Source organism: Dermochelys coriacea, chromosome 1, assembly GCF_009764565.3.
Source record: "Dermochelys coriacea isolate rDerCor1 chromosome 1, rDerCor1.pri.v4, whole genome shotgun sequence".
NCBI lineage: Eukaryota > Metazoa > Chordata > Testudines > Dermochelyidae > Dermochelys > Dermochelys coriacea.
Genome location: NC_050068.2, coordinates 270,535,590 through 270,679,768, shown reverse-complemented (window position 1 = coordinate 270,679,768; position 144,179 = coordinate 270,535,590). Strand labels below are relative to the sequence as shown.

Below are 144,179 nucleotides of genomic sequence, written 5' to 3'. Positions count from 1 at the left end.
TGACACTTTTTTGTGTTTTTAGGTCTGATTTTATAAGCAACTAGTTTTTAAGTGAGGTGAAACTTGGGGGTACGCAAGACAAATCAGACTCCTGAAAGAGGTACAATAGTCTGGAAAGGTTGAGGGCCACTGCCCTAAGATACAAGTAGATCTCGAACGATCTGTGGTGGATTTGGGGGATTGGCACCTCTGGCCCCACCTGATTTAAGCCCCACCTTGCTTGGAAACTTTGCAAGTTTACTCACAATATTAATTATTCCTGTGTGGGGAGGATGGGACTTTAAATGTGGCCATAAGCATACAGTAATAGTAAACAGCAAGCAATCCAGAGTCTCAGAGGCAAGACAATGGATTAGAACCAAGATACCGTTGACTGCTTGAGTATATTTGTATAACTTTCCTAAGTGTAAATTTTTGAAATGTAGGCTCCTGAAAAATCAGTTTGGGAAGTTGGGGGGTATGAATCTTGCTCTACATTTCCCCACACTGGCTAATTGCAACTGCCAGTTCTGCATTGCTGGAGAGACTGGAAATTGTAACTCAAAACATGAGTTTCCTAATCTTGGGGGTTGGGGGTTTTTTTTTTTTACGCAAATGATTTCCTTGTGCATGTGATTTTTGCTAAAGAGCAGTGTGGCTAGGTATATGACAGATTGCATGTGTAATGGAGTGGGGGAGGGAAGTGAAGTTAAATTGGCATTTCCCCCCTGGTTTCATTTAAAGTCACTCTTCTCTCTGAACATTTTTTACCTATTATAGTTACAAGTAAGATCTAAAATGACTAGAATTGAAAGATTGGTGTTTGTGTGTATTTTGTACACTTGATGGAACTCTGTATATTGTCAGTTTCCCTGTGTAGTCAGCTAGTTAGCCTTACAACTTGTTTGTGTAGAACTTTTACTCAGCAACAGGGGAGAGAGAAACAACTTTTAAAAAGATAGGAAATATGATTGCAAAACCATAAAGTGATGAGGTGTCAGGGCAGAACCGGAAATTGTTTAATGCAGTTTTAAAACTGCATTAAATGACAAGTTATTTGAGGGACACTATCAATCTGAAGTTAAAGACCTATTCTAAATTGGGTATAATTAGCATTGCCTCTGTATGGTGAATTCCTTCAGTCTAAAACATAAAAGCAGTTAAACATCTTATAGAGCAAATTGGGCATCCTGGAACCTTGAATATACAAAGCTCTGTCAGCCTAGAGCAGGAGTTCTCAAAAGAAATTTTGTGCTGGTCTTAAAGAGTGCGGCCACCAACTATTACTGGTGGCTGCTCTGACAATTTTTCCTAAAATACTCAATTAACTTTAGGAAAAACAAATAAATATGCATATATACATGTCCAAATCATTGTAATTTATGGAGGTTTTTTTTGCAGACTCAATAATAAAAATAATGTACAGTTTTCTCTGTTCTTTACTAGACCTAAACAGGAGAGAAACAAATAATGTGTTTTGCATGTTCTTTTCCCTTTTTGTTGTTGTTTCTTTTGGGGTTTTTTTGGTTGCTTATTTTTTTAAGACTTGCTAGCTAGTAAGTCTGTGTGAAAAGTGATATTTGTATTTTGTTAATATCACTTTTCACAGCAGAAGACTTGCTAGCTGGCAGGAAGGTAGTGAAAAGTGATATTAACAAACATACAAATATCATTTTTCACAACAGACTTACTCAACCCTGGCAAGCTGGGGGACAAATTAAGCTCTGGATGGGAAGGTGGGCAGGGAGGTTGGGCAGGGAGCTCGGGGTCAGGGGTGACGGGAGAAGCAGAGAGAGAGTCCAGGGACAGGAGCCCTGCGGCTGCACAGCCTGGTGAGTCCGGGACTGGAGGATGCAGTGGGGACCAGGGGCGATGTGTGGTGGTGGTGAGTTTGGGGCCAGCAGTCACTGCCACATGGCTAGGGGCCGGGGCTGGATTGCATGGGCCCATGGGTGGAGTCCACAACCCTGCAGCTGAAGGTCAGAGCACATGGCCGGGGGGAAGCAGGGAGCCTGGGGACAGGGCTCAAAGCCCAAGGCCAGGGGATGTAGCCTGCCGCCACATGGCTGGAGCCTGCCACCCACCATTCCAGGTCTGAAGCCCAAGCCCCACCGCCTGCCTGCTCCTCCAGCATTTGTGGCTCCAGAGGGGGACAACGCCCAACCTCTACTGGCAGGCCTGGGAGGGGCCACTGCTTTGCTCCCTCACCACCCAGGAAGCTGTGGCCACATGAAAAGTTCTGGTGGCTACATGCGGCCATGGTGGCCGCATTTGAGAAACGATGGCCTAGAGGACTGTTATGCTTGTGTTTTAAACTAGGACTTTATTATAGTCCTGCTGATGCATCCTTTAAATACTCCTTGTGGCACACACACTTTGCCAGGCCCATAGCAATACACACCAATGCTCCTATACACAGGAACCAGTGTACTCTTTAGTTCCATAGCTGTGAAAGTCACCCTTTGCCACAGTATTATGCACAACAGCTCTGCTTTCATTTAAAAAGAAAATTATGTGACTAACCCTCAATGTTTTAGAGAATCTTGAAAGTGAGAACTGAGTGTAAACTGATGCCTGAGTTTGTAGACAGCATAAAACAATTGTTGAGAGGCATGATCTGCTCCATGCACCTTAGTGGGTTGTTGACTTTGGAATTGAAACATGAGGGCCAATGAGTGGCACATTGGAAATAGAATCTGTGTGGACACATACATTGAATTTAATAATCAGGTAAGAGTGGGGCTACTATAGTGATTGAATTCATTTGCATATTTTAAAAAACCTCAGTTTTTGTACTTGAAGGTGGTATAGAATTTTCCATCAGAGTGTCACCAGATGCAAGCACCTTGCTGCAAAGAATTTGGGGTCTTTAATATATACCTTGGATTCATGGTTCGTGTGCCTGTTGCTCACAGAGGGAGAAGAGGAAACATTGCAAAGTTGTAATTATTGAGAAATGTTAACTTAATCTCAGGAAGCAAAAGCAGTGATCAATACAGCTGTAGTAATAAAACAAATGTTTCCAGTCAATACAGATTGTTTTCTTAGCTGCTAAAGGAAAAACCTTCCACTATATCACTTCATTAAATTGTGCCTCAGTAGTTCTGCCTTATCTACAAAATGCACAGTGATAGCATCAACAATCAATATTGTTGCAAAGACATGTTTCTCTGTAAGTGCTTTCATGGCTAGCCAGGCATAGTTTTTGCATTAGCTAAAATGGGGTGTGGAGGGAAAATTGTGGCACTTGATTTGAGAAGGGAAAAAAATAGATGATTGAGCATTATTGCAACCTCATTTCTCCTTTCCATTGCTAGAAATATTATTTCATCATGATGGTGCTGTTTGCTCTTCAGGAATAGACATTGCCTGTGTTATAGCCTAGTTATCTAAATTATAGAGCATGCCAACCTTATTGCTTTTCCACTGTCTATTTCAAGCCTTGGGAAAAAGCCAAAGCACATACTGTAAATACTAGCTAGGCGCTTGATTGTGCCTTTTGCACCCTAAGTGTGCTGCGAGGGTATGGAGCAGGCCATATGGCAGCTGCTGTCCCCAGAAGAAATTCTGACTGAGTCCTTTGTGGGTGTCTCTCAGGTAGTGCAGGTGGGTGCAGCAACTATACCCATGGCCCAGGTGCAGAATGTGCTGCCCACTGAGGAGCTGCAACCTTGTTTTCACCCCACCTCCCCCTGGCTGCTTTTAAGCATCTCACATCTGTTGGGACAACAGGAAGGGGCAGTGCCCCTGCACAGATGAATGGGAGGAGGAAAAAGAAGAGGCAGCTCCATGCATCTGTGTACAGGTTGGACACAATCTGGCCCTAAGCCAATAGAGCTGTTTCAGTATTAGCCATTATCTACTCCATGGGCCGGATCTTCAGATGGTGGAAATTAGCATAGCTCCATTGCAGTCAGTGGAGTAACTGATTTACACCAGCCAAGGATCAGGCCCTATATGTAGATTTTACTGCCCTCTTAGTCCTTTCTCCACCCCTCCCATTCCTTCTTAGGTGGAATACTTGTAGGGCTTCTGTCTTGTGGAGGTTATTTTCATTGGCGGAGGAGGGGGGCATTTTTAGCAATTTAATGTTTATCTAGATGTCCCAAAATTGGGGGGAGGGTTGGGGCTTTCTCTTTGTATATATCTAATGACTAGTGTCTACATTAAAATACATTACTTATTACAAGAGTGTATACTGTAATGAATAATCTGGGTAATGTTCCTTAGTGCACTTTAATGTAATACTATTTGAAACTGCACTACATTAAAGTGCACTAGGGAACTGTTAGTGTGCATTAGCAGGGCCTACACAGACAAACTAATGCACAACATTAGTGCACTTTAGCAATTACACCTTCTAGTCTGCATTGGTGCTCTGTGTAGGCAAGCTCTTAGATAAAAGTAACCATTTATGTTTTTCTGTTTATTGGATGAACATCAATTTTTAATTTTTGTTTTATTTGTGTCAAGGGTGTTATTGGTGTGTATTGGTTAAAATAAAAAATCAGAAGACCTACATATTTGACAAAGCAGATCCAGGTTCATTCTTTTCCCTTACTCTTGTTAACTGTCAGCAGCTAAAAAACTATTTGAACATATGAACTATTTGCATAACAGTATTGAAACTGGGTTAAAAAACTAAGCCAAATAAGGCAAAAGCAATTGTGAGAAGTTCCTGGATGACAAGTGCAACCCTAATGTTAAAAATGTCCATGTTATTGGTTTAATCGGGAGGAAAAAAGATGAATCACTTATTCATCATGATGAATCACAAATATTTATTTGTAAAAGAGCCCATGTGTATTATGGGCTTGAATCTGCAAGGCATCAAATCCAGCAGGAGCCAAAGGCACTCAGCATCTTGCAGGATTGATCCCCACACATTGTATGTTCATTGCGTGTTCCACCATACTGCTCTGTGCAAGGACCTGAACAAGGCAGAGGGGAGAGAAAGCACTCCACATCTTATAGTGCATTTTAGTGACAAGAAGCTTCAAGTCCTCCCTGAGCCAAACAGGGGAACCTTCAGGTTTGTCAGTGAGGCGGTTGCATAATTTGGAAAGAATAAGATTAATCATAACTAAGAGGAGGCTGAAAACCTGTACAGCGCTAAGCACGATGGGGTTCAGTGACCAGGAGCTCTACTCCTGGACCAAAAACAATACAAATGATAACTAAAAATAATATTCCCCTCCTTTTTTTTTTTAAGGTACAGATAATGAATACGTAAGAATTACCTGTGTTTGGGAGATGCTTCCCTCTTCCTCAGCCGTCTGATCAATTGTGGTGGTAAATTGTTACCAAACTAATTGCCACATTTTTGGAATTGACAGGTACCCTCAGAGAGAAGAGATCTGAATAGACTGTGACAAGCTCATACTAACACAGTACCTCACCCAGACAGTAAGGTCCAGTTTCAGCAATAAAGAAGGGGGCCAGAACGAGGGGAAGTGACGCTGCCAACCTGCAGGAATCTGCACAGACCATCCTTGACTTCTAGATGGAGCCCCAGAGCATCCTGCTGTAGACTGTGTGAACTCCACCAAACAAGTAAAATGTTTTTCCTTCACAAATGTTACCGTATATCTAGGCTAAATGTGGAATGCAGATGCTTCCTCAGTATAGGTCCAATCCTACAATATGCTGAGTACTTTCAATGGGAGTTGAGGGTCCTCAGTACTCTGCAGGATGGAACTTATGGCAATATTACTGCTGTTCTCCTGGTAGGACTAGAGATGCTAGGGACCAGATAGTTATGCACCCAAACCCTCTGAGTGCAGAACTGCAAGTCTTCTGAGAAAGAAGATCCACCTGGGCCTCCCTCATCCAACTGAAAAGAGTGCAAAGGTTGGGAAAGAGCAAAGCCACTGGCCAAGCGCACATGAAGGGCAGTGGTACCCAATCTATCTGCAGTTAGCTGCCCTCAGCACAAATGGCCAGACTTCTCAAGCATTGGTCATTTGCACCATCCACACACCATTGTAAAGATTATTGGGAGAAGGAGGATGCAGGGGGATCTGTCTGCATGCAGCACCCTAGCCCAATAAAAAGGCTTCTCAAACGATGGAATGGAACTGGGGCAAAGGGCTCCAGGAAGCCTCTTGTAGTAGCAAGGTCACCTGCAGCCAAACCTCCCCCCATTTCCCTATAAATCCTCATGGGAAGGGAATTCAAGTACTCCTATTTAGTAGAGGGGAAAATGCAATGTTTTGAAAAAATAACCTCAGACCCTGAATGGCCAGCTGCCTCTTAAAAAAAATTATTCAAGCCAATAGTATAATATAATTGTGTGTTTACTGAATCGGTGTACTGTACATATGTGTTTAAGATTAATTATTTTGTAAATGTTGAATACTTGGTTTTTGGGGGGAGGCATAAAATGCGGAGTTATTTTATATGTAAATATGTATACTTAGATGACTGGGCAAAAGCCAAGTACTTAGAACTGGTTTCAGGAGTCAGGGATAGGAAATCATCCCACCCCTACTGGCTTGTGTTGTGACAAAATGTGTCATCTCAGACATGTAATAAGAAAGCCCACATACTGTTTCTGATAACTAGTCACCCTCAGGCTTTATAAACAGATGGGAACACTAAACACCAAAATGCTTGTGCTGCTTACAGACGGGAAAATGGCCCGATGCTGCTACTAACAGAAGGAGTAGTGTTATTTCTTAGTTATTTACAAATTGAAATTCTTCTGGAAAGAATTACTGCAATATGTAGGACATGATCCCAGTGCTTTGGCAGAATGCATTAGTTAACATGGGCTATAGATCTCAGGGATTAGAATGGATCATATTAGGTTAAAATGTGGTGCTGTCTAATGGATTGTGACCTTCTAGCTCTAGTGGAAAGCTTTTATTTGCACCCATTGTAAATATTTTAGTTAGTATGTCAAGGTTAGTCTTTGCATGAATGAAATGGTAGGCCATTCATCTTCAACTGTATCATGAAGACAGTCTTAACCTGGATATACAGCTATTACAGTGCAAGCATGGCAATTAGACTGATAGTAATTCCAGCCTAAACCCCTGTTTATACCATGTTGGGCTCAAGTTTCTCCTCCTGAAAGTGAATTATTTTGGAAGTCTGCAAGTTATGGGCAGGAGAGAGAGGGGGAAAGCATTACTTTTAACCCATTAAAATACAATTAAGAATTTTTTTCCCCCTTTGGATAATTTTAAAACAACTCGGGGTATGAGTGCATGGCACTCTGAGTGTGACTGCCACTTGAGTTGAACTATCTGAGTTTAGCTTTAATCTTGCTAGTTCAGTTCCTGAAGCAGTGAAGTTGTGGCACATCAGCCTAACCTACCCTTACTCAGGATTCTGGGTGGGTTTGTACAGTCCCTGCTGAAGCCTGCGCTGCCAGGGCTTCGCTGCCCTGGGACCTAAGCTAGGTCAAGAAAAACTTGCTTGGGTATGTCTACTTCAGCTGCAGTCACACCACATGATTGCAGTATAGACATACCCTCTCTTTATAAAATTTCCAACATGGCATATCTAAATATCCTTGCAAAATTAGTGTCTTTGCAACATTTAAAGGAATGTCATTTTGAAATGCTGTAAAAAACTATAGGCTTATGGGGCACAGCACTACTAGCTTGGTGGTTTAATTTCAGAAACACAGCATGATTCTGCATTCACAGAACAGAGCCTTCTTATTCATCAGACAGCTAGTTCATAACACTGCTAAAGGCTATGGAACTTTTACTTGGCTCCCCTCCCCAGTCTAAAGGTAATTAGGATCCATGAGCAGAGCTATTGCTGCTTAGAAATAATCTTTTTGCCACAAAGTAAAAGCTCTTTTGAATCTCTGGGAGCCCACTACCGCACAAATCCAAATTCATGTATAGTTATAGTGACTACCCAAGTGTCACTAGAAGAATTTTAGGTAGCATCTCTCTGTGGCAAGCACTTTCCCCACTTCACCAATAGAGGGAGTAGAGTGCTCTTTCCACTCTGGACCTTCAGGCCACAGGACTTACATTAAGGATGTGATTTTAATTGCACCCTAGCCAGGAAATTGAGGAGGGCATAGGAACATCAACTCTGCTTTGTCCGTTTCCTGTTTATAAAGGGCATCTTGCATACAGGATCTCACAGCATATGTGGAAGTAAAACTACATGTGCACATGTATAGGTGGAGAAATAATGTGCAATTCCTTTAAATTATGTTAATGTATTATGGTCCGGACACTCAACTTGTAATATAAAAAACAGCGAAACAAAAACAAGTTGGTGTGAGGCTGAGGTAAACTTTGCTTTAAAATAACCAATTTACTGTACCTTGCAATCAAGAACAATTGCAAGGTATATTTGTCAGGCTCTCTGTGCTCCAGTACAATCACAAATTGCTTCCATGTGGGGGAATCTCTGAGACTTTCTCATGCTCCTGGTTTAGCAGGAGCTAGGAGAATCACAGAAGTTATACTTGCAGCTCCTGCAGCAGATACATCATCAACATCACATAACCAGGCATGGGGCACTATGAGCAGCTGCCGATTCTGGACAGTGCTAGAAAGGGCTATGAAGAGCTTGACACAGAGATATTTAAAGACTTGCTCAAAACCATGAGTCACTAGCAGAGCTGGGCTTTGAGTTTGTGTCACTTAGCCTCATGATCTGTCCACTGCCTTGCTAACAGCTCTGCCTAATTATGTATTGCAGAGAATAAAACCTCAAGGAAAATGGTTAGCCTAGCCTCAAAACATCTCAAGTGGGAGTTGACACTTAAATTCACAAACACCCCTCCACGGCAGAGTACAAAGCTTTACAACCTTTAAAATAAGCGTCAGTAGCACATGTCAAAATATACAAAGTAAATATCCTTAAATCACACTAAGTAGTTCTCAAGCAGGAAAACTAATAAAAAAGCTATCTGTACACTTATCAATGGAAATATTTTTCATCAGTTTGTGTATGGTGAGGATTAAAAATTTAATCCTTCCAAGCCTATGTCTAACCCTAAAAAAGCTTAATCTCATAAATTAATACAAAGTACCCTTTTTCCTTCTCAATGTTTATCAGAGACTTGGGAATAATTTTTATGCTTTCTTTAAAAAAAAAAACACCTCTCCCTTAGTCACCTTTGACTTGTGGACTTTAATACAAGATTACTCTCTTTTGAAGAAATATCTCGTGTGTAGTGAAGATAAATCTTAATACTTGTGGAAAAGAAGCATTTTTTGTAAATGTCTACATGAAGCAGCCCCCCAAAAAACTTTACTTTTCAAACATAGATAGACCAATATGCTGTCAAGGTTATAAACTCAGATTCTTTCAAGTAATCAGCTTTCATCAACTGAATCAGTAGTGACATCCAGTGGCTACACAGCTGAACTATCAGATTGTTTCTGTAGACCAGATGTTTCCAATTTGAGGTCCACAAATCTTTTGTTGGTTACAAGGTGCTGGCTCTCTTCCTTGTTTCCGGTTGAGAGAACACAGACCAGGTTGCAGGTGGTGAGTTAGAATGAAATGAAGACCAAGAGGAAACTGCTGTGAATACTTTCCCCCAAAAGACTAAGGCTCAAATTTTTAAAGCAGGTGAAGCTTTGCCCAGCTCACTCTCACAGCACCCCACTGATTTATGAGCCTAAATTTCATTTTCAAAGGGGATTTAGGTACTTAAGAGTCTAAATCCCATTGACCAGTGGCATTTAGGCTCCTTTTGAAAATGAAATTTAGGCTCCTGCATCACTAAGGTGTTGCAACACTGAGTGCAGCAATGCCTAAATACCTTTAAAAATCTGCGTCTTATTGACTTAATCATCTAATTCTACACAAAACACTTTCTTAATATTACTTTTCCATTGGACCAATTGCTGTAGTCACCACAGGGAAGTTACATGATTACTAGCAGTAGGAGAGGTGATCCAGAACTGTGAATGGAAGGAAAATGTCCACAAGATAATCTCTGTACTAAGATATGGTCTGTGCTATGACGATGTTTCACACTGCTTGCCTATATACATAAATACATTCTAGCAAATAAAAGCCGTCAAAGAGAAGCCATCAAATCTAAGATACTGATACCACCTTAATCTATGGCCCTTAAGAGAAATCCAGTGAAGCGCTGCTAACAGGAGGTTTATACTGCTTTTTTAAAAAACTGGTTTCTAAAAGCTATGCACCATGGCTAAAATCCTAGCCCCACTCAAGTCAATGGCAAAACTCCCATTCAGTGGGATTTTCACCATGCCCTTGACCTGGTAAGCTGTACCCTCATGGACCCCCCCCCCCCCGTATGGAATAGCCTACAGAGACGCCTGACAATAGAGAAGTACTTACTATGACACTATGGGTTTGTCTGCACTAAGTTTTAAAGCCCAGGTCTACAGACTCAGGATCATGGTGTGGCATTAAAAACAACAGTGTAGAAGTTGCTGCTTGGGCTCTGACCGCCCGCGTCGCCCCCCAGCATACTACAGGCTTCAGAGCCCGAGCCCAAGCCCAATGGCTAACCAGCTGTTTTTAGCACCATAACACGAACCCAAGCATCTTAAATGCTTTCCTTAGTTTAATTTATAAATCTCACAACAAAGCACTGTGTGCTGGATAATAGTGCAATAAAAAATATTCAGACACCATTAGAATAAAAGCCACCCTTAAAAAATTTCACCTGAGGAAAACAAGGAGAGGAGGGAAGGGTTACAAATATTCAGCCTTCAGTGGTAACTCTGAAAAAACTGGTGTGGGTGTACAGACAGACAGACAGACAAGTGGTAGAGCTGGGTGCAACTTTTCAACCAAAGATCTTTCAGCAAAGACATGCAGATGTATGGTGACTGCAACATTTAGTAAGCAAATCAAATTTCCTGAATTGTTCAGGTCAAAACCCCTTCCTCCAAAATAATTTTGAAAAAAAAAATCAAAATGGTTCCATGATTTCTTTAAAAAAATTCCTTCAATTTTATTTAAAAATAAAAACCCTTTGAGAGCTGGAAAGCTAAGGGATACATTTAGGCTTGGTCTGCACTATAGACTTATGTTGGTATAGATACCAACTATAATGATCGGCCCCGCTGATCATTCCTCCCCCTCCCTCCCAGCACCTCCCGCTCACTGCAAAGAGATGTTTCACGACACGCAGATCGGCTCGGGGACGGAGGGCAAGGAGCAGGGACGGAGGGCAAGGAGCGGGGACGGGGTGCACGTGGGGGAGCAGGTGTGATGAGGCAGGGCGGGGGCAGAGCAGGGCAGGAAGAGGCAGGGCAGAGACGAGGGCTTGGCGGAAGGGGTGAAGTGCATGCAGGGGCAGGAAGAAGTGGGGTGGAGTAGGGGTCGGGCTTGGGGGAAGGGGTGGAGAGAGAGGTCAAGCACCCCCGGGTTGAGGGGCAGTCAGCGCCTATGAATAAGAATATAGCAGTATACTACTGACCAGTATGATGATTGTGAAATGCTCAAGAGGATGACAGGCTACAAAAAACAGAACACCCAATAAGAATGGGGGGTTTCAACTACCCCCATGTTGGCTGGGAACATGTCACTACAGGACAGGATGCAGAGAGAAAAATTTCTAGGCATTATTAATGATCACTTCTTGGAGCAGCTAGTTCTGGAACCCAGAAGTGGAGAGGCAATTCTTGATTTAGTCTTAAGTGGCATACAGAATCTGGTCCAAGAGGTCACTATAGCTGGACTACTATGTAATTAAATTTAACATTCTTGTTGGAGGGGAAAATACTAAGGAAACCCATCACAGTAGCATTTAACTTAAAAAAGGGGAACTACACAAAAATGAGGAGGCTAGTTAAACGGAAGTTAACAGAAACTGTCACAAGAGTTAAATGCCCGCAAGCTGCAGGGAAACTTTACAAAAAAACCATAATCGCTCAACCTACATATATATATCCCAAATAAAAAAAGAAAGTCAGAGGACCAAAAATGCCATCACGGCTAAACAGAATAAAAGAGACAGAGACCGACACCTTAAAAATTGGAAATCAAATCCTACTGAGGGAAATAGAAAAGAACATCAACTCTGGCAAGTCAAGTGCAAAAGTAGGCAGGCCAAAAAAGAATTAAGGGCAACTAGCTAGACACAAGAACTAAACAGCAAAAACAAAAACAAAAAATAAGTACATCAGAAGCAGGAAGACTGCCAAGCAGTGGGGCCACTGGACCATGAAGGTGCTAAAGGAGCACTCAAGGAAGACAAAGCCATTGCAGAGAAGCTAAATGAATTCTTTGCAGCGATCTTCACTGCAGAGGATGTGAGGCAGATTTCCATTCTTTTTTGGTAACAAATCTAAGGAACTGTCCCAGATTGAGGTGTCAATAGAGGAGGTTTTGGAACAAATTCATAAATTAAGTCACCAGGACCAGATGGTATTTATCCAAGAGTTCTGGTGGACGTTAAATATGAAATTGCAGCACTACTAACCTATCACTTAAATCAGCCTGTACTAGATAACTGATGGATACCTAATGGTACACTGATTTTTAAAAGAACAGAATTATCACATTCATCTATGTGTCTGATATATTGGGGAAGGGTCAACATGGCTTTTGTAAAGGGAAATCATGTCTCACCAATCTATTAGAATTTTTTGAGGGGGTCAACACATATGTGGACCAGGGTGATCCAGTGGATCTAGGGTACTTAGACTTTCAGAAAGCCTCTGACAAGGTCCCTCACCAAAGGCTTTTAAGCAAAGTAGGCTGTCAAGGGATAGAATGGAAAGACCTCTCATGGATCAGTAACTGGTTAAAGATAGGAAACAAAGGGTAGGAATATGTGGTCAGTTCTCAGAATAGGGAGAGGTAAATAGCAGGGTCCCCCAGGGGTCTGTACTGGGACCAGTGCTGTTCAATATATTCATAAGTGACCTGGAAAAGGGATAAACAATGAGGTGGCAAAGTTTGGAGACAATACAAAATTACTCAAAATTGACTGATGAGTTAAAGGTATCTCATAAAACTGGGTGACTAGGCAACAAAATGGCAGACGAAATTCAGTGTTGATAAACGCAAAGTAAAGCACATTGGAAGACCTAATCCCAGCTATTAATTTAGACAAAATGATGGGGTCTAAATTAGCTATTTCTCACAATGACTCAAGACCTTTCTTGAGTGGTTAGTTCTCTGAAAACATCTGCTTAATGTGTAGCCAGAGGTTTTTGTTTGTTTGTTTTTTACTAACAGAAAGTTAAGACCATTAGGAAAGGGATAGATAACAAAACAGAAAATATCATAATGCCACTATATAAATCTATGGTACACAACCATCTTGAACACTGTGCAGTCCTGATTGTCCATCAAAAAAAGAGATATTAGAATTGGAAAAATTACAGATAAGGACAACAAAAATGACTAGGGGTACAGATCAGCTTCCACATGAGGAGAGATGAAAGACTGAAAGACTGGGACTGTTCAGTGTAGAAAAGTGATGACTAAGGCAGGGGTGCTGGAACAATTTGTATAGTGGGGGTGCTGAGAGCCATTGAATCAAACTGTAAACCCTATGTATAATGGAAACTACTTCAAGCCAGGGGGTGCGGCAGCACCTCTAGGTCCAGCACCTATGGACTAAGAGAGGATATAATAGTGGACTATAAAATCATGAATGATGGGGAGAAAGTGAATTAGGAAATGTTATTTATCCCTTCACAGAAATGGTGGAAGCTCCCTAAAAGTGGGGTGGCACCGGTTTCCAAACTGAGTCCCCTACTCCCCAAAGCCCTACCTCTGTGCCACCCATTCCCCACATCACTCATCCTTATGGCTGGTAAAAAGTGGGAAGGAATAGCCCTCCCACTTTTAAAAGCGATGGGGCCCTGGCCCCCCTTGTTCCGGCACCCCTGCCCCTTCACATAACACAAAACCCAGGGGGCACCCAATTAAATAAATAGTCAGCAGGCTTAAAACAATTATAAGGAAGTACTTCATCACAAAATACACAATCAACCTGTGTAACTTGTTGCCAGGGGATGTTGTGAAGGCCAAAAATAGAATTGGGTTAAAAAAAAGAAGTAGATAAGTTCACATAGGATAGGTACATCAGTGGCTATAAGCCAAGATGGTCAGGGATGCAACCCCATGCTCTGGGTATCTCTAAACCTCTGATTGCCAGAGCTGGGACTGGGTGACTGGAGATGGATCATTCAATAATTGCCCTGTTCTGTTCATTCTCCCTAAAATGTCTGACACTGACCACTGTCAGAAGACAGGATACTGGGCTAGATGGACCACTGGTTTTACCCAGTATGGCCATTCTTACGTTCTTATAACAGGCATTAAAAACCAGCACTGGCAACTTAGTCACTCTGTCCACCCAGTGTTAAGAGCACAGAATGTCCTTTTGTAGAATGTTGGTTTTGTGCAAGTGGATGGGTTTGAAATTAGGTAGATGCAAAAGTGCATTGGCTGAGCTCTGCAGTGAACTATAACATTTTGTTTCTTCCTTGTTGTGGTTGGGATTTTTAGCCTCCAGATTATTTCAAGCTGACCTAGAAGGAACTTCTGCATTCCTTACAGTGCCTAAAGGTAAAAACACAACAGGCCTTTCCACCAGTGCTTAGACCTAATGATGCTACTTGCTTGTGGCAAATGTAAAGCCCCTGGGTGTTCCTAGTTTTGTAAAGTCAACATCCTCTATCTTAGAATATTCCTTTATAAAAATAGAAAAATCAGTTATCCAGCTGCTGACTACTTACTTAGTCACCAAATTTGACCAATTTACTGGGCATCCCTGGCAGCTCCATAGTTAGTATTGCATTGAGATTTATACTTAAAGCAGGACTAAAATACCCATTTCACCGTAATGATTGAATTTAGTCTCCAAATTTGGCACAATAACGTTTCAGAGAACACCTACATTTTTAATATTTGATAGTGAAGTATTTCCTAGCTTTTGCAGAAGAACCACTTAAAAACACTCCATCTCTGAAATTTCGTCCTGTTTTTCTCATATTTGTTTGGATTCCTCAAGCAAAGTAACCTCTTCACCTCTCACTGTCAGATACCTTCCTCCTCCACAGTGGGACAAGAGACACAAGCAACTCCTGGCCTGATAGTGACAGCTTGAGTCCTGTAAAATGGAGGTGGCCCAGAAGAGGTGTGAAAGAGAAATAGAAAAAACAGATCTGGAGAGAGATCGGGAGGATGCATAAGGGACAGACAGGGAGAGGGTGGAATGGTTAGGAAAAAGAAAAGGATGGCATAGGGTACTATAAAAATTGTATTGCCATGAGCTTGGAATGATAGCATCCATCTTGAATATGTTGCACAGGTATTCCCCAGATGCTTTTGCTAGTATGGTGGTTCTTTCTCTCTATCTCAATATATATTTCATCATTCTTTTGCCTTCACCTCTCTTTGGACTCAATTATTTTCTTTAGGATAGTGTTTACTAAGAACATTAATCTTATAGATGTATGTATTCCCAACTATCATTGAAAGCCTCTTGGAATCCATGTTTTTTAAACTCAGTTGTTCACTGTAAGCAGTGGCCCCGTTGTATGGATGCAGAGCAGCATCACCCAAGGGCAAGGTCCTGGAAGCGTTGTGCCTTAATAAGACATTTCTCAGAGCAGCTGGCCAGTAAAAGGAACTTGCTTACCTGGTGCTCCTGGAGGAGGGAGCCATTCAAGCTGACTAGCTGAACTAGCCCAGAGCAGTCCTGGCAAGGACTATATTTCTTGCTGCTCCTATCTGGAAATATAAATTGAAAAGGTTTTGCTTTCTCCCTCCACTTGCACAGCTGTCTAAGAACTGGCCACAATCCAGACCTTAAATTTACTGTAGCTGGTGTGCAGTAATGCTGTTTCTTTGCTTTTAATGTTATCTTTAATAAAACAATAACAGGTATATTCTGTGTGTGTACAGGAACAGAGCAGCAATGCACACTCAGAAAACTAGCACTGCATAGTGGGGGCATATATTGTGTCATAGAAAGATGTTAATTTTCTGGATTTCTGCTAACAAGGCCGATAAAAGATAAGAATGGTCATACTGGGTCAGACCAAAGGTCCACCTAGCCCAGTATCCTGTCTTCTGACAGTGGCCAAAGCCAGGTACCCCAGAAGGAAAGAACAGAACAGGCAATCATCAAGTGATCCATCCCCTATCACCCATTCCCAGCGTCTGGCAAACAGAAGCTAGGGACACCATCCCTGTCCATCCTGGCTAATAGCCATTGATGGACCTATCCTCCATTAATTTATCTAGCTTATTTTTGAACCCTGTTATAGTCTTGGCCTTCACAACATCCTCTGGCAAGGAGTTCCACAGGTTGACTGTGCGTTGTGTGAGGAAAAACCTTCCTTTTTGGTTGTTTTAAACCTGCTGCCTATTAATTTCATTTGGTGGCCCCTAGTTCTTGTGTTATGAGGAGTAAATAACACTTCCTTATTGACTTTCTCCACACCAGTCATGATTTTATAGACCTCTATCATATCCCCCCTTAATCATCTCTTTTCAAAGATGAAAAGTCCCAGTCTTATTAATCTCTCCTCATACGGCAGCCATTCCATACCCCTAATAATTCTTGTTGCCCTTTTCTGAACCTTTTCCAAGTCCAATATATCTTTTTTTGAGATGGGGCAAACAAATCTGTATGCAGTATTCAAGATGTGAGTAAACCATGGATTTATATGGCAGCAATATGATATTTTCTGTGTTATTATCTATTCCTTTTTTAATTGCTTTTTTAACTGCCGTTGCACATTGAGCGGTTGTTTTCAGAAAACTATCTACGGTGACTCCAAAAACTCTTTCTTGAGTGATAACAGCTAATTTAGACCCCATCATTTTATATGCATAGTTGGGATTATGTTTTCCAATATGCATTACTTTGCATTTATCAACATCGAAAAGAAATGAAATTGGCTCAGTGGCATCTGTAATGTGCAAAGCTGCTTGATCCCAGATACCCTTACTACTCCCCTCTTCATCTGCCATCCACTTACATACAGATAAAGGAGTAGGTATTCCATGAACATTGCCTGTTTTCCCAAACTCCAATCCCTAATGTGATGGAAGAAGTTGACATGGACAGCCTCCCACTGGGCCAAATATCTCTGCCAGTCACAGCCCCCCTGGCACTCAGCTCAGCCAGGAGGGCACAAGCAGCTCTGCACTGAAGAGTCATCAGCTAACTCCCAGTTCTTGAGCTACGCAGAATGCAAGCCTTCTGGTGAGCGGGAGAATGGGAGGCCACCATGGATTTGTATGAACACAGTAATATTTGGTGATAGAGACAATTCCCATGAGAGGAAAGAGCTAACAATATTTGTTTTAAATAAAGAAACAAATTAAAAAACACAAAAAGGAAAAAAGACAAGAAGAAAAAAGGAACAGAGGTAGGAAAGGAAGGGCAGGGCAGAGATCCACCACAAGAGGGGATTCAGTAAAAAGTCTGGGAGCCACTGTTCCAGCTGGCATTAAGTTGAATTACTTACCATGGGGACTACCTTTGACACTGCTGATCAGCTCTTCCAAACATGGCTCCTTCTCTATAAATTAGCAGTGGCAGTGCTATCCTCATTCAGGACATTTTCAGAATGAATTTAGCAAGGGAAAAATAATTTAAAGTGAAAGAAAAGATTAATAAATTTCATATTGCTACTGCTGTTGCCTCCTTCAGAAACATCAGTGTTAAATAAAGTACAAGGAAATGATGACTTCATGTTAACACAGGTTTCAGAGTAGCAGCCGTGTTAGTCTGTATTCACAAAAAGAAAAGAAGTACTTGGGGCACCTTAGAGACTAACAAATTTATTTAAGCATAAGCTTTCATGAGCTACAGCTCACTTCATTGGATGCATTCAGTGGAAAATACAGTGGGGAGATTTATATACACACACAGAGAACATGAAACAATGTGTTTTATCATACACACTGTATGGAGAGTGATCACTTAAGATGAGCTATTACCAGCAGGAACGGGGGTGGGGGCAAGGAAGAAAACCTTTTGTGGTGATAATCAAGGTGGGCCACTTCCAGCAGTTGACAAGAACATCTGAGGAACAGTGGGGAGTGTGGGAGGGGGCGGAAATAACATGGGGAAATAGTTTTACTTTGTGTAATGACCCATCCACGCCCAGTCTCTATTCAAGCCTAAGTTAATTGTATCCAGTTTGCAAATTAATTCCAATTCAGCAGTCTCTCCTTGGAGTCTGTTTTTGAAGTTTTTTTGTTGAAGAATAGCCACTCTCAGGTCTGTAATCGAGTGACCAGAGAGATTGAAGTGTTCTCTGACTGGTTTTTGAATGTTATAATTCTTGACGTCTGATTTGTGTCCATTTATTCTTTTACGTAGAGATTGTCCAGTTTGACCAATGTACATGGCAGAGGGGCATTGCTGGCACATGATGGCATATATCACATTGGTAGATGCACAGGTGAACGAGCCTCTGATAGTGTGGCTGATGCGATTAGGCCCTATGGTGGTGTCCCCTGAATAGATATGTGGACAGAGTTGGCAATTGATTTCATCAATAATTGATTGGTTTCCTGCTGTAGCTCAAAGACTCCTGTTGTGCCATTACCTGAATGCGGGTGGCCTCCTGCTGGGCTGCCGTGGCTTTTACCAGAACTCTTACCACCTCATCCATTGTGGTATAAAGCAAACAAACAAAAACCAAAACAAAAAAAAATCCAAAACCCCAGTGCACTTTTTTTTAAACCTCTTTCTTCTGCCATGCTGTGAATGAAATCCCACTTCTCACACCAATTGTAGCAAAGCTCTGTCCTTGCCTCCGTGGGTCCCACGTTTCCTGGCAGATTTCGCTAGCCTCAGAGGCTCACTGTGACTCTCCACGTAATCCTTCTCTCTCTCTAGAGACAAGGGTCACAGTCTACTGAGCCATTTTCATCATAAGCCAGCGAGGGAGGTGAGGAGAAGTTATCCTTCCTTGTACAGTCTCTGTTGTCTCCCAGTCTCAGTGATTAAACAGGGGGCAAAGGTGGCACGGTGAGCCCGGGCCCACCCTCTACTCCGGGCTCCAGCTCAGGGACCCTAATAGTATCAGCTATGGTAGCTGACCTTTTAGAAACATAACATGTACAATTCCCTGGGCTGCTTCCCCCACAGCAGCCCTCACTTCCTCAAGCTCCACTTCACCCTTACCTCAGGGCCTCCTTCCTTGTGCCTGATATGGTGTGTACTACTCAGCCTCTCCAACTGCGCAACTTCCTCCCACAGCTCCTGACATGCATACCCACCTGACTAACTGGGAGGCTTTTAACTAGTTTCAGCCAGACCTTGATTGGCCTCAGGAGATCTTTCTTCATTATAAAATAAGGTCCGGGACCCCGGACCTTCCCATCCATGGGTATCCCATAGATCTCTGCCACCTCTTTCCTGGCATTATCATATCTGGGGTCCTCCGCCTGGTCCCGCCCAAAAGTCTCTCTCCCGGGACTAACCTGCCCAAGCTCCCAGGGGCCGGCTTCTGCTTCTTCCAATGGCTTGCCACCATCATGGCTGGGGGCAGCTTCTGGCTCACCTTCTGTGGTGGAAGTTTCTCTGTTGGCTGCTCGCATCCATCTGCCTACTAAGGAGGTTTTCTGGCCCTGGGTCAGGATCTGGGTTCCCAAGGCCTTCGCAGCCTTCCTCTCCTTTTTTGTCTTCCAAGTCTTTCGGGGGGCTGAGAACAGATCCTGAGAAATCTCAGCAAACATCGGGGGTTGACATTCCCCCGGTGACGAGTTGCTGTCTTCAGGGTCCCCACCTCCCTCCAGCCTCTCCAGGGGGAGTAAATTATCAAACCCTGGATAGTTCCTCCCAATGACTACAGGATATGTGAGTTTAGGAACTATGCCCACGGTCACCTCAATGAACCTCTATCTCCACTGGGATGGTGGGTTAATGGCTCACGGCCCCATGCACACACATCACTGCTACACGTTGGGCTTGTAGCAGCTGACTATTTTTTACCAGCTTACCCGATATGAGGGTGATAGCACTCCCAGAGTCCACAAGCGCTCTCTCCACGTAACTCTTCTCTCTCTAGAGACAAGGGTCACAGTCTACTGAGCCATTTTCATCATAAGCCAGCGAGGGAGGTGAGGAGAAGTTATGCTTCCTTGCACAGTCTCTGTTGTCTCCCAGTCTCAGTAATTAATCAGGGGGCAAAGGTGGCACGGGGAGCCCGGGCCCACCCTCTACTCCGGGCTCCAGCTCAGGGACCCTAATAGTATCAGCTATGGTAGCTGACCTTTTAGAAACATGACATGTACAATTCCCTGGGCTACTTCCCCCACAGCAGCCCTCACTTCCTCAAGCTCCACTTCACCCTTACCTCAAGGCCTCCTTCCTTGTACTTGATATGATGTGTACTACTCAGCCTCTCCAACCGCACAACTTCTTCCCACAGCTCCTGACATGCACCCCCACCTAACTAACTGGGAGCCTTTTAAGTAGTTTCAGCCAGCCCTTGATTGGCTTCAGGTGTCCCAGTCAATCTAGCAGTCTCCCTGCCTTCTGGAAAGTTCTTAATTGGCCCCAGGTGTCTTAATTGACCTGCAGCAGCTGCCATTTCACTTATCCTGGTACCAGGGATTTGTTAAGCCTGGAGCGAATCTCTCTCTCTCCCACTACTCTTCCATAGCCTTCTAGCTTGGAGGGAGGTGGGAAGCTGCTACTCCTGCTGCTAGGCCCTAAGCTCTCCCTGCTGCTCCAGCTGCTCCGTTGGCTGGGCCAGACGCTGCCCCCCCGCCCCATTCTCTGCTACCTGGTTGCTGGACCCCCCCACTCTCGGGTGCTGCTACTGCTCCAACTGCAGCCCTGGGGGAGGGCCTGCTAGCCCACTCCCCAGAGAGGAGGAGTGAGGGACCCCAGCCACAGCTGTTGTGGACACCACCACCACCACCACCACCTGAGAGGGGTCCTTTCTGCCTGCCTGGACCATCACCTGGAGTTCCTGGAACTGCCGCTGCTGCGGAGATGCTGCCTGGAGCTGCTGAAGCCCCGAGGAGGAGAAGAAGAGGACCATCTACCAGTGGGGGAGCACCTAGAGACTTTGCAGACCACCGTGGAGGGGGCCTTAAGACTGAGTAACTTTCGAACTGTGCTCTTGTGGTGGGGGTCCTGACTGTGTTTGTAAGGACACAGGGGGTGTGGTGTGGAGCTGCCCCCCAATCCATCTGTGTCCCCCCCAACTCCCACCACTACTACTACCACAGCTGCCCCCTCCACCACCCCCACTGGCTGTATACCATCTGCCTTAGCTCCTGCCTCTGGACTCAGCTGCTTGCTTGGCTTGCCACGCCCTGATTCCACCCGAGGGCCAGAAGCAGCAGCCAGCCTAAAAAGACTTGTGCAAGTGCACGTGGGTGCATGTGCCCCCCCCCGGACTGCCCACCCCACAGTTTTGCCCTTTACTACCTGCCCCATTTTCCTCTTGCAGCTTTGCCCCCCCCTTTTTTGCCCCAGCCCCCCTTACTAGCTTCAGTTTGTTTGCCTGCCCCACCTATTTCCTTCTGCAGCCTTTGTTTGTTTGCCCTGCTCTAGCCTCTGAAGCTAGCCCCTTGGTTTCCCTGCCCTAATTCCAGCCCACTTAGCCCTTTACTCCGTGTGCCCATGCCCCCTCCCATGCGCTTGTGCTACTCCCCATATTAGTTTCAACCCTCTTCACTGCACCCCCAATGTTGTTGTATCCCCCCCTCCCCTAGTGCACCAAGAGGAGCCAGAATTCCACCCTGTGTCGGCGACTGACCCCTAACTCCTGATTGACCCCCGTCCAGCCCACACCTTTTGGTGCCCTCCTCCCCTGCCTGCAGCCTAGCGGGGAGGAATCGTCGACCTGTTTCCCCTTTCCCCTCCTTCTTCTGGTATCTCCCCTTCCCTCCCTGCTCACGATGCTGGGGGATGAGACGGGTGGGGGCCCCCCAGCAGTCCCAGCTACCCCTCCCTCACCTGCCCCTCCGTCACTCCCCCCAAGCCTCTACCTCCGCTGCCGAACTATCTGCCACCGCCCGCACTGGGGCACCAGCAGGGACGGGCACCAGGGTGACCTCCACTGTTACCATGTCTCTCACCCCCTCAGATTCTGGGGGAGCCCCCCCAGCCATCGGGAAGGGCCAGGGTAAGAAGAAGGGGAAGGGCCCCGCTAAGAAGACCAGGCCCTCCATGGCAGGGGCTGCCCCCAATGCGCCGGCCCCACAACCAGTTGGGGCATCTCTTCCTGCTGTTTCCTCCACCAGCTCTGCAGGTGTCCCTCCCCTGGCCCCCAGGGCATACGCCCAGGTAGTAGCAGCCCCCCCGCCTGCCGCTACGTCATCTCTCCCGCCCACCGCCTCCGCTACCATCTATAGCAGCCGGGGCCCCTTTCCCACCATAACCAGGAAGCACGGCATCCGTTGCCTCCTGGTGCCCGCCTCGCCCCACGTGGAGACCTATGTGCGGGCATTGGCGAGGGTGGTGGGGCCCACGGCCATTGTCGCGGCCTCCAAAATGTATGGCAAGGTTGTCTTCTTCTTAGCATCAGAGGCCGCCACCCAGGATGCGTTGGAGAAGGGCCTGGCAGTAGGGGGCGTCTTTCTCCCCTTGGAGCCTCTAGAGGACCTGGGCGTCCGCCTGGTCCTGACTTTCGTCCCTCCCTTTCTTCCCAATGCCACCCTGTTACCCGCCCTCTCTACCCTGGCGAAACTCATCTCTGTCATCAGCCCTATCCCGTTGGGCTGCAAAGACCCCGCCCTCCGTCACGTCCTCTCGTTCCGCTGGCAAGTGCAGCTTCAACTGCCGCCAGCGGCACGTGACGGAGAGGCGCTGGAGGGGTCCTTCCTAGTCCCCTACCAGGGGGCCCATTACCGGGTGCATTACTCCACGGGGGAGGCCCGGTGCTACCTCTGCCAGGCGATGGGGCAAGTCCGGAGGGATTGCCCCTTGGCCCAGCAAGGAGGGGCATCCGGGACCCCCAAGCCCCAGCAGGGTACCGGCCCCGTCATCGCCGGTGCCCCTGGCTGTCCGGCGCCCAACACCACCCCTCCTCCTTCCCAGTCCACCATTGCTCCTGCTCGGGCCCAAGGGACACCTCCCCAACTATGCCCAGATAAGCAGGAGAGCCCTGCCCCCGCTGCTTGCAATCTGGCGGGGCTTGTGGAGAAGGGTGTGGCAGCGACACCTCCAGGCATGGGAGAGGGCCTGCCCCAAGGGGAATCTTCCCTCCCTTGTGCTGCCCCACCGTTATCCCCTCGAGTCCCTGAGCCAGCGCTTCTGCCCCCGACCCAACCCCGCTAGCCAGCCCCCGGATGATGCCATGGAGGGCTGGGCCCTAGTTCGGGGAAGCGGGGCAAGTGGAAGGCTCGCGCTCCGCTCCTCCCATCTGATGCAGAGGCCCCCTGGAAGACCAGGAAGGGGGCACCGATGCCGAGCCTTCCGCTCTACCCACGGGTGTGTTCCATCCACCGGTGCCGGCTGGAGGAGATGTGGCAGCACTGGAAGGCAGTATCTCCCCTCCACGGGAGTCCCTCCCTTCCGAGGCCCCCGAGGGATCCCGCCCTGCCCTGGCGCCATCTGAAACCTCAGCATGCCCCGAGGCGACCGGCACATCAGGTGCCGGGGGGGAGAATCCCGCGGTGGCTGAAAATCATTTTCCGTCCATATATGAGGAGATCGAGGCCCTGGGTCTGACCCTGGTCACCCAGGGGGAGGACGACCCTATGCCAGCAGGCCTTGACCTGGGCGACTTCACTCCAGCCCCCCTCTCCCCATGCTCCCTTGCCCGAACCGTTGCTTCTGCTCCCACCTCCGAGGAGCCCCTGGACTCCTCCATCAACCCGGCTGCAGATGGCACCCCACTGAGAGCCGCCAAGCCTGTTGAGGCGACGGCCAGTGCCACGCGGTCTGGACCTGAGCCACCAGGGGCATCCCTCGTTGGTGAGGAGCATTCGACCTTCTTCCCGGGAGAGGGCCCTACAGAAGAGAGTCCACCTCGTGATGCCGTGGCTGCCAAATCCACCATAGAGCCTGCACCCGGCATCACTGAGAGCCCTCTCCCCGTCCAGAATCTCGCCTCTAACCCTGCCCCTGTCCCTGCCCCTGTCCCTATCCCGTCCACCTCCCAAGATGTTATTGCCGCCCCTGGGGCTGCCTCCTTCCCTTTTCCAATAGATAACCTCCAGGGAGCGGCCTTTGTGTTTACCCATCCCGACTCACTAGGGGCTGCTATCCTCCCTCTGCCGCCCCCTATCGCCCCAGGGTTCAAGGCGGGCCTAGTGGTGCTAACCCATCAGGAGCCCCGGCAGGGGTCCGCACTCTGTTTGCCCGTCTCGGTGGGCCACAGGGCTGTACCAAGGGCCCCATCGGGAAGTAACCAGGAGACCATAACCCCACCCCCCCATGTGCTGCGAGAGAAGTTGCAGGAGCTTTTACAAGACGTCTGTGGCTCCCGCAACAAAGCACAGCTTGCTCTCCAGCCTCTTCCATGATTCCTTACTCACCTCCAGGGTAGGTCATGGACTGCTGCGCGGCCCGTCGGGAGCCGCGAGCGTCCTGCCGGTGAGGATCCCCCCCAGCCCTCCTCATGGCACCTCTTATCATCGCAACATTGAACACCCGCGGCTGTAGGATGGGTCTCCGCAGGTCCCAGGTACTCGCCTTCCTTTGGGAGGGGAGGTACTCTGTGGTTTTCCTGAAGGAGACCCACACGGATCTGACCGCCGAAGACAGCTGGCGGCTGGATTGGGTGGACAGGGTCTACTTTAGCCATCTCACAGTTCGTACGGCTGGAGTGGCGACCCTGTTCTCCCCCGACCTACGGACCGAGGTGCTGGGCGTCGCCGAGGCTGTGCCAGGCCGCCTGCTGCACTTCTGGGTCCGCATGAAGGGGCTCATACTCAACCTCGTTAACATCTATGCCCCAGCAGCGAGCCCAGAGCGGCTGCAATTCTATCAGCAGGCGTCCGCCTTCCTCGGCACCTTGGATCCTCATGAGTACCTGGTCCTGGGAGGGGACTTTAACATCACCCTCGAGGAGCGGGACCGCTCAGGGACCGAGCAGAGCCCGGCCGCCGCTGCCATCCTCCAGGAGATAGTCGAACACCACTCCCTGGTGGACGTCTGGCACAACCAGCACCTGGATGACACTTCCACGTTCACCTTTGTCCGGGTGGAGGCCCATCGCTTGCGCCACTCCCGGTTGGACCGCATTTATTTTTCACGCTTCCATCTTTCACGAGCCCACTCCTCCAGCATCCAGCCGGCCCAATTTTCTGACCATCATTTAGCCACCATGACGGCCTCCCTTTGTGCAGAGTGGCCGGGGCCGGCCTATTGGCATTTCAACAACAGCTTGCTGGAGGAAGCGGGCTTCGTGGCATCCTTCCAGGAGTTCTGGCTGGCCTGGTGAGGACAGCGGCATGCCTTTCCCTCTGCGCGGCGGTGGTGGGACCTAGGGAAGGTTCGCACCCGGGGCACCAGCCGATGGAGGGATGCGGTGATCGAGCAGTTGGAACAGGAGGTCTTAGAGCTGGAGAGGCATCTGGCCACCAGCCCCGAGGATCCGCCCCTCTGCAGAGCGTGCTGGGAGAAGCAGGAGGAGCTCCGGGCCCTCGAGGACCATCGGGCCAGGGGTGCCTTTGTTCGATCCCGCATCCGTCTCCTTCAGGAGATGGATCGCGGCTCCTGCTTCTTCTACACCCTGGAGAAAAAGAGGGGGGCCAAGAAACACGTCACCTGCCTTCTGGCAGAAGATGGCACCCCCCTCACGGATCCGGTGGAGATGTGCGGGAGGGTGAGAGCCTTCTACGTAAGCCTTTTCTCCCTGGATCCGACCTATCCTAACGCTTGCAGAGTGCTCTGGGAGGAGCTCCCTACAGTCAGTGCGGGCGACCGAGACCAGCTAGAGCTGCCTCTCACTTTGGCTGAGTTCTTGGAAGCCCTCCGTCGCATGCCCACCAATAAATCTCCGGGCAGACGGGCTGACCGTGGAGTTCTACCGCATGTTCTCGGATGTCCTCGGCCCAGACCTAGTCACCGTCTGGGCCGAGTCTTTGCAGAGCGGGGTCCTCCCTCTTTCGTGCAGGCGAGCCGTGCTCGCCTTATTGCCGAAGAAGGGGGACCTCCGCGATTTACGAAATTGGCGTCCCGTCTTGCTCTTCAGCACGGACTACAAAGTCGTGGCAAAAGCAATCTCGCTGCGGCTAGGGTCCGTGCTGGCGGACGTGGTCCACCCAGACCAGACCTACACTGTCCCGGGCCGCAGCATCTTCGGCAACCTATATCTGGTCCGGGACCTTTTGGAACTCGGGTGTAGGGATGGTCTGTCGTTCGCCCTCCTGTCCTTAGATCAGGAGAAGGCGTTCGACAGGGTGGATCACGGGTCTCCCCTGAGCACTCTGCAAGCGTTTGGCTTCGGACCCCAGTTTGTGGGTTTTATCCGGGCGCTGTACACCTCCGCAGAGTGTCTGGTCAGGCTCAACTGGACCCTGACCGAACTGGTCAGCTTTGGGCGGGAAGTACAGCAGGGGTGCCCCCTCTTGGGCCAGCTGTACGCTCTGGCAATCGAGCCCTTCCTCTGTCTCCTCCGAAGGAGGCTGACAGGGTTGGTGCTGCGGGAGCCGGAGCTGTGGCTTGTCCTGTCGGCGTACACTGATGACTTGCTCCTCATGGTCCAGGACCTGGGCGACCTGGCGCTGGTGGAGGCTTGCCAGGCCATCTATTCGGCAGCCTCCTCCGCGCGGGTCAACTGGGTCAAGAGCTCTGGCTTGGTGGTAGGGGACTGATGGCAGGCGAGCTCCCTCCCACTCGTGCTTCAGGCCATCTGGTGGAGCATGGGTCCACTGCTCTATCTCGGTGTTTACCTTTCTGCCACACATCCCTCTCCGCCAGAGAACTGGTAGAATTTAGAGGGTGGGGTGACAGAGCAGCTCCGGAAACGGACAGGACTACTCCAGTGCCTCTCCCTTCGAGGAAGAGCGCTGGTGCTTAATCAACTAGTCCTGTCCATGCTCTGGTCCCGGCTCAACACCCTGGTCCCGGCCCCGGGTTTCCTGACCAACCTCCGGACATCGATTCTGGAGTTCTTTTTGTCAGGACTGCACTGGGTCCCTGCAGGGGTTCTCCATCTACCCCTGGAGGAGGGAGGGCAGGGCCTGAAATGTCCGCTTACTCAGATCCATGTCTTCCGCCTCCAGGCCCTGCAGAGGCTCCTTTACGGTGCAGGTAGTCCGGCGTGGAGCATACTGGCGCACGCCTTCCTGCGCCACTTCCGAGGGCTCCTATACGATCGGTAGCTCCTTTATCTCCATCCGAGAGGTCTTCCACGAGACCTCTCCAGGCTGCCCGTCTTCTACCAGGACCTCCTCCGGACCTGGAAACTCTTTTCAATGACCAGGTCCGTGGCAGCCACCAAGGGGGCAGATCTCCTCGCAGATCCCCTGCTACACAACCCCCAGCTCCGTGTGCAGGTGGTGGAGTCCTGCTCGGTGTGCCAGAGGTAGGTCCTGGCAGAAGTCACAAGAATCAGAGACCTCCTGGACTATGACCGGGGAGACTGGCTGGATCCCCTGATGCTCGCTCAGCATATGGGGCTCTCCATACCTTGTACTCCCCGGCACATACTTCAGGAGGTGAAGGCCGCTTTGCCGCCCGCTGCTCGGGTTTATCTCGACCGGGTCCCGCTCACCCTCTACCTCAGGCCCGCCGGACCTTTTAATTGGACCCCTTCCCCATGAACCCAACCGACCCCCTCACCCCTTCACTGTAAGCCAGCTGCATGAGATGCAGCTGGTCTGCTTTCAAACTGCGCAAAGAAAACATCTATACACGCTCGTGCTCCACACTCTTCACGCTCTCACCGTCGTGTCCCGCCCTAGTACAAAATGGCGGGACCTTCTGCCAGCTTTGGAGGGCGAGGAGCCCCGGTGGGCCAGTCTATATTCCACCTTCGTCCCGAGGCCCGCCGGGGATGTCAGTTGGCAGCAACTTCACGGAGCTGTGAGCACGGGCGTGTACTTGGCACGGCTCACCTCAATCGCAGACACCTGCTGCTTTTGCAGCATGAGGGAAACCCTGGCACACATATACCTGGAGTGTGCCAGGCTGCAGCCCCTATTCCGGCTCCTCACCAATATTTTATTACGTTTTTGGTTGCACTTTTCCCCTCACCTTCTTATTTATGCACTCCCTATCCGGGGCCCCACAGAGTCACGGGATCTCCTGGTCAACCTCCTCTTGGCCCTAGCTAAAATGGCCATCTATAAAACCAGAGTGAGAAGGTTGGCCAATGGAATCTCCTGTGACTGTGGGGCCTATTTCCAATCCTCGCTCCGTTCACGTATCCGTGTAGAGTTCCTCTGGGCGGCGTCCTCTGACTCCCTTGACGCCTTTGAGGAGCAGTGGGCGCTGTCCGGGGTTCTCTGCTTGGTGTCCCTGTCCGGTTCCCTTCGTTTGACCCTTTGACTACACTCCTGTCCCTGTTATTTCATTAGTTGTCCCCCGGAATTATTTGGAATCTAGGTCCTGTGGATCCCCCTTCTAGGCTGGGGAGGATCCTTTAGCAGTGGACGGGCTTCGCCCGCCCACTTCCCGGATCCCAAAAGGACTACTTTTCTATAGCCATCTGGCCGTGCCCTGTCACAGGAAGTATTGCTGTCAGAGGCACCCAGGGGTGGTGTGTAGTTTTCCCAGGTTACTGGTGGGAGCTCGAGCTGGTTCTGTGTTGTATTGATGGAAAGGAACCCCTAGATACTGAACCCAGCCCTGGTTGCTGCTGGTTCCACCTGGCAGAAGGGTTACTTACAAGACCACTGACACTTAGGAAAGCTCTAAAAAATGGTCCCCATAGAAACTGTTCTAATGTGTCAAGTGTTCAGCTTTCTTTCAATTGTCTGTTTTTTGTTATCATTTCTAAAGATATCTGCATGAGAGAAAATAATATTTATTTCTACAGCCTGATCTTTGGGCAGTTGGGCCCAGATCCTAAGAGGTATTTAGGTGCCTAAGTCCACCATTTAGGTGGACAACCTTAAAACCACCACTGTGCCTAGTTTCTGCTAGTTGGCATTCACAAATCCACCGTAGCCCTGATGTCACCTTACAGTTAATGAGCCTCTCAAATCATAGCTGAAGGCCCTGAAGTAGGATTCTTAAACTAGGCAAGGAAACACCTATTTCACTAGTGGGGCCCAATCCTGTAGATGTGCTCTGAGCACACCTTAGACCTGTCAGACTTTGCAACAGGTGGGCCAGGCACGGGCCACTGCTAGGGAGCGGGAGAAAGAGAGAGAGAGTGTGTGCGCGCACATGCGAGTGTATGTGAGAGAGACGGAGGGGCAAGGCAGGCAGCACTGCTACAAAAGACAGCTGAGGCACTGGGAAGTGTACGGTGAGCGTGAGAAGAATTGAGCATAAGTAGAAGACAGAAAGAGAGAGAAACATGGTTTCATGCCAAGGGTATAGGCTACCTAAGCAGCTGACGTGGCTTTGATACCTCACTCCAGAAGCAGGTTCATGGCTGTGGATCCCAAGCAGAATGAGGTACCTATCACCCAAGTGCACCAGGTCAGCTATTTAGGCACCTAAATTCCTCTCTTCTCCCTGAATCTCTCCTCACCTATCTCCTTGGTATGTCACTCCTGACTAGCTTCAGCAGCTCTCCACTCAGCTTGCTGGCTTCGGGGGATCCCTTCCTTAGGAACCTAACTCTCTTAGTAGTTTGTATGGGGAGCTGGGAGCCTAATTCAGAGCTGAGGATTCCATTAGTCAGCAGGCTGCCTAGGAGTTAGCTGTTGCAATGCTGAGTGGACAAATGCCGAAGTACTTTTGAAGATCCGGGCCCTAACAGCTGGTAGCTTGATGCTGCTTTGTCAGATCCTAACATCCTGTTTCCACTGTGAGTCTCTACAAGCAAAAACAAAAAAAGGAGAAATGGAATAGATCTACACTCTTGGGGCATTGTCTGGAACCTGTCAATGAGATGTCAACCTTGATAAGCCTTCCCCTCCCTGCTTATGAAAGGGCTATATGAAAGGTTGTATTTGTATTTGTATTTATTGAATTTCATCCTATTTATTTCAGACCATTTCTCCAGTTTGTCAAAATCAAATTGAATTCTAATCCTGTCTTCCAAAGCTCTTTCAACACCACCAAGATTTATATTGTCTGCACACTTTATAAGTGTACTCTCTATGCCATTATCCACATCATTTATGAAGATATTGAACAGAACTGGATGCAGTACCAATCCCTGCAGGACCCCACTCGATATGCCCTTCCGGCTCAAATGTGAACCATTGATAACTACTTTGAGTACAGTTTTCCAGCCAGTTGTGCATCCACGTTAGAGTAGTCTTGTCTAGGCTATATTTCTCTGCTTATTTATGAGAAGATCATGTGAGACAGTATCAAAAGCCTTACTAAAATCAAGATATATCACATTTACTGCTCCCCACCACCCATCCACTAGTCTTAGGATTTCCAAGCCATGTAGAGAAGCTAGATGGAGTAAATTGGGTTTTTTTCCCTCAATATATGTTGGATGGAGTTGTTAGACTGTTTTGGAGAATAAGCTGTGATATGCTGTAGTCTCTTAACTATGGTGGATAGTTGGGATTTGGGAGAGTTAAGTCTCTGATCTGCCTATGAAGAGTAAAATGACAAGCTGTGGGTATCTCTAGCTAATAAAATAATGAGAGCATTAACTGGAGGATGGTCTGTGGTAAGGTTTGTGAGCCATGTTTGGTGGGTGAATGATGGTTTGATGGTAGATGGAGGTAAAAGGGTTTCAGATTTAGAAATAGAGACTGGGTAAAGATATGACAGACTAACGTTATTTAGGGAATATGCAACATCATATTTTACAAATGTGCATTTACTTAAGGGATTGTATGCACTCAGTGTTTAAAATTTTATCTGGTTTCCTGTAACTCCTTTGTACTTTCATTTTCCATACTTAATAATTATGGGTCATTCCTTGGTGTACAGTAATAACAACTTTTACTTAAAGTTAACAGATGTGTCTGCTAATGCAAAGGATATCTGGAATCTGACTTAACTGCCAACTGTTGTGTCAGTTTCTGAAACTGGCTGTGGCTGGTCTAACAATGACAATGGAATGCGAGAATTGTAAATAAATTGATATTTGCAAGCATCACGAGATGGTGGAACAGTGAAATCATTCTGGGAGACCATAGAAAAGAGTTTTCTTAACAGGGATTTTGCTTCTTCCATACCCTGGCCTATTCTTATTCTAGAGGCGCTTATTATGCAAGCTCCATACCTGCAGCTGCTGGTAACAGTTCCATAGTAAAAAGTTGAGTTAAATTCTGAATTTTAAAACAGAGGTTCATCATTTATTATAGATGAACATTGCAGTATATCATTTACTCTTGTGGGACTTCTGTACCACTGTGTGTGCACAGAATTCAGGTCACCCACAGATTTCTTTGCTTCTCTGAAGAAAAATAGGGAAGCAAAGAAATCAGCAGGGGACACTCACCCCTTCCCCAGCAGCCTTGGCATGTCTGTTCGAGTGCCTGGAGCAGCCAGCGGAGACGTGCATCAGTGTGGGGCAGTGGAGTGCTGGGCATGTGTGCATAGGGACATGTCAGTCATCCCTGGGGGGGTCAAGGTTGGGTGGGTGTGCATGTGAGTGAGCAAGACTCTGTCCCTCATGCTGACTCGCTATTGTGGCGCACCTGGCATAGCCCTGGTCTAAATTAGGCGTTGAGGTCGAATTTAGCAGCGTTAAATCGATGTAACCCTGCACCCGTCCACATGACGAAGCCCTTTTTTTTTTTTACTTAAAGGGCTCTTAAAATCGATTTCTTTACTCCACCCCCGACAACGATTTGGGGCTGAAATCGATTTTGCTTGGTCAAATTTGGGGTACTATTGGGGCAATTAGATGGTATTGGCCTCCGGGAGCTATCCCAGAGTGCTCCATTGTGACCGCTCTGGAGAGCACTCTCAACTCCGATGCACTGACCAGGTAGACAGGAAAAGGCCCGCAAACTTTTGAATTTCAATTTCCTGTTTGGCCAGCGTGACAAGCTGCAGGTGACCATGCAGAGCTCATCAGCAGAGGTGACCATGCAGAGCTGATCAGCAGAGGTGACCATGATGGGGTCCCAGAATCGCAAAAGAGGTCCAGCATGAACCAAACAGGAGGTACGGGATCTGATTGCTGTATAGGGAGAGGAATCCGTGCTATCAGAACTACGTTCCAGTTTTCAAGATGCCAAAACATTTGTGAAAATCTCCCAGGGCATGAAGGACAGAGGCCATAACAGGGACCCGAAGCAGTGCCGCGTGAAACTTAAGGCAAGCCTACCCGAAAACCAGAGAGGCGAACGGCCGCTCCGAGTCAGAGCCCCAAACATGCCACTTCTATGATGAGCTGCATGCCATTTTAAGGGGTTCAGCCACCACTACCCCAGCCGTGTTGTTTGACTCCTTCAATGGAGATGGAGGCAACACGGAAGCAGGTTTTGGGGATGAGGAAGACGATGATGATGAGGTTGTAGATAGCTCACAGCAAACAAGCAGAGAAACCTGTTTTCCTGACAGCCAGGAACAGTTTCTCACTCTGGACCTGGAGCTAGTACCCCCTGAACCCACCCAAGGCTGACTCCCAGACCCGCCAGGCAGAGAAGGGACCTCTCGTGAGTGTACCTTTTAAAATACTAAACAAGGTTTAAAAGCCAGCGTGTTTAATGATTAATTTGCCCTGGCATGCGTGGCTCTCCTGGATATACTCCCAAAGCCTTTGCAAAAGGTTTCTGGGGAGGGCAGCCTTATTCCATCCACCATTGTAGGACACTTTACCACTCCAGGCCAGTAGCACGTACTGGGGAATCATTGTAGAACAAAGCATTGCAGTGTATGTTTGCTGGTGTTCAAACAACATCCGTTCTTTATCTCTCTGTATTATCCTCAGGAGAGTGATATCATTCATGATCACCTGGTTGAAATAGAGTGCTTTTCTTAAGGGGACATTCAGAGGTGCCCTTTCCTGCTGGGCTGTTTGCCTATGGCTGAACAGAAATGTTCCCCGCTGTTAGCCATGCGATGGGGGGAGGCAAAATGCGACCTTGTAACGAAAGCACATGTGCTATATATGTAATGTTAACAGCAAGGTTTACCATGAAAGAGTGTACCCATTGTTCTATAAAATGTGTCTTTTTAAATACCACTGTCCCTTTTTTTTCCTCCACCAGCTGCATGTGTTTCAAGGATCACAGGATCTTCTCCTTCCGAGAGGCTAGCGAAGATTAGAAGGCGAAAAAAACGCACTCGCGACGAAATGTTCTCTGAGCTCATGCTGTCTTCCCACACTGACAGAGCACAGACGAATGCATGGAGGCAGACAATGTCAGAGTGCAGGAAAGCACAAAATGTCTGGGAGGAGAGGTGGAGGGCTGAAGAGAGTAAGTGGCGGGCTGAAGAGAGGGCTGAAGCTGAAAGGTGGCAGCAGCGTGATGAGAGGAGGCAGGATTCAATGCTGAGGCTGCTGGAGGATCAAACTAATATGTTCCAGCATATGGTTGAGCTGCAGGAAAGGCAGCAGGAGCACAGACCGCTGCTACAGCCCCTGTGTAACCAACCGCCCTCCTCCCCAAATTCCATAGCCTCCTCACCCAGACACTCAAGAACATGGTGGGGGGGCCTCCAGCCACTCCACCCCAGAGGATTTCCCAAGTAGCAGAAGGCTGGCATTCAATAAGTTTTAAACTTTTAAAGTGCTTGTGGCCTTGTCCTTCCCTCTTCCACCATCCCTCCTGGGCTACCTTGGTAATTATCCCCCTATTTGTGTGATGAATTAATAAAGAATGCATGAATGTGAAGCAACAATGACTTTATTGCCTCTGCAAGTGGTGATTGAAGGGAGGTGGGGAGGGTGGTTTGCTTACAGGGAAGTAGAGTGAACCAAGGGATCAATTCTGAAGCACTTGGAGGAGAGGGAGGTGGTCAGGGACAGTCTGCATGGATTCACCAGGGGCAGGTCTTGCCTGGCTAACCTGCTTGCCTTCTATGATGAGATAACGGACCCTATTGGTGGGGGGAAAGCAGTGGACGTGTTGTTCCTTGACTTTAGCAGAGCTTTTGATACAGTCTCCCACAGTATTCTTGCCAGCAAGTTAAAGAAGTATGGGCAGGATGAATAGACTGAAAGGGGCTCCTTGAAGTCTTTAAACCACGATTTGAGGACTTCAATAGCTCAGACATAGGTGAGGTTTTTCGTAGGAGGGGGTGGGTGAGATTCTGTGGCCTGCATTGTGCAGGAGGTCAGACTAGATGATCAAAATGGTCCCTTCTGACCTTAGTATCTATGAATCTATGAATCCATGATTATATTGTGCTATTTTAACAAATAAAATATGCAGAACTTTGCAGCATTTTAAATTTTTTGGTGCAGAATTCCCCCAGGAGTAATCATACCCCAACTCATAGCTCTTACTTTTTGAATACCCAATGAACATTTGGAGAAGTTACAAGTAAATCTGTTAGCCTGAGTTAAAATAATGTATAATGAGCTCTTAAGAAATTCAGAAATTTTTAGATTTTTCCTTTGATTTTGATTTCCTTTAATAATGGCATAACATAGCCTCTTCAAACTTTCCATGTAGTTAAAACTTACTGAAATCTTGTGCAGAAGGTACATTTGAAAAATTAGTTTGTTAAGCTATGTTATTAAATATCAGAGTGGTAGCCGTGTTAGTCTGGATCTGTAAAAGCGGCAAAGAATCCTGTGGCACCTTATAGACTAACAGACATATTGGAGCATAAGCTTTTGTGGGTGATTTGGGGAGGGATCCAATAGGTGCAGGGAGGGAGCGGAGTCGGGGCAGGGTGGGGGGGCACGAGCATCCACCAGCACCAACAAAAGTTGGCACCTGTGAGTGCAGTCCATCTTAGTGATTGTGCATGTGTGGCTCAGATCTTCATGGCACCAGTGAACCATTGAAGAATACCATTCACTCCTGAGGTGAGAAGAAAGAAGACGATGCATTCCAACTTACCTGCTCCTGTTCCTGGAAATGTCAACAACCAGAGCGTTTTCGGTCCGTTTCTTCCATCCCAACTGTCATCGAGGGACTCTCCAGTGCTCCTCCTCTACAGGTTCCAATTATCCATGGAGTGGAGGTCCTGGACTTCACCGCCACCCCGGAAGTGGGTGAGACATAATAATTAGGGATTTCTTAGTTGGGGTTACAGTTTCAATTGCCAGGGTGGGTTCTGTATTTTTGGGCCTGAGCTTTATGTTCATAGGAAGAGCTGCTGTCACCAGGTTTGTGTTGTTTATATTGTTATTGCTCGTTACATTTATCCCTTCCCTTATCTGAAATTTATGCCTTAATACACTTACCTGTTGTTTAACCCTTATTTCTGGTCAGTCTTTATTATTTGTGCACCACACAGGGAAGAGGGAAGGAGATCTTCACCAGTCCACCAGTGACAGATACGACAGAGGGCGGGTCTGCTCTTCTGAGAAAAAGGGGCTTGTTTATATTCTGTTACCTACACCCATTACACAATTATCTTGGCTCCCCTTTGAGATAACAGCTACAGCATCCCTGCAAGACAAGGGAATATTGCCAGTCTCTATTTACAAATGAGGTAGTATAACAAGGTATTCTATCCACCACTGGGTGGCACCCCCTTCTGGCAATTAGCTCCTCCCTGTACAATGCCCCCTTTCTAGCCTTCCACTATTGCAGTTTTCCTCCTGCTCACAGAGTCGCAGTACCGCTGTTTTGTGACTCAGCCCTCCAGCCATGTTACATTCTGATTTCCCCTTTTTTGCAAGGGAGGGTGGAAGGGTGTCTTTCAAGGTCTCTCTGCACAAGCAGCATCAGGCAGCCCTCATGCCTACTACCCTGACTATGTCACTCCTGCAGTGATACAGGCAGGCCTCCCATTCACTGTCCCAGCAATACCACTCTGCAGTGGATGGTACAGGGGAACCAGGCCCACCCTCTACTCTGGAGTCCAGTCCAGGTCCCCACAGTGAAATTAAAATTCTGGGTCTTCACCAATCTTACTGCTCTCTTTCCTGGACTACTACCATGCTGCTTTAAGCTTCTCCTTCACCCAGGGGTACTGGAACAATTTATATAATGGGGGTGCTGAGAGCCATTGCACCAAACTGTAAACCTTGTATATGATAGTAACTACTTCAAGTCAGGGGGTGCTGCACACACCCAGGACTCCTACTTCCAACACCTATGCCCTCACCAGTCTTCCTAGTCAGCACCCTCTCTCTTAGGCCTACTGTGTAAACCCTTCCTCACAGGTTCCTATTCCTCCTCCCTTCTCCCTTATCTCAGGGGATGCATCTGATGAAGTGAGCTGTAGCTCACGAAAGCTTATGCTCAAATAAATTTGTTAGTCTCTAAGGTGCCACAAGTACTCCTTTTCTTTTTGCGAATACAGACTAACACGGCTGCTACTCTGAAACCTGCAGACTTCCTGTTGCCAGCCTCCTGGCTTTATAGAATTCCTGCTTGTTCCCTTGTAGGTGATCTCCCTTCTAACTTGTGCCCCCACACAGCCTAAATCTCTCCTGTTGCAGCTTAATTGACTGATTGGGCCCACTTGGCCTAATTCAACTTCTTGGCTGATGGGGCGAGTACACCCCTTCATGGTTGGATGGAGACACATAGAAGTTGGTGACAAAGAGCGAACAGACCCTGAGTTTCCTGTCTCACGTGCTTGTTTTTACTACAAACCATTCTTCCTAAGTGTCACAGTTTGTGACAGAATATGAACCCATTGTAAATATGAGGAACAGCAATAGATCTCTGTTACTTTTTATATGCAATTCTGAGTTGCTTCTCTTTCTCCTTGCCACTGTATCAAAAAAGCTTTCAATAACAAGTCACTTTTGGCACAAAAAAAATGTGATTGAAAACATCATGCTTTGGGTGCATGTTCATGATTTCTTTGGTCAGTCATCTAAAATAGTTTGTATTATTTAGAATAGAGGCAAACTGAAAATCCATTATTATTATTATTATTATTATTTTTGTTTAAACAATGCACAAAAGGGTTGTTAGCTGTCAGGATTCTGCTGTACAAAAATATTTGACTTTGTCATAGGATTCCTTTCACTTCAGGGTACTGGACTTTTTCAATTTGTTGCATTATTTGCGGTGTAATAGTTCAGCTTCTTGTGGCACTCACTTGAATTTCCTCTTGTAGGTCACAGAGCAGCCTATTCTTGTGTCTGAAATCTCCTCATCGTATGAAGGCAAGACAACCCAGAAAAGGATGCAGAAGGCCCAATTATTCTTAGATCAACCACCAAAAAAACAGCAACAAAAACCAAATAAAACACCACAGTAGAATTAAAATCCAACATTGCAGAATCCATGTGAATATTCAAAGTATTCAGGTGTACTGACTCTGTAAAGAAGGAGTATTTCAGTACAGCCTCTTGGTTTTCCTGTTGCAGTAAATCCATGTGTAGATGTAGTAGAAACTTGTCTTATTGAAATACATTAGGTGGAAAGCAGTTATTGCCCTGTTTTCAGGTATGGCTCTGCAAATAAAATGCATAGTGACCCTAACCCTGCCTGTTACCACTGTACCACAGTCCAGGCTGTTTAGCCACGATGGAGCAGAATAAATTGTCATCTCATGTTTAAGTAAATGTCCATAAATCCCAAAAAGTTGTTTCAATGTAGGAAGAGTACAAAGTTTAAGCTAAATTCAAAATAATTTTATTTTTTCTTAATGTTATCTAACTACAATGGCTTCCCTTTTGCCAGATCTCTACATAGAGTCCCAAATTTGTCATGCAAATGAGAGAGAAGGACAGAGAGAAGGCGGCAGTTGAGTCAGCAGAGAGAGAGAATAGGAAGTAATATGTGAACAGAGGCTGTGTTCTGTCTCAGGGTAAAGAAATTATGTAAAAAGGGATCAAACCTTGTTTTAACGCATCCACATAGGGCCAAGTCCTGATGTCCTGATGCAGTTCTTATTCAGGCAAAACTCACATTGGGTCAGATTCTGCTCTCATGTAATCTCATTGAAGTAACTGAAACTGCTCAAGGTGTAATTACAGGTGAAGTTAGTTCATTGATTTCACTGGGAATTTTCCTCTGAGTAAAAAGCTCAGGATTTGGCCCTTTGTGCTTTATAAATGCACAAAACAGCATGTTAAATTTGTTTATTAAACAAAACAACCTTACATGTTTTGGATACATAAACTTATCTTATCAAAACATGTTTCACATTTACAATTAAATGATTTATTAAAGGAACAGAGAGATTAACTGTAATCAGTGAATTAAACTAATTATTTCAAGTCAGCCTGGGAAGATGTTCAAATATGCCTAAGTAAAAGTAGTGGGAGTCAGAGTTTGTATTCACCTAAATCTCTTGAAAATGAAACAACGGTCTTCTAAGTTACCTGGACTGTCCTTCAAACTTTTAAAACTAGTAGCTCTCATCCCTTCCTTCCTTGTTTTTATTCATAGACTGGAAGAGAAAGATAAGTTTTCCTGTTTTTTCAACTACCAATAGATTCCTCAATTATGAATTTTTTAGTCTAAATGAAGAAAATATTCTTTCTGTGCAGGCTGAAGGGGCTACTGCTGTCCAAAACTGGTTTAGCACTTCAACAAACTCTGGTTCCAGCTGCTTAGCTAGTGATTACCACCTGTTCAATGGTGTGACTTTCTCTAAAATATCATCAACAAACAGGTCCTGCTTGAATGGTTCATCTCCAGCCCTGATATTGTGATTGGCCTGACTGATGGGTGATTAGAAAATGCCCATGTCATAGCAGCAGCATCTTCTTCAGTAGTTAGGCATCTACCTTGGTACTTTGGGATGAGAATATTGGCAAGAAAATGAGATTGATTGAGTGCTTGATCCACCTGTTTCTTTACTGCCTGAACATTAACTTTGCTGTAGGATATTGTTTCTTCAATGTCAAAAGAAGAGCCATACCGGATCAGACCAAAGGTCCCTCTAGTATAGTATCCTGTCTCCTGACCAGGGATGGGACAGGGAATTGGGGTGCCCCAGAGGGAATGAACAGAACAGGTAATCATCAAGTGAGCCATCCCCTGTTCCCAGGGCCAGATTAACTCTCCTGTGGGCCCGAGGCTATTAGATTTTGTGGGGCCTCTGGGGGTTTGGAGTGGGGGAGTGGGCACAGGGCTGGGGCAGGGAGGGGGGTGCATCTCCAGCTGGGGGGGTGGGCTCTGGGGTGCTGCCAGGGACGGGATAGGGGGTTGGGGTGGAGCAAGAGCTGGGGTGCAGTGGGCTCTGGGTAGGAGTTTGGGTGCGGGAGGGTGCTCTGGGCTGGGGTAGGGGTGCAGGCTCCGGCAGGGAGGCGCTTACCTCGGGCAGCTCCTGGTGAGCGGCGCAGCAGGGCTAAGGCAGGATCCCTGGCTCTGCGCTGCTCTGCTCCCAGAGGTGGCTTGCTCCACAGGTGCTGCCCCCGCAGCTCCCATTGGCTGTGGTACTCAGCCAATGTGAGTTGTGGGGCCGGTGCCGGGGCGGGAGCAGTGTGCAGAGAGTCTCTGAACCCCCCTCATCTAGGGACTACATGGGCACATTGGCGAGCCGGTGCTTGCAGAGTTCAGCCCCAGGGGAGTGGGGGCACCGAGGCTCAGGGACCAGTGTCCGGCCTGCGGCGTGGAGACTTGCTGCGGGCTGGATGAAAAGAAGCAGTTGGCCACATCCAGCCTGCGGGGCCCCCCTTAGCCCAAGGCCCTTGGCTGCAGCCCCCTAAAGCCCCTGTGTTAAATTTGGCCCTGCCTGTTGCCCATTCCTAGCTTCTGGAAAACAGAGGCTAGGGACACCATCCCTGCCTATCCTGCCTAATAACCATTGATGGACCTATCCTGCATGAACTTATCTAGTTCTTTTTTGAACCCTATTATAGTCTTGGCCTTCACAATATCCTCTGACAAAGAATTCCACAGGTTGCCTTTGCATTGTGTGAATAAATGTCTCTTGAAGTTCTTTCCAAATTTCAACAGCATCAGCAATACAGCAGCAATCTTCTGCAGTTTGTCAAAGGCTATGGAAGTAGGTTTCAGTATATTCAGCATACCTTCTACATTTCTCTTTAGACCAATGTTGACTAATTTGCCTGTGATCGTTCCTTCTATTTTGTCACAATTTTCTTCACAAATTGTCATCAGAATATGCTAGTTCTTAATAAATTGCTCTAAACACTCAACCAATGAATTCCATTGTACATCTTGGGGGAGAATTAGTTTAGATTCTCCTCCTGCTCTCCTGCATATGCTGTGCCCTGAAAGCCAGAAACCTTGTGCTTTAGTGACTTTATAAGGAGAGCAACTTCCAAAGATGTGGAGTTTTTGCTGAATATAGCCTGTTGCCAGGGCCCTAAACATTGAAACTAGGGTCTGTTAGAAGTCTCCAACTGACCATGTGTCTCAGGAAGTCACAAAAGCCAATACCTAAACCATATAGAGCTTTATGTTTTAACATCTTGTATTGCACTAAGAAACAAATTGGAAGTCAATGTAGCAGATTGGGCACAAGTGTAATGTGTTCAGCTTACGTTGTCCTGCCAAGTAAGGGGACTCCTGGGCTTGGACGATCTATTTCAGTGTGATCAGTTTGAACATTATTTCATTTACATGTTGACCAAGAACCCAGTCCTGTACAGGAAAGCACATCTTCAGAAAGTGTGTCACACCAGAAGTAGCCTGCTTTGCTTACCATCTCTGGTATATATATATATAAAGCTACACAGTGTAGCAATTCTGTTCCATGTTCTCCTCTGCATTGTGCAAGGCCTGCACACACCCTTTAAATCACTGCCTGTGGAGTAGTATAAAAGGTTGGGGGTTCTGGATGTGGGAACAGGATATGTCATGGACTCTGTCTGCTGCAACTGGAAAAGTGCCAGTGATAAATGTTGCTTCAGATCCAGGGCAAAATAAATTGCCTTAAGCAATAACTGCTGCAGAGTGCAGTCTACATTTTGGGGAAGGACAAGTATATCTGCTATGTATGTATTTAAACTGCTATCATCTGCATTATACCCTCTATTTGCAAATTTGGGGCCGGATTCTTATTTACATTAAGGTCACTTTACACTGCTCCAGCAAAATTAAACTCTGCCCCACTAGGGCAGGAAAAGTTGATATAATTATTCAAAAAAAGAAATAATATTTTATCTTTACTTAGGACTCAGCAAAAGCAGAATATCTGCCACTTGCTGAGCATGCAATATATGGTTCTGCTTTTGCTGAGTCCTTACTGGAAATGATCTAGTAGGCGTCAAACAGCATCCAGTCTAAAGGCCCTCTCCTGTGAGGTTCTGACTGTCCGTGACTATAGTAGGAGTTCAAAGTGCTCAGCACCTTGCCGAAGGAGGCACTAAATTAGACAACTGCCACCCAAAGATGGACAAATCCAAACACCTCACAACAGGCTTTACAATTGTTATTAACAGACTAAATAAAAATCACTGCAACCTTTTGGGGAGTGAATTGCAGCAACTGTTTAACTACATACAGCAACATGATGCAAAGCTTAAGAAAGGAAGTGAAAAAACACATTATTCAATGTAATTCTACATCAACCAGGGGAATTTAGATAAGGTTCACCCAGAAGTCTGGAATTTACCCTACTGTTATGAAAATACTGATCTATCATGACTACGGGTGGGAAGGATCTGAGTTTTATGCTTCCTTGAAATTAGCAGAGTATGTGGATTTTGCAGCTCCCAGGAGGACAGACAAGCTTGTATAAAACTGACCCAGTTTTCATTTCATGACATTGTGTGACAGGCTATCCTGTACCGAGATAAATGTTAGCAAGAATCCCAAATTAGCCTGGCTTTGCTTAGAAGGAAGAAGCCAATATCTAGGTCTCAGAAGCCAACCAGGGCATCATTTCTCAAATGCGGCCACCATGGCCTCATGCAGTCCGGGGCTTTTCTTGCAGCCACAGCCCCCTGTGCAGCGATTGGAGTGCAGGGGCAAAGCAGCAGCCCCTCCCTTGGGGACTCCAGCAGAGGTTGGGCCCTGCCTGCTTCTGAAGACACAAACACTGGAGAAGCAGGCAAGCCAGCAAATTACCCACCTTCCCAGGGGTGGTGGGGTCGGGCTTCGGGGATGGTGGGTGGCAGACTCCTGTTGCAGATCTTTGGGCTCCAGCCATGGGCCCCATCCTGTGGTTCCAGTCTCATTACCCTGCCCCTCTCCCCCATTGCCCTGGCAACTGCTGCCTTCTCCAGCTCCAGGCTTCATCTGTGCAGTGGCAGGCACGCTCTGACCCCTGACTGCTAGGCCACAGGCTCACGACCCCTTCCCCATTGCCCTTGGCCCCTGCTGCCTTCACCAGCCGCTGGGCCTCAGGCCCCAGCCAAAGGGCTTTGGGTTAGGCGCTGGCTGTGCAGTGGTGGGTGCTGGCCCCCACTGCACCCTCTGGCCCTTCACCCACCCATCCCATTGCCCCTGGGCCCCACTGCCTCCCCCAGCCCCCTATTCATTCCCTCCATGGCTCCTGGCCCCTGCTGCCTCCCTATTCACTTTCCCATCCAGGGCTTGCCGTGGCTGAGTAAGTCTGCTGTGAAAAGTTATATTTGTATGTTAATATCACTTTTCACAACAGACTTAGCAACTAGCTGGGAGGCTATGAAAAGTGATATTAATATACAAGTATCACTTTTCACAGCAGCAGACTTACTAGCTAGCAAGTCTAAAAAGAACAACCAACCAAAAAAGCAAAAGAAACAACAACAAAAAGAGACAAGAACATGCAAAACACATTATTTGTTTCTATTCTGTGTCGGTCCAGTAAAGAAGAGACAACTATACATTATTTTTATTATTGAGTCTGCACAAATAAAATCCATATATAAATAAATTACACTGGACATGTATAGCGTATATTGATTTATTTTTCCTAAAGTTAATTAAATATTTTAGGAAAAATTGTCAAAGCCGCTGCCAGCAAGAGTTGGTGGCTGCACTCTGAGGCCACTAAAAATGTGTTTTGAGAACCCCGATGGGTCTCTATAATAAAGATGAGATGGTCAGAGAAAGTCACACTTTCTACTGGCTGTGGCGACAGTCCCATCTATGCTGGAAAATCAGCTGTGTGTGAGGCCCCTTGTTCCAATGTTATTCCCCACCCTCCAAGAGGTTTAAAACCCTGGTCAGCCTGGCAGTCCAAATTAGGGTGACCAGATGTCCCGATATTGTCAAGACCATCCTGCTATTAGTGGCTTTGTCTTATATACGCAACCATACCCAGGGCTGTCCCTAGCTATTCTGGGAGCCTACGCAGCCCCACTGCGGGGTGTGTGTGCATGTGGGGGCCCAGGCTTCCGTGGGGCGGCGGCAGGGCTGGCTTGGGGGGCAGAGGGGAACCGCCCCGCAGCACTCACTGGCGGCACGGCAGGGCCGGGTCGCTGCACTTCCCGCCAGCAGTGAGTGCAGGCCCAGCCTTGCTGCAGTCCTCAGGGGAGTGGAGGTGGGGCTGGGGTGGAGCAGGGGGCGGGTCTGGGGCAGAGCAAGAGCAGGGGCCATGGGAAAGAGGCGGGGCAGGGGCTGGAGCAGCAGGCAGCTGGGCAGGGCACCAGCAAATGTGGTGCCCCAAATTTCCTGGGGCCCTACACAGCTGTGTACTTTGCATATGGGTAGGGACGGCGCTGACTATAGCTCCGTCCCCCTCCACAAAACTCCCGATTTTCCACACTTACAATCGGGTCACCCTAGTCCAAGTGGGCCCGAGCCATGCTCTCAAGGCCAGGGCCAGCTCTAGGTTTTTTTGCCACCCCAAGCAAAGAATGTGCCGCCCCAAGCTCGGAGAGCGCAACTGCCCAAGCAAAATAAAAGAAAATAAAAAAAGGGGGGGGGCGGGAATGCCGCCCCTGGCATTGTGCCTCCCCGAGCACCTGCTTGCTTTGCTGGTGCCCAGAGGCGGTCCTGCTCGTGGCCCGCCCAAGAAGCCTGCCAAAGGCTGCCTGGTGCACAGGGTGCTTTGCTCCCATCTAGGCTGAGAGGCCGTGGGATGTTTCACCCGCAGCAGCAGCCCAGCGTCGGTTTTGCAGCGCTCCCGCGAGCAAAGCTGGGCAGGTGGCTGCGGCCCCAGGCCGCTGGATCCCGGAGGGCGCAGGGCGTGGGTGACTGGGGAAGGAAGCTTGTGCAAGAGCAAGCAGAAGGCCCAAACCCCCACCCAGGAGCCCAGCCCAGCCTCCCGGAGAGGAACTTCTCATCACCGCAGCCAGACGGAGGAAGCCGAGGGTGAACGACACAGCCCAGCATGGGGCAACCGCCGCCGCCCGGCAGCTAGAGCCGCCGCGGAGCCGATCGAGGAGCCGGCCGGGCCCATGGCGCCGTGCAGGAGGAAGCCCCCCCGGCGCCCCGGCCCCGCCGCGCCCCCGCTGCCCTGGGCGCTGCTGCTCGCCCTGGCTGGGGCCGGGGCCGTCGTGTGCCAGCCCCGCTTCGCCCTGCCCGTGCGCATCGACAACATCGCGGCGAGCGGGGACAGCCTGCTGCTGGCGGGCGGCAGCTGCCTCTACAAGCTGCACCCGGCCCTGAGCCGGCCGCCCTCCGGCCAGCTGCGCCTGGCGCACGCGGGGGCGCAGGGCTGCGCGCAGCCGGCGGGCACCCACAGCAAGCTGCTGCTGCCGGACCTGGAGCGCGGCCGCCTGCTCACCGGCTGGACCCTGCACGGCGGCAGCTGCCAGGTGCGGCTGCTGGGGAACCTGACGGCGCTGTCCAACCAGAGCGAGGTGGTGAGCTGCCTGCCGCAGGGCTCCACCACCGGGGTGCTCTTCGCGCCGCCGCCCGCCCGCCGCCGCCTGCTGGCGCTGGCCGCCACCTACTGGCTGCCCGACACCAGCCTGCGCTGCGGGCCCTCGGCCTCGGACGCCGACACCGTGCTCACCGTGCGCAGCCTGCCGGACCTGCGCCTGACCGGGGGGGAGTTGGCGACGCTGAAGCGCGCCCGAGGGGACCCGCTGCACTTCGTGGACGCCTTCCTGTGGGGCGAGCACCTCTTCTTCCCCTACTACCTCTTGGCCCCGGCCCCGGCCCCGGCCCCGCAGCCCAGCGTGGCCGTGCTGAAGTCCCAGCGGGACCGCCCCGTCCCCAGCCTCTTCGGCGAGCTGCGCCTGGACTGCGGCGCCCGCAGCGCCCTCCTCTCCTCCAGCCTCCTGGAGCAGGCGGGCTTGTGGGCCGGGGTCTTCAGCGCCGGGCCGGGCGAGCGGCGCTGGGACTCCACCGCGCTCTGCCTCTTCGACCTGCGGGCCATGGAGCGGCTGGCCGGGCAGAGGAAGGAGCCAGCCGTCAGCTGCAGCCCCTTAGAGAAAATCAATGAAAATCGCCATTGTGTGAGTCTCCCCTTCGCTTCGGCGAAGCTTGTTGCCCTCGGAGAAATAGATCAGCGGGCCCCAGTCATAGAAAAGTACTTAATCATAGAATATCAGGGTTGGAAGGGACCTCAGGAGGTCATCTCGTCCAACCCCCTGCTCAAAGCAGGACCAATCCCCAATTTTTGCCCCAGATCCCTAAATGGCCCCCTCAAAGATTGAACTCGCAACCCTGGGTTTTGCAGCGCAATGCTCAAACCACTGAGCTATCCCTCCCCCAGGCAAAAGCCCCCACGCCCCCGGGAGCCCTTGGGTTTCAGGGGACTTCTGGTCCGCAGCCGGCACCCCGGGACCTGGCTCCCCAGAAGGCTTAGAGAGAGTTTTATATTTTAAAACCCTTGCGCTCGCTGATCCTGGAGGTAGATACTGTCATTCCCCTCTGCAGATGTGGGAAGACGGACGTGTTCACGGTTACAGCTCAAATGAGGGGTCGAGCTAGGATTGCAGTTTAGGAGACCTTGCTTCAAATCCCCCACACTCAGCCTCCTACGTCCTCTTGCCATCTAGGCGTGCTTCCTCCCCTCCACTCCGTAGTGCACCGTGCACATCTCTGGGGCTATATAAATAATAATAAGGAATACTAAATATTAGGGCTTTCAGTCACACTTAACCCACACGCTTAACTCAACCAAATTAATTGATTAATCATACTTATAACAATAGAATACTAATGGAAACGTATTCAATATTTTGGATGTTTTTCTACATTTCAGTTACAACACAGAATACAAAGTGTACACTGCTCACTTTATATTGTTTTTGATTGCAAATATATGCACTGTAAAATGACAAAAGAAATAGTATTTTTCAATTCACCTCATACAAGTACTGAAGTGCAATCGCTTTATCTTGAAAATGTAACTTAAAAATGCAGATTTTTTTTTTTTTTGGTTACATGACTGCACTCAAAAACAAAATAGTGTAAAACTTTAGAGCCTACAAGTCCACTCAGTCCTACTTCTTGTTCTGCCAATCGCTAAGACAAACAAGTTTGTTTACATTGAGGGGAGATACTGCTGCCAGCTTCTTATTTACAATGTCACCTGAAAGTGAGGAAAGGCAAAAGAAACAACAACAAAAAAGACAAGAACGTGATCTGTCAAGAGAGCCCTGGTCTCTGGCAGACCCTCCAACACCCAAGCATTCTGCAGTTTAACCCGCTGCCCCTTCTAGATTGGGACAGCCTTGTCCAGTAATGGATGGAGTATTTTGGAAGCTTCATGAGAAGAGGTTGCTTCCCTAACCACAGTTAGGGAAGCACTCTTGAGATCGTCCCAAATAAAAGCTGCAATATAAATGTAAAATATATTAAAACTAGTTAGTCGCATCAAATAAGATTAAATATCTGTCCCTTTCCACATGGAATCATAAGATTAGGTGTGTGAAATCCTGGCCATATAGAAATCAGTGGCAAAACTCCCATTGATTTCTATGGAGCCAGGATTTGACCCTCTGTTTTTAGGTTTCAGTCACTTTGATTGCTGTGGTTACTGATGGTAAATTGAATGAAAGGAGTTAACAAAAAGTCTCTCCTTCCCAAACAATGGTTATTTAGAAATTGGATTTTGGATGCTGGTTCTTTCATTGTAAGTGCTTACATGATTTCTTTACTGGCAGACTAAGGTGTTTTATCAGACTGTCATCCATGGCAAAAGTGAATAATAAACTTCCAATAGCAATCCAGACAAAAAACCCAAAATAAGTATTTTGCACAGCTCACATATCAGAAATTCTAGAGAATTGTTTTTTGAGACTTTTAAGGAAATGGGTCTAAGGAGTACAAATACTACCATCTATTTAGATGGCTGTCATCAGCATGGTATCTAAGTATCTAAATATGGAAGACCAACATTCGTTATTTTAAGAACAGTTCTGTCTTAGACTACAAGCATAGTCCCATTATTACAGCAATAACTCCAATCTTTCAAAAGGCTTATCTTTATTGGAAAATTAGGTTGTGTTAGAATATGACCATGAGGAGTTGGGTTAATTAACATGATGCTAAACACAGCTTTGCTGTCAGTATAGACAGGGATTGCTATGTTTAACATGTCACTAACTGGACCTCTAGAGTTAATCAAGACCAGCTGACACAATGTTAAACTTCATTGGTTCCTGCCTACATTGGCAGTAAAGTCATGTTTAACATTGTGTTAGATAGTGACTTCTGAGTGTTGTGTTATTCCATGACCTAATTGTCTAATGAAGCCAATGCAAAGGAGGCATGATATTACCTTTATTATAATTAGGGCTGTCAAGCAATAAAAAAAATGATTAATTGTGTGATTTAAAACATTAATTGTGATTAATCGCACTGTTAAACAATAATAGAATACCATTTATTTAAATATTTTTGGATGTTTTCAAATATATTGATTTAAATTACAATACAAAATACAGTGTACAATGCTCACTTTATATTTATTTTTGATTACAAGTAATTTGCATTGTAAAAAAACAACAAAAATAGTATTTTTCAATTCATCTAACACAAGTACCGTAGTGCAATCTCTTTATCATGAAAGTTGAACTTACAAATGTAGAATTATGTACAAAAAAACTGCATTCAAAAATAAAATAATGTAAAATTTTAGAGCCTGCACGTCCACTCAGTCCTACTTCTTGTTAAGCCAATCACTCAGACAAACAAGTTTGTTTACATTTGCAGGAGATAATACTGCCCGGTCCTTGTTTACAATATCACCTGACAGTGAGAACAGGCATTCTCATGGCACGGTTGTAGCCAGAATTGCAAGATATTTACGTGCTAAAGATTCATATGTCCTTTCATGCTTCAACTACCATTTCAGGGGACATGTGTCCATGATGATGATGGGTTCTGCTCAATAAGAATCCGAAGCAGTACTGATCGACACATGTTCATCTTCATTATCTGAGTCAGATGCCACCAGCACAAGGTTGATTTTCTTTTTTGGTGGTTTGGGTTCTGTAGTTTCTGCATTGGAGTGTTGCTCTTTTAAGACTTCTGAAAGCATGCTCTACACTTCGTCCCTCTCAGATTTTGGAAGGCACTTCAGATTCTTAAACGTTGGGTTGAGTGCTGTAGCTAGCTTTAGAAATCTCACGTTGGTACCTTCTTTGTGTTTTGTGAAATCTCCAGTGAAAGTATTCTTAAAATGAACAACATGTGCTGGGTCATTATTCAAGACTGCTATAAAATGAAATATATGGCAGAATGTGGGTAAAACAGAGCAGGGGACATACAATTCTCCCCCAAGGAGTTCAGTCACAAATTTAATTAAAGCATTATTTTTTTAACGAGCGTCATCAACACGTCCTCTGGAAGCATGTCCTCTGGAATGATGGCTGAAGCATGAAGGGGCATACGAATGTTTAGCATATCTGGCAAGTAAATACCTTGCAATGCTGACTACAAAAGTGCCGTGCAAATGCCTGTTCTTACCTTCTGGTGACATTGTTAATAAGAAGAGGGCAACATTGTCTCCTGTAAATGTAAACCAACTTGTTTGTCTTAGTGACTGGCTGAACAAAAAGTAGGACTGAGTGGACTTTGTTTTGTTTTTGAGTGAAGTTACGTAACAAAAAAAATCTACATTTGTAAATTGCACTTTCACGACAAAGAGATTGCACTATAGTACTTATATGAGGTGAATTGAAAAATACTATTTCTTTGGTTTATCATTTTTACAGTGTGAATATTTGTAATAAAAAATAATATAAAGTGAGCACTGCACACTTCGTACTCTATGTTGTAATTGAAATCTATATATTTGAAAATGTATAAAAATATCCAAAAATATTTAATAAAATTCAATTGGTATTCTATTGTTTAACAGTACAGTTAAAACGGTAATTAATCACAATCAATTTTTTAAATTGTGGTTAATTTTTTTTACTTAATTGCGTAAATTAACTGCGATTAATCAACAGCCCTATTGATAATTCATTGTTCATTATCCATATTTGCAGGAAAGACAGAAACAAATGCAATTCCATTTTAAAAAGTCATTTTGCAAGCACAAAAGGATAGGAAGGTAAACACAACACACGTGTGCTCACTTCATGCATGCATGCTTCATCTTCCAGATATTTCTACTTGCATTCTTCTGTCCTCTTCCCTCAAAAAAGTGCAAGGTGGTTCACTTGCATAATGTGATGCCATATTGAATCAAAAGCGTGCATACGTTCAAAATCTTCAGAAAAATAATGGAAAACTTGTCATTCAATATGTAAAACTTAAAAAAAAAAATCCCTGTAGAAATCGATAGGGCTTTTGGGCACAAAGGAGCACCATGTATCCCAGAACATCAACTGTTCATCATAAAAAATGTGTAGACATGCAGCAGGTAGTTGGCGATGTGTATGCTTTACATCCCAGCTCTTTTAAAGATAGGATTGTTATCTGGCTACAGTCATGACAACACGAATATGTTGTATTATTACCACTGCCTTGATTCGGAGCTCTGAGCAAATCTTGTGGCTGGTGGACTCCTCTGAACATAACCCTGCCTTTTGCCAGCAACCCTTAAAAAAAATACCCTTTTAAAAAAATATTGCAAATCCTGGTCCTCTTGATGTGTGGTATGGTCCAGGCTAGTGTACATAGATCCATCATGTTGGCTCTCTGCAAGGTTCAGGATGCTACATTTTGATCTTGGGTATGCAGCCCTCAGCAAGAGCATACGGTGACATGCCACAACTTTGTGACAGCACTGGTTTTTTGACTGATTTGTGTGGGAATCTCCTATATGTCCACATTCAACTGCTGCTTGCACTTCATGAATGTTGCCTCTGCATTGTGGTTCTGAGTGACATGCAAAGGGTCTGTATTGCTAAGGGTATATGTGTACTGGATCATCTGTATTCCTGCATTTCATGGGACAATGGTTTAGAGATTCCACTATAAACTTCATCCTGAAAGGTACTGAGCACTCTGGCCCTGATTTAGCAAAACACTTAAGCATGTGCTTAACTTTAAGCACACCAATAATCCTGTTGACTTGAAAGGAACTACTCATGTTTAAAATTAAGCATAAATGTTAATACTTTACTGGATTGAAACCCGGGGGGGCGGGTGTGTGTGTGATTTGAGACAATATTGCTACTGTGGTCAAACAGAACTTGTGCTTTTGTTTTAGCAATGGATTTAAGTGTAGCATTCCAAACAAGTACGTTTAAAATCTGTCTCCACCAACTTTATTTCAAAACATATAACTCCAGTGATCACTAGGCCATGTGTTGCATTTTTGCTTATGAGACTGGACCAATTATGCTATGATTTCATACAGTGGGGTTTGCACATAGCATTTTGTCCTAGGTTGCTACATTTATAGCAATATACAATATATACACAATTTATAGCTATATGATGTGGCACTCCCAGCAACTCATGACCCAAAATTAGAATTGAGGTGAGCGAGGGGACAGAACTATACCTCAAACAAAATTGTATAGTTTTGTAATTATTTTGTTCTCCTTGCTTTTTTCTGATCCAAATTTCTCTTGCCTTAATTTTGGGTATATCAAATTGTAAGTACAGCTGAAATATATGTTGTAATGGACACTGCAATAGAAATTACGTGCAGATGAGCACATTTTCTGCTCAAATTAATGGCTGCTTTTCCCAATGAGAAATCACCAAATTCAATCTGACTTTGTTTTCAGAAATTTGGCTGTGTACCAGTGACCATTTTTTGGATGCCTGCAATTCTGAAATGGAAGCTCCATGGCTAAAATACATGAGGAATACCTGTTCCAATTGCCTTTGAAGTCAATGGGAGTCTTTCCTTTCAATTGGCTTTGGGCCTGCCCTGTAGGAACTACTGGAATATCACACCCTGCCGAGAGATTAGGATTTTGTGCATCGTAGATTAGCATACATGACTCTGTAAATAGAGAGAGTGGTTTAGAACATTATCTCCTCACATTTAAGAACCTGTAACTGAGGTCAGCAATTGCAAAACAAAAAGACTCAGCAGTGTTATAGGGAAAATTCTGAGTTAGGCATGTGTCCACATCGTGAAGAGGAGCATTTGCTACATTAAGATGCTTCTGTTATGAAATATTAAGATCTAAATGGCTACTGAAAGAAAAGAGCTTTTTGCTGGTCTGCTCTCTGTTATGTCATATCACTGAAGAGTTGTAACAATATGATCTTGGTACTTTTACCCATATATTCATAAGAAATGAGTAGGTAGATTGTGTAGTGTGTGGCCCTTTATTCATCAAGCACGATTAAAAACCTTGGGCCAGATTCTTAGCTGGTGTAAATTGGCACAGCTCTGTTGAAGTCAAAGTATGGAAGTCAATAGAGCTGGACCCAATTACCCCAGCAGAGAATTTGGTCCATTAATATACAGACACGAAGTATTTAAATTTTGTTATAACTGGCCCTCAAGGAGTCAAACTCTTTTAAGAAAAGATTTAAGGCTTTCAAAATACTGTTTAGTGTAATTAATTTTACAGTAGTCCAGTCATCCAAAGTACATTGCCAGACCATTAGTGTTACGTTTGCTGTGACAAGAGTATAGGCTTCCATAGCCAGTATATGTCACTTGAGATTGTCATAGGTAATTACTGATTAAATCTTTGTGTCCAACAGGAATGAGTTCTAAAAATGTCTCTGTTCAGTATGGGGAATTAAGCCACAGGAATCTTGTAAATTCTCTGATAATCAGTTCCTAACTAAGAGTTGCCTTGAGTAATCTGGCTTGACCAAGTATTTTTGCTTGAAACTTTTGAGAGACAGTTAGGGAGTTGTTGAAGAAGAGATTAGCTTCCTTGGAATCATGTGTCGATCAGAGGATGGTTAAGTTAGCAGGGGAGAACACAGTTCCAAAATCTATATTCAATAAAAAACAAAGTTATGCCATTGTGCAAATATTTGCTACACATTTCTCATATGCTCTGTGTCCTGATCAGATTGCTGCATTTCATGTTATTTTGAGGGAATCTGCATGGTAGCAATACTTTAGAGAGATTTTACAGTCTCAGCTATGAATATTCTAGATGAATTATCTGAATCAATTTAGCTTAGGCAAGAAACTCTATTCTGAGATTTATCTGTGACTGTCCTAGGTGGAAAGTAGTTGCTAACTAATTATTGCAAGGGAATGAACATACTAAAGGAGAGAGTCTACTTACTACCTGCTTGATATATTGCAAAAATAAAATAGGGCCTATTTTTCTACACATGGCAGGGCCAAAAAGGAATTAAGAGTTATGGGCCAGATCCTCAGTTGGTGTAAATAAGTGCAGTTCCAGTGAAGTTAGTAAAGCTGTGTCCATTTACACCAGCTAAGGATCTGGCTTTGTATCTTTACTTAGTGAGCAGCTGCAGTAAGTTCGGAGCTGTACAAACAGGAAAACACAGCCCTTTCCCCAAGGAGCCTGCACTCTAAAACATTTAAATAAAATCAAGACAGAACATAGAAACATGAATTTAGCAGTCACAGCTGTGCTCAAGGTGGAAGAAATCTAGATGTAAATTATAGAACATGTATAAGTAATTTCATGCAAAGGGTCATAAACAGGATACATTAGAAGATGAGGTGGTTGTAACACAGTCTATATTAATCCAGGAGACATCTGGGTTTGTTTTTGAAATTGAAGGAGATTGAGGAGTGTAGAATAAAGCAGAAAAGTGGGATTTGAGAACTGAAAAGAGCAATCATTTTGGACATGATGGTCTTTTCTTGGTACATTTCTTGTGTTTTTATGGATCTTGGAAGTTGTGACCGGGGCCCCTGGGTGGGCCACACTGAGATTGCTCAATTAGGGCAAACTGCAAAGAATGGGGCAGACAATCCCCAAAACTGATGGTTATTCTAATACTTAGATTCACCGAGTCAGCAACAGAAAAGCTTCTACAATACCTTACTGGTTACCCAGAATCCAGAAATACAGTTCCCTTAAAGCAACCCAGCCTTGAGCTTCCCACCCAGACAGCCAAGTCAAATATGATAAGGATTACTGAACACCTTGTTTGTCATATATAAAAAGTGCTATCAGGTCAATGAATATTTCAGATCTTACCCAAATACATACTTACAGCCAATTCTTATAACTAAACTAAAATCTATTAAAAAAGGAATGAGAGTGAGTACTGTTTAAAAGATCATTATACATACAGATATGAATAAAGTTCTATGGTCAGTTCATAGTAGAGATGGTGAGCTTCAGAGTTGTAAAAAGTTATTTCAGAATTAGTTCTATAAATTATAGTCCAATGTCAGGGTGACCCAGTTTGGAGCTGGGAACTTCAGTCTTGCAATTCAAACTTCCCCTGATGAAGTTTAAGCAGATGTGAGATGATAGGATCAGGGCCCTAGAGTTCTTTTTATAGTTATCTAGCAGCCTCTTGACAGCATGCAGTCCTTGGTGAACAATAGTGGCTTTGAAGGAACATCCTATGTCCTAAGAACCACCAGTGATTAGCTGCATAGATTAATAAAAGGCAATTGCCCAGCTCCCGCCATTTACAGGTAGTTTCCACAAACTTCAAAGAGAAATAAAGTCAATGATATTACAACATTCACAGTTTACCTAAATATTAACATCTCCTTTTGATCTCTGAATGAACAGAATACAGCGATAGACAGGAACCGTTTGGTTACACGGTCAACCTCAAACACAATCATTATCTACTAATATGTTGAATCTGCGTCAGTTAGCCTGCTAGTTGTGTAACCCTTTCTGACCCTATGTCACAGAAGTGTTCTGGAATACAGGAATACAGAAGGAAGGAGAAGTATGACTAATGAAGCACAGAGGAAGCTCCAACTGTAAATACATTTTTAGGGCTGAATCAAGATTGGTTTTACTTATGAAAGGAAAAGCCTGGGAAGACACTGCACTGCTATAACTCATTTAGTCACAGTGGGATAAGTAAAAGGGTTGGTTAAAAAACTAAATGCATGTGAAAGAAGGATGAAAGGAACAGCAGCTGCTCCCCAAAGGGAGGGGACAAGATAGGAAATAGGTTGTAAAAGAGTTAAGGCAATTTTTTTGTTTTGATGGCCCACCAAACCAGTTCCCCCTTTCACCATCCATGTAAGCTTAATGTTATAGTGCCCCTCCATCTAGCAAGGAGAATTGGGGTGATGTTTCTCAAACTTGTTAGGGTTGCTTCTTCAGTGAGAAAGAGAGGATGCTAAAGAATGGCACTGCTCATCTACTAGTATATAAGTTAAAATAAAACTCAGTCACCATAGTGTTTCAATGTCTAGGTGGTTCCTCCTTCCTTCCAGGGTCTAACTGTGCAGCTTCTGCAAGACACCTTGAGTAGCTTGTCTTCCTTTCACTCCTGCCAGGGGTGAAAGTAAAATTAAGCTCTTACTGGTACAGGGCCAGCTCTGCCCCCCGTGCCTCCCCCAGAAGGAGCGGGGGGGTCAGCGTCCCCCAGCCAGCCCATCTGCGCTGCCTGGCCCGTACCGCCTGGGGCTTCAGTGGCGATTTAAAGGGCTTGGGGCAGCTACTTCGTTTGCCCACTCCCCCCCATCAGTGGCAGCGCGTTAACGTCACTGCCCGTTTTACGTCCCCTCATCGGTGGCCCTGCCACAGGGACCCAGCAAGGCCACCAATGGGGGGGGGCACAAAAGGGGCAGCGACGTTAACGCGCCGCCATGAGAGTGCTTTAAGCAGGATCCTTAAAGTGCTGCCGCGGCAGCGCTTTAAAGTCAGCGGTACGGGCCGGTACCGACAGCCACTTTTTACCAGTATGCCCTACCAGCCCGTACCACCTTACTTTCACCCCTGACTCCTGCACAACATTCCCTGAAAAAATCATGATGGTCCCAGAAATCCAATCTTGGTGACCACCTTGCTCCTCAACCTTAACTAAAATTCACTGTATGGGCTAATTGTTCAAGTTTGCCATCCTCTGATCTGCTAAAAAAATGAAAGGTCAATTAACTTTTTTTTCTTAAAATGCTTGCAATCATGATTTCCTTTTTTAAAACAGAGCACCATTGTACAGAAGTCTCATGCCTAAACTGAGTACTTTACATTTCTGTACTGATACATCACAATCTCTGTGTTTTCCAATCCCTTGAAAAAAGATATATATTTTTTAAATAATCAAAGTTAATCAAGTTGTTGTTTTTTTTCAAATGTGCTTTCTACAAACTAATTCAAAGTAACTCATTTAAGTTACAGGAAAATATTTTAATTGAGTGTGGATTTACATTGCAGAAAAATATTCTCTTTCCATTGGATGATGGCCTTGTCACTGGACTTGGCGTGCTCTGTCACAGGTTCACTCTGTGAACGTGGGAAGTTGTGTCATTTTTCTAAAATCCCCAGTTGTAACATGGGGAGGATAATGCTTCCCGTCTCCCATCCTTTGTCTATGACCAGATCTTCCAAGGGAGCTAGTTAGGTTCCTGACTTTGATGAAGCTCCATACAGGTGTAGGGATCTGCCTGTGAGGAACAATGTCCAGATTTGTGGTTTTAGATTGTAAGCCATTTCAGGTAGGGCATGTCTCTGACTATGTGTTTCTAAAATATGTAGCACAATGGAGCCCTCATCTTGGTTAGGGTCTTTGGAGGGTCCTATATAATACGATTAATAATAAATTGTACATTTTTTGCATGATGATATAAAAATAATTTTCTAAAGAGATATTGCCCTACGTTTTCTTATGCTGGAGTTGCCCAGGCATTTCCATAATTTAATATAGTTTTACAACTCAGCTTCAACAAAGAATTGTGGGTGATGCTTGGAATTGAAATTCCCACAGATACGTTTTGTTTAGACATAGTGGGTCAAACACTTTTTTGTCTCTGTAGTGTAAATCTTACACCAGTATTTTGGCCCAGGCTGTTAATAAAATAATTAATTTGTTATTAAAATATGTCTATAATAATATTATATCATAGTTACATCTTCACAGAGTTTTTTAATTTTTGTTATAGTATTTACTTATATTTTTATCATGAAGACTGTTACTGGGTCTAAATTAAATACAGAAACTTTAATTTCATTTGGAACAGAGTTATGATGGAGGGGAAAGCAAGGGAATAAACTATATTTAATGCCTACAACGTCACGAATTGTATGGCACTTTCTAGTTCTTATGGTCTAGCAATATGTTCTATAAGATTCAGCTTCCTTTACTGCAAAGCAGGAAACCAAAAAAGGAAGGGTGAAGCACTTCATTTTCTGTCAAGAGAAAAAACAACACCACCTATTTGTTTGAACCTATACCTGCTGTATCCTGGGTAACTGCATTCATTAAAAGAGGCTATGAAAATATTTCAGGTCTGAAGCAGGGTTCCAAGGACCCAGATGAAGGTACACTGAGGATTACATGGAGTGGGAGCCAGTAATTCGTAGTAGATCTGGACATTATAGACTTTAAAACAGCAGAGCGGCTTTGCAATATGGTACAGTGGGGGTGGACATGTAGACAATTAGCCAGAGAAGTAGTACCAATAACAGGCTTCATATCTGGATAGATATCCACAACGAATCAAGGAACAAATGGCTGTATCTGCTTTGATTCTTTCTTTCCCTCCCCATTTATGTTAGTAATTATTTAGTATTTATATTTGCATAGCTAAACAGGCCAGATTGACAAAAGGATTGTCACATCTCTCTGTACATTTCCAAGAGTATATTGTGTTGACACCCTGTTGAGAATAGAAATATCTCCAAAATTGTGGTCCATAAGGGGAGGGCACTGAGCGGCTTCCCAGGAATTCTTCTTCTTTTTTTTTTAATTGCATTTTACAGTATTGTTGAATAATTTTGTCACATGTTCTTCTCTTGTCTGATTTTCAGCAAAAACTGTTATCACCGGTCAAAAAGTCACCCACCTTGATTCACTCTGATTTATCAGCTGTTTATGCTACTGTAGTTTTGAACAAGACAGTTTTGTTTTTGGGAACAAGAGATGGACAGTTACTGAAGGTTAGTGGAATGTGGGATATTTTTCCTAATCAATGTGTTTTAATGAGTAAATGTTTCCTTTGTTCCATTGTATATATTATATTGTATACTAACATCATCACCTGGATATCTCTCTATTCTGTTTTGTTTGCATTTTAAAGAACTGCAGTATTGTTACTTTCACTTTTTAAATATTCAAATGTGCAATTATTGGTTTACAGTCCCTTGGTGACAGAGGAACACAGAGAACAAAATAACATCCAGATGAGATTATATGTCCTGCTTAAAATCCGCAAATATAGTTCACTAATTAAATAATACCTATAGTCCTTAATTTATTGTTTGTACCACATTTAGTTAGTCTGTGTTTACCAGTGGAGACCAAATATTATTAGATTTCTCTAGCTGTTTTTAAAAAACAACTTTTCTGTGTCTTGTGGTTATCTGTCCATTAGGAACCAAGACCAGGCTCACTTTACTAAGGCTGCTGAGCAGTTGACCTTTGCCTGTTTTGAGTCAAAAACAGAAATGAAAGGCCTCCTATCTCACTGTCAAACCCAGGAGGCAACTCTCTTTTATTTTAGATTTTTTTTCCCCAGTGTTCTGTAACAGTGCATTTCCTGTCTACACTGACTCTTTCTGTTTTTAGTAAGCAGACAGCTGGAGTAGAGTAAAATATACCATGAAAAACTTTCTCCTGTTTGTTTCCAGGGAGCTGGAAACCAATTTTTGATAATTAAATAAAACTGAATGCTTTCATGTTTCTGTAGCTCAGTGGAGACCATGAACACGTCTCCATTGCTTAGCCTTGTTTGTGGAAATAAGAAATAAACTCAGGGCAAATTTTGTACTGATGTTAGTTTGCTGATTAATATAAACATTAAAATATCTTTGGATCCCCTACTCCTTTTACTTTTGTGAGAGGAGAGGTGTAGAAACCTGTGGATTTGGGTTGGGTGAGATATGGAAGAGGAATAGCAACTCACAAGCATCCTCTCATCAACCCCAAAAGCTCCAGGGCAAAACAACTCCTATTATTGGAGACAGAGTCAGCAGTAACTTGTGTAGGTTCCTTTTCATGCTGTGGAAACTCCTCCTTGATGAGTGGTCCTGGGAAGTAGAGGTCCAAGGAGCCAAGTCCCTTACAGTATTACTCACACAAGAGCTGTACTGTCAAGGGGCTGCAGGGAGTATTGGGATTTGGGTGGCAGTGTAGAAGCATGGAGCCTCTACTCACATAGTCTTTGCCTGTGGGAGTACCCATGGATTTAGGGGGCTGAATCTCTGCCATGAAGCAGGGTAGGGGCCACTCTCCATCTTCTGAGAGAAGAAAAAGGCATAAGATCTGTCTACGTTAGTGGTCCCCAAACTGTGGGGTGCACCCCACTACAGAGGTGTGGCGGAACATTCAGGGGGGCACGGCAGGACCACTCAGCCCTGGCCCCACTCTGCTCTGGCCCCACTGCCAGCTGCAGTCCTGGCTGCTGGCTGAGAGTCTCCCCCTGGTTCTGCCCTCAGCCTCGGTCCCTGGCCTGGCCACAACTCTGCATGTGGCCCCTGCTGCCAGCCCCAACTGCTGCCTGGCCACAGCTCTGCTCCCGGCCCTGTCTCCCATCCCAGCTGCAACTCTGGCCCCAGCCTTGACACCTTTATCCCTATCTGCGCCCTCCTTCCCCCGGGAGCCACGACCGAGCCCCAGTTTCCCGACCATGTCTCCCGAGCATGGGCAGGGGTAAGGAGTGGCCCGATATGAAAAGTTTGGGAACCACTGGTCTACATCTTAGACCTTAGTTCATATTGTGGACCCCTTCACCCTCCACTCTACCGATAGAAATTGTTACACACTTCATATAGTATGGGTATAGCTCTCTCTTCCTCCTCGTTTGATGTTGATGTCAGTTAGTGACTTAATACTGATAAAAATTACATTACCTACCCTACTCCAAGATCCAGATTCAGTACAAAATATATCTAGTTTCTATGCTACAGAAGACATGATCTGCTGTTCTTGTCCTCCAACTTTCTGCATTATGAGAACCAGACACATTTCTAAAGAAATCAGGTCACAATAAGTCTTCTAAGTGGTCTAATGATGTAGCCACTGTCGGAGCATGGAAAGGATTTATGATTAAAATATTAACTGTCTTCTTGTTAATCAAGGGGTTTAGTTGATAATTTTACATCTCATGTTTTTAGGCTATTCTTAACGACAACATGGAACCAAACTGCCCTGAAATTTTGTATGAAATTGAAGAAGAATCTTCCGTTTTCCCCAAACTTGTACTTGACCCAGTGGATAGTGACTACATATATCTGTCATTTGCTAACGAGGTTGGTACAATACTAGATAAAATGATTAAATGATTAACTGCTATCTTGAAGACTTTAATAAGTTTTCTGTCATTGTATAAGTAGAGCTTTTCATTTGAATTACAATCAAACCGTAATCATCAAACTGCAGTTAACCAAAGCTTGGCTGCATCCCCCAAAGTTTGGCTTTTAGACCTGCAGAGCTCATAATAGGCTGACTTTTATGTGCTCCCATTGAGGGAGTACTCATATGATTAAAGTTAAGCATGTGGTTAAGTGTTTTGCTGGATCGAGACTAGAGTGTTTGGAACCAGTCAGGATTGAACTCAAGCTGCATAGAAGACCTGCTGATGAACAGGTCTCATTAACTCTGTGGGAACAAAGCTCTGAGCCAGCGGACTAGTTCTCTATAATGTGCGGAGTTTGGTAGCAGGCTTTGCAGTCTATACTATTGAATTATGTTAACTCAAGATATGAGTTTGAAATCCTGGCCTTATTGAAGACAATGGAAAACTGCCATTCATTTTGGTGGGGCAGGATTTCACCCATGACCTTTATGCCTTTCCTTAAGATTAAGTCTCTTCAGTGCCAGTGAAAATCATATTTTTACCCTAAAATCTAGCAGAATGATTACAAATTGTTATAGACACCTCTTGACTTTCAAGGATGGAGAATCTCAAAGTGCAAAAGTTTACTGTTCTAAAAATAGGTATAGATCTTTAGAAGAAAGAACTTGATGTTCTTTAGTCTTGTTGGAAGAGCAAATTACTATGGAGAAACATTTAGGAATAAATACCTCTCCAAAACCTTGCTTAGGGGCTTAGCAAGATCTTTCATAAAAGGAGACTTCTGATCCTGAGTACAGACTTTTCAGTTTGTTAGTAAATTCCCCTAATGATCTGAACCCCTAATTATTTCAGAGACCTTCAAATAAATTGGATTCCATTGTATATATTTGGAATACAAGTTGATCAAGGGTCTGAGCAAAACCACAATAAACAAAACAAACAATCTTAATGTCTGCAATACAATTTATAAGCAAATCTTTTGAATCAGGAAAATGTTTAGCATTTATAAATAATGTTCATAGTTTTCATTTAAATTTATTTCATTTTGAAAATGGTTAATTGGAATATTAGAGACAAATTTTCAAATATACATGTATCTACAATAACCTGTTTTTGCACACTGAAATGGAATTTTGTATGCATGTTTCATAATTCCATGCATTTGTACCAGTTTGCATGTGTAGTTACCCAATGCATACATGCAAATATCTATTTACATGCACAGATGCATTTTTTGCACATGCATTTTTGGATGTACATTCATTGCACCATTTAAGAATTTTATTTGGAAGAGACAAAAATCCATTCTCTGCTAACCTAGAAGATTCATCATAAACATATCCCTTTCTATTATACATAATTCTCTATGCTACTCGAATATTTCTCCTGTATCCATTTATGGTAGCATGGGATTTTTCAGAAGTTAGAACCTAATAGCTAGTTTTCCAGACTAAAATGTACCTTACTTTACGAGTTATCTAATGAGGAAACTCCATAGATATCCAGTGGATATCTGTTTTCTTAAGTATATCACTTGCTTGCTGTAGATTTTTTTAAAGGCAAAGAATAAACATTCATTTTATGAGGTTCATGAAATAAACTCAGGGCAAACTTTGTACTGATGTTAGTTTGCTGATTAGTATAAATATTAAAATATCTTTGGATCCCCTACCCCTTTTGCCCTTTTTGAGCAGAGCTAGTACTGTTCAGCATAAGTTATTGCTTTCTGTATTTTTAGGTGAGAAGAATACAGGTTGCAAACTGCAATAAATATGGTTCCTGTAAAGAATGTTTATCTGCAAAGGATCCACACTGTGGATGGTGTTCTTTAAGCAAAAGGTATTGTCTGGTAGTTTAGACTTTTAGGCAAAAACATATAATTAAATGTTAATTTCTAATAATTCAGGGCTGTATTCAGAATATACTTAGGCCTGATCTACCCTAGGAATTTATATTGGTATAGCTATGTCTCTTAGGGGTGTGAAAAATTCACATCCTGAGAGACATAGCCAAACCACCATTACCCTCCCCCGTGTAGTCCGTGCTAGGGTGACAGAAAAATTCTTATGCCAACCTGGATACCACCTCTTGGGGAGGTGGATTACCGTCCTACACCAACAGGAGAACCCCTTCCATTGGCGTAGGTAATGTCTGCACTGAAATGCTACAGCAGCTCAGCTGCAGCAATGCTGCTGTGCCACTGTATGTTTCAAGGGTAGACAAGCCCTAAGTGTGTCTTCAGATATATGGGAATTCTTATGAATCCCTCTTGCTATAAATAGATTACATGTTTACTGTCACATGAGAAGGGGCTCCACGCCTTCCAGGGGCTGTGTTAACCTCTGGATATTTAGGATCTCTCTGTGAAATTTATGTAGGACTGGTGAGAAGAGTGAATTCTTCTGTTTTAAAAAAACATTTGTTGTATTAAATCGTGAACAGGTATCCAGAGACCCTCTTTTTAATGCTAGGCATATTTTGTATGTGAAAATATAAATAAAGTCCTGAATCTCCTTCAGTATTAGGGTTCATTGTATTAGAATTCTTACCTGATTCTCTATGCAAAATATTAGGAAGATTTTCTTCTAGGTCTGTAGGGAACAAGTTTCTAAGCATCTCCCATTTTTGCCATTAGTTATGTTGCTCTGTTTGAAGCTGCATGGGCAGGTTTGGCAGACTGCTGTACATTTTAATCCCATCCGGTTTGTTTTACGTTGATGTTAACAGACTGCTGTTGAAGACCCACTTTTCTGTGTAGGCCTAGGCGGATATTGATAGAAAGCAATCTAGTATCTTTTAATTTGTTTTATCCAAGTTGTCTTCTGCTGGCTCAGAACAGATGTTCCACCAAAACTATGTTGTTAATGGAGGATAGGTCCATCAGTATGGAGGATAGATACGTCAATGGCTATTAGCCAAGATGGTCAGGGATGCAACCCCAGGCTCTGGGTGTCCTTTAATCTTTGATTGCCAGAAGTTGTGACTGGACAACAGGGAATGGATCACTCAGTATTTGCCCTGTTCTGTTCATTGCCCATGCAGCATTTGAGATGGGCCACTCTCAGAAGACAGAGTACTGGGCTAGATGGGCCATTGGTCTAACCCAGCATAACTGTTTCTATGTTTTTATGTTATTTTGTTATTTATATTACCCTTATTGACCTTTTCAGGTTTCAGATTTTCTATATGTGACGTTTACAGATGAAAGCTATTAGTCTGTAAATCTCCTGCATATGAAGGGGAGAGATATCACCAAAAGTTTCCATCTGTTGGAGAGAGAGAAAATCTTCATTTTTAAGAAACCAAATTACCATAATATGCAACCTACTTAACATCCACACAATTTTTCAATATTAATGGATTTGTTTTTGCAAATTGAGGATGAAAAGTGAATTTTTAGAAAAAGAGGTGGAGGTATTTTTAACAAATGTTTTTATTTAAGTTTCTACATATACACTAAAAACAATATACGCTGTAGTACATCTTTATCATGTGCCAGAAATACACTTGGTGTTGTCAGCAGATAAAAGGGCAGTGCACAACTTGTTCTGTGTACAATAATTTATCCTTATCTACTCTTTTACTTAATGATAAATGTTTGTCTTAGATACACTTTTCCTTTATTTGAATAAAACTTATTATCATCTCCTGATTTTAAAGTGATAAAATTATCAGTATTGATTGAAATGGTGATGTTCTGATGTGAAAATGTGTACATCTTGTCATATCTGTATACATGAAACAAAAAAAAAGTTTTTTCTACTTTTTCATCAAATAAGGGCTAGTGCATACATTCCCCTTCCTTTCCCTTCAGTCTGTCAAAACTTTTAATAACAGAATAGAGCATTTCATCTGGATCTGTATTTAATTTCCACATGTAAATCTGTGCTTAACTGAAGTATGTTGGAATGAATCCAATTGGAGGTGCTAATGTTTTTTATGCATTTCATATAGGAAAAAAATACAGCACATCTGTGTTCTTTTTCTTATTGAAGAGCAGCTTAATTTTCAAATATACTGCTCACTTGCAGCTCCTCTTGACTTCAGTGGGAAATGAGTTGATCAGCACTTTTGAAATCAGGCCCCATTTCTTCAGAAAGGGCTGTGATTTTGCACCAGGAAACCATCATATTGCAGCAAGACAATAAAGAGATGAAGTACAGTAAACCAAAAAGGCTTTTTGGTTAACACAGTGGTAAACTAGGTGAAGGTCCTTTATTGACTTCATCATACAGTAATGAATCTGTACATCTAGAGACACTGCTCATCACGATCTATGAATGAAGTGATGCACATTGTGAAAAGGGATCTTTAACAGAATAAATATTTTGCTTGCTGGTAAAGATGTGACAAATCTCAATTCTGCTTCTGTCCGTACACAAATTCATTTATTTTGCAAATCTCATTATGAAATTAATTACAAATACTTAAACTGGACCATGTCACCTTGACTCTGTCAAATCTGCCACCTGCTCTCAGTCATTGCCAGATTCTGTCCTTCTAAACTTGCTCCCATCTTCAAGATTCCCAATCATTCTCATCAATTTATTTGTGTCCTCCCATCTCCCTCATGTACAGTGCCACTGATCCAGTCCCAGCTCTCTGCCTCCATCATGACTGAGCTCCAGATACCCTCACCTGCTCACGCCTCATTCATAACTCTTTCCCTCCCTAGTAATTTTCTGAATCTGAATGCTGATAGCTGCTAACTGTCTGCCAGATACCAGTAGCCATTTCTAAGTACCCAGTGGATCCAAAATAATCTGGATTTGTTAGATTCCCAATTTATTATTTATACACTATGGGCTAAGGCCACGTCTACACTAAAAACTTCAGTCATTGCAAGTTATGTCGATGTACAGTTGCCAAAGTTTCAGAGTATATTTGGCTGCTTGTGTTGGTGTTGTGTGTACTCACCAGGAGTGCTTGTGTTTGTGCAGTGTGGTGCACCACGAGTAGGTATCCCAGTGGGCCATGCACCCCCACCTGAGTCACTGAGATTTTGGGACATTTTCTCAATGTTTTGTGGGATAGTAATGATTCGCCAGGCATTTTGGGAAGCTAGGTGTCAAGTTCCCAGCATGCAAGTTTCTCCATTCCATAGTATCTTCCATATCCCGTAATTTTTATAACTTTTTTTTTAAAATGCCACAAACTTGTGTGGTACTTTTAGTCTCTGCTGTCTCTGACACAAGCAGGGAGCCCTCAGAACTCAGCACTAGTCTCATGACTGTTGCAAATACAGAATGCTGACATTCAGGAAGTACTGCAACAACCAAGATGAGGAAGATGATGATGGCTCTGAGGAGAGTTTGTTGATGGACATAGCAAAAGAAAAATTCCAGGTTGTTGTTGGTGTTCATGAGCAGCTGCAGACGGTGGAGCACCACTTCTGGGCCCAAGAGACGAGCACTGACTGGTGGGATTGCATCATAATGCAGGTATGGGATGATGAGCAGCGGCTACAGAACTTTAAGATGCAAAAGGCCACGTTCCTGGATCTCTGTGCCGAGCTCGCTCCAGCCCTCCAGTGCAGGGACACCAGAATGAGAGGTGCACCAAGAGTAGAGAAGAGTGTGGTGATCATTCTCTGAAAACTTAGAATACCAGATTGCTACTGTTCAGTGAGAAATAATTTTGGAGTTGGAAAATTCACAGTGGAGGCATTGTTGTGCAAGTGTCTGGGGCTATGCAGGACTATGATTCTTGACAATGTGCAAGAAATAGTGGATGAATTTTAAAATATAGAATTCCTGAACTGTGGCGAGGTGATGAATGGAACTCATATCCCTATATTGGCACCAGCCTACCTTACTAGTGAGTACACCAACAGAAAGGGCTACTTTTCTATGATAATGCAAGTACTAGTGGATCACCAGGGCTGCTTCATTAAAATCAATGCAGACTGGTAAGAGAAGGTACATGATGCTCTCATCTTTAAGAACACAGAACGTCTGAGAGAGCTGAATGCAGGGATATTCTATCCTAACCAGTGGATTATCTTTGGTGATGTGGAAATGCCAGTAGTAATTCTGGGGGACCTAGCCTATACCTTGCTTCCCTGCTTCATGAAGCCATACACCGGCCACCTTGACAGCACCAAGGAAAGATTTAACTACAGGCTCAGTAGGTGCAGAATGACTGTGGAATGTTCTTTGGTAGATTGAAGGTTACTGGTGTTTTATTCACTAGATTAGATCTCAGCGAGGAAAAAATCCCAGTGGTTATAGCTGCATGTTGTATAAGCATTATATATGTGAGGCAAAGGAAGAAAAGCTGCCACCAGGATGGAGGGGCAAGGTGGAGTTGCTCTCTGCTGAGTTTGAACAACCTGACAACCAGGGCTATTACAGGAGCCCAATGTGGAGCTATGCATTCGTGGGAGCTTTAAAGATTCCTTTTTACGGTTAGCCACATTAGTGTTCTCTCTCGCTGTCTTGAGAGAGTGTCTCTCTTCTATAGTTTAAAGTGTATTGTTTTGTTTTTTGCCTGCTGGCATCTATTCCCTTGTGTGTGCTGGAGAATAATAACTACTGCCGTGCCTGAGGCTTTCCCTGCCACTCGAAGTTGTGTGGTGCTTGCTGCATCTTTATAAATATGGCTTGGTGTTTTTCTGACACTCTCTGAATTCTGGGGTGCGTGATTTGCATTTGTAAGTACTGTTTGATTTCTTGACTGCCGCTGTGCATTCTGTAATATTTCCTGTGAACTATTAAAGATACTGTGATTCTCCAAAAATAGAACTTTGCTGAGTGAGCTGCTGGGCGTGTTTGTCAAGTTAGGCAACTAGGAAAGGGCATTTCAAAAAGTGGGGTTTTTCATGTGTAGCTGTGTGATCCCACTGAAGTCAGTATGGTTGCAAGAGTGTACATGAGAGCTGAATTTGTCCCATTTAGTTCAAGTGATACATGCCATCAGTCGATACATGCCATCAGGCTTTCGTACAGGCAGAATGGGAGTGTTCCAGGCTGACTGGCATTCTCGAAGGATGCCGTACGTTAGGAACCGATCTATAGTCTCCTGCAGACCTTCCCTGGCTTCCCTGTTGATTGGATACTGTTTGACTTGCACCGGGCCTTTCCCTGGCATGAGCTGAACATTAACGGGGGTTTGATGGGTGGCCTTCCCTGGGACCCCTCCTGCCCACACTAGGGGGTACACCTGGTCCTCCCATTAGCTCCATTCTGGGGCTTGCCTAACTGAGGGCTCAACTGCAAGGGTCATGATCCATGCATTCTTGGAGGGTAAGATAAGGGTTATTTTGTCTTGAGTAAAATGCAGGGTGGCACCTAGGCGACAAAACAGATCCCGTCCCAGCAGAGGCATTGGGCACTTGGGCAGGTAAAGTAGCTTGTGGGATATAGTTCAGTTTTCCAAGGCACATTCCGCTGGGGCATACACGGGGCACTTGGTGCCTTTGCCTGTGGCGCCCACCATGGTAAGGGAATCTGCCACCGGCAACTGAAAAGGTCGGTTTATGGCAGTTTGTGCCGCTTCAGAGTCCACTAAAAAATCTATTTCCGAACTTCCCACCTGCATTTTTACTTGGGGTTCCGGGGAAAGGGTGGTCCGTCACCCCTGACACCCCTATTCCTGTTCCTCTGCTGCCATCATAGGGGCACATTTCTTCACTGGGCATTCATTTTTCCAGTGTCCTTCCTACCGGCATAAGGCACCCTGGTTGCGACCCAGTCATCTCTCCTGCGGGCCCAGATGTCTGCGTCCACGGCCCCTTCCTCCCCGTCCACTTCCACCATCTTGTGGCCTTCCCTTTGTGCCGGCCTGTACTGCCACCACCATCATTTTAACTTGCTTTTTTTCCTTTTCTGCCTCTCTCAGACTATAAGCTCGGTTTGCGGTCTCTAAAATTTGTGCCATGGTCATGCCCATGTCTTCCTTTTTCTGCAACTTTCTCTTAATGTCGGGGGCTGCCTGGCTGGTAAAAATACCCTTTATAATTGCCTCGGTTGCCTGGTCATAGGGGTTTGCGTTAGTATTTTGCTGAATGGCATCCCGAATGCGCTGTAAAAAGGCGACCGGACTTTCTTTTGGTTCTTGTATTATTTTATACGGTTTTGCCCAATTGTTGTGTCGGACAGCCGAGTGTCGGAGTCCATGCAAAAGTAACTCCTTATAGGAGGTGAGACGGGTATAGCCCAAATGGTCATTTGGGTTCCACCTGGGATCTACTGGGGGACCATCTCTGCGGCGTCAGGGACGTTAGTTGGATCCTTTTCGTGCCTCTGCTTTGCCTCCGCCCTTGATAACCTGATTCTGCTCCACCTCAGACAACAAGATCCTCAGGAAGATATTACAGTCGTCCCAATCTGACTTGTAGCTAGCTAGACACCCCTCAAAGACTGAAATAAACCGGCTTGGGTTCATTGAGAATTCCCCAGCCTATACCTTAAAGGCTGCTAAATCTACCAGATTAAAAGGCACATGGGTGTAAACCTGCGTGGTAGAGGCCTGGCACCCTTCCGCTCCTGAGCGGGCCACAACGGTCTCGGTAATCAAAGGATAGAATCCCACCGAGGGGGCAATCTCTGGAACCTGAGGCACTCTGTCTTTATATGGTGGGGGCGTTGGGGCCGAAGGGGACACTGAATCTGCCATTACAACTGTAGGGGAGGTCTGGGGACTAACATTACTTACTACCGATCCTGTCGGAGTCAAATTACACCTTTGTGAAATATCTGTTCTATTTCGTAAAGTCATAAACGATTGCGCATACAGATGTTCATTCCATTTACCCATTCGCTGACAGAACAGGAGTAATTGGAGGATCGTGTTATAATTAATTGACCCTCCCGGTGGCCACCTTTCCTGGTCCTCGAGCTGATATTGAGGCCAGTCTACTGTACAGAACCTTCTTAATTTGCTTTTAGTCATCAGATCCAACCCAAACACTTTCCAGTTTGCTAGAATGCATTCCAGGGGTGTGCACTGCGCCCTGCCTGTGATACTCTGTCCCTGTCCCATGTTCCTGGACGACACTGGGCGTCCCCAGGTCTTAACAGGGAAAGTCCAGACCACTGCACTGTTCCTACCTTATCCAAGGGACTGGTTCCACACCGTCGCCCGCAGTCGCTTCTCCACTATATGAGCGCGTTGCACCGTTGTGCCCTCTGGGGTCGATCAAATCGTGTCTCCTCCAAGGCCCCCAATGAACTCACCGGTGCGCGCTGGGCGTCGGTTGTTGCCGCAATCCGTCAACCGCCGGGAGGGGTCTGGGCAAGGCTAAATAGCAACCTCGAGCCCCACGTTGGGCGCCAAAAACTGTTGCCAGCACAGAGTGCCCAAGGCAAGCAACGGGGGGGTTTGTTGCCCGGTGTGAGTCGCGCCAATTATCACAACGGGGTGGAGAAGCAGAGAGTTTATTTGAAGCTTCAGATATGGCACAGGGAGACTGAACTGTCTCAAATCCTGCACACCAAATGCAGATTACATCATACAATTTATACTTATTTTTCACTCAGCTACATAAGAATATGCACCCAATCACCTGTTGCCCTGTTCTATAGCGCAGCCAATTATATTTGCATTGTTTAAGCCCTTTCTTATTTGGTCATACTTGAGTTACTATCTCATGGAGGCTATTGCTAAACATCCCCTTCTGTATCTGGTTACAGACACAGACATGCTCTTACAGCCGGCTGATACCAGTTTAGGCTAGCACTTTTTTTGTGTGTAATTATGTTAGTTTGTTTGCCATTGCATAACCTCAGGGTTGCAGAAGGTTTACCATGGAGGAGTTTTGGCTTGCCTAGGTCTAGAGCAGGAGGGCTTCATCAACACTCGTGGTCTTCCATCCTCCCAAGTTACCTAGCGTTATGCCCAGTGCCACCAACATTGGGATTGAGGCATAATATTTTTCATTTCACATGGTTCAAACAAACAAGTTTTGAATAGTTTTGTTATTATTTGCCTCCTGGAAATGAATGCTTTATTAAAACAATTCAAAAATTCCTAGTTGCTCCACAGTCTTCTGTCCAAACATACTTCTGTGCAGGCTGATTTACAGTGTATATTTTCTACAACAATTTGATATTAATTGAACCTCATGTGTCTACCCCTCCCACCTCTGATTTAATTTATACTTTAATACTATCAAAATATATTTTGCTATATCTTGTCAGAGACAGGGTTCTGATCCAAAGCCCATTAGAGTCAGTGGGAAGAGTTAGCCAGGATGGGTAAGGAGTGGTGTCCCTAGCCTCTGTTTGTCAGAGGGTGGAGATAGATGGCAGGAGAGAGATCACTAGACCATTACCTGTTAGGTTCACTCCCTCTGGGGCACCTGGCATTGACCACTGTCGGTAGATAGGATACTGGGCTGGATGGACCTTTGGCCTGACCCAGTATGGCCATTCTTATGTTCTTAGCCAGGACCAGACTCCAGGCCCCCTAAGACCGTCTTAACTCGGATGTGTAAGTGCATTTCTAAATAAAATCCCATTGACTTCAGAATACTTTGCTGAATCAGGGCCTAAATGCAGAAATGACTGTGCTGTGTATTTATTTTGAAATGCTAAATATGACTAGAAGATTTGTCTGACTGTTTTCCTATAGCTTTTTATGGTAGCAGCTGGGTGGGTTCCTGTTAAAATTCAATAAGATACTGAATAAATTAAAGCACTGCATCTGGTACTGAAGCTTGTATAAAGAAGTATTGACTAGTGAAATTTTGTGTGTGTATGTGTGGTTTTTTTTTTAGGTGCACTTTAAAAGGAAATTGTTCACATTCAAATAACTCAAGGGACTGGGTTAACATTTCACATGAAGCTGGTAAATGCCTTACAATCCAGATACTTCTCATTGGTAGAAAAAAGGTATGTAAAAACAGTTGTATGTGTATTTGTTTGTCATTTTAAATGTGCTATTGCATCACTTATAGTAACTTTCCTCTTTTGGTCACTACAGTCCATAAACCAGCACCTGTCCATCTCAAAAACTGTCAAATATAGTGGAGACTCTAACTGGGTGAATTTATAGATATGATAGATGCTCCCCTTATACCTCTTTGCTTCTCAGCCACAAGATGGGTCATAAGGCCTTGCTTTATTGTGCTGACTCAGGACTTCATTATGCTGACCAAGGGAGTGATTTAGTTATATTGTGACTTTATCACTTATGTTGTCCAGAGAGTATCTATGAAATGCACTAACTGGGTTCCAGGTTTTATAAGTCAGACAACAAGGCAGCATATGCACACAAACACAAATATAATCTTTGAGACCATGACACTAGTGTTTGCAAAAGCATTGAGATAAAAATGAATAGAGAAAAAAATCATAGGATCCTAGGAATGAGAAATGAAATATATGTACAGATGGAAGCCCACAGAGAACTTAATAGGGATGAAATCAGTAAGATTCTATGGAAATTGCTCTAAACAAGCTACAGAATGTTATGAACATTGATATATAATAATATTAATAGCTAGCTCTTACACAGTGCTTTTTGTCAGTAGATCTGAATGCTTTACAAAAGAGATAAGCATTGATATCCCCATGCGGGGAAACTGAGGCACTGGGAGGTGACGTGACTTGCCCAAGGTCACCAGCAGGCCAATGCTCAAACTGGGAATAGAGTCTAAGTCTCCTGAGTCCCAGCCCAGTGCTCTATGCACTACAGAATGTTTTTTAAAATTCTATAGGAGTTCAAAAAGGGTCCTCCTGTTAACACCAAAAAAAAAAAAAGAATATGTACTGTGGAGTCCAGTTTTATATAAGCATACCGATGCAGCTTTTGTTCCTTCTGTAGGAGATCTCACTTTGAGATTTTTTTTTTCTGGTGTTCAGTCTCAGTAGTCTTAATTTCATCCCTTTATATTGATATATCCTCTGTACTCTCTTAAATAATTCTTCTATCTCCTCGTTGATCGCATCCTTTAAATCATTGTAGGCTGGTATCATGTCCCCCAGCTTAGTTGATTCTTTGCCAGCCTATTCATCTTTACCTCCGTTAATCTCTCCTCATACATCAGTCACTCCAGCAGCATGACTGTTTTTGCTTCTCTTTTCTGTATTCCCTCCATTTTGTGACATATTTCTGGCAATAAGAAAAAGATTGAAATATGTTTGTGCTAAACACCATGAGACCTAAAGCTGTTTATAGCTTATTCTGATGCAAGTGTTGCTCTTACTGCTCCTGCCACCACTACAAGTGTCCCACCTGCAATCAGCACCACCACTATCACCTGATCAATTATTCTTGACTTGAGTGGGGTAAACAATTCATAATGATTAATATGTTGGGCAAACACAGCCCCTTTGTCCTTTGGAGAATTGTCCATGAACAGACTGCATTTTGTACTAAATTGCTCGCTGTCTGAGATTGTTTGGAAGTTTCTTGCAAACAAATTTTGGTTTATGGATTCGCTCATTATCTGTTCCCCACAAGTATTGCTTTGAGTATTCACTTTTTGAGCTGTCTGGTTGGCCACCCAATTTGTATGATATTCATTTTTTCTTGATTGCATGAGCTAACATTTATAAATTACTTGCAACCAATTTAGTACAAAACAGATTTTATGTTGTAATTAAATGAATTTTGGATATAGACCCAAAAGTTAACTTTCCATGAACATTTATACAGACCTGCACAAATACAGGAACTCCTCACTCAATGTTGTAGTTATGTTATTAGCCCCCCTCTTCCCCTCCGCCCTGCACAGCAAGCAGGAGGCTCTGGAGAGCAGCTCCAAGGCAGAGGGCAGAAGCATCACATGGCAGTGGGGGGAGGGACAGCTGAACTGCTGGCAATTGACAGCCTGCTGGGCGGCTGTCACACAGGGAACTTAGGGGAGCAGGGAGCTGCAAGGGGGCTGCGGGTCCACCCTAGTTCCAAGCCCCCACCAGTTAGCTCCACCGGGCTGCGCTTCCTGCAAGCAGTGGACAAAGAAGGCAGCTGCCAAAGGACGTTAGAAGGGAGAACTGCACAACTTTAAACGAGCATGTTCCCTAATTGATCAGCAATGTAACAACGTTAACTGGGATGACTTTAAGTGAGGAGTTCCTGTATTTGTGAAAGGGGAATATAAAGGAGCATAACACTGTCAAAGCAAAATTCAATTAAACAGTTGTCAAAATATTCAAAAATAATTTTTCTCCCTACTCACACACCTCTGATTTTAACAAGTCAGTAGTGCAGTAGCTCTCATCAACATCTTTTTTGTATACTTCCCTGCTTGGAATTCCCTTTGACAGACCTCTGGTGAATCTGTCTGCCTCTGACATGGTAGTTTTTCTCTGCACTTCATATAGTTTCAAAACTTCAAAACTACATGGTAGTTTTTCTCTGCACTTCATATAGTTTGAACTTGTGTGAAGACAGGAAGGCAATTTAATAAATATTGCAAGTAATCAATTGTATTTTTACTTTTTTTTTTTTTTAGATTGTTGTGACTGCAGTTGGAGATGTTTCAGCGCTCTCCAAAAGACATTTTGTTTGTATTGTCAAAGATACAAAAACCAACCAAGTACTTTGTAAAAAGGAAGAGCCACAAATCATGAACTGCTCCTGCAATCTAAATAATGCAGCACTAATCGATAGGGGTATGTTTATTTAGCATCCACATATTAAATACTTATTCATTATCCTTTTATAACTGATTAAAACCAACAGTGAATACATGCCCAGTGAGCATAAGATGTAGATCAGTGGTCTCCAACCTTTTTACTCACAAGATCACTTTTTGAATTTAAGATCAACCCAGGATCTGCCCTCCTCCTTCTCTGAGGCCCTGCCCTGCTCACTCCATTCCCCCCATCCTCCGTTTCCTGCTCTCCCCCACCTCACTCACTTTCACCAGGCTGGGGCAGGGGGTTGGGGTGCGGGAGGGGGTGCAGGCTCTGGGCTGGGGCCAAGGGGTTCAGAGTGTGGGAGTGGGCTCCAAGCTGAACCTGGGGCAGGGGGTTGAGGTGCAGGAGTGAGGGGTGCAAACTCTGGGAGGGAGTTTGGGTGCAGGGGTCATATGGTCACACTGTACCTAATCTCATAGAATCCACTGGACATTTCATGAGTTTTACTTTTTGTTAGTGTCATTTGTGGTTTATAGATTCAAAATCCTTCAGGGATTGTCACAAATCCGTGTAACATTCTTAACTGTGGGGGTCCAGGCTGGGGCGGAGTGTTGGGGTGCAGGAGGGGGTGAGGGTGCAGGCTCTGGGAGGGAGTTTGGGTACAGGAGGGGGCTCCAGCCTGGGGGAGGGGATTGGGGTGCAGGAGGGGGTGAGGGGTGCAGGGTCTGGGAGGGAATTTGGGTGCAGGAGAGGGCTGGGGCAGGGGTTAGGGGTGCAGGAGGGGGTGCGAAGTGCAGGCTCCAGCCAGGAGATGCTTACCACAGACAGCTCCCAGTCGGCTGCCTGCCTGCCTTGGCCCCACACTGCTCCCAGAAGCAGCTGGCTGTTGTCATATCTCTGCGGCTCCTGGAGGGATGGGAGCGGGTCTCTATGCACTGCCTGCGTCTGTAAGCGCTGCCCCCGCAGGGCAGGGACAGTGCTGCGGGCGGGGGCAGCACATGGAGCCGCCTCACTCACACACACACCATGGGGCCACAGAGATGTGCTAGCAGCCAGCCGCTTCCGGGAGTGGCATGGGGCAGGGAAGGCAGGCTGCCTGCTTGAGCCCTGCTGCACCGTTGGCTTTTAGCTGCTGGAGGTCGTTATCAACTGGCAGAGGCTCCAGGGTCAACCAGTCGATTGTGATTGACCGGTTGGTGACCACTGATGTAGATCATGTTTTGTATTGAGATTTTTCATTTGAAAAACACTTGATTCTTATTTTGGCAAGTGATTTGAACATATTAGAGTGTGCTTGTTCATTCAAGTTTTGTTTATATGAACCCTCTACTGAACATGCATCCGATGACGTGAGCTGTAGCTCACGAAAGCTTATGCTCAAATAAATTTGTTAGTCTCCAAGGTGCCACAAGTCCTCCTTTTCTTTTTGCAAATACAGACTAACACGGCTACTATCCTGAAACCTCTACTGAGCATATTAGAGGTCCCCTTCTGAGCCAATCTGCGGAGAATTTGAGTTCTTTCAACCGCCATCTGGGAAGCTTTGTCTCTTTAGCTCAACCTGTACGCCTTTTAGCTCTGGAAGTGCTTGGTCCAGCCCCTGCTGTGTTGTCTAAGATAGCAGCTGTCACACATACATTCATGATTATAATGTTATACCTACTTTGGGCTCAATTCTATCCTCAATGACATGGTGAAATGCCTATTGACCTCACTCTGAATTAAACTGAGGGGCAGGGTTGATTTTGTTTATGTTGTCAAATATGGCATTTAATATCTTCTCATACAGTTGCTTAACTTTTTCTTGGAAAATAGCTTTGTTTGGAGACTACTGGCAAGAGACGTTGAAAACTAATGTGAATTAGTGGTTAAGAGTGAAATTCTGTTCTCACGTGGGAGACGAGAATTTGGCTTTTAATACTGTTGTGCCAGTGTGAAATGAGAGAAAAAATTGGGTATGTATATCTGAATTATAGTTTAACATCAGTGAACAGTGTTTTTACAATATATTGTTTATCAACTGTAGATAACAGAAAAACTTAGGATTCAGTGGTGACTGGCTGAGTGATAATCGTAAAGAATAATTTATATGATAAATTTTGCTTCTTTATGTTTGTGAATTGCCTGCAAAAAGACAGTGAACTGACTGTGAACAAATCTATTCTTGATTTCATTCATTATTCAGAGTTATTCACTGCATCATTCTGCAGTAATTCTTAGTCCATGACTTTGTTCATGAGCAGTTAGTTGTGAGTATTAGAAATCTGAATAATTCTGATTGGACTGTTAGGTCATGTGGTATGTTTCCTGACTGGATGAGTGTAAGTGTTAGAATCAGATTGTGAATTATTATAAGTTTGGAATTAACTTTCTGGAATTCAGGATTCAGTCCCAAAGTAGCTCAGAAGGTAATCCATGACACCAGTTTCTGTTCAATTAGTAACATAATTTTTTTTCCCTATGCATTGCTTCATGGATCTGTGTGGATGCATATGGAAACTGCTGGTGCCAAAGCAGAAAAGAAAGCTCTAAAACAAATGAAAGGCAAGGATGCAATTATATTAGTGAACACAAAAATAAAACATCTTTAAATAGTACTGAGAGTTTGACAAAAAACAGTGGGTTAAGGAAATTTAAAGTAGAAGCTAAAACTCTTTAGTATTAACCTTTTCTCTTTTCCTAGGTATTGTAGCCCAAAAGATACGTAACAGTATGCATAGATCTGATCCTCTTTTAATACTCCCATATAAAGGGATAAATGAAACATCAGCTTTAATTTATGAACATTCTTGATTTTATTTTAGACCCCAAACACGCAAAGAGCTCTGCACAGATGGAATCTTGTTCCCACTAGGAGCTCCTTGCAGTGTCGGAGTCTTAAAATCTCATCCTACAGTCATTGCTCAGGCAAAACTCCCACTGGAGTCACAGGCTTCACAGCCCTAACTGTTACTTAAATGTATTTCTGGGTGTGTCGACATCTTTTTATAATATTGATTGTTAAAAACAAAAGGAAAAAGCTTTTGTCATAAGTGTGTGACAGCTAGGAAAATAGAGGATGACTCCAGGGCATTAAGCTGTCTGTTGTAAATACATATTAATGGACTTTTAAAAATGCAAGTAATGTCATAAATACATTAGGAACTTCTATATGCCTATTATTGACCCACTCCCATGAGCTACGTAAGCACAGTTGTAGAATTTGTCACTTCCCCCTTCTTTTTTTATGCGGGGAGGGTCTGTTGCTTACTTTGTGTTTGTATAATGCATAGCACAAATGGGGTCCTGAACTCAACTAGAGCTTCCAGGTGCTACTATCATTTTACTACAGTTATGAGTACTGCTACAAATCAGTAACTAATAGAACCATGGGTGTGGCAAGTATGTTGAAAAGTACATGCTATCTGATATTAAGTTGCCTTCATCCTTTGAGAAAGGGCCTTTGCAAGACTCCTGTGATCATCTCACCAGGGAAAATGCTTTGAAAACAGCTACTGCTCAGTGCAATCTGATGCATTCTTCTTGGGCTCAGTCCAGCTCATACTGAAATCAACAGCTGTTTTTCCACTAACAAGTTGATCAGCCAGGGATAAAAGTAATTTGTTTTTAGTATTTAAAGACGGCATAAACTCCACCAGAAGCAGCAGAATATCTTTCCTTTGCTCATTCTCTCTCTCCTCCCTCCATTCAAGCACTTATCAATAAATGGTGAATTATAACCAATTAAGTCTCTGATCATGCAGTGACTTTGGCGCGTTGTTAACTTTATGTGCTGTGGACCAAATTTTTAAAGGTTTTTAAGTGCCTAAAGATGCCAATATGCCTTAGTGTGAATTTTCAAATCCTGCTAGGTGCCTATCTGCATCTTTAAACAACTAAAATACCTTAAAAAATCTGGCGTTCTGGCCCCATTGTGACAAAGTACTTAAGCCTATGAGTAGTCCCAAAGTCAGTGTTCATCCCAGGGTTGGACCCTGACCAGCTAACACACATAGGTGGGGAGGTGTAACTTGAGCTCGGGCAGTTATTTATTCTTCATGCATGTGCACGCAGGCACGCACACACACTCACAAAAATATAAGGGACCGTTGCAAAGCACACATTACAGCTTAGGTGGCAAATGTCTGGCTATGCTTTTGAGTGTGGTGTTCAGCTTATGAGAGAGGAAGATATTCTTTCATTCCATAGCTGCCAATGAATTATTGGTATAATAACTACTGGCTGAAATAATAGCAAATCAACTCATGTAGTCATAAAATATTTAAACAGGATAAAAATTGCTACTATGTAGATAGCACAATCTATAGAAGGGTTTGAGACAGAAGGAGAAGGAAGTATTGTTTGTGAAGAGAAGCACCTGTCTAGTGGTTAAAGCACAAGCCTGGAAGTTGGGAAATTCTGGTTTTGCCACAGACATGCTGTGTAATCTTGGAGAAGTCACTTAATTTCTCTGTGGGGGAGTTTCCTCATCTGTTAGCATGAAGATAATATTACTTTCCTACCTCACAGGGGTGATGCCAAGCTTAAATCATGAAAGTGTGTAAAGTGTTTTGAGAATTTTGGATGAAAGGTGCTGTAGAAAGACAAAATGTTGTTGTTGTTGTTGTTATATAAAGCAAAAGTGTGTATGTGAGGGGAGAGAGAGAGAACAAACATACCAACCAGGATGCAACTTGATGTACGTTGGCTGCTAAGATTAAGTCAATGAATATTCAGCTATTTCTTGTAGCAGGGTAACCAATGTATATCTAATACAGATAACTGTTTTTCAGATATTTCAGCTGTAGAAGTGACACTCCTCTCTGATTCTTGGAATTTGTCAGAAACATTTCAATTGAAAAGGTAAGAGTTTGTTTTCTAAATATGATCACTAAGGGCTATGTATCTGAGATGTGTCCATGTTATTTTTTAAAAGTATTTAAAAAGGGGGATGCACTTCACCAGAGGCCGAGAAATCGTTTTTCCTGGCCTATATCCTCTCTTCTTTTTTGTGGCTTTATAAAGCTGCTTTCATGTGGTGTCTGTTTTAAAAACAAATGATAAAAAGAGAGATTTCTTATAAGCCCCTGGCAGCTACAGGAGAGTTGTTATAACAATGCTAGCTCCCACTGAAATAATAAAAGCTGTAACCTGGAAATCAGCGGACATTTTACCTGTGTAAGGGGTGAGGACCATGCTGTACCCTCCCATGGTCTAACCTGGATGAATGGATACAGAAGACCCAGAAAAGTGTGTGAAGTTCATCTGAAGGCAGGAGTGGGCAAACTTTTTGGCCCGAGGGCCACATCAGGGTTGTGAAACTATGGATGGATGGGTAGGGAAGGCTGTGCCTCCCCAAACAGCCTGGCCCCTGCCCCCTATCTGTCCCCTTTCACTTCCCACTCCCGACTGCCCCCCTCAGAACCCCCAATCCATCCACCACCACCCTGCTCCTTGTCCCCTGACCGCCCCCTCCTGGGATCCGACCCCCTATCCAATCCCCTGTGCTCCCTGACTGCCCCCATCCCTATCCACACCCCTGCCCCAACCGCCCCCCAGGACCCTCCCCCATTCAACCCCTCTGATTCCCTGTCCCCTGACCCCCCCAAACTTCCGCCCCATCCAACTGCTCCCTGTCCCCTGACTGCCCCCTGGGACCTCCTGCTCCTTATCCAACCCCCGGCTCCCCACTCCCTTACCATGCTGCTCAGAGGAGCAGAAGCTTGCAGCCACGTGGCCCGGCTGGAGCCAGCCACACCGCTGCGCTGCCCTGCAGGAGTGGCAGGCCACAGCGTTGGTGGTGCAGCGAGCTGAGGCTGCGGGGGAGGGGGGACAACAGGGGAGAGGTTAGCTTCCCTGGCCTGGAGCTCAAGGGCCAGGCAGGACGGTCCCCCGGGTCGGATGTGGCCCGCAGGCTGCAGTTTGCCCACCTCTGTCTTAAGGTGTTTGCTCCTATTAAAGCAGGGGATGTCATATATTGTGATGTTAACAGCAGAAAGTAACACCTAATGAAATAATAGTAATATTGAAACCTGAGGAGCAGTTATATCTACACATCCATTCTTTAGCACCATATTCTGGGCTTATTTTGCACTGAGAACTCTTACTGAGAGCAGTGGAGTTACTCACACAGGATGTGGGTAGATTATGAACAAGATTATATTTATGACAGGATTGCCTGCGATAGCAGGGGACTGGATTTAATGATCCAAGGAGGTCCCTTCCAGTTCTATGTCCTGTGTTCCTATACTCCCAATCAACACTTTTCCTTTTCTGACTGTAATAAACACTGAGATAGGGAAGAGTTGCAGGGAGCCTCTCTTCTTTCTCCTTGGTGGGAGAACACTGGACTACTGGAGATTATAATACGGATAAGTGTTTTGCTAATTTTAATATAGTTTAAAGATTTACAGTGTTGTTCTGCTAGGTTTGTACTTTTTGCATAACTTGAAATTTCATGTTCACAAATGTATTTCTTAATGTATTTGCTTAATCCCTATATTTGATACAAGCTATCTGTTTTATGTATTGTCAGTTGCTCAAGATGTATCAGCACTGATGTTTGTGCCTTGTGTAGAATAAAGCATATCGCTCCTTTTGTTGCCTGCAAGCCTGATGATTCTGGGCAAGTTCAGGTAAAATTCTTTGGGATGTATAGAACTTAACATTTTCTGTGGTACGTTTTTTATTATTTGAGCAAATGTATGTTTACTATTCATGTGTAGATGTGACAGAATGTTTTGAATTTTTCAGGATGATTGTCATCTGATTGACAAACAAGGGAATGTGCCAGCCACTGCTGCTTCCCAAATGAACGCTACTACACAGATGTCAGAGGTTAGCTAACATTTTTAGATAGATGTAAATGAAGCACAAATTGATCGAGGAAAAGCTCAGATTAAAGGAGGGAAGGTTGGAAGGAAGGCAAGGGTAATTATAAGAGAATTAATTGGTTATATAATTATTGCACAGGCTTGTTTTTCATTATTTGTATTTATATTAAATAGCACTTAGTGGCACAAAGCAGGATTCGGGCTCCCCTCTGCTAGGTGTTGTACATATACATAGAAAGATATAGTACTTCCCTCAAACACCGTACAAAGTACATAGACAAAGGGTGGGAAGGAAGTATTACCAGCCCTACTTTACAAATGGAGAATGAGGCAAAGAGAGAGTAAGTGACTTGTGCAAAGTCGCACGAGGATTCTGTGGCAGAACAGAAACTGAACTCAGATCTCCAGTGTCCTAAGTGCCTTAACCACAAGACCATTCTCACTTTTTTGATGGTTCCAAACAATCTTAAATGTTTGATAACATTAAATAAACAGAATCAGTTGGTGCTACTCAGCTTAGCCATCAGTGGTTTGCTGATTTACTGTATGTGTCAGAAGAAAAGTAGGTATTGAAGAGGGGTTTGATTGATGGATAATAGGTACATAGAAAGTTGCTACCTATTTGGTTTCTCATTTTCTGCAAGATAGCATGGCTGCTATAAATAGATGCTAAGGGGGAATATAGGATTCTTATCTCTACTTCTCTGGATATGTCTGCCTAATTCATTATACATCAAAATGAGTTACCTCTCAATCCAGTTGCTAGGCTGGATGGTGAAGTTTTTGAACGGAATAATAAGATCGCTTTTGTTTTTCAAACAGAAAAATGGGCCTGTAGTATGTGCACTTCTGAACATTAATATTTTGGAGTTGATGTGTGCATAGAGTGTTAGCACTGCAGAGAGAACAGAGCAAACTCCTCGATGCCTCATTTCAAAGTGCATTAATGTGGAGTTGGTAAACGGTTGGAATTGTTGAAAGATTGTTTTCTCCCACATGCCTTATCTTAGAGACACAGTGATGGACAAAGCTGTTGAAGCATTAAAAAGCAATGGAAAGACAGATATTGTTTAGACTCGATTGAAACATTAAATGGGTTTTGAAACTGCAGCTGAAATCCTGCTTTTTCTTTTATCCTGAAGTTTGGAATTTTTATTTTGGTTTTAGAACTTTAGGGTCAAACAGTGGCTGGACCTGCATAGGAGCATTAGAAAGGGGGAAAGGCCACAAGAAACCCTCTACCCATTGCCGATCCACACCGGGCACAGCCATAATTTGGCTGGGCTTCAAGGGTAGAGGCAGGATGGCCAGTGCTGCCCTGAGAGGTCTGTATCTAGTGGGCTGAGGTAGGGGACTATGCTTCTTTACAGCCCATGAACCAGCAGACCCTATAATGGGGCAATGCTGTCTATACCTTCCAAGATGCAGCAAAAGCCTTTTACCCAGGACACTTCCCTCAGCACCAAACCAGAGTGGGTAAGATCACCAATTGGTGTAAACTGGTGTAGCTTCGTCGAAGTCAGTGACCATGTGCTGACGTACACCAGCTAAAGATGTGGCTAAATATCTCCCAAGTCCTGCAGCTCAGACAGCAAGCTCCCTCTCTTTGTGTATCTCTCTAGGTATTTATACTGCACTTATCAGTGTGGTAGCTGAGCGCCTTACAAAGAGTTTAAAAATATCGCTCTCTTTCTTTCCTCTTTTCCTCCCTGTTGTTGCTGGGAGTCTCTCATTCAGCTGAGTTGAAGAAATGAGTTTTGCATGTGCAAAGTGGGGAAGTTAGCTGCGGTGTTCTGATGCAGAAGTGAGTAATCTAGACATGAGGCTGGCTGCTGTCTCTCCCACATTCACGAGACCATAGTTTCATTGTTCCAGAGAAACTCAGGTGTTGTGGGCAACCATGGGTCATGTAGAAAAGCAGTCGCCCAAGTAGCTTGGGCCAGCACTGTTCAGAGCTCTGAATATCAGCACTAAATTTTTTAATTTGATTCTGTGTTCAGTGAGGAAGCCAGTGCCATTTAGCCCAGGAAAAGCATTATTTTGCAATGAAACTTTAAGCATCTTTCTGTTTGATGATTTCTAGTTTTTAATAAGAGATAATTTAAATTAAGTACCTACATGCCTTTAATGTGAGCTCCTTTTCCCTGCTGAACTTGCACCCTCCTTTCTTATTTGTCAGCAGTAAAATGAAACTTGGAGAAATCCTAATTTCTAATGGGGCTTCTTACTCAGTTTTGTGAATGTCCTTCTGTGCTGCTTTGGCAACATAAAGGGATCTCAATGGGGTATAAATGAGTCACTGAGACTGTTCCCTCTGAAGAGGACCTTCCCAGCCAGTTTAGAGCTGGCATAAGGACTTTACACTAGCTCTGCTCCCACTTCCAGGTGTAGGACATTGGTTGTTGGCATGATGTGGGTATAGCCAGCATCTACTGCTCCGTAATTATTCTCTTCTTACCAGGGCTCATAGGGGGTCCAGGTATTCAGGGTGTAAATAAAGCATCCCTGAAACTGCTCTAACTTACTTGAGAGGTCAGAGAGGCCTGTGCCAAAGACCCTGAATATGGGAAGCGCCATAGCTTAAAGCATCAGGGTTCCCCACTATCCTCTAGCCATGCACAAATTGCAGGAATAGAGTAATGGAGAATCAGAATTATATTTTAAGTTGAAAGTCGCTGTTTAAAAGATGACTATTCTAAGTGCTTTAAAAATCCACATGCTGACTTGGATTGTCTTGAAAACTGTGCTTCCTTGGACTGTGGGATAGAGTTACTGGTTCAAACTTGGGGTCATTTGAGCAAAGCATTCCTGATTTACAACCCTCCTAAAAATTATGTGTTTTCAAAATCACCTGGTTCTTATAATGTTTCTTGCACACACCTGGCACTCAAGCTATTACTCTAATCCTCTGCACACTGATCTGAGCCACTCAAGATTTATCTCTGCTGGGGCACAAAACTCACTGCCCCTTCATAGAAGCAATATTTCAAAAGCTGTTGAGGGTTAAGTTTAGAACTCCTGGTCAGCTCAGGCCCTTTGCCCTGAGACCAAAGTTTATGCTTAAAGAGCTGATATTTTGAAGTGCTCTAAAATCCCCATGCAGACTCTGATTTTACTTTAGAAGTATTGTCAAGAAAATTAGCATTTGTTGAACAGAGTGAAGATGAGAGGCCTTAGTAAGCAGCTGGGGTAATGTGACCATGACTCATGCTCTTCAGCTGTTTTCTGAAAAATGGGACTGAGTGTGATCAGAGGAAAGCAAGTTGCTGGGTCATTGGGCTCAGGGGTTTCTGATACACAGTTCCCTAACATGAGCTGCTCATAACATTTTCAGATTTTTATAATTTTTTTTTATGCAGAGCTAGTGAATACAGGGGATTAGAGCCGTGCAGGGTGGGGTTCTGTACATTTGCTAACCATCTCCCCTTAGAGCTGTGCTCTGGCTCAGCCACACAGTGGCCATGCACCCATAGATGACAACCTTTATTAATATAAGGAGTTATCCGGATACTGTGGTTAAAGAGCCAGTCCAATGACTAGAGCTTTGATGAAAAACTGGGTTTCTAAAAATGTCATTTTTCTATATATACTTGATGAACAAGAGGTCATCCTGAAAAGGGCCATTGCCCTCTGGGAGCTCAGAAGCACTGACAGAGCAGAGCCATAATGGAGGGAAGTTAGGTACCTTCCGCTCCAGTGACATACTTGGAGGGGAAGGGACATACTTGGTGACCTCCCCCACTCCCACCCCACTGCCCTACAACAATCCCCATCCCTCAAAAGTTCCTCCCATGGCTGCTCTACTAGGTCAGGGGAGGGGCTTAGAGGCGTCTCTTCCCTCCAGCGCTCCTTGATCAAGGGACTCCTTCCCTCCCCAATGCCTCCAGCAGTGCTGCTGCTTCTAGGGAAGAAGGGGAGGCCAGAGCAGTGTAGGAGAGAAGGGGTGGGGGTTAGAGCCATGTCTTGGGGGATGTAGGGTGGTCTTCAGCCCCCCCCCCCAAACTTCCCAACATCTACACTCCCAATTCTTGTTGCCCCTTCAAAACATGTCCCGGGTAACTTAGTGTTAGTACCTGCATCCTCTACCCAGCTCTTCAACCTTTGCTGCCCTCCACCCCCCACCTCACACACACACTCACTACTGCTCAGCCCTCCATAGGGAGGACCTGGCTCTGCTGGACTGGCAGAAATAAAGGAGACAAGGAGACTTTGTAGAGGCAGTGAAGGCGGTAGTATACAACCAGTGCATTCTGTGGCCAAGGAGCCAGAGGCAATGGAGAGGAAGAACTGGGCTGTGGTAAATGGAGAACTGATAAAGAGAGCTTTAAACTAGGAATTGGGGGGAGATGGATGGGAGATGTCCAGAAAATCTCCACGCCAGATTTTAGCATTGAGAGGGAAGAAGATGAAGTAAGAAAGGATACAGCCATGGGTAGGAGAATGTATATAAGGAGCGAGGGCGGTGTGGATAATAGTCTAATAGGTTATACCGGCTGTAGAATGACTGTGCCTAATAGGGTACAAAATGTGAGCGAGGCCAAACAGCAAAAATTAAGATGTTTGTACACCAATGCGAGGAGTCTAGGTAACAAAATGGAGGAACTAGAGCTACTGGTGCAGGAAGTGAAACCAGATATTATAGGGATAACAGAAACATGGTGGAATAGTAGTCATGACTGGACTACAGGTATTGAAGGGTATGTGCTCTTTAGGAAAGACAGAAACAAAGGTAAAGGGGGTGGAGTAGCATTGTATATCAACGATGAATTAGAATGTAAAGAAATAAGAAGCGATGCAATGGATAAGACAGAGTCCGTCTGGGCAAAAATTACATTGGGGAAGAAAACTAGTAAAGCCTCTCCTACGATAGTGCTTGGGGTGTGCTATAGACCTCCGGGATCTAATTTGGATATGGATAGAGCCCTTTTTAATGTCTTTAATAAAGTAAATACTAATGGAAACTGCGTGATCATGGGAGACTTTAACTTCCCAGATATAGACTGGAGGACCAGTGCTAGTAATAATAATAGGGCTCAGATTTTCCTAGATGCGATAGCTGATGGATTCCTTCATCAAGTAGTTGCTGAACCGACTAGAGGGGATGCCATTTTAGATTTAATTTTGGTGAGTAGCGAGGACCTCATAGAAGAAATGGTTGTAGGGGACAATCTTGGGTCAAGTGATCATGAGTTAATTCAGTTCAAACTAAATGGAAGGATTAACAAAAATAAATCTGCAACTAGGGTTTTTGATTTCAAAAGGGCTGACTTTCAAAAATTAAGGAAATTAGTTAGGGAAGTGGATTGGACTGAAGAACTTATGGATCTAAAGGTAGTTGAGGCCTGGGATTACTTTAAATCAAAACTGCAGAAGCTATCGGAAGCCTGTATCCCAAGAAAGGGGAAAAAATTCATAGGAAGGAGTTGTAGACCAAGCTGGATGAGCAAGCATCTTAGAGAGGTGATTATGAAGAAGCAGAAAGCATACAGGGAGTGGAAGATGGGAGGGATCAGCAAGGAAAGCTACCTAATTGAGGTCAGAAGATGTAGGGATAAAGTGAGAGAGGCTAAAAGTCGAGTAGAGTTGGACCTTGCAAAGGGAATTAAAACCAATAGTAAAAGGTTCTATAGCCATATAAATAAGAAGAAAACTAAGAAGGAAGAAGTGGGACCGCTTAACACTGAGGATGGAGCGGAGGTTAAAGATAATCTAGGCATGGCCCAATATCTAAACAAATACTTTGCCTCAGTCTTTAATAAGGCTAAAGAGGATCTTGGGGATAATGGTAGCATGACAAATGGGAAGGAGGATATAGAGGTAGATATTACCATATCAGAGGTAGAAGCGAAACTGAAACAGCTTAATGGGACTAAATCGGGGGGCCCAGATAATCTTCATCCAAGAATATTAAAGGAATTGGCACCTGAAATTGCAAGCCCATTAGCAAGAATTTTTAATGAATCTGTAAACTCAGGAATAGTACCGAATGATTGGAGAATTGCTAATATAGTTCCTATTTTTAAGAAAGGAAAAAAAAGTGATCCGGGTAACTACAGGCCAGTTAGTTTGACATCTGTAGTATGCAAGGTCCTGGAAAAAATTTTGAAGGAGAAATTAGTTAAGGACATTGAAGTCAATGGTAAATGGGACAAAATACAACATGGTTTTACAAAAGGTAGATCGTGCCAAACCAACCTAATCTCCTTTTTTGAAAAAGTAACAGATTTTTTAGATAAAGGAAATGCAGTGGATCTAATTTACCTAGATTTCAGTAAGGCATTTGATACCGTGCCACATGGGGAATTATTAGTTAAATTGGAGATGGGGATCAATATGAACATCAGAAGGTGGATAAGGAATTGGTTAAAGGGGAGACTGCAACGGGTCCTACTGAAAGGTGAACTGTCAGGTTGGAGGGAGGTTACCAGTGGAGTTCCTCAGGGATCGGTTTTGGGACCAATCTTATTTAATCTTTTTGTTACTGACCTTGGCACAAAAAGTGGGAGTGTGCTAATAAAGTTTGCAGATGATACAAAGCTGGGAGGTATTGCCAATTCAGAGAAGGATCGGGATATTATACAGGAGGATCTGGATGACCTTGTAAACTGGAGTAATAGTAATAGGATGAAATTTAATAGTGAGAAGTGTAAGGTTATGCATTTAGGGATTAATAACAAGAATTTTAGTTATAAGTTGGGGACGCATCAATTAGAAGTAACGGAAGAGGAGAAGGACCTTGGAGTATTGGTTGATCATAGGATGACTATGAGCTGCCAATGTGATATGGCTGTGAAAAAAGCTAATGCGGTTTTGGGATGCATCAGGAGAGGCATTTCCAGTAGGGATAAGGAGGTTTTAGTACCGTTATACAAGGCACTGGTGAGACCTCACCTGGAATACTGTGTGCAGTTCTGGTCTCCCATGTTTAAAAAGGATGAATTCAAACTGGAGCAGGTACAGAGAAGGGCTACTAGGATGATCCGAGGAATGGAAAACTTGTCTTATGAAAGGAGACTTAAGGAGCTTGGCTTGTTTAGCCTAACTAAAAGAAGGTTGAGGGGAGATATGATTGCTCTCTATAAATATATCAGAGGGATAAATATAGGAGAGGGAGAGGAATTATTTAAGCTCAGCACCAATGTGGACACAAGAACAAATGGGTATAAACTGGCCACCAGGAAGTTTAGACTTGAAATCAGACGAAGGTTTTTAACCATCAGAGGAGTGAAGTTTTGGAATAACCTTCCAAGGGAAGCAGTGGGGGCAAAAGATCTATCTGGTTTTAAGATTCTCCTCGATAAGTTTATGGAGGAGATGGTATGATGGGATAATGGGATTTTGGTAAGTAATTGATCTTTAAATATTCAGGGTAAATAGGCCAAATCCCCTGAGATGGGATATTAGATGGATGGGATCTGATTTACTATAGAAAACTCTTTCCTGGGTATCTGGCTGGTGAATCTTGCCCATGTGCTCAGGGTTTGGCTGATTGCCATGTTTGGGGTCGGGAGGGAGTTTTCCTCCAGGGCAGATTGGAGAGGCCCTGGAGGTTTTTTTGCCTTCCTCTGTAGCATGGGGCATGGTTGACTGGAGGGAGGCTTCTCTGCTCCTTGAAGTTTTGAACCATGATTTGAGGACTTCAATAGCTCAGACATGGGTGAGGTTTTTCATAGGAGTGGTGGGTGACATTCTGTGGCCTGCGCTGTGCAGGAGGTCGGACTAGATGATCAGAGTGGTCCCTTCTGACCTTAGTATCTATGAATCTATGAGAAGCTGATAAATTGTTATTAAAACAGAACGAACACCACTTTCCTCCCCCACAAAAAAACCAACCAAACAAATGTTGTTGCATTAAGATTGCCACATGGTGCCCCACATTCTTCCAGAACATTGAATTCAGCAACATTAAAATCTCTGGAACCATAAAATTAAGAATTAATGTAATGTGAACTTAAACTTCAGAAAACCGGGAAATGCAGAATTAAAGTTTATATCACCCCTCAACACAACCTCACCTGCTCTTTTAGAGTGACCTTCCGACACACCAATAACACGCATACAGTACTAGCGTTCTACCCCTACTGACACTGCAGAACTCACTGAGAACAGAGCACATGGGCATTGTCGGGCAAAGTCTAATACCTTCTCCTCGCTAAGGCAAAACTTGGGTTTATGTCAGGTATAGCAGACAGGAGCTACTTACACCCAAACATTGAGCCTGTGCCACACAAATCAGCCCACACTTGCTAAATGTTCCCACTTCCCTTTTCCCTTTGAGACATTGCCTTCACTTAGCCCTGGAGAGCATAGTCATGTATGCCACTGGACTTCTAACAGTCCCTTTGACAAGAAGACCCCCTGTGCACCGCTCCTGACACAACCTGTGGAACTCAGTGCTGAAATAAGGCATAGCTGACACCACATGTACACCTCTCCTTCTACCTTCTCCTTCTATACCAACCTGCCCCAAATAATTCCACGGTTGTTCAGCACAGATAGACACGACAAAGTGAACACAGCTGGAATGCATGCAGGTAAATGCTGCCACTCAAATCTGAAACAAACCACAGCACAAAAACAGTGGCTCATTCTCTTAGCTGTTCTTTGTGTCTACTTATTATGGCATCATCCCTACTAAAGAATTGCCAGTGCCACGGGGGCACAGTTAAGGTTGCATTGTTGGGAGGGGGAGTGGCAGCATTTATCTTAACTCTTCATTTCCTAATCTTCAGAGATTTTAGTGTAGCTGAACTTGATATTCTGGATGGGCATGAGGCACCAATGGGTAACCTTAACTCTCCCAAAACAGAGGTTTTGGGCAGTTAATTTTTATAAACATCTATGACGGATTTGGAGTTGCCTGTAGTGATTTATGAACATTATGAGTTGTCTGTGTTATTGACATGTTTACTGTATGCATATACCGAGTTAATTCAAAAGCAGTGTTGTCAGGAAATGGACCCAGGAAGCGGGAGGCGAATCCAGCAAACTCTTGAGAGACAGTGCAAGAGCTGTTCATTTAGATACCCTGACTTGGCCCCCCGTTTGGCCTGCCAAGCAGGTGTCCCCAGGAGGGAGCTGGTTCCTGTAGGGAGAGGGGATCACAGGATTCAAGAGGGTTTAAAGAGCCACATGCTCCCTCAGGAGTCAGATTTTTGAGACTGAGAATGCAGAGCCTGTCAAGTGGAATTCTGGGAGAAGTTAAACCTGCTGGGGTCCTCATCAGAAGGATGGATAGGCTCTGGGCAAGGTAGCACATGTAGACCTTTTGTTGTCTTTAAATTGTTTTTCTCTTATGTTATGTCTTATGCCTATGCTTAAATAAACAATACTGTTGTTTTAAGAAGGCTGTTTTGGGTCACCATCATTAGGGTCCTACCAAATTCACGGTCCATTTTGGTCAATTTCACGGTCATAGGATTTTAAAAAATCGTAAATTTCATGATTTCGGCTATTTAAATCTGAAATTTCACGGTGTTATAATTGTAGGGATCCTGACCCCAAAAGAACTGTGGGGCGGTCATAAGGTTATTGTAGGGGGGTTGCAGTACTGCTCCTCTTACTTCTGCGCTGCTGCTGGCGGCAGCGCTGCCTTCAGAGCTGGGCAGTTGGAGAGTGGTGGCTGCTGGCCGGCCGCCCAGCTCTGAAGGCAGCGCAGAAGTAAGGGTAGCAATACTACAGCCTTCCCTGAAATAACCTTGTGATCCCCTGAAACTCCCTTTTGGGTCAGGACCCCCAATTTGAGAAACACTGGTCTCTCCCATGAAATCTATGTAGTATGGGGTAAAAGCACACAGAATACCAGATTTCCTGGAGGGAGACCAGATTTCACAGTCCGTGACATGTTTTTCATGGCTGTGAATTTGGTAGGGCCCTAACCATAATCCATTTGTCACAGCTCCCAAAGGAAAGAATCACAGATGCCAAACCCAGTTAGACCTGCTGGGTAAGCATGGTCCATCCATAGGGTACTGTAGCCCAGGGCCCAGTGTATGAGAGAATCCTGAGGGGTGCACGCAGAGAAGGGACAGAGGTGCAGCTAGCTTTGTAACCATAAAATCATAGAGAGAGAATAAATAGTTCAAATTTGGGGCTTAAGCAACCTCGAATTCCTTTAACTTTAGAGGTCTGAATCTAAATTCCCTTTAAACTGTGTGGCCATGCTGAGCCCCCTCCTGCACATCGAACCCCTCATCCCCAGCCCCACCCCAGAGCCTTCACCCGCAGCCAGAGCCCTCAGCACGCCACTCGCACCTTAACCCTCTGCCCCAGCCCTGAGCCCCCTTCCACACTTCAAACCCCTTGGCTCCACCCCCACCACATGAATTTTATGTGAACCAATATAAAGGCGATGTGTCACACATCACCTCCATGTCAGTGCACATAACAAAATTCATTCCGCATATGAACATAAAAAATTAGAGGAAACACGGTGTGAATGACACTGCTCTGAGAGTAGAGAGGGGAAGCAGCAAATCATGATGAACACAATGTGCTCTCATAGAATAAATTAGCCATGTTTTCTAGACATACATGCATAAAATGAGCTGGAGAACATGTGATAGAAGCTTTTGATATTTCAGCAGCCATGCTGAACCAAGCTCTAAATCGGGCAAGGGAGTGTGTCAATGGGTGTGCCCACAAACAAACTCATTAAAAATCTATATAATCACAAAACTTGAAATCCTAATGGGTCATTTTTAACTTGTAATACAACTAACTTTTAGAAAATAGTTAAAAATCATTTACACTTGAAGGCCCCAGCCAGTTTGTGGTTTTAGAGTCATACCTTCCTATATTTTTAGATATTTTTTTTCTCACCCCTGTTGTGTGAATAATGCGCACAGAGGAAACTAACTGATTATAATACAGTGGAAACAGCTAAACTAACTACACACACTCTGCTGTCAAATGCACCAAATAAACAAACTGAAATAATTAGAGAAAATGTTATTTTTGTAACAATAGTAAGTAAAAATAAAAAGTCCAGAAAGAAGTGTGACTATTAAAATTGGCATGTTTCTTTCTAATAGGATGAAATTTAATAGTGAGAAGTGCAAGGTCATGCATTTAGGGATTAATAACAAGAATTTTTGTTATAAACTGGGGACGTATCATTTGGAAGTAACAGCGGAGGAGAAGGACCTCGGAGTATTGGTTGATTACAGGATGACCAAGAGCTGCCAATGTGATATGGCTGTGAAAAAAGCTAATGTGGTCTTGGGATGCATCAGGCGAGGTATTTCCTGTAGAGATAAGGAGGTGTTAGTAACATTATACAAGGCACTGGTGAGACCTCATCTGGAATATTGTGTGAAGTTCTGGTCTCCTGTGTTTAAGAAAGATGAATTCAAACTGGAACAGGCACAGAGAAGGGCTGTTAGGATGATCTGAGGAATGGAAAACCTGTTTTATGAAAGGAGACTCAAAGAGCTTGGCTTGTTTAGCTTAACCAAAAGAAGGCTGAGGGGAGATATGATTGCTCTCTATAAATATATCAGAGAGATAAATACCATGGAGGGAAAAGAATTATTTAAGCTCAGTAGCAATGTGGACACAAGAACAAATGGATATAAACTAGCCATCAGGAAGTTTAGACTTGAAATTAGATGGAGGTTTCTAACTACCAGAGGAGTGAAGTTCTGGAACAGCCTTCCAAGGGAAGCAGTGGGGGCAAAAGACATATCTGGCTTCAAGACTAAGCTTGATAAGTTTATGGAAGGGATGATATGATGGGATAGCCTAATTTTGGCAATTAATTGATCTTCAACTATTAGCGATAGATATGCCCAATAGCCTGGAATGGGATGTTAGATGGGGTGGGATCTGAGTTACTACAGAGAATTCTTTCCTGGGTATCTGGCTGGTGAGTCTTGCCCACATGCTCAGGGTTTAGCTGATCACCATAGATTCATAGATTCATAGATACTAAGGTCAGAAGGGACCACTCTGATCATCTAGTCCGACCTCCTGCACAGCGCAGGCCACAGAATGTCACCCACCACTCCTATGAAAAACCTCACCCATGTCTGAGCTATTGAAGTCCTCAAATCATGGTTCAAAACATCAAGGAGCAGAGAAGCCTCCCTCCAGTCAACCATGCCCCATGCTACAGAGGAAGGCAAAAAAACCTCCAGGGCCTTTCCAATCTGCCCTGGAGGAAAAATTCCTCCCGACCCCAAATATGGCAATCAGCCAAACCCTGAGCACATGGGCAAGATTCACCAGCCAGATACCCAGGAAAGAATTTTCTATAGTAAATCAGATCCCATCCATCTAATATCCCATCTCAGGGGATTTGGCCTGTTTACCATGAATATTTAAAGATCAATTACTTACCAAAATCCCATTATCCCATCATACCATCTCATACCATATTTGGGGTCAGGAAGGAATTTTCCTCCAGGGCAGATTGGCAGAGGCCCTGGGGGTTTTTCTCCTTCCTCTGCAGCGTGGGGCATGGGTCACTTGCTGGAGGATTCTCTGCACCTTAAAGTCTTTAAACCATGATTTGAGGACTTCAGTAGCTCAGACATAGGTTAGATGTTTGTTACAGGAGTGAGTGGGTGAGATTCTGTGGCCTGCGTTGTGCAGGAGGTTAGACTAGAAGATCATAATGGTCCCTTCTGACCTTAAAGTCTTTGATTCTATGATTCTTTAAAACATGACTGGCTAGCGATTGGGACATCACCACATATATTGTCATTTTTATACACAGGAAGATGCACATGTAAATTACTTTTCCTTGAAATGTGGCTGTATAGTACTCAAAAACCTGTGTATGGCTTTAAAAAGTGTCCAGTGAATCCAGCTTTATCCTGTTTCTTGTCTTTTCATTCTAGAATTCTAGCTAGTCATACCATTTTCAAGACATTGGCTAGAGTTACAGTTTGTTTCTCTGAACTCATTCAGTGATCATAGGTATTGTTTCAGGTTGTGCTTTTTCTGAATTGTTGAACAGTAACATACAAAGCTGCATTTTAAAGTGGATTTCTGCTGTACATATCTATCAATATGTTAGATTGCGCTTCCTGTTGGTAGTTTTATTTCAGTAGAAATGCAAACGTTAACACTGCTAAAATTAGAAGACTTGAAAGGAGTTGTGGTTTTCATCACCTCTCAGGATCTGATTGAAATATGTTACAATTAACAAGAAAGATGAATTCTGATTCATTTAAAAATACTTTAAATGCATAGCTCAATGTTCATTTTTTTTCGATAGCTTGTTTTTTAACCAGGTTTTGTTTTGTTTCCAATAGCCTATCCACAATATTTCCATAGAACCTTTATGGATATCAGTGTTAGGTAAAAGGGACGTGGTAATCAAAGGAGAAAACTTTAGCGAAGCATCAAACATTACAGTGGTGTTGACTGGAACCAGTGGCTGCAAACAAGACAAGTGAGTCCAAATAATACAAATATTTATGTGTATATTTTTAGTACATTGAAAATTACACACATACCCCAGAGCCAAATTTTGCCTTTAGATGCGCAGGCAAGTATGCAGCTCTCATTGACTTACAGTCAAGGGCAAAATGTGGCCCATTATTTACGTTAATGATCCCTTTATTAACCAAGTGCTGAACACATCCTGTAAGGTGCTGTGACTCTCAACTCCCACTGAAAACAATGGAGGAAATACAGCCTTGCATTAGTGCACAGCTGAAGGGATGGTGTGGGTAGATGGGAGGAGCATGTCTCATTTTGGATCCTGGAGCTGCCAGAGTGATCCTAGTTCAGCCTTTGGTCCTAGTAAGGGATGTTCTGAAGGCTTTCCTATCTTGCGCTCAGGTGCCATTGCCCATCTGGGCCTTGCAGCAGGTAGAAAATAGTTGGGGCATAGGAATGCCTCAGCCATGTTTTGACCCACCCCAACAAATCCCAACCATGCTTCAGAACTCTGCTGGTACTGGAGACTTCAGTGACAACAGAGTGCATAGACTGTGCAGTGCTCAGTGGGACGTTTGTGTAAATGCCTGTTCACCAATGTGAATAAGAATTGCACAGTGTAACCCTTAGTGAAATAGACTAGATTACCCTAGATTAGTGATACTCAATCTTGAAGAGTCACTTCAGAGGCACAGAGAGATACATGCTAATTGTGCAATGGAAACCTGATACTGCATTACGCAACTTCATCATATAACCACAATGCAGTATTTGGGTACTAGGATTATTTTGTGGCACACAGCAACTTTGTTCAGCTGGCTATCTGCCTTCTCGTCCTACCCCTTCTTCTTCAAGTAGTATCCCTATGGGTGCTTCACTGTAGGTGTGTCTGCATCCCTGCGCTGCTGATCAGGGAACTTTGGTAGCAGTCCATCCTGCCTGCACATGTGTTGCTCCTTGCCTGCCATGAGGCTAGCCAGCGTGCACAGGTGACACTCGTCAGTTCCTTCTCAACCATCCTTGGCTAGAGACATAGCTAAAGCAGGCCTTTCACAGATTGTCAGCTCCCTTTAGATTTGCTCATTTTAGCTTCCCTTGAAACCTTTTTTACTTTCTTTCCTTGTTTGCATTTTATTTGGCCTTGACTAAAAAAAAAAAAAAAAAAAAAAAAAGAAGAAAGAAAAATGAAGAAAAAAGGGTTTGCCTCCTGCCAACCCTGTTGAGGGGGGGAGGAAGGGGGCAGGACGGACCCCCCAGGACAAGGGTATGCCGGCTCTCCATGCTTCAAAAAGGGCCTCAGTTGCAAGGAATCTATCCCAGTAACTGTCGCACACTCACAGTGTGTTCACTGCTCACTGCCTGGGGGAAAGCACATTCCCCAAAAGTGTGACTTGTGCCAGCAACTGAAGCACAGGTCCAGGAAAGAGAGAGCTAAGGGCTTAAACTCCTGCTCGTGGAGTTGGCCCTTCAGCCCCAGAGTCCCAGCGGGACTCTCACTGCAGCTTTCTATGTCATAGGGAAGTGAGCCCAGAGAGATTAGCCACTCACAGGACCGCTAAGAGAAGGTTTGTGAATCCCTGTAGCGAGCCCAGATAGAGCTGAAAACAATCCCTGGCTCCATCAATATAATCAGTATCGACGGCACAGAAGCTGGCTAAAACTGGTACCCAGGGCACGCATGGTACCAAGCCAACAGAACAAGTTGGACTTCCCAAGGACCAGTGGGCATGGGCAAAGAAACACCAGTACTGTAGAAGTGTGAAAGACACACAAGATCCACCCCAGGGAAGGCTCTGTCAGTATGGACATCTGCACTGGTACTGACTCCAGTGCACGTGGCACCGACGGACATTGTGGCCAGATCCACATCCCCGACTCCATCAGTGCAAGCAGCTCGGCACTGACAACCACTGCCGATACCTGTACCATCGGCACTGCCTGATTTTCGGTGTGTGGACAGATCTTTCGGTATCCAATGGACTTGATTCAACCTTACTTAGTACTGGAGCCCAGGTACCTTGCTCACTCAGAGGTCTCCTTGCCATGCACCGCCGTTATCACTGGAGTTAGAAAGTGAGAAGGAAGACATGGGTTCCCAATGCTCTTCTCACTTGCCATACTGGGCCCAATTTCACTATGGGCATCAGGTGTAATCACTCACCTGATCCACTGTCTCCCTGGTTTGGCCATCCATGCTAACAACCGCCGGGCCCCTACCCACCACAAGGGCCATATTGGGACTCTTAAAAGGCTCAGAGGCAGCAAACCGTCCATGCCTCCAGCATGGCATACCAACAAGCAAGGAGACGCCCTTCTTCAGCTGTGGCTTCGAGGGTGGCAGAAGCCCTACAAATACCATTACATGAAGAAGTGACAAAGTCCCATCACAAACTGGTGGACATTTTACATTCTTCCACCTCCTCCAGAATGGCCCTCCCGTTTAATGAGGCCATACTAGACCCTGCCAGAGTCTTATGGCAGACCCCAACATCTGTCCCACCAATGGGCAAGAAGGTGGACAAAAAGTATTACGTGCCAGCAAAGGACATAGAATTTCTTTTTTCCCCACTCGCCTCCCAATTCCATCATTGTGGATGCCGTTAATGCTAAGCGCCAACAGCACCAGTTTAAGTCCACTCCTTATGATTGGGACCAGAAACATTTAGATCTGTTTGGCAGGAAAGCTGACTCATCAGCCACTCTCCAGTTCCATGTAGCAAACTACCAAGCCTTGCTAGCACAATATGACTACCAGAACTACACAAAACTCTGTTCCTTTATTGACACACTCCCTGACTCTCATAAGGACCAATTCAAAACCATAATTAACAAGGGCCAATAGGTGGCTAAGATGTCCCTCCAGTCTGTGTTAGATGCGGCTGACATAGCAGCATGATCAATTTCCACTGCTGTTGTGATGAGACGGGCTTTGTGGCTTCATTTGTCCAGCTTCCCTAGAGAAGTCCAAACCATGGTGGAGGATCTTCCTTTTGAGGAAACAAAGTTATTCGCAGAGAAGACTGACATGTCTCTCCACACGCTGAAGGATTATCGATCCTTGGGAGCTATATTCCCATCTATAAAAGAAAGTAAAGTCCTCCACCACCGTTCAAGCCCTGATCAGCGCAGTATGCATTTCAGTACTCCTCACAAAGATCTTATGAGTCACAGAGGAAGAAGCCGAGATTCCCCAGGCGAAAGTAATCGGGACCCCAACTGACTTTATCTCAGCCCTCCACTGTGAAGTGGCAATTTTGATGGGTTGGTCGAGGTGCCCGTAGAACACTCTCCTCGCCATATCAAACTGGAAAACCTTGCCCATCCCTTCGGAGACCATCTCTCCCCATTTCACAGCACATGGGAACAGATAACCTCTGACAAGTGGGTACTAGAGGTCGTCCAGAATGGAAATGCCATTCATTTCTCCTCCCACCTCCTTTCCAAACACCCTTCCCTGTCTCTCTTCAGGGACTTTTCTCTTGAGAGTCTACTATATCTAGAGGTAAACCATCTCCTCAGGGTAGGAGCCATAGAACCTGTGCCCATACATCTTAGAGGCAAAGGCTTCTATTCTTGCTACTTCCCGATACCAAAGAAAGAGAGAGCTTGGAGACCCATACTGAACCTCAGAGCGCTCAACAAATACATTAAAGCGCAGAAATTCAAGATGGTTACCCTATCAATGATTATTCCAGCATTAGATAAAGGAGATGGGTTCTCGGCCTTGACTTCCAAGATGCCTGCTTCCACATTTCTGTCATACTGAGTCTCAGACATTACCTCAGATTCATGCTGGGCCAGGACCACTACCAGTACAGAGTACTCCCATTTAGCCTCTCATTGATCCCCAGGGTATTCTCCAAGATCCTTTTGGTAGTGGTGGCCCACTGACACTTTAAGGGCATCCTGATTTATCCTTACCTGGATGACTACTTTCTCAGGGCATGGTCCTACACAGAGGCCCAATGAATCACTCAAACCACACTGGATCTGTTTCTGAATCTGGGCCTATAGATCAACAAACAAAAGTCAACCTTAACACATGTACAGAGGCTAGAATTCATAGGAGTCATCCTCGACTCTGTTCAGGTGAAGACACTGCTCTCACATCACAGATTCCACAGTCTGTCCTTGTTGATAGAGACAGTACAATCCAGACCCCAAATTTCAGCCAGACGTTGCCTACAGCTCCTGGGGCACATGGCCATAGGCACATCGGTTATTGCTCGTGTCAGACTATGCATGAGGTGCCTCCAAGCATGGTTCAGTTTGGTTTACAGGCCGAAGAGAGACAACATAAGCAAACTTGTATTGATGTTCACCAGAGTCAAGTAATCCTTAGACTGGTGGAAGGACCCAGTAAATGTCTGTATGGGAATCCAATTTGGTCTTCCCCATCTCTACTTCTGACCACTGATGCATCCCTCACAGGATGGGGCCTGCATCTCAATGGTTGCACGATAGAGGGCAAATGGTCTCCAGCAGAGACATGCCTTCACATCAACCCACTAAAACTCAGAACAGACAGAAACACATGTACTCACTTCTTCCTGCTGATCAGAGACATGCACACAAGGGTCATGATATACAACATGGCCTGCATGTATTTCATAAACTGGCAGGGGGGCGCCAGGTCTCATTCCCTGTGCACAAAGGCATCTCCCACAATATCCTAATATCAGCAGCCTACCTGCTTCCCAGTAGGTACACAATACGACGGCGGACAGTCTCAGCTGCAAATTCCCACATGACCACGAATGGGAGCTAGTTGGTGGCATATTCTGACAGTGGGGGACAGTAGCAAAGACCTGTTCACTACTTACCAGAACAAGAAGAGTCTGGAAATAGAAGGCCAAAGCTCTCCTCACATCAAGCATGTGCTTGATAGGGCGCTCTTCCTCTCCATTACAGATAGATCAAAAAGTACAGCGATTTCAGCTCAGAGACTCTGCAAGTGTGTCTCGGGATTATAGTATTATACTGTTACCAACTGTGCAACGTAACACCTCACTCTGTAATATACATGCTTTCTACAAGGCTGATCACCTCATCGGTTGCCTTTTCCAAGGGTATCACTATATCAGAAATCTGCAGAGCAGCGACCTGGGCATCTGCATATATCTTTGCAGAACACTATGCCATCTTGGGGGATTCAGCTGCAGATGCCAAATTTGGTGCTACTGTGCTATCATCCATATCAAACTCGACTCCAAAGTCCCTTTCTCCAATGGTAGGCACTGTTCAGAAGTCACCTATATTGGAACACCCATAGGGACATTACTTGAAGAAGAAGAGGTTACTCACCTGATGCACAAATGATGATTCTTTGAGATGTGTGTCCCTATGGATGCTCCATGACCCACCCTCCTCCCCTCTACTTTGGAGTTTTTGTCATTGACTCTGTGGTAGATAAGGAACTGAGGAGGGTTGGCCTGCGCATGCTGGCTAGCCTCGTGGTAGGTGAGGAGCAGCGCATGTGCGGGCGGGACGGACAGCTACCAAAGTTCTCCAACCAGCAGCGCAAGGACGCAGACACATCTACAGTGAAGCGCCCATAGGGACACACATCTCAAAGAACCATCATTATTGCACAAGGTAAGTAACTTCTTCTTTCTGGGAGAGTCTTTTCTCCTCTCTTCGCCTCTTCAGTTTATGGCCTGCCTGCAGTAACATGGAGAGATGATGGGGGCTTCTGTCAGTTTGTTCAGTGCTACTTGGACTGTATTACATGGGAGCTCTGATCAGACCCAGGGATTCTACAAGATCTTCACTTGGGGGTCTATAAACATGTAACTCTAGAGTCACAGCTTGAGTGTCTCTGTCCTAGTTAAAATGCTGCAAAAACATCTGCACTGTTTTTCTTTCTCCTCCAGCATACAAGTCAGCAAGGTGTTAAATGACACACACGTGAGATTCTCTCTCCCACCTCGACGCAAAGAGGCCAAGAGTGTATGCATAAAGGCCAATGGCAGTAAATGTTCACCACCAATCACAGTATATTATGTCTCTCAGCCATCATGTACTAAAATGGAGCCAAATATCACTTGGGCCAGGTAATTCTTGTTTTTGTTTTATTTTTTATAGATTTAATAAAGCTTAGTCATACTATGTTAATATTAGTAAATTTAACTGGCTGCCGGGTCCTCGGCTGATATAAATTGGGATACCTGTATTGGTGTTCAGTGAAGCTGTACTCATTTACACAAGATAAGGTTCTGATCCAATAACCTAGTTAAGCACTGCTATAACCCATTTGGGTGTATGGCAGGGAAGAATTTAGTCCAATGACTTGAACTGAAGCAATATTTAACATGCAAAGATGATCACTGTAATTAAAAAAAAAAGATACATTTGTGTTAAAGTACAAAACTATTTTTAACCCTTCTTAATAGTAAATGAAAAATAAACCTTGGTACCAAACTGAGTTCTAAAATGAGAATGCCAGGGTAGCACAAACATATTTTGATTTCTCCCCATAATTTATTTTGGCCATACATTGTGAATTTTCCCTTCATCTCCTGAAGACTAGCTGCAGAGATTTTCCTTTACATTAAAAATATCTTTAAAAAAAAGAAGTGAACTGAACATAAAATGAAAATTCCCCTTCCTTGAGTAATATGTATGAAATGCCCCCACTGACTTGTTTTTGGGCCAAGTGCCAGATGCTTCCTGTGAGGTGCTCTACACCTTCATCTCCTACTAAAAGACAACAGGAATTGTGCATAGTCCTAGGTTGCTCCAGGAGCAGCAAAACAATGTGATGCTCCTTGCTCAAGGTAGATCTTTGGCTTATGCTCTGGCGTTAGCCGTCAGTGAGCACAATTTTGGTTAATACAAGCAAATGCATTGTTGCTACTTGAATGGAAGAAAATGTATGACTAACTGAGAAGTATTATATGCCTATAGATTATTAGATCATTTGGGGCTTGCATTGGATCTCTCGTGAGCAAACAGGATTTGCACCATGAAAGAGGCATGTAACTATATTGTATCTTTGAAAGTACTTTCAACTTAATTTTGTTTCAGAGTAGCAGCCGTGTTAGTCTGTATTCGCAAAAAGAAAAGGAGTACCGGTGGCACCTTAGAGACTAACAAATTTATTAGAGCATAAGCTTTCGTGAGCTACAGCTCACTTCATCGGATGCATTTGGTGGAAAAAACAGAGGAGAGATTTATATACACACACACAGAGAACATGAAACAATGGGTTTATCATACACACTGTAAGGAGAGTGATCACTTAAGATAAGCCATCACCAGCAGCAGGGGGGGGGGAGGAGGAAAACCTTTCATGGTGACAAGCAAGGTAGGCTAATTCCAGCAGTTAACAAGAATATCAGAGGAACAGTGGGGGGGGGGGTTCGGAGGGAGAAATACCATGGGGAAATAGTTTTACTTTGTGTAATGACTCATCCATTCCCAGTCTCTATTCAAGCCTAAGTTAATTGTATCCAGTTTGCAAATTAATTCCAATTCAGCAGTCTCTTGTTGGAGTCTGTTTTTGAAGCTTTTTTGTTGGAGTATAGCCACTCTAAGATCTGTGATCGAGTGACCAGAGAGATTGAAGTGTTCTCCAACTGGTTTTTGAATGTTATAATTCTTGACGTCTGATTTATGTCCATTCATTCTTTTACGTAGAGACTGTCCAGTTTGGCCAATGTACATGGCAGAGGGGCATTGCTGGCACATGATGGCATATATCACATTGGTAGATGCGCAGGTGAACGCGCCTCTGATAGTGTGGCTGATGTGATTAGGCCCTATGATGGTATCCCCTGAATAGATATGTGGACAGAGTTGGCAACGGGCTTTGTTGCAAGGATAGGTTCCTGAGTGATGGCTCGTCCTTCAGGATAGGTTGTAGATCCTTGATGATGCGTTGGAGAGGTTTTAGTTGGGGGCTGAAGGTGATGGCTAGTGGCGTTCTGTTGTTTTCTTTGTTGGGCCTGTCCTGTAGTAGGTGACTTCTGGGTACTCTTCTGGCTCTGTCAATCTGTTTCTTCACTTCAGCAGGTGGGTATTGTAGTTGTAGGAATGCATGATAGAGATCTTGTAGGTGTTTGTCTCTGTCTGAGGGGTTGGAGCAAATGCGGTTATATCGTAGCGCTTGGCTGTAGACAATGGATCGAGTGGTATGATCTGGATGAAAGCTAGAGGCATGTAGGTAGGAATAGCGGTCAGTAGGTTTCCGATATAGGGTGGTGGTTATGTGACCATCGCTTATTAGCACCGTAGTGTCCAGGAAGTGGATCTCTTGTGTGGACTGGTCCAGGCTGAGGTTGATGGTGGGATGGAAATTGTTGAAATCATGGTGGAATTCCTCAAGAGCTTCTTTTCCATGGGTCCAGATGATGAAGATGTCATCAATGTAGCGCAAGTAGAGTAGGGGCATTAGGGGACGAGAGCTGAGGAAGTGTTGTTCTAAGTCAGCCATAAAAATGTTGGCATACTGTGGGGCCATGCGGGTACCCATCGCAGTGCCGCTGATTTGAAGGTATACATTGTCACCAAATGTGAAATAGTTATGGGTCAGGACAAAGTCACAAAGTTCAGCCACCAGGTTAGCCGTGACAGTATCGGGGATACTGTTCCTGACGGCTTGTAGTCCATCTTTGTGTGGAATGTTGGTGTAGAGGGCTTCTACATCCATAGTGGCTAGGATGGTGTTTTTAGGAAGATCACCAATGGACTGTAGTTTCCTCAGGAAATCGGTGGTGTCTCGAAGATAGCTGGCAGTGCTGGTAACGAAGGGCCTGAGGAGGGAGTCTACATAGCCAGACAATCCTGCTGTCAGGGTGCCAATGCCTGAGATGATGGGGCGTCCAGGATTTCCAGGTTTATGGATCTTGGGTAGCAGATAGAATACCCCAGGTCGGGGCTCCAGGGGTGTGTCTGTGCGGATTTGTTCTTGTGCTTTTTCAGGGAGTTTCTTGAGCAAATGCTGTAGTTTCTTTTGGTAACTCTCAGTGGGATCAGAGGGTAATGGCTTGTAGAAAGTGGTGTTGGAGAGCTGCCTAGTAGCCTCTTGTTCATACTCCGACCTATTCATGATGACGACAGCACCTCCTTTGTCAGCCTTTTTGATTATGATGTCAGAGTTGTTTCTGAGGCTGTGGATGGCACTGTGTTCTGCATGGCTGAGGTTATGGGGTAAGCGATGCTGCTTTTCCACAATTTCAGCTCGTGCACGTCGGCGGAAGCAGTCTACGTAGAAATCCAGGCTGCTGTTTCGACCTTCAGGAGGAGTCCACCCAGAATCCTTCTTTTTGTAGTGTTGGCAGGAAGGTCTCTGTGGGTTAATATGTTGGTCAGAAGTGTGTTGGAAATATTCCTTGAGTCTGAGACATCGAAAATAGGATTCTAGGTCACCACAGAACTGTATCATGTTCGTGGGGGTGGAGGGGCAAAAGGAGAGGCCCCGAGATAGGACAGATTCTTCTGCTGGGCTAAGAGTATAGTTGGATAGATTAACAATATTGGCAACCTCAGCCTGGACCAGTCCACACAAGAGATCCACTTCCTGGACACTACGGTGCTAATAAGCGATGGTCACATAACCACCACCCTATATCGGAAACCTACTGACCGCTATTCCTACCTACATGCCTCTAGCTTTCATCCAGATCATACCACTCGATCCATTGTCTACAGCCAAGCGCTACGATATAACCGCATTTGCTCCAACCCCTCAGACAGAGACAAACACCTACAAGATCTCTATCATGCATTCCTACAACTACAATACCCACCTGCTGAAGTGAAGAAACAGATTGACAGAGCCAGAAGAGTACCCAGAAGTCACCTACTACAGGACAGGCCCAACAAAGAAAACAACAGAACGCCACTAGCCATCACCTTCAGCCCCCAACTAAAACCTCTCCAACGCATCATCAAGGATCTACAACCTATCCTGAAGGACGAGCCATCACTCTCACAGATCTTGGGAGACAGACCAGTCCTTGCTTACAGACAGCCCCCCAATCTGAAGCAAATACTCACCAGCAACCACACACCACACAACAGAACCACTAACCCAGGAACCTATCCTTGCAACAAAGCCCGTTGCCAACTCTGTCCACATATCTATTCAGGGGATACCATCATAGGGCCTAATCACATCAGCCACACTATCAGAGGCGCGTTCACCTGCGCATCTACCAATGTGATATATGCCATCATGTGCCAGCAATGCCCCTCTGCCATGTACATTGGCCAAACTGGACAGTCTCTACGTAAAAGAATGAATGGACATAAATCAGACGTCAAGAATTATAACATTCAAAAACCAGTTGGAGAACACTTCAATCTCTCTGGTCACTCGATCACAGATCTTAGAGTGGCTATACTCCAACAAAAAAGCTTCAAAAACAGACTCCAACGAGAGACTGCTGAATTGGAATTAATTTTCAAACTGGATACAATTAACTTAGGCTTGAATAGAGACTGGGAATGGATGAGTCATTACAAAGGTAAAACTATTTCCCCATGGTATTTCTCCCTCCCACCCCACCCCCACTGTTCCTCTGATATTCTTGTTAACTGCTGGAATTAGCCTACCTTGCTTGTCACCATGAAAGGTTTTCCTCCTTTCCCCCCCCCTGCTGCTGGTGATGGCTTATCTTAAGTGATCATTCTCCTTACAGTGTGTATGATAAACCCATTGTTTCATGTTCTCTGTGTGTGTGTATATAAATCTCTCCTCTGTTTTTTCCACCAAATGCATCCGATGAAGTGAGCTGTAGCTCACGAAAGCTTATGCTCTAATAAATTTGTTAGTCTCTGAGGTGCCACCGGTACTCCTTTTCTTTTAACTTAATTTTGTGTAACTGGAAAATCAGTCATACATATTACCTAGCCCTGCAACTTATTTTTATCTACTGTTACCAAGGCAAATGTTTTACACTGTGACTAGTATAATAGTTCCTTCTTGAATAAAAAGTTTGAAATGTAAACAGCAAAAACAAGATATGTATTTATTTGTGGGGAAAAACTAACATTAACCCCTCAATTTTTTAATTTTTTTTATAGTGGCGGTCGCAAAATAACCCTCTTTGGGAGAAATTTTAATGTGACAGACAGTGTCATTATTTCAGATGACCAGAGATTAAATTTTACTGTAAGTCTTGAACTCCTTTGCAATAACAAAGTACGTGTTTTTAAAGGAATCACTTTTGTTCTTAAGCTCTTTCAAAAGCTTAAGCACATGCTTAACTTTACTCATGTGAATAGTCCTATTGAACTAAATGGGACTACTCATATCAGTTAAATTATGTATGTGCCTAAATATTTGCAGAATCAAGGTCTAAAATAGTTAATTCCCATGCATAGTTCTTCAAGGCCTCAAAGTTCTAAGGATTCTCTCTCCTATTTTCCTGTTTCTTCACGTCCCAAAAGGCCTTGCAGCAATCCTCTCCATCACCAACATAGACGCAGCCTTGGAAGAGTGCATGGCTGGTGCTATGATTGGTACTTAAAAGAACAAAAATGACCAATACAGAAACTACTTCAAATATAGTACACAGCGTATTGCTCTTAAATAGAAGGTTTGTCAGTTTCCCATGTGATGTCAGCAGGATTTTAAAGTGCTATTGAGTGCCTCAGTTTCTCACTGTCTGTACCTTGGAGTACTTCAGCACTGACAGTTTTGCTGTTTTTCCCTAGGTCTCTGGATGTCCTGGAAGTACTTCTCCATGTAGTTTCCTAACACCAGATGTTAGCCTTTCAGAAGGGAGTAAAATTGTTAATGTGTCACTAAAAGTGGAAAATGTCCTTATACCTTGTATTAAATTACAATATTGTCCTGACCCTATATTTATTGACTATCAACTGCATACTGAGATGGACCCCCATCTGGAATTAAAATTATATGTAAGTTTTTAAAAAATCAAACAAAAATTCACTTACGATACTTTTAAGTTTTACCACATTTAATAATAGTTTCCCATTTCAAATTTGTTCTCTTCAGAAAAAGAATGACATCTTAGATATTTCTGAAAATGAGATTGGTGTTACTCTTATTCACATGATGAATGGTGCACTTTTTGAAACTATAATCTTCAGTGTTCAAAATATTACCAAAACTCCAGATCGTAGTACTATACTGTGCAAAGTCAAAAGGGAAAAAACAGGCAAGATTGAGTTATCCACTGTGAAAGTTTGGGTGAGTAAAAATTCTTTCTGTGGTGATTTAACATTGTTTAGTTTTTATGCTTATAAAATAGGTCCAAAGATGTTAATCAGCTGATCATAGATATCCTTTATAATTAAAGAGTGAAATAGCATTACAAAATATCTTACCTAAAATATTTCACAGCCAAGTTGTCTTGCTGTGATGCTGCACATGCTCAGGTTTAGGTGAACTTGCAAGATCTGTCCATGTGTATCTGATAAACTGTATGAAAACTTCAAGACCTGTGGGTTATCACAGTGTCTCATGAAGAGTTCAAGGGACTAAGTTCTGCTCCTCTCAACCTCCCTGGAACAGAACCAATGCAGAAGAGGGCAAGATGCATGCTTTGCAGCTGTGCCATCTGTACCACCTTCAGGGTGTGGTTGGTTGAACTGTAGCTGTGAAGCTCCATTGGTTGAAGTAATTCCTCATGGAGGGTGGGGAGGTAATCCAGGGGCTGGGCTAGAGAGGTGTGAGCCTCTGTAAGGGCAAGGAAGGGACCAAGTTTTGGTGCAAGGCCTCTACCAGAAATGTTGTTTTTCTTTGGTGTTGACTTGAGCCTTACATTTGTCTTTCTACTGATCAGGGTAGACATCTGTGGTGAACAGAGCAGTTTTTGTCTGTGAAAACTTGTTTTTACTCTCTTGAAAATGCCAGCATTTTTGTTTGCAGTGATTCTGGTGAGTGCAGATACTTGGCTGGTTTGAGGCCAAAATCTGCCTTTGCTTACACCACATTAATTTCAGTGTGTCTAGCCTAAAATATAAGTGATGGCAGCATTTGGCTCGTTGTTAGTAGTTTTACATTTTTCACACAGCACAGTTCTGTTCTTTTGATTTAACATAAGATATGGTAAATGTTATGTTCGGATCAGTTCATATATGTTTTTCCAAACTGCTTTTTCCTTCCCAATGATTTACCTAGTCAGGGTTCATCACTTCAGCTGAAGAGACCAGTTGCTTTATCCATTGAACATGATCTTCTGCAAACATGGACTAGAGTAGCTGCATTCCACTAATACAGCTGTCTGTTTTTCCATTAGGTCAGATTAGGAAACTTTACGCAGGAAGTTCAAAAGAAATCAACGCAGAAGTATTTGTATGTTCTGACTTTGCTTCCTATCTTATTACTGGGTGTAATTGTTGGTAAGTACTGTTTTGCATTATTAGTTTTTGATTTGCTGAAAGAGATAATTACTGTGTATACCTTAAAAGTGTCTGGGATTGTCCAGGATGATCACAGAAAGTCTCATATTTTCTCCAGGTCCAGCTGGGAACAGTTAGGTAGATTATTTTGCTCCGGTGGTAAAGTTCATCATCACCGACTACAAGATGTAACAAGGCTGTTTCAGTAGTCAGTTCTTCCAGAAAATGCACCATGTGGTCATGCAAGATCTAGGAACTACAGCCCAGATCCTCAAAGGTCTTTAGGTGCCTAATTCACATTGACATCAGTGGGAGTCGGGTGCCTATATACCGCTGGTGATCTGGGCCTACATTCCTACATCACAAGTTAGCGCCTTCTCAGTTATCAAAACAAAGCTCCCCAAGGGCTCCCCAGCACAGTTGCTTATCATCAAACGATGGTTGTGATCATCCCATTTTAGATGACTCATCAGTTTAATTAATTGTAGTTAGTTTGGTGAGGGGTTTATTTTTCACCCCTTCTTTTCATTATTTTAATTCTTCCATATTTTTACTCCATCATATTTTGTAGTGAGAGGCATGTCTCAGCCTTTACTGCTACCCTTGTCAGTGCCTCTCCTCTCTCACAAGTGTTAACTAAGCAATTTGGAAATACACATGCGAACTTAAAATATTTCTCTTCCTTGTAAAATCAGTCATGTTTGAAGAGTTTTATTCCACTTTCTGTCAGATGCTACTGCTTAGCATTCAGATTTGAGTGTGTTATCTGTTAAAGTCAGCCTGATAATTCTGAGATCTAAATAAAAGGAGTGTGTTATTAAAGAGTGCCTTGCACAATGGGATACTATAGTCAGCGGACAGTGTCATAAGCAGCGTCGAGCCTAGTTGTCGGAGCGGGAGTCAGGCCGAGGGTTCAGAATGGGAGTCATGCCTGGTGGTCGGAGTCTGAAAGCCAGAGCCCAGGGCTGAGAAAGGATTAGAATCAGGAACCAGGGCTGAAGGCAGAGGTGAAAGTAAGCCTGTATGGTCCAGTATGGCTTACCAGCAAGAGCTGGTATGGCGTACCCGACCGGCTTCGCCAGGCCGGCAGTTTAAAGGGCCTGGGGCTCCTGGCAGTGGTCAGAGCCTCGGGCCCTTTAAATTGCAGCCAGAGCCCCGCTGCTGGAGCCCCTGGGTAGCGGAGGCGGCTGGGAGCCCCGGGGCTTGGGCGGAGATTTAAAGAGCCTGGGCCTCCACTGCGGTAGCGGTGGCTGGGAGCCCCTGGCCCTTTAAATCACTGCTGGAGCCCTGCCGCCGCTACCCCAGGGCTCCAGCAGCGGGGCTCAGGCAGTTATTTAAAGGGCTGGTTCTGAGTCAGGAGTAAGGCTGGGACAGGACAGGAACAAGGCTGGGTACAGGGCAAAGTTTGGACTGGAGCTGTGGAGGAGGAGAGCAGGAGCAGGGTGTGGCAAAAGATGAGGCAGAGAATCAGTGGGCGTGTGTGTTGAGCAGCCAATGAGCTACTACTGCTCCAGAGTTTAAGAACTTCCTGTGATGGGTTGGATCACAGAAACCCCTTTGGGGCTGCCAATTGATGTGCCAAGACTACTTCTGCCCCTGCTTTCCCTGCCAGCTTGGGACTCCAGAGCCCTGCCTGGCTGTGCCAGACATGCTTGCCGGCCACAAACACAGACCCAGTTCTGAACTACGTCGCACAAACTGAAAGCTTAATTGAAAGCAGCTTAAGAAGTGTTCCTGTCTTTAACACTCAGATGCCCAACTCCCGATAGGGTCAGCAACCTTTCAGAAGTGGTGTGCCGAGTCTTCATTTATTCACTCTAATTTAAGGTTTCGCATGCCAGTAATACATTAACGTTTTTAGAAGGTGTCTTTCTTTAAGTCTATGATGTATAACTAAACAATTGTTATATGTAAAGTAAATAAGGTTTTTAAAATGTTTAAGAAGTTTCATTTAAAATTTAAATTAAAATGCAGAGCCCCTCCAGACCTGGGCAGTGTGAGTGCCACTGAAAATCAGCTTGCGTGCCGCCTTTGGCACACATGCCATAGGTTGCCTACCCCTGTATTAATACATACGCTTGGTTAATTAATAAGTAAAAAGTGATTTTATTAAATACAGAAACTAGGATTTAAGTGGTTCCAAGTAATAACAGACAGAACAAAGTGAATTTACCAAGAAAAATAAAATAGAACACGCAAGTCTATGTCAGTATGAAAACTGAACACAGATAAAACCACAGAGGTGTTCCAGTAAGCTTCCTTTTACAGACTAGTCTCCTTCTAGTCTGGGTCCAGCAATCACTCACACCCCCTGTGGTTACTCTCCTTTGTTCCAGTTTCTTTCAGGTATCCTTTGGGGGTGGAGAGGCTATCTCTTGAGCCAGCTGAAGACAAAATGGAGGGGTCTCCCAGGCGTTTAAATAGACTTTCTCTTGTGGGTGGATACCCCTCCCTCCCTCTGTGTAGAATTCCAGCTACAAGATGAAGTTTTGGAGTCACAAGGGCAAGTCACATGTCCATTCATGACTCAGAACGTACAGGTAGCAGCCATGGTTCACATGCTACCTTGAACGTCCTCACGTAGACTTCTTATGTGGATTGGAGCCTTCGAAGATCCATTGTCTGTTAAATGCTTCTTCTTTGGGCACTTAACTTGCAAATTCCTTTCTAAAGAAGCTGACCAAATGCCTTATTAAGGTTATTTAAAATCAAACAAGTATACAGCCAATATTCATAACTTCGAATACAACAATGACATATGCATACAAATAGGATGAATATATTCAGTAGATCATAACCTTTACACAGATATGTTACATACCATATGTAGCGTAAAACATATTCCAGTTCTGTCATATATACATTCATAAGCATATTTCCATAAAGCCTTATGGGGAAAATCATCACACCGGCCTGCTGGCTTCCTCAGCTAGTCAGGCAGAGTGGTCTGTCAGGAAGCCTTGCTGGTTTGTTAAAGTGTCAGGAGTACAGAGCAGGTGCAGCTACAGGGCTTTACTCCTGAGGCCTGGTCTATGACTAGGACTCGTCCGTGCTACTAAAATGGAAATTAATAATAATAATAATTAATATAATAATACAGAAGAATGTTACTGGAGATCCTTTTTTTTCTTACACTCATTTCATTTTATTGTTAGGATTGGTCTATAAAGCAGATTTGTTTGGCTTATTTCTATATTCAATATCTAATATAATTTTCTTTCAATTTTTTTTTAGTGGCAATCATAGTAACTAGGTACAAATCCAAACAGTTAACCCGTAAACTGAGTCAACAAATTGAACTGTTAGAATGTGAAATTCGGAAAAAAATACGTGATGGTAGGTATCACATTTTTTAAATATTTTGTTTCATAAACTCCATTAAACAGAAATAGAATAGTTTGGAATGTGAATATCAGAGTTTCTTGTTAATGTTGGTGTGCATTAGTAGCTAATTCTAGAAACTAATAGCATTGTATGTAACAATTCACTTCAGCAAAACTGGAAATACAAAAAACTGCATCCAATCAATGTTTTCCATCCCACAGAGATTCAACTAGAAAAATAATGCATCAAGTCTTAGAACTGTTTTTAAGAACATCTTTTCAGGGTCATATTGAAAGCTATAATTGTGAAGATAATTTTGCGTTATCAAAACTAACATTCCAGGGGGTTGTTATTTCAGGATTTGCAGAACTACAGATGGATCAATTAGATGTGGTGGATAGTTTTGGAACTGTTCCCTTCCTTGACTACAAACATTTTGCTCTTAGAACTTTCTTCCCAGAGGTAAATGGTTGCTAATCTTTTAGGGGTAATCCTTCCATGGTAATGAAGGTAGTTGTCAAGTAAGGACCAAATAGCTCATGTAAATATCACCATGTGATTTTCACAGGAGACTTTGTATACTACTCCAAATCCAGTAGAACAGTGCTGGGCAAACACTGGAGGGGCGTGTTTAGATCTGTTGATTGTAGGTTCTGTAAAACTTCAAACTTCAAACCCAAGTCTAAATTTATTAAATTAACCCTGGTGTCCCCTTAATTCATATGTGTTTAATGATTGTGTGTGCCATGTAAGAGTCTCTCATAGCCTTGCCTCACTAGATCTGCCTCCCTTCATGAGACTACCATTCCTAAACCTGCATTTTATCTGTGCTTTTTATCTCTCACATGCTCACCTGTCTGTACAAAACTTAATTAAGTTAACTTAAACAGTTCGGCTAACATGTTTACATCATGGGACTTCCTCATTGGCTGCAAGATGAGGAGGAGCCTTACAAGTTCTCTCTCACAAGCCTGCATATGAATTAATTTCAGTGAATTAAATTAAAAGTAGGAAATGAGAAATCGAAAGTGATGTTGACATTCTGTTTCAAGCTACAGATTACCTTGCCAGAAATGTTTAGAGGCGTGACAGTGGTCCCAATACAGGACAGCACTAAGCACATGCTCAACTTTAAGCCTGTGCTTTAATGTTGTCCTACATAGGGACTGGCTTAAGCAAGTGTTTATATGTTTTTCTGAACTGGGTCCAGTGTCACTTGCAGCATCATGACATTTAATAGCATGAGAACAATGGGGGAAATAATTTCCCTGGAATAGCTGGAATGGTACTAAACTGAGGAAGAAAATACCAGACTCAAATATCTTTCAAAGTTATATTATGAGACTAACCAAAGCCCATGAGTTTTTAGTATACATAGTAATCATCTAAGAGCATCAATATGGACAACTGCTTTTCAAAAACAAATACTTAAACAGAAAATATTTTGTTGTATAGCTGGCTCAAAGGAGAAGATGGCCCTAGATGGTTTGTATAGTGCCTAGTACAATGGGCTCCCAAAATTGAGACTGTAATGTGAATATTAAATACGAATAACAATAAAATTTTCCAAATCTGATATTGATCTCATTTTCACCAGAGTAAATCAGGAATAACTCCATTCAAATCAGTGGAGTTACCCAAGCTGCAACTGGGAGATCATAATAGAGCTCTTGTTGTTATAAATTCTGCATTTTTTCCTTTTGGTTTCTTTTTTTTACCAAGGATATTAGCATGACAATATTATCATTATTTTTAGGAGTTCATCTGTTCTTTCTGCTTAATCCTCATCAAAAATCTTAACTCTTTTATGAAACAAACAGGATGGGGTTTATAATGTGTCATTTGCTATCAAAGTGGTCAGGGTGACAACTGACGTACACCACACTTATCTCAAGTATTTTAAAAATATATTATATGACCATTTTAGCTTCCCACGTTTTGTTACTTAACCCCGTATCAAGCCACCATGGCTTTGATTTTCATTAACTCTGGTATTTTAACTTCTGCTGGTGTTTTGTTATTTATATATATACAGTACTGACTTGCCTCACAGGGTTGTGGCAGACTTAATTCATGAACTTTGAGATCCATGGATAGCAAGTGTATGAAAAGTGTCAGCAGTAATAATAATAACTGCAGAGAAAAACTCTAAATTTGGCTAAGCCCAGGGATCCCTGACATCCAGAAGATTCATACTATTGGTATAGTGACATCTGGGAGTAATGTATTCTGGGGTGTCTTTTGCATACCTGGAAAAGGAGCAGATTTTCATGTGATGATAATAAACAGTCTTTCCTATGGCATGTTAGAATAAGACTAGGCTGACAGACCTCCAGAGCCTGGGAGTGAGAGCATTCAGCAGCATACCAGTAAATCTGGCCTAGCTCAATCCTCAGTTTCTCTTTGCAGTTTTCCTTTATGTTACATGACAGAACTTTTGCAGAAATACCAGAATACATAAATTGCAGGTGCATTTAGAAGCCTAAATCATTTTTACTCAGCAAAGTCTGTTGCCTTGGGTAGATGCTTAGCCTTTGATATTTCTAACAGTAATACATCACCTGTCTTTTATTTTAGTCAGGCAGCTTTGCATCCATTTTCATTGAAGACATGCACACTAATGTGTCACGGGTAAGTCTATGTAATGTAATTTTACTTTTATTTAGTAGTTATTTTTTTCTGTCTTCGTGGGATCACCATAGAATCTAAGCACCTTCCAAATGATCAGTCAGATTAAATTTTCTCTACATTCCTTCCCATGTGGGGAAAAGTTACATGGCTTTATGTATATAATGTAGTAACATATATGTATATATGAAAACAGGATCTTATAATGGGAAGTATCGGGCAACTTTAACTGTAGGCAGTACTGCCTGTATATAAAGAGAGAGAGAGAGAGTGTATGTGCGCGCGTGCGCAAATATGCCATGGGTGAAATCCTGGCCACATTGACATCATTGGCAAAACTCCTATTGATTTCAGTGGGTCCAAGATTTCATCTTGTGTGTTGCTTATCCTCATTTCCAAGAATTAAGGACCTGTCATACTACAGTTTGCCTTATTTTTGTTTAACTGTTCCAGAGCAGAGACTCCAGGCAAAAGGATGAAAGCCTCACCATGTTGCATGCTTTAATTTGTAACAAGAATTTTCTTGTTACTCTCATTCACACCCTTGAAAAACAGAAAAATTTCTCTGTGAAAGACAGGTATAGTATGATTATGCCTTATAATCTTCAAGCCATAGAATTAAAAAAACCCAACATGGATTATGACACACCCATATAGTTTTCACTACATACAAAGCAAATTTAATCTTTTCCTAAGTCTTTTCCTTGTTCTTCACCATGAAACAAGCCAGAAGATTTATAGATGCCTATAGACACTGAACTAGCAACATACCACACCTCAGAGCAAGCAGTTCTTGCTTTATAAATTGGAACTTTGCTTTCATTGAAACGGAAGCTAGTCTTCTTCAGTATTCAATTTGGATACACAAAATATATATATTTTTTAAGTTGCTGGATGGGATGATCCTGTGTACTTTAAATTTTATAGGGACTTTAGTGGGTGTTTGGGGTACCTAAAAAATGAAGGTTCAGCATATAGGCGTAACTGAAAGGTGTATGTTTATTTGAACTAATTTCACAGTAAGCTGTTATAAAAGGCTTAGATCACCTTTCTATTGTCATAGATTTGAAAAGCAAATTCCAAACCTTTTAGCTATGACTTTTTTATTTTTTGTAAACAGGTGCTTGTTTGCATCCTTCTTGACTATTGCACTACAAAGTAAGCTAGTCTACCTAACCCATATTCTAGAAGTTTTGACCAGGGACTTGATGGAGCAGTCTAGCAATATGCAACCTAAGCTCATGCTAAGGCGCACAGAATCTGTCGTAGAAAAACTGCTGACAAATTGGATGACTGTTTGCCTTTCTGGTTTTCTTCGGGTAAGTTTGACATCTTTCCACCACCTCAGACACTAGAATGAGGAATATTTTCAACATAGCACATGCTGACTTCTTCCATGCAGAACTCATGAGAGATCTGTTTGTGCATGAAACCTAACTTTCTATATTACTAATATACCCATATTACTGTCCTGATCACTTATGTAGACAGCTGTCATCATGCAGAGGTAAGAAAAGAGCAACTGTATAAATGATGCTAACAATCTGTACTTGGGTTGGACTTTAGGTAATTTTGAAACCCTGACATTTTCTTCTGTTGCTTCACATATTATCATCCAAACCCCATCAGATATTTTCTTGTCATGGCAGAAGATTGTGTATCCTTCTCCTCAAAAGCTATTATAGAGCTATGCTTTCAGAGAGTTTAAAGGGAAGGTGTCATTTTGAAAACCTCACTTCTGTTTGAATTTTTTTGCCTATTGTTGTTACAGATAACACCTATGATTAATAGAACTGTAAGAGGTTGGGGAAAATGATCTCTCTCATTTTACAGTCTGTTTAATTTAGTCTATTTAGTTGCATTTTGTGTGCAGACAGTTTTGTTGTTTGAGGTTGTACTTCCTGTTTTGTGCACTAATATGATGACATCTCTCCCATGCCCTGTTCTGCAGGGAGCTCACATGCTTTGCCCTAGGGCCTGCAAAATACAGCAGCAGGGTAGTTTGAAGCTGGCAACTTTCCTGGGACCCAAGTACAGAGCTAGGGGACAGTCAGAGGAAACCTGTTCTTCGTATCCCAGCCCTCTTCGTGGGGCTGAGGAACAATGGTAGCTTGGGATGGTAGGGTGCCCTACACAGGGTTGGGGAGTGAGTGACACCTGAGATAAGATGGCAGGTCCCTCTGAGAGCCCCAGAGGCAAGCTAAGCCAGGCCAGAAGAGGCAGGCTTTCTCCACTAGCTGCCTGCCTGTGTCCAGCATGGGGCTCTGAACTGTCAGGTCAGGAGCCCAGGTGACTCTTCCCGTTTGAGTAAGAGAAACAGAAGTTGGGTGTGGATTTACGAAAGAACAGATAAACCTGGACAGAAAGTATTTTTAATTGCAGGACAGCTGAGCAACTTGGCTAAAAAGGAAGTTAGTTTGACTGGCTTCAAATTGTTGGTGTCCCACTAGAGTTCCAATGGGAATGCAGAAAAAAGAACTAAAGCTGTTGCTTGTTTGTGTTTGGTCTTATTTCTTAGGAGACAGTTGGAGAACCATTCTATAAGCTTGTGACTGCCCTCAATCAGAGGATAAACAAAGGGCCGGTAGATGTAATAACTTGCAAAGCCCTATATACACTAAATGAAGACTGGCTTCTGTGGCAAGTGACCGAATTCAAACCAGTGGTATGTTTGCCAAGCTGCTTTTCCTCCAAATACTGAAATGTTTTGAAAGAACACCCAACATTCTTCTTGTGGAAGGATGCTAAACTGAGTCTCTTAGATACTCCAGTGATGGTATAAGTACCTAGATAGATAAAATGGGCAGAAAACAAATTATTAACAGAGTTTCAAAACACAGTAGACATGAATTAACCCACGTTTCACCAATTGGATACCTTCTGCTTCATAGCAGTGATCTAATAACCAAGCATGGTATCGAAGTCTCATGATACTTCAAGTTATTCTTATTTATAAATTATAGTACAGAACATTTGCAAGTACACAATGAGGTATTGAAATAAATATTTAAAATTAGAGTACATTTATCAACTGTACACAGGAAATTTTGTGATGCTGGATGCCTGAGATTTTATTGTGTTTGCTTACTCAGTAATCCTCAGAATTCAGTAATTCGCTGTGAGCTTTCCTGTCATTAACTGCAAATTAGTAAAGTTGTAGTGTGGTGGATTTTAATTAGTTGCCTGATTAAAAACAAGGTCCCTATGAAACTTAGCTAAATCATGTAATTCCAGGGTGCTGGTGTCAGAACTTTCCTCTATACATAGATTTGTTACATTCACCAAAACAAATACAACATTCTTACCATTTTGCACTTATTGCTGCAATCCAGCTACTACTGAAGATATTTTCAACCTGAATTACCAAGATATCTTTTTTTTAAAAAAAAAGATGATTGCAAAAAGTTAATTAAACATGTTCTGTTTTCTGTGTACTATGAATCCTTGGATTTTCTAGGTTTTTTACTGATTTGTAACAAATATTTGGTGCTGCACATTTAATGTTCTGTGATAAAGATAGCTTTTATATGTTATAGCTAAAACTATTAACTGTCTAGATCAGAGGGTTCCCAACTGAGCCATACACCAAATGCTAGTGGGCCACAGAAAAGTGGCTAGTCTCATGGCATTGGTTCTCCTCCTTATTTCTAGCACTAAAACACATTGAAAGAAGTTTAACACTATATTACGGGTGAGATTTCAAAAAGCACCTAAGAGATGTAGGTACTGAGCTCAATGAATGCTAATCTAATACTTTCCTGGTTTTTGAAGTATGCAATTGCTGCCGTTGCCGTGTGGCCATTATCCAGGAGGGGTGCAGGGTTGGGGTGCAGAGTTGGGGTGCAGGCAGGAGCTCAGGGCAGGGAGTGAGGGTGTGGGGTGCAGGAGGGGTTTGGGGTACAGGCTCTGGCCTGGCGCTGCTTATCTGGAGCTGCTCCGGGGTGGCAGCGGCGCAGAGTGTAGCTAAGACAGGCTCCCCGCCTGCTCTGGCCCTGTGCCGCGCTGCTCCCGGAAGCTGCCGGCACCAAGTCCCTGCAGCCCCTAGGGGAGGGGGGACCGAGGGCTCCGCGCACTGCCCTCCCCTGCAGGTACCTCTCCCGAAGCTCCCATTGGCTGCGGTTCCCCGTTCCTGGCCAATGGGAGCTATGGGGGGTAGTGTCTGGAGGCGAGGGCAGCGCATGGAGCCCTCTGCCCCTCCCCCCCAGGTGCCACAGGGACATGGTGCCAGTTGATTCCAGCAGCGGTGCGGGGTCTGTGGCACCACGGGGGTGGCAATCCCGCGGGCCAGATCCAGCCCACAGGTTGTAGTTTGCCCATCCCAGCTCTAGCTCATCCTTTTTCTCTTTTTCCAGGTGGATGTGCATATTATCACTTGCCATGGAAGTCACACTGGTGGCATCCTTAAAGTGTGTCCTAAATATGTCCATTGTCATCTTAGCATGTTTGATGCTTTAGTTTGGTTTGCTGTATTTAGAATTTCTGCTATTGCAAGAAACTCTTTCCAATGGATTCTTAACATCTTCCTCAGACAGTTACTTTGGAATGAGGAATTTCTGTTGTAGATTTCCATGACTCTGCTCCTTAAAGGAGGACAGACATGATGCCAGTGTTAAAAATTCACACTTTTGTGTCAGTGCTAATCATGCTACTTTTCCAAATCTTTTCAAGTTTATGAAAATTGTTTGCTGCTTTTGATATTCATTGTGTGACAACTGGCATGGTGTCACCATCATTGTACATCTCAGAACCTGTATAACTAAAATGACTTACTTCTAATGTTTCTTCATCCACTCTAGTGGTTAGTTTAGCCACTTGTGGTTTAGTTTTGTCTTCCTCTTGTTGACGAACAAGCCAACTTGTTTGACCGTATCAGCCAAAAGCTGAGTATTTTCTTTGATTAAGTGATGGGTTGAATGAAGCTGGACAGTGACCTCAGCAAATTTGTGGTTATCCAATTGTGCTTTATCATTTGTCCATTAAATTCTTCAGTTGCCTTGTGCAATTACTTTCAGAACATAGTCAATGACCAGTGCAAACAATAGTGGGGACATAATACAATCTTTCTGTACGCTATCAAAAGCCTTCTGGAAATTTATAAAATTGATAACAAGCTGTGCTTGCCACTCCATACTTTGCTCTGTAATATGTCTGAGAACAACAATATGGCCTGCACTTGATCTCAGTGGTCTAAAATATGCTTGTTCCTCTCTAAGTTGAAGATCTATTTGGTTCTTGATACATTTCAGGATGATGTTGCACATGATTTTCCCAGGCACTGAGAGTAATGGGATTCCTCTCCATTTACTGCAGTTGGTAAGGTCACCTTACTTTGGCAATTTTACTATAAAGCCTTTCTTTGCTGGGTTGGATTCTTTTCTCCATTCCATATTCTGTCCAGAAACACAAGGAAAGTCTAGAGGGCTGTTTCACTTGCTTTAAGTATCTCTTCACTAATATTCTCCTCTTCTGCTGCTTTCCCATTTTTGAGTTTACTGATGGCTTTTCTAACTTTTTCCCATTGTAATATCTCCTAAATCAATAGGCTGCTCTAGGAATAGGTCTTCATCACATATTTCTAGTAATTTACTTGGGCTTGGTCTTTTAGGCTCGAACAAGAGATCAGCTTCATGTGAAGAATAGGATGGGGATTGGTCAAACCAATAAGGAAGCCCATGTCATGAAAAGTGCCTTGCTCAAGGCCACATCAGTAATGAAAATAGGACTTTGGAATGTGAAAACAATGTCTGATGCTACTAAAACTGCCCAAGTAATTAAAGAAAGAGATAGATACCATCTTGTTGTCCTTGGAATCAGTGAGTGTAGATGGACAAAACTACACTTCAGAGAAACAAACAACACCATCATCTTTGAAAATGTGGATGATAGACATGAAGCTATTGTATGAAGCAGATCTTGAATCTTGATGTTGAATGAAGCAGATCAGACACTGACTGAGTGGGAATCAGTCAATGGAAGTATTATTAGAGCTTGCTTTCAGACTCAATTATTCAAACTATCAGTCATGCAGAGCTATGCACTAACCAATGAAAAGTCAGATGAGGTAAAAATGCTTTTCATGATTTGTTACAGGATGTGTTAACAAAAGTCCCAAAACATGGTATCATAGTGACTATGGGTGATTTCAGTACAAAGTAGAAATGTACAGTGTAAACTACCCAATGATAGGTAGAACAATATTTTCCTGCTAAAGAAGTTCAATGTAGTATTCCTCAGATGATACTACAAAGAACCAGATAGATCAGGGGTGGCCAACACGTGGCTCTGGAGCCACATGCAGCTCCTCAGAAGTTAATATGTGGCTCCTTGTACAGGCACCAACTCCAGGGATGGAGCTATAGGCGCCAACTTTCCAATGTGCTGGAGGATGCTCACTGCTCAGCCCCTGGTCTGCCCCCACTCCACCCCTTCCTGCCCCCTCCCCTAAGCCTGCCATGTCCTTGCTCCTCCCCTCAGAGCCTCCTGCGTGCCACAAAACAGCTGATCAGGAAGTGTGGGGAGGGGGAGCTGATAGGGGTGCTGCTGATGTATTACAGTGGCTCTTTGGCAATGTACACTGGTAAATTCAGGCTCCTTCTCAGGCTCAGATTGGCCACCCCTGAGATAGATCATTTCTGTATTTAAAACATGTTTTGCAGCTCATAGGTGCATACAGGGGAGCAGACGTGGGGAGTGACTATAACCTTTGTATCGCTTAATTGAAGATCAACTTAAAGAGGCTGAAGAAAATTAAAAGGCAACTGTGCATCAACAGTGCACAATTAAAAGAATGAAACACAAAAAGTGCTTTTCAGCTTGAACTGAAGAACAGGTTCAGTGTTTTAATGGAGTTAACTGAAGAGAACCAATTCTAATAACAATGAACTCTGAAAGAGAAGAATGGATTAGCAATGCTACTTGGGCGGCAGTGGAAAAGAGAAGTGTGCAGCAACCTAAAAATTGTTAAATGCTAAGACATGAAGAGACATGCAAGTGGCAAGGAGAATACAGAGCTCTGGACAGAGAAGTAAAAGGCGTGCCAGAAGAGATAAAAGGGCATATATTAGTAAAAAATGTCAAGAGGCTGAAGATGCTAGCCCAAGAGGTGACCTTACAATCTTGTAAAAGACATCAAATAGCTAAGAGGAAACGTTAGCAGTTTGGAGACCCTATTAAAGATGCAAATGAAAAGACTCTTAGCACAGAACAACAAAGGAAAAGATGGACAGAACATTTTCAGTAAAATGGCCTAGTCTAATTTCTCCATATCTATTGCATTTTGTAGTCTGAGAGACAAGGGTAGAATGCTAGAATGGTGGGCAATTTCAGTTGCAGATATAATTTTTCCAGTCCCCTTTTCATGAACAATACTCTCTGTTTTTTACTCAACATAGTAAATGGAAAAGTACTACATACAGAACACTGACAAGATAGAGATTTGAGATACCATGTAGAGCTGGAGTAAAAACTGTGTGCTATATGTAGTAACTTTCCTTTCCCCAGGTTATCTTTCTGTTCTTTGAGGCAAGAAACACCTCTGTCTTAAACCACAGCACAGTTGCCATCTGCTACTGTTCATTAGCTCAAATGCCTCACTTAACTAGAGCAATCACAGTTTGCTTTCATTTACAGAAACAACTGTAAGTCTGGAAAAATGTGTTTAAATGTTGAATTCAAACCTCTTTATTACCTTGCTATCAAGAAAAAAAATGCTCTTTATTTTCCCTGTCCTTTAGCCAGTTTCCAAGCCAGTCTCCAGTCAAGTAGGTCCCTTCCAAATGCTTGCCTCGGTCTCCTTAAAATAGTTGTTAAACCTTTCTTACAACCCATGTTAATCCTTTGGTGTAGAGTTGTGATTTACTACTGCTAAGCACTTACTTCTAGTGCATGAAATCTCAACTCTGGATATTACTGGGTTACCTTAAATGGCCTTTAATTTCCTCCTGAGTCTTTCCTAAGTTAACTTGTACTTTTCCTTGTTTCCCATGCAAAACCAGAAATGGAGAAACATTAATAGGTATTTTTCACTAAGATTTCTGTACTTCCATCCATGTGTCTGTTTAATGTCTGACCTTCAGTGCCCTTAGCAATCTTAAGAGCCTTTTCATAATTTTATCATCTATGATTTCTTTTTAGTGTTACAATTTGTGGATAAATGTGGTGCTCATGAAGGTTAGATTTTAATTAAAGCTTCCTCCTGCCAGGCATGGAGCTGTTAGGGAAAATCTGATTCATTAACATTTCAGCTGTAGAGACAGGCAAAATAATTGTTGGTTTTCTTATTGGCTCGTGTACCATTACATCACTCTGATTCTATGTTTTTAGAGGAGTTTTATGTATATGTATGTGTATGTTGTTTATCATCTGATCATCACACACATCAGTGAATTTATCTCCCTGACACCACTGTGAGGTAGAGAAGTATTATTATGCCCATTTTATGCAAGGTTTAGATCTGGGAATCCATAAATGCTTCAATGCTGCATACTTAAGAGGCTACCTCTCTCTCTGTTAGATACTGTTACAGCTGCAATCAGTGGAGCACTGGAGCAGGGACACTCTTGGTGTAAACGAGAGGGAGCTACTGCTAACAGGACATTATCTGTGCAGGGTTTGACAGATATGGCAATTTCCTGCAATATCTTTGGGAGATCTTACTGTATTAAGTTTCTGTATCATTGTGGGCCAGGGATTGTATGTAATTCCACAGAAGAGGGTGACCACAGCTCCTCCAGGAAGAAGCAGAAGCAGTGGAGGATGATTAGGCAAATTCACTCAGGTTGTAACACCTCCAGGGAGGTACTACCACCTGGGGAAGTTCACATATACCAGGTCAAACTGGATTCTTCAGAGGCCAACAGGCAAAGAAAGGACTTTTAGATAAACAGCTTGAGTTTAAATTGACTTGGGGCTTTCTTCCTTATCTAGCAAATGGACAGCACCTTCTGTCCAAGGCACAGCCCCAATCCCTGTGGAAGGGTTGGAAGGACTTGACCTATAGGGCCTCATAAGACTGGTGGGTGACCTCTGGTAAGGTTTTAACATTCTTATAGGAACTTTTATTGTTTTTATGTGTTTTCTCTGTAATGCTTTTACCTTAAGAATAAATGTGCTTCCTTTTAAAGATCTGGGTGGTAACATACAACTCCTGGCAATTACACTGTTCATAGCCTTTGAAAAGAAAGCAAAGCACAGACGGTAGCATGTTTAAGCAGTCTGGTTTGCTGGGAGTATCACAGCATAGGCAGGGAATTAGGCAGCCTGGGGAAAAACCCAGTCAGGAGGGAAAGAAGACACATGTCTCCACCTAAGAGAGGTGATGGCTGAGGAACAGGGAGTCTAGAGCAGGTGGCCTGGAGGGACCAAAGAGGGGCAACACAGATGTAGTTGCCCTGAACTGTGACGGGGGAATCTCAGATTTCAGACCTATTCTCCCCTGTCATCCACTCTGACTGGAAATAGCTTGAATGTGATTACTTTCAGGGCACACTGCAAGGCCCATCTTTTAGCCAGGGCTTCTGGGGAAGCAGAGGCATGATAGCATCTGACGTACATATTGGACTTGAGTTTACTGTGGCTGATTATTTTTTGTTTGTGGGATGTGGAGTACCTTCTAGTTTTACTTCCAATTTATTTTATTTTTAAAATTTTGGAAAATGCATCTAGATTCTGTTTTGAATCTATTTTTATAAATTGAAATAAATGAAATATTGGCCTGAACATGAGACTGAGAGCCAGGAATTCCTGATTTCTCATCCTAATTCTGGTATTTATTATTTGTCCTTAGGCAAATCACATAATTCTGTGGTATCTTCTTTCTTTATCAGTAAAATAGGGACAGTAATGTTCCCTACTCGACAGAGATATTTTGAGCATTAATTAGTTACTATTTGGATAGCAGGGTAGAGAGCTAAGTATTTTTATTTATTTCTCCCTATGGTGATGATATTTCCTTTGCTTGATTTGCCACATGACGTTACCTGTTTTAGGATGCCATCACAATCATTCTTGAAGCGTCAAAAGCTTCATTTTACTCCATGACAAAAGCAGAGCTTTTAAAAGCCACAAGGATCTTCTTTTTCAGGGATGGAACCATAGTGGGCAGATGCCAAGTGGCAAGCATATTTAATTGGCAGTTTGCCACATTACATGCCCTGTTTCCATTTATGTAATTACAATCAACTATTGCATTCTCCACCCATCACCAGTAGCCTACTGGATTCTCCATCAGAGGGAATGGGAGAGTTAAACACAAGCATGGCCTGCTTGCTCTCCAAAGCATTTTCTGATTTGCCTTCCAACTGACTATGCACCAAGGAGCTATTGGGGCTGCCACTAGCCATTTACCCCAGCGAGACAAATGATGACCCTGGAACCCAGGTACCCCCCGAATGGGAGTGTAGGAAAGAGCCCAGGGAAGCCGAATAGGGTTTGGCTGTGTTACTGACTGCAAGCCGGCCAGCCTGTTGTGGCCGGATTTCCCCACTGACCCAGGGGCGAGCCACTTGGCCACTGTTAGGGCCCTGGGCTGGGATGCGGTGGAGTCGGTGGTTCTGCGTCACTGTACCCTTGCCCCCTGAGGGGGTGGCAGCCTCCCCAACTTTAGGCCAAGAGATCTGCATTAGTCTGTCACCCACCTGAGCTAGGATGCCAGACGGTTTTGCTGCCTGCCTAGAGTGCTGGTCCCCCTAGACTGCTGCATTTCTCTGCCTGACTGCAGGTCAGAGCCATTAACTGTTTGCTGCTCTGACTGGACCGAGACCTCCCGGCCTATAGACTCACTGCTGCTCAGCCTGACTGCAGGCTAGAGCCATTAACTGTTAGCTAATTTCCCCCTGAACTGAGTTGCTCTTGAAGCATTGTAACGAGGCGGCGTGGTCTCCCTACCTGATGGTCGGGGAGAGAGCTGCAATCACCTTACAGAGGAGGATGCCCCCTTTTGGTGAATGTGGCTCCGCTCGGTTCGGGTAGCGAGGCCTAGTTGTCAGAGATTAGGGAACTGCCCTTGTCCTCAGGGCAGCAAGGCCTAGCGGCTAGAGCCTATGAGGCATAGGGGGACCCAGACCTACCTTACTCCACAGGGTTCTGACACAGAGCCCTGTGAACCGGGAGTCCTGGCTTCAGGCTTAGGTCCCTTGCTCAACAAATGCATTTCCTGGGTCGCTTCCTACCCTTGATCCCAGATCCTGTAGTTCCTCCAGGGGTGGCAGCTTCCAACTCCCTCATCCTCCATGGTCAAGGAGGGGTCCTGTGGCGGATTCAATGTGCTTGGCCTCCTCAGACTGGGCCTCTCGCAGGAGCCTGTAGCTTGCGTCAGCTCTGGTAAGCCCAGACTGACCCAAGCTGCTTTCTTTTATATACTCCCTCCACCAGGAACATTCACAGCAGGGGCGAAGGGGGCGTGGCCTCCTGGGGCCAAAGCGAGTGGTTAACTCTCGCAGGGCCAGTGCAGGGTTGGTACACCCCATCACAGAGACATTACTCTTGGGTCAGTTAGTTCAGTCTCAATTGCCATTCAGTCTTAGGCCTCTCTGCTGACACTACCTGAAGGGTGCCGGCTGTAGTGAATTTTGTGACGTGGATACTTGTTCACAAGGACCTGCACTGAGACAATCAACTCATTTTCCGATCGACTACTGAACAGCCATAATATTAAGCAACTTTTTGTCCCCTCCAACTTGTGGTGAACTTGACCTAGCAACCTAAAGGCTCTATGCCATTGCCAGGTCTTTTAGTTTCATATTCTGCCTTAACCAAGCTAATCCTAGAGGAAGGGCAATGTCCTGGGTGAGTTTAGACCAAGACACACACTGCTATGTGTCTTTGCTGCCTTTTTTCATTGAGTATTATAAAGAACGCAAATTGTTGTTGTTTATCTGGTGGATAGTGTAGAAATGGAGGGAGGCCTCAAATTTCTGGCATGCTAACTTATGAAGAGGTTTCACAGCACCTTCCATGGAGCTATTTGTATGGGAATGTACATGCAGGAAAGGAAACTCAACAGAGGAAACAGAACTTTTCTTATTAGCCCAAAAGCAAGAGAGGTTTAAATTGAAACAGGGAAGTTTGTATTATACTGTGGGGCAAATGCTATAATAGGAAAATCACCTAAACAATAAAACATGTTTGCAAGAAGTTGAAGAGGAATCAGCTTCATTTTAAATCTTCAATTTAAGACTCAGTAAGCACCTGTGAAAGTGTTTTGTTTGGAATCCGGCTACTAGCAGAGGAATGAACTAGAGCCACATGGGAATGTGTCAAGGGAGGGAAAAGCTGTGCGCCTTTTTGTTTTAAGAGCTCTGGGTGTCTGTCCTGGGTGGCTGGGGCTCATGCAGAAGGGCTATCACACCCAGTAAATGGAGGTAAAGCCCTGCCACCTGAGCTTGGGCTCTCCTTCCTCACAGCCCCCAATCCCTCACCTGGAGGTGGCAGGGCTCCAGCTGTCAGCCCCAGGGAGCAGCGCAGAAGTAAGGGTGCCAACGGGGCACTAAGTCTGCTGTGAAAAGTGATATTGACAAATATCCCTTTTCACATTGCCACCATTACTTCTGTGCTGCTGCAGTGCTGCCTTCAGAGCTGGGTGGCAGTACATGTACTTGGGGATGGGGGGGCCCCACAAACGACTACAGATACAAAGGGTGGGAGGTGCCGATCAAGTACGTTTGAGAACCACTGAACTAGAGGCTTGATCCAAAGGTTATTGAAATCAGTGGGAGTTTTCCTATAGACTTCAATGACCTTGGATCAGGCCCTAGATAAAATATTAAGCCATTTTTGTCCAAATTATCCTATTATTCTGTTGTTTGGATGTTATGATACAAAGCCTTTTGAAGTTGACAGGGAGACTTCCATCAGCATCAGAGAACTTTGGATCAGGCCCTAAGTGTAAGTCACTTATACTTCCTTTTACTGGTTTTTCTGCATCAAATCTCAGCCAGTATTCATTTCTTTCTTCAGGCGCGATGTCCGCCCTCACTATTTCCACATCTCCTCCCCTTCCACTCAGTTTGTCCTTTCAGTAGACTCATCACCCTGGTAATTAAACATCTCTATGTCCTGATTAAGTCATTCTCAGTTACTCAAATTACATCGTATTGTTCATTAAATCCTGAGGTTTGCAGTTTTGCAATCTTGTTTTTAATACTCCATCTGTTTTTATAGAAACAGGGAAGTTAATTAATGTCTTTCGATTCTTTCCTTTTCTTTCCTCACCACAATGTAGTATTTTCCACTCATGGCTGATAAAAAAAAAAATAGAAAGAACCACTCATCTATTATAATTATTAATATTTCTAAATCTGAGAGAGAAAATAGGCCCACACACAATGACCTGAGGCTAACTCGTCTTTAGTTCTCATGAGAGCAGAAAGGAAAAAAATGACATTTTTGGTTGCTTCCTCTTTTAACAATCTTTCCTCTAGTAAGTCACACCCACGATCCTCATGTTTCAGTTAGGGTTTATTATAACATAGGTGTTCAACTGCTTAAATGTAGAGAGTTATTACATTAGTTTTTCCTCTGTGGCTTGCATTCAGTGGCAGACTTTTAAAACAACATTTGTTACAGTCACATATAGAACAGATTCTATCAGAACCCCTTTATTCACACACAATTAGATGAACAGAGTAAAAGTTACCTATGCTATAAGAAAATTGCAGTATTAGCAAAAATTTATCCCTGCCTCAAACTAAAAACCTAGTCATGCATCCATACTCATCTCCCTCTCCCTCCTGTTCTCATTGGCCGTTGCTAGCAGTAAATTTCAGGCAGTAAATCTGTGTGTTCCGTGGATGTGGCCTACTAATTGGCTGACTCCACTCTGTGTATAGTCTGGTAAACAAGCTGGCTACCAGCCACATCTGATTATGAGCTATGTCAACCTCCTCATACAAGTCAGGGTCCAACCTATATGCCAGGGGACCACTTCATGTATGTCTGACACCACACACGTTCTCTTACCCTCCTCACTCCCTGCACAATGACTTCTCTCCCTGTGGAGAAATGGTTGGATTCTGATGGATGCAGATTTCCATAGGAAATGTTTCTTGTGATTTTCTGTGCTCATCAATAACAACAGCTGGTGCTTATGTGTATTTTAACAATTTTAAGAAACAACAATGCATATCATGGCTGCTTACTGAATGAGTGATCTTCTCAAACCTTTATCTACTTGCAACTTCATTTTCTAGGAATCCTACTTGTATCAAACAAATACATATTTTAGGGTGTATATTTTCTTCTGATCTTCAGTGGTAACTCAATAAATATGTTTGCACAAATATAGAAGGAAAAAATGCATATTTGAAAATATACAGGTGCATGGCAGTGATTCTTCAAACACTATGAATTAATTACATCTATGTGATTCATTATTTAACTCCACCAAACAAACTTTTTGATTGGAAAAATAGTTTAAATAGGTGGATAGCTTGAAAAGCCTACTGTAGTGTGTCTAACTCGATATACAGTGTTTGATACTGTGAAGCCCATCTCATTCTCTGTAGATTTAAATAACATTTGTATTCTTGCAGGCACTGAATGTCGTCTTTGAAATAATCCCAGAAAATGAGAGTACAGATACCTGTCTTGATATCCAAGTTAATGTTCTGGATTGTGATACCATAGAGCAAGCCAAAGAGAAGATCTTTCAAGCATTTCTAAACAAGAATGGCTCTCTTTATGGTCTTCAGCTCAGTGAAATTGGTCTTGGTAAGAGAGTGCCATTGTGTGTTATTTCCATTATCCTCTTACGTTTGCTGCTGTTTCTGTGAAGATTCCTACTTGGTAGATCCTATCACTGACTTTGGCTACTGTTAGTTAATGCTGCTTTGTCGTATTACATTCTGGGGGAATTCATACAGCTAGTAAGGCTGTAACCCTGTGCTTGCCCCCAAAGTTTCATTCTTATAAGTTAATGTGTTAAAACTACAACTGCTTTTACCTGCACTAAGATTTTAACAAACATTAGCTAACGTGTGTTAAAAATACCCCTTTTCCCCTTTAGTATAAACACAGTAACAATGACAGGGTACACTTATGCAGCAAAACGGCATTAATTCTGGTGCATAGGATATCTCAATAACAAAAATATTCCCAACTGCACTAAAACTAGGCTCTTTCTTTCCCCAGGACATTACTATTTTCCTTTATTACCCTAAGCAGGCAGCCACTAAGAGAACTCAAATGACTGTTTAAGACTGCCAAGGGCAATGTGGGATAGTTACAAAGGCAGATGGCAAACAGCATGCCCTTAAGACCATTGAATCTTCATCTGACATGACTATATAAACTGTACAAAAATAAACTAATCCTGTTCATCCAGTTTTAGAAACAATTCCATAAAACACTCATGAAGCATCCATTTGGGCTTGATTAGTTGAAAGCATCTGTCTGGATTGTGGCTTGAGTAGGATAAGGTGATAGCCTTATGTGTACAAAGAGTTTCTACAGGCAGGGCATGCAAGTCATGTTCATGGAAACTAGCACGGGGACAGTGGTTAGTAGAACTCAGATTGGGACCATTAGTCCAAAAATAATGAAATAACTATGCCGTATTTTGCTTTATGGGACCAGGTTTAGCATGTAATTGTTTTTTCAATATCATTGTTTTACAGAACTTCAGTCTGGTGCACAGCAAAAAGAACTGTTAGATATAGATGGTTCCTCTGTGATTCTGGAAGATGGGATAACAAAGCTAAACACCATAGGTCACTATGAGGTAGGAACAAAAATAATGCAATCGAATTAGGAACCTATTTCTCCTAACCCCCAAGTACTGCCTGCCCAGAAATACCTTGATTGATTAGAAGTCTAAACATTCACGAAGATGAGGAAAGCTCTGTACTCTGAGCACCTTATGCGGACACCTAGAAAATTTTTATCCCATACAATATTTATGGAATGTTCATAGTGTTGAGTCACATGCTATTTCATGTTACTTATGGAGAGGTTTGTTTGTTAGGGAATCACCCAGGGTTAGATAGCTCAGGTATGCTGTATTTGGTAGTGTAGTCCAGTGAATAGTAGTAATTAAAGCGTCTGAGGTTCAATGTCCAAAATCAGAGGCACCCAAAAACACTGATCACTTTTGAAAACTTAGACTCTCAATTTTTGCATTGCCCAATTTTTTTTCTTTTAAATTTTAAACCAAGAGACCCTAACATTGCATTAATATAGAGCTTTAGCTTTTAATTTTTTAGGGCTTTATTGGCTTTTTCTTACTAGAAAAAACAAAGTAAAAAGAAGCTCACCTCGAGGAAGTGTATGCTCCTTTCACTACACTACTCCTGGATGGCACGTCAGGGCATGCACACTCAGTGGAGGCACTCGTGTGCTTTTTACAGGATCCCCAGCACTTTCTCCTAAAAGCAGACAAGAGCCTTGACAAAGAGACCATGACAAGAGATTACTTGCTTGCTCCCCAAGCAAATACAGAGCTGGGAAACAGCTTACACCCCTGTTCTCCAGTCATAAAATTTAAATTTCCAGGCTTCAGAGTCACCAGTGAATTCTAGGGGCACGAAGCTGAAGAAATTTGAACTGGACGTGAGATCCAGGGATCCCTCATTCAAAAACCAGTTTTCTGTGGAGGCTAAGGGACCTGGAGGTCCGGACGAGAGGCAAAGGCAAAGGCAGGCCACTGCCTCTTCAGCTGTTTGGAAATGCACATGGCCCATGCTGCACAGACATGACGGTCTTCCCTCCGAAGCTATGCAGCTCACAAATTAATAACATTTTAACTGCCTGTGGAAACTATTAGGACACGAACAAGCAATTGAAGCGTCATGACAGAAAAGAAGGGCCCCATTGTTTATATATTGTGGAGGAAGAAATGGCGGATTTGGTCACAATGACAATAGAAAAGAAAAACTTTTATTCCATTAGATGTTAAGGGCTAGCTTTTGTCACAAAGACATGACCCATGGTAGGGGTGGTGCAGAGCTGCACTGCACCCATGACATCAGTTTCTATAGGGAACCACAATTCCCTCCCTGTTTCTCTTGCCCTGGTTGCTAGCTGGCGTATATCAGCATTAATCTGTCCTCTGTGTTGGCCAGAGTGTGAGGGGGTAGAACCAAGGCGTTGCTTATTCCATGGTCCTCCACTCCAGGGAAGTAGGAAACAGGTACCTAGTCCTATATACCCAGATCCATGGTCCAGGTAGCCCACACAGAGATGTAAGAAGGATTCCCCCTCCCTCTCTCTCTTGTGTTGGTGCATGGTCCAAATCACAGTCTAGCCTTAATGAATTTGCTCATCTTTTGAGTGATCTTAAAGTACCATATGCTGAAACATCCCTGCAGCGCTGGATGAGCTGTGAAACACTGCATTATCAAATGAAACTTTTTCTTTATAAATATATGTATAAAATATTCCATATCTGTCTCCCAGGAGCAAGTGTAAGGGCAAGATTTCTTTGGCACAAGACATAGCTTTCTACAAAGTATCTTAATGTTCATGCTGGTTCCCAGTGGTGGGCTGGCTGCCAAGGTTTTAAAAGATATTTAAATTATTTTGGCAGAGATCCCTTCGTAGGATTGGCCAGTTGTTTTTGTAATTATAGAGCAGCGTGTGCTAGCACTTGGCAAAACACAGGATTCAACAACTGACTACACTCAACACTATGCAGGATTAGCTTTAGATCCGTTCTTTGGCAGTAACAGTATGACTCACCATTTTCTTTTTAAGGGAAGATTTACTATCTTAACAGTGGAGTTTATACATGGAGGGAGGATGAGGCTTTTCTAGAAGTCTCAAGCCACCTGCCTAAGTACCTTAAGCCTAGAAAACTGAAGTGCAGAAATCTACAGTACATAAGTTTGATCTTTATCGCTTTGGAAATTGAAGACTGGAAATAACTATTAGAAACTTGAGGCCAGGTCAGCTGCATCCCCTCAAAATGCAGATCTCACCCTCCCTTGCAAAAAGTGATAGAAGGCATTATGTACCTCTACAGCACCATCCCCATATGGGAAGGGATTGGGTGGGAGGCCAGGCTAGGGGGTCACATATCATTCTTGTACCAATCCTGGAGGGAATCCATAGAAATAGGAATGTGAAAGGAGAGCACAAAACAGTGCCTGGGAATGATTAATGAAACCTAAGGAGATATATGCAGAGCATAAATAAACCAACAAAATCTGACAAGGAGGACAGCCTTAAGCAACTGATTTTTTCAGAGGTGCTGAATTTCTATAACTTCAGCTAAAGTCTGTGGCAGTTGCAGCTGCTCAACGTCTCTGAAAATAAGGCTTTACGGCCCAGATCCTCAAAGGTAATGAAATCAATGAGAGTTAGGTGCCAAAATGCCTTTGAGGACCTGGGCCTAAATGCTTAGTGAGAATCATGTGTGCTATGTTGAGAATGGATAGTGCTGGCATAACTCACATTTTGTATGATTTGAGATGTATCATAGGGATGAGGACATGAAACCTAGGGCTTCATTAATTATGGATACGTATATTTCAGTAAGAAATACTTGTTTTTGCTTTCAGATTTCAGATGGAGCAAATATAAAAGTCTTTAAAAAGAAAACTAATTTCATACCAGGTAACAAATGAACTGAGAATTATTTTATTTTTATGTGAAGACGGTAATAAAGTTGTAGAGATTTGCATTCATAGTAGTTTGTATCTCATAGAAACAATGTCAAAAACATGACTTTGAATTGTAACTGAGAACAGGGACAACCATTTAAATCTTGCTCTGAGCCTGTGACAGCAACACCTCCACAGAGCATTGGGAGGAAGAGGTCAAAAAAAAAAGAAAGAAAGAAAGAAAGACACATAGAAAACGTACAATCTAAAGTAATGGATTGCGTAAAGACACAGAGACTGAGAGGCAAGATGGCAAGGCAAAGAAGCATAAACATCGCAACTGTTGGCTAATGAGAATATAAACTGTGCACAGGAGACTTATGAACAATTGTATGAACTATAGTAATAAGCAGTTAATGACAGAACTTCAAGTCAGCTCCATTATTCACTTTGTAAACCTAGAACTTTTGACTCAGGTGTTTCAACAACAAACCAGTAATTACAAGATACATGTTAGGTGTCAAGCACCACTGGTCAAGCTGCTGCCAACAACAAATTATGATAACCCTGTTCTGGCACAGTTCGCTGGCCAGAGAATGGAGGGGCAATTGGAATCATGGCTCTGCCCTTTTCCTCAACCCCACCCTGCCCACCCTTGTAGAGGGAGCAAGTAAAACACAGTACCTTTGAACTCTGACCTACGGTCTGGTAGCCTGCCTAGGAATGTACAGTGAGGTTCTTGTTCCCTTGCATGGGGACATAGCCCAACTCACAGTCTAGTCCGAAATAAAGGTGCCCATTGCTGCGTGCATTTAACTGACACCAGTTCACACTCTTTCTCCTTTTTCCTATTGCTTAGATGTGGAATTCTCGAACGAACACTGTCATTTGGTGAGTTAAATAAACCAGCCATTTAATTGTTCATTTGTTTAACATTGAATGATTATATCAGGATGACATCTATCCTCCGCTTCCTGTAGATTTTACCTGACTCTGAAGAGCCGCAGGGAGCAATGCACAAAGGAAAGCAAAAATTTGAAGTGAAAGAAATGTATCTGACAAAGCTGCTGTCTACCAAGGTAATAGTTCAGGATTCATTTTGTGGTAGGTTGGGCGGTATGTTTGACTTAGCAGAAATTGGTGCGGAAATTATGCAAACCTGATGTATGTGTATGACACAACATTAAACTGTAAAATCACTACACGCTACAGATTTTTATCATTCACAAAAATAACTGTATGTTACTGATTGGCAAAGTGGAGCCCTAAGTTAGGGATCTAGTAATGAATTCTCCCCTCTCAGCACAATTGTTACCTCCTTGCCTTTTGAGTATAAGATTGTAATTACTGGGGGAGATGGGGTTTCCTACTTGTTGTACAGGCAAAGGAGAGGTTAGTGTTTTTAAACATTCTGGGTGAAACCTGGCCCTGTCAGAGTTAATGTGAGCTTTACTGTTGACATCCATAGAGCCAGGATTTCACCTTTTGGATGGATAGACTATGTTCCAGAATGATTAGAGACTTTGGGTGCTCAACTTGAGAGACCCTGACAGGGCCTACTTTTCAGAAAATGCTGAGCACCACTATTATTTTTGAAAATACAAGTTACTGCTGAAAACGTAGGTCATAACTTTTATAATTTAGGGATCTAATTCATATAGTGCACAATTTTAGAAACAATCCCCACCATCACTACCAAAAAAAAAAATACCCTCACTAAATTAAAGTGAGTTATTTCTAATGAAACCAAGAATATAAATGTAAAAGCTCTTAGCAACAGCATATCATTTAAAAAAAGTATTACCAATTCCCTTACTGAGTAAAATTCTGTGTTATTCAGGCGGTCAGACTAGATGATCCTTAAGGCTCGCATGGCCTTAAATCTAGCAATCTAAGATTATGGTTATGGAAACTCCCAGAATATTCTAGGGTGCTTTTCAAAGAGAATGAAGACCAAGATCCACAAAAATTAATCCTGCCTCTGCAATTCCCCAGCTGCCTAGTAATATCCAGTGCTAGCAAACTGACCTAGAATCTGGCTGCTGTGGAAAAGATCAGTTTAGAGGCTGAGAAAAAACAAAACAGAAATAGTCTTTTAAGTAAATTAATCATCTACTACTTTATAATAGAGTATTGCATCCAGTGTCAGCATTAGAATAAGACAGTGCTTTGAAAATATCACACTCAAACCCTATCTATATGTGCCATGGGCTACAGGAAATGTCATTGTGTTGGACCAGTTTAGATAAGCTCTGGTCCCAGCTTCTGAGCATGGTAGCAGAGCATGGGATTGTGTCCCTGACCATCTTGGTTTATAGTCATTGATAGACCCATCCTCTGAACTTGTCTAATTCTTTTTTTAATCCAGTTATACTTTTGGCTTTCATAATGTTGTTTGGTTTTTGCCATTTCCTCCTTCTTAATAATATTGTATGAATAGTGTCCATGCGTTTTTTGTTAACCTGCCTTGCCCTTCTACTACCTTTATTTTTTGTTTTGTTTATTTTGCATTAAAAATAGCTAATCCTCAATTCCTCTCTTTAAAGGAGGACCTTTTCAAGGTCTCTGACTATCACCCAAAGCTGAATCTTAAGACTCAGCAACACCTCTTCTCTCAGTTGTGCACCAGGGAGGAAGAACCATAGCTTGGCTTACATTCTCATGTGACATCATTAATCAGGTCCTCTAGAAATCTTGATAAGATCCTCCCCTCCCAAAAAAGAATAAAGTGAGCACCTGTTGTATTCCTGATCTTCCTGAGCGCTTTTCTTGACCTGCTGCTCACAAACCGGGTAGAATTAGTGGGGGAAGCAAAAGTGGATGGGAATCTGGGAGGCAGTGACCATGAGTTGGTTGAGTTCAGGATCCTGACGCAGGGAAGAAAGGTAAGCAGCAGGATACGGACCCTGGACTTCAGGAAAGCAGACTTTGACTCCCTCAGGGAACAGATGGCCAGGATCCCCTGGGGGACTAACATGAAAGGGAAGGGAGTCCAGGAGTGCTGGCTGTATTTCAAGGAATCCCTGTTGAGGTTACAGGGACAAACCATCCCGATGAGTCGAAAGAATAGTAAATATGGCAGGCGACCAGCTTGGCTTAATGGTGAAATCCTAGCGGATCTTAAACATAAAAAAGAAGCTTACAAGAAGTGGAAGGTTGGACATATGACCAGGGAAGAGTATAAAAATATTGCTCGGGCATGTAGGAAAGATATCAGGAGGGCCAAATCGCACCTGGAGCTGCAGCTAGCAAGAGATGTCAAGAGTAACAAGAAGGGTTTCTTCAGGTATGTTGGCAACAAGAAGAAAGCCAAGGAAAGTGTGGGCCCCTTACTGAATGAGGGAGGCAAGCTAGTGACAGAGGATGTGGAAAAAGCTAATGTACTCAATGCTTTTTTTGCTTCTGTTTTCACTAACAAGGTCAGCTCCCAGACTGCTGTGCTGGGCAACACAAAATGGGGAAGAGATGGCCAGCCCTCTGTAGAGATAGAGGTGGTTAGGGACTATTTAGAAAAGCTGGACGTGCACAAGTCCATGGGGCCGGACGAATTGCATCCGAGAGTGCTGAAGGAATTGGCGGCTGTGATTGCAGAGCCCTTGGCCATTATCTTTGAAAACTCGTGGCGAACGGGGGAAGTCCCGGATGACTGGAAAAGGCTAATGTAGTGCCCATCTTTAAAAAAGGGAAGAAGGAGGATCCTGGGAACTACAGGCCGGTCAGCCTCACCTCAGTCCCTGGAAAAATCATGGAGCAGGTCCTCAAAGAATCAATCCTGAAGCACTTAGAGGAGAGGAAAGTGATCAGGAACAGTCAGCATGGATTCACCAAGGGAAGGTCATGCCTGACTAATCTAATCGCCTTTTATGATGAGATTACTGGTTCTGTGGATGAAGGGAAAGCAGTGGATGTATTGTTTCTTGACTTTAGCAAAGCTTTTGACACGGTCTCCCACAGCATTCTTGTCAGCAAGTTAAGGAAGTATGGGCTGGATGAATGCACTATAAGGTGGGTAGAAAGCTGGCTAGATTGTCGGGCTCAACGGGTAGTGATCAATGGCTCCATGTCTAGTTGGCAGCCGGTGTCAAGTGGAGTGCCCCAGGGGTCGGTCCTGGGGCCCGTTTTGTTCAATATCTTCATAAATGATCTGGAGGATGGTGTGGATTGCACTCTCAGCAAATTTGCGGATGATACTAAACTGGGAGGAGTGGTAGATACGCTGGAGGGGAGGGATAGGATACAGAAGGACCTAGACAAATTGGAGGATTGGGCCAAAAGAAATCTAATGAGGTTCAATAAGGATAAGTGCAGGGTCCTGCACTTAGGATGGAAGAATCCAATGCACCGCTACAGACTAGGGACCGAATGGCTCGGCAGCAGTTCTGCGGAAAAGGACCTAGGGGTGACAGTGGACGAGAAGCTGGATATGAGTCAGCAGTGTGCCCTTGTTGCCAAGAAGGCCAATGGCATTTTGGGATGTATAAGTAGGGGCATAGCGAGCAGATCGAGGGACGTGATCGTTCCCCTCTATTCGACACTGGTGAGGCCTCATCTGGAGTACTGTGTCCAGTTTTGGGCCCCACACTACAGGAAGGATGTGGATAAATTGGAAAGAGTACAACGAAGGGCAACAAAAATGATTAGGGGTCTAGAGCACATGACTTATGAGGAGAGGCTGAGGGAGCTGGGATTGTTTAGTCTGCAGAAGAGAAGAATGAGGGGGGATTTGATAGCTGCTTTCAACTACCTGAAAGGGGGTTTCAAAGAGGATGGCTCTAGACTGTTCTCAATGGTAGCAGATGACAGAACGAGGAGTAATGGTCTCAAGTTGCAATGGGGGAGGTTTAGATTGGATATTAGGAAAAACTTTTTCACTAAGAGGGTGGTGAAACACTGGAATGCGTTACCTAGGGAGGTGGTAGAATCTCCTTCCTTAGAGGTTTTTAAGGTCAGGCTTGACAAAGCCCTGGCTGGGATGATTTAACTGGGACTTGGTCCTGCTTTGAGCAGGGGGTTGGACTAGATGACCTTCTGGGGTCCCTTCCAACCCTGATATTCTATGATTCTATGATTCTATGATTCTTTGAAAAAGGTAGAAAAAATAGCTTTTTAGTTAAGATTGCATGATGTTATCTAAAGAAGCAGGAAATGGCTAAAGACAGTTCCTCCTCCCACACAGAGTTCATCTTTACATTTACCCATTCTCCCTGTTGACAAAACAATAGCTTAGCTGGTTAGCCATTAGGACAGCTGATAGTGATAGGTCTCCAGTTTCTTTTTTATTTGTGATTGTCCACACCTAATGAGTCAATTTTACCCATACCCTATATAGTGCGCATGAGCATGCATGCAAGTGCATGCATCAACCCCTCGCCTTCATTTCTGTGTACGTTTCACTTGGATTGTGTTTCAACTCCCCTTCCCCATCCATCTTGAGAAAGTTTGTTCTTTCCACCAGTAATAACAGGCCTGCTCATTTTCTTGCTTTTCAGGTTGCAATTCATTTAGTTGTTGAAAACCTCTTTAAAAGCATTTGGAGTTTACCCAACAATAAAGCCCCAGTTGCCATCAAATACTTTTTTGACTTTTTGGATGCTCAGACTGAAAGTAAAAAAATTACAGATCCTGATGTGGTCCATATATGGAAAACCAACAGGTTTGTATGTGTGTGTGTATGCTTTCTCAGTATGCTATCCTGAAATTGGAACAGGATACTTGTAACCATACCTTGTTATATAACGTGTGTAGGTGTTATGCTGTGACTAAGTACTGATGACTCTGAAACAATCTTGCCTTGTTTCTGTTTGTGAAAAATGTATCACTTAAAATTGAGCATTGCCCACTAACTTTTGTGGTGTGGCTACCTGGATCCAAGTTATCTGCCTGGAGCTCTAATACATCAGTTAGATTCTGATATATGGCATGATAGCATCTAGAAATTTGATTTTTCTCTGATTTACACTGATTTTCTCACCCAAAGAAAGTCTTTACAAATCCACAGAGAGTGATTTGAACATTAATTGGTGCTGGCTGAAGCTAGAGCATGGATTTGACTGGTCTGGTAGCTTTGTGCCATTCACTAATGTTCATTACTGCATGAATGAGCAGCTCAGAATTGTGCCTGTCTGCATAGGTGTAATGAATTCCAAATACTGAGTAAGTCATCTGACTTGAGCTGCTGAACTTAAAGTGCTTGTCCTTTCTCTGATTAGTCTTCCTCTTCGCTTCTGGGTGAATATATTGAAGAACCCTCAGTTTGTCTTTGATATTAAGAAAACACCACATATAGATGGCTGTTTGTCAGTAATTGCACAAGCTTTCATGGATGCCTTTTCTCTAACAGAACAGCAGCTGGGAAAGGTAATGCTTGGCCTTCATATATTTTTGCTGTTTCAAGACTGAATAATGTTACTTTTAATTGTGTAATGCTTTTTGGATGAAATCCTGGCTAAAGTGAAAGTCAGTGATAAAACTCCTATTTCACCCTTTGTTACTCTATCTCATAGGAAAATAAGAAATTGAACGATCCAGAGATGAAGCTAAGAGAGAATTTAACTAGGAATTGTCATATCTAGTCTAAATTTCCTCATGCATTTTCTATGTTCTTTTCCATCTTGCCATTTTAAAAGAGTATGATGAAGAGGGGGAAAAGTTCCACATTATTTGGTCAAAGTTGCACCTGTGATTAATCAGAAGTTTTTAGAGATGTTAAAATTATTAAACCAGAACTCCAGATTTTTCTGCCATACATTAATGAGGCATGCAGCAAAGACTGCTGATAAGCTGCTATCCAGAATAGTAATAGATAAACATGAAAAACATTGGAGATGTGATGCAGTTCCTTTTGCAAAATGTTGGCTGCTTATCTGAACATATCCAAACTTCTTTGATGGAGAAATCAGTTTGGAAATCTCACAAGTAGAGCCTTTCTTACAAAATTTCCAGAACTTTTTGGTTGACCTGCTCAAAAAAACTTCAATAGTCATTTTTTCTGCTATTTCCCCTTCTGGTTTAAACCAGAAAATACAGGGTTAAACAAAACGATTTTTTTAAAATGTTAACTATACAATTTTGAGCCTCAAAAAGTTTCAGACAAAAATTGAGTTATTTTCTGTTTGATCTGCACCAGTTTGCTTATCCTAAATAGGTGGATATTGAAGAAAGCAGGATTAAAAAAAAACCCAGTTATTAAATAATAGGATTTTAGAGTTCTTGAAACTCAAGCTAAATTGACTAATAACTGGATGGAAAACTCCAAACCGCTGTGGCCTGCATGTTAAAACCCTCCTATTGTTAGATTTATGTTCCCTGGTCTAACCATCATTAGAAACCATTGCTGATGCAATGGCTTATATTAGCCATTTAAAAAAAATCAAGCTGAAACTTGCTATACGTACTATCAGTGCATTTAAGAGTTTTTTAGTTCTTAAAAAGACAACACATATTATATTCATGATTTTGCATGACTTTTCTAAACTTTAGATTAAAATATTCTTCAGTCACTTGTCAAATAAACATATTTGTTTATTTTTATTTTAAGACACTAATAGTAGTGCCAGGATATTTAAAAAGTTAATCATAAGCATACACATAATTTACTCCCCATAATTTAAAAGAAATAAACTATTTCTGAAATCTGAGGGCACTAGCTCATAGCCCCTGAAATCTTAGGTTCAAAGAGGGGCATTAGCTCTTATCAAAAATCTCTTATATTTTGAGGGTCATTCCTCACAGAAGATTAGAATTGGAATAGCTGGGCTGGCAGGTTAATGTAAGGGAAACTCACACAGCTGCTGCCCACATTCTGTACATAAATAGAATTTCAGTCTCAAGAGAGTTGGTTCAGCTCTCACAAGCAGGGGCAAATATAGTAATTAGTACTCCTGAGCCCAGTAGAAATAGTTCTACAGTGACTGTCATGAAATTCAATTTTGCAAAAGCTTGACTCTCTTAGCACGTGATCACCCTGCAACCAGAAGTGGTCATCACGTGCTAACAGAAAATGCAGTAAATCCACTGCGTGGAGGCAGAAGCTTGGGCAAATTTGTGCTGTTAAAATTTACTAGTCTTCATAATATGTTTTCTTTTTAAGGATGCACCAACAAATAAACTTCTCTATGCTAAGGATATTCCACTCTACAAGGAGGAGGTGAAAGCTTACTATAAAGCAATCAGGGATTTGCCTCTATTGCCCTCAGAGGTAGACGAATTTTTAACTCAGGAATCTAAGGTATCATTAATAAGCAGACACTTTACTAACTTTTTGTTACTTTTTAAAAAGCAAAACTCTCATCAGATCTCTCTCCTTTTTTAGAAACATGAAAATGAATTTAATGAGGAAGTGGCCTTGACTGAAATCTACAAATACATCGCAAAATATTACGATGAAGTAAGACCTCCTGTTATTCCTATTTATTAAGTTAAGGTAAACTAAACACATCAGGCACTGGTGTTTGACTTTTCAAGCTAAGCAGGGTCTAGTTTTGTGAGTGCTTGATTGGGAGACCTCCACGAAAATGTCAGAGAGAGGCTACTGGTAATTCAGAGATTGTCTGAGTCAGTATAGAACCAATACTTCGCATGGGGATAAATGTCCTATTTATAGTATCTTTGTAGTCTGAACACACCTTGTTCCCTGCCACCACTTTTCACAAAAGTGAATTTAAATCCTCCCTGCAGTTGCAGAAGGATACTGTGTTCTATGCTTCCTGTCCCAAAGTGTTTGGAAATGTTGCTAAGTGACTGTTAAACAGCTGTCACAACCCACCCATTTCCCTGGAGATTCTGGAACTGTTTGGAATTCAGTGTGCTAGATAACATAGAATCAGAGGCCCAGAGCCCCAAAGTTATTTAGTCACCTACCTTCCATTGAAAACAATGGGAGTTAAGAGCCTATCTGCCATTGAGGAGCTGGGCAGAGTTTATTGTCATTGGTATGGATATCACTTTATGAAAACCAATAGCTAAATTTAACACTACAGCAGAGCAAATTCCTGCTCAGTCTCTTGGCCGTCACTGACCTCTTGCCTGGCCCCATTTTTGGTCCACATCCTGTCTTGCTAGACCTCCCATCTTGCTAGACCTCTCCAATCCTAGCTGTGACTGTCAGGCGGGGTACCTCCCTGTGCATCTGCTCTCAGCTCCCGGCCACCTCTTCAGCAGGTGACCACTCAGACGTCTGTGCCAGAAAAATCCCTGCACCCTGCTATGACTGGGCTCCCCCCACTCCGGGTGAAGTAAGGGTGCTGATCAGAGCCTGGTCCTGGAGTGATGTGGGACACAGCCGGAGGACTGGGTGGGGAAGAGGAGCGGGAATATGGTGTGGGGGGCAGTTGGGATTTACTGCAGGGAAGAGTCTCATCCTCATCAAGCCAATTTCTAGCAGTTTGGGCTGCATTCCTAGCAGCCCGGACTCTCCTTTGCAGCACTGCACCAGCAGTGTATGTATTAGTCTGCTGGTCAAAATGTATTAGTCTGCTGGTCAGTTTCCAACTCAGCGTACCTGGATTCTGCATCAAAGCATGTCCTTTGCCATGTAAGATCATTGCTAAACGACTCTGATAGTGGTTTTTAAAGCGTCTCTCATCTGTCTTTATTAGAGTACTTAAACTGTTGCCTCCAGAGCCTTTCATTACATTCCCCTCTAACCTAATAATTATGTTTTGTTAGTATGTGGTATCTAAACCTACCCCATCCATTCTGGGCCTCCTGCTCCCCCATGTAGCTTTTGACCAATAGCAACTACAAGCTTATTGGCCCTTCCTCTGCCATATTGTGGATTTAAATGCCAGCAAAGGGTGTTCAAAGTGCAACGCTGCTCTGCTTTACAGCCTCTGGTCAAGGCCAAAGCCAAATTTATACCACAAGCTTACACGGGAGTACGGGGGATGATATACAAGAGCAATTCTAAATCAGTCTCTCTGCCCCAGGGTAGTGTGCTGACCTTACATTTAGTAAATAAGTCGAATGGGGTTTTTGTTGGGGGGGGGAGGGCGGAGGGTGGAAGGTTTAAAGTGGAGTTGCTATTTTCAGCAGAAGTGTTGTAGATCCTGTGATTGTAATGACTTGTGAAGCAAGCCAGAAACAGTGTGTTAATGTTTGAAGAACATGTTATAGGCACAAGTTCAGACATATCTTACCACTGATATCTTCAGATGAGAAGAAAGTGTGTGTAAAGTAAAAAAGTAAATCTTTTTTTCTAATTAATTTTCAACAGATTCTATGTAAATTAGCGAGAGAACAGGGACTAGAAGATGCCCAGAAAGATCTCCTGCATATAAAAGCCTTATTTGATGAAAAGAAAAAATGCAAGTGGATGTGAACTGAGCACATGGGCCCAAGACTATGATCCAGTGAATTTTTAAACTAGAGGTGCTGGTACCAAACTAGTGTTTTGACTGGTTATGTGTATTTTTTTTAATATTTGGATATTGTTCTCCATTATGACCATTTAAAGTGTTATTTTAAGTGTAGGGCATAAACAACAGGCACGCATACAGGACTAGCCTTTCAAATATGGGCAAGTAAAAGTTCATGTGAGCCTGGTACGCATGCATTGAGCCTCCTTAGTATTATACATGCATTTGTGTGCCCAGACCCTCTGATTTGAAAGTCTGCCCCACATATTTTAAAATTAAACAAACATGCAGAAATGAATGTACTCACTGTAAGTTAGAGAAACTTTCACATAAGGATGTTTTTTGTAGTTCACTGCCACCTTATTAACAGAGAATAGTGCTAATTGGTCATACACCCTGACATCTCAATGGGCTGTGGGTGAAGAGTGTGGCCTTCAGGTACAATTCCCCTCCCTTTAAACACAAAAATGTGTTGCTTTTGTTTGAAAACAATAGAAGAGTCGCACCTATGAGCAGTATTAGTGAAAAGGTGGCTGAGCAGCTCCAGGGCTACATGTGATGAGGTATTTTTTTTAACTCAAGGTACACTGAGTCTTGTTTTAGACATTCTCATTGGGAAAGAATCCAAATGTGTGCAGGACATTAGGTTGCTGATGCAATCAACTGTTCCAAGGACATTGGCCATAGTTTACATAATTTTTTAATAAGATTTGAGAGTATCAAGACACTCTTGAACACATATATCTTTTGAGGATGGTATATAAATACACTGCATCAAAACATTCCAATTATTTCACTAAATCAAATGGGGTTTTTTGGGTGATAACAGGTTTACTTAGTTGCAGTTTAGATTAGAATGGACGAGGGGACTCCGTATGATAGTTTTCACTGTGGCTACTAGTTTCTCCAATGTATAAAGCTAGTAGTTTGCCTGAGAGCACTAATGCAGTGTTAGGGTAATTCTAAGAAACGGCAGAAGTCACTCATAGTTTCTGATGTTTTTACTGCTGTGTATGTGGTGCTACTTTTTGATACATGCAGTACACCTGGACTTTGCTAGAGAGATCCTTGCCTGACTGCCTTAAATTCCTTCAGGCCTCCAGATTTAGCTCAGGACTCATGTATATTATAGTAATAACTGAGTCAGGAATCCCAAATACAATGCCCTTTTGGAGCATGCAGGACTTTAACCTATGGCACGCTATCTATGCTGTACGTTGGAACTGTTTTGTAGCTACATTCTCTGACCTAGTTGCAACTGCTGTACAGCTAGGTTTTCTAAGGGTAAAGCCTTCTACTTGGTTTGGTGTGAGGTTAAAGGATATATCTCCTTGCACAGCAAAACACAAAAGGGAAACAGTTACTTAGGAAGCCCTGCACTGAGTTTGAGTCATCAACCACTTGCAGGAGGAGGTGTAGATAAGGGGGAAAGAATGGTGCAGCACCTTCCTGAAGGCGGAAGCATGGTCCTTGAGCTGCTTCGAACTCCTGGGACTCTGAATAGCCATACACATGAACAGCAAGCACCTCTGCATTGCACCCCAAACAGTATAGCTTAGTTAGGAGTTGTGCTACTAGTGACTGCCTCACTGAGAGGGTGGAAGGCACACAGCACGCATTAATACTAGCTGTTATCTCTGCAGGAAATGCTAGGGGTTGGTCAGGCACAGTGCCATGACTGTGCCTGGCCAAATCTAAGGCATGCTAACCACCCCCCCAGAGGGCAGAAGGGCCCAGCTGTTAACTTGGGGAAAGGGGGAGGTTTGCTGCAGCTCTGCTTCCTTCCCTCTCTCCTCTCCCAGACTTTGTCTGGCATATGCACACATGTCCCTCTCTTTTACCCAAAAAGGGAGCCCTTAAGTCACACTTTGATTTAGTAAGCATCAATAATCTAACCTTTTATATGATGTTTATATTTCATGGTCTGTATCCACTGTAAAAATATTGTGTGACGTACCTAGGGTACAATCTGGACTAATGGACAGCTATGTCCCATCAATCTGGGGTGCCTTTTGCACTTCTTCGCTGGGAGAACTACCACTCCTGATCTGCGCTCTCACAGCCTCGCTCATGTAAATCACTCCCAGCTATACGGGATAGGTGCTATAGCCAGCCACCCCTGAATTACACTTCAGGGCACCACCTCCAAACTCTCAGTCCCAATCTTGCCCCCAGAAATGTGCATCTTGTACTGCCCAGCACCCTCCTGCACTATAGAAGCATGTCATTTATTAATAGAAAATGATCTGCACAAATCTTATTCTCTCAGGGTTAAATAAAACAAAACAAATTTCAAGATTTTTAGGGGACTACACATAATGAGCCATATCTATCAGACTTGGTTGCAAGGAAATAAAAGGTAAAACACAACTAAAGCTAAATGAATCTAAAGCAAAGGTCTCTCTCAGCCCATGTTCCTGGCTGAACCTCTTTCAGTCAGGATCTCCCTCCCAGTCCAGTGCTGCTTCCTTTGTTGTTCAGGCATTGATGATGCTGTGGGTAGCGAGCAAGGAAGAGATGATTTGGGCTGTCTGCCCTCTCCCCTTCGAGCCCTTTCTCTTGTGCAAGACTAATCTCCCACTGATGTTCACGAGACAGAGTTTGTGGGGCCAGAAACCTTAAGATGCTTCTGTGTCAGAATTTAGATTTTCTGCCCACACCATGTCTTATGCTGAAGAGTGGCCACTTAATCAGGGGTTGATCTATTTGATCTCATTGACACTTGGCTGAGCTGCTGGCCAGACTTTTGCCTCTGCGGAACTTGTTTATGACTACCCTTCAGAACATCTTGG

General features: G+C 43.8%; 1 protein-coding gene and 1 long non-coding RNA gene across 2 annotated transcripts; one reads left to right on the top strand and one right to left on the bottom strand.

The window, feature by feature from the left end:
* The first annotated feature begins 43,912 nt into the window (after positions 1–43,912).
* On the top strand, positions 43,913–143,569 carry PLXNC1 (plexin C1). The gene is made up of 31 exons (XM_038403703.2): positions 43,913–45,215; positions 57,021–57,149; positions 59,325–59,459; positions 61,245–61,345; positions 70,224–70,338; positions 72,906–73,065; positions 77,805–77,874; positions 79,547–79,646; positions 79,765–79,848; positions 93,104–93,243; positions 99,107–99,286; positions 104,262–104,349; positions 104,895–105,101; positions 105,199–105,393; positions 106,445–106,547; positions 109,782–109,883; positions 110,230–110,333; positions 112,449–112,502; positions 112,953–113,077; positions 113,620–113,818; positions 115,018–115,164; positions 127,028–127,205; positions 128,111–128,214; positions 130,991–131,045; positions 131,892–131,923; positions 132,013–132,111; positions 136,522–136,685; positions 137,242–137,389; positions 139,122–139,259; positions 139,344–139,418; positions 141,246–143,569. The coding sequence occupies exons 1-31, from the start codon at positions 44,211–44,213 to the stop codon at positions 141,348–141,350; spliced, it is 4,641 nt and encodes a 1,546-aa protein (XP_038259631.1). The 5' UTR covers positions 43,913–44,210; the 3' UTR covers positions 141,351–143,569.
* LOC122455753 lies at positions 64,165–67,302 on the bottom strand. Its single transcript, XR_006274209.1, has 3 exons — positions 66,535–67,302; positions 65,429–65,436; positions 64,165–64,177 (listed from the first exon to the last, which is right to left on the bottom strand). It is a non-coding gene; the product is annotated as an uncharacterized LOC122455753 (long non-coding RNA).
* Positions 143,570–144,179: the final 610 nt, after the last annotated feature.

Excerpts from the sequence above, each read along its gene's own strand:
- PLXNC1 (XM_038403703.2), top strand. The coding sequence starts at position 44,211 with ATGGCGCCGTGCAGGAGGAAGCCCCCCCGGCGCCCCGGCCCCGCCGCG. Across the intron at positions 110,334-112,448 it reads TTAGAACTTTCTTCCCAGAG|TCAGGCAGCTTTGCATCCAT; the intron begins GTAAATGGTTGC and ends CTTTTATTTTAG. Across the intron at positions 127,206-128,110 it reads GCTCAGTGAAATTGGTCTTG|AACTTCAGTCTGGTGCACAG; the intron begins GTAAGAGAGTGC and ends ATTGTTTTACAG.